At 39.1% G+C, this 129,168-nt stretch overlaps 1 protein-coding gene across 4 annotated transcripts; it reads left to right on the top strand.

Annotated features, from left to right (window-relative positions):
* The first annotated feature begins 16,966 nt into the window (after positions 1-16,966).
* Positions 16,967-125,832, top strand: BCAT1 (branched chain amino acid transaminase 1). 4 transcript variants are annotated; one of them, XM_079139409.1, is made up of 12 exons: positions 16,967-17,149; positions 17,408-17,847; positions 56,986-57,057; positions 65,134-65,334; positions 74,725-74,835; positions 77,641-77,760; positions 92,788-92,951; positions 99,909-100,051; positions 106,323-106,408; positions 109,293-109,433; positions 110,906-110,980; positions 119,905-125,832. In XM_079139409.1, the coding sequence occupies exons 2-12, from the start codon at positions 17,842-17,844 to the stop codon at positions 119,944-119,946; spliced, it is 1,161 nt and encodes a 386-aa protein (XP_078995535.1). In that variant the 5' UTR covers positions 16,967-17,149; positions 17,408-17,841; the 3' UTR covers positions 119,947-125,832. The 4 variants fall into 4 exon arrangements, with proteins under 4 accessions (XP_078995535.1, XP_078995534.1, XP_078995533.1 ...); XM_079139408.1 differs by having other exon boundaries at positions 16,967-17,847; XM_079139407.1 differs by lacking the exons at positions 16,967-17,149; positions 17,408-17,847 and adding an exon at positions 55,486-55,933.
* Positions 125,833-129,168: the final 3,336 nt, after the last annotated feature.

Raw genomic sequence — 129,168 nt, 5'->3', positions numbered from 1 at the left:
CCACATTTAACCAGCTAGCATGGTGGCTAGGGAGTGGCTTTATTAAATGTGGTTTTGGGCTATATAAGTGCAGGCACAGAAAAGTTGGAGGACTGGAGTTAACCAGGGTTGTGATTTGTCCATGTAAATATGATGTGAAAACAGGAGTTGGTAGAGTTAAGCGTATATGCAAAGTAGGGAACCTACTGATAGCTGTTTAAGCCAGGAAGAAAATACAGACAGAAGCTTGGGGTGAGGGACAGTACAATGATAACAGGATCAGAGGCTCGAAGCTCTTACTCTAGGGATGTGAGAATTCCTCCCTCACCCTTCTGAAGGTTCTCATCTACTGAAATAAACTGGAATAGATAGATTAAGAGGAGAAAATGCTTACAAATTTACTTAGATGCATGGGGGCATCTCAGGAAGGTGAGAACCCAAGAAACCAAAGAGATTCAGAAAGGCACATGCTCTTCTTCAGAGGGGAGAGGGAAACAGGGGATGTAGGCATTTTAAAGGGTTGTGGATTGTTAGGGGAGCTGAGTGACTTGAAGGACACACAATGGCTGGGGCAAAGCTCTCTGGGCTCAGGGTGTGGTATGCCTGTACTTGCAGAGGAAGATGAGGCAAGATCCGGGGAACTTAATCTCGTCAGGAGTTAGAGGGTGGCAACCAAAGAGAGGAATACAGACTTTGAGATATGACAGGGCTGCAGCTATTTATAGTGAGAAGATCAAGGTTATGGCCATGGAGTGGCTGTGCAAGTATGTGTTAATAAGTATGTAAGTCCACAGTGTATATTCTTCCCAAGAGGTGGCCTCATGGCATCTAGCAACTAAGCTATTTGAATTAGATACAATGTTTATGTATGTGTCTTGGTTGTACTTTTGAAAATAATCACTTGAGTGGACCTTATTGCAGTATCATACCTTAGAATACCAAACCAAATACATGCCAGAATTTTTTTAAATGAAAGAGATATTAATTTTAAATGTGCAATCACAGATATTTGAACTGGACTTCTATTTAGTTTGCAAGATGCACATATTATTATTTTTTCCTGCCTGGCAGGTAAGAATTAATGTTACACAAATATTGCATTCACTTTCTTGTTTTTACAATATACAAAATATGATCACTTCTTCACATGACTTTCCCCCATATCACAAAGTAGCTCTCACACAGAATTGAATAATAAGTCAACCACCCTGGGTAAAATCTAGACATTCTCCACTTATCAAAATCAACAGACTTGGTTTTGTTCTTGTGAGGGGAGAGGAAATTTCTCAGAGAAGTTCTAGTCCTGATGTCAGAACTTGGAAATCAGTTGCCAGGTTATAAGGTTATAAGCTGTTATAACGTAGAATGAATCTAATAAGTCACTAGTACTTAGAGCTTCATTAATATTCTTTCTTCAAATTTGTTTATCCACTGTCAACTATATTCTTATTGTCTAGTATATTTGGGACAATTACCCTGGGCTGAACTTCCTGACACTCAACAAGGCATTTTTATTACCAACAAGCAAACATTGCTGTTGACTCATGTTTTTCACCAATCAGGTCAGACAGTGCTCAGAGTAATGACATAGAGAAGTGTTTGATGTCACCTGCAGGGACAAAATGAAGGTGAAGTATTTCAGTCTCTGCTGAAATCCCTGGGCACCTGCTCCCTTTGAGAAATTCTAAATGCCGGAAGGGCATGGAAGTCATCGTGGACAGGAAAACAAAGGGAACAAAATAGCCTCTGACTTCCATTATTTGCTTGTGAAAAAATGCAATAACATTTTATTTTATCTTGGAGAAAGACTACATGTGTCAAATGGTTAATGAATTTATTTCTGAGTAAATCCATTGGGATGGAAGTATTAAAAAGACAGTCTCACACAAGAGAACTGGTAGTCACGTTTATTGTATTCACCACTGAGCTTTCTGCCTCCCTTGAAAATTGCCCCTCCCTGCCAAAATAGGCAGATTTTCTCATAACCATCTAGTGGGTAGCTTAATTCATATTGTTCATGCTTAATAAAATCAAAGTTAGTCTCTCTGTTTTTGGTACCAGTGATTGAACCCAGAGGGGCTTAAACACTGAGTCATATCCCCAACCCTTTTTTAAAAATATCTTATTTAGAGACAAGGTCTCACTGAGTTGTTTGGGGCCTTGCTAAGTTGCTGAGACTGAACTCTGAACTTGAGATCCTCCTGCCTCAGGTTCCTGAGCCACAGGGCAACGCCACCCCTGGCTCTCAAAGTTAGTCTTGGGTAAGCCTTTCAGCTTACTCTTCTGTGCGTGTGCCCTGCCATCTCTGCTGGCGTTGGCCATCTAACAGAACAGGATTTACTTCCAATGAAGGCAGGGGTTGACGCTGTGGACTCCATGTCTAGATTTACTCAGTCTTCCTCCAAATTCTCCCTTTTGGACAAGTGACTCCACCTCTCTAGAGCAGTTTCCTTGTCTGTGAAATGGGGATAGTGACAGTGTACATGAAGATTAAAGGAACTGTGTAATACACAGAACACTGCTTAACGCACCCTGGATACTCTGAAGAGTTAGCTACACCACTGTCAAAAATATGTCAGGCCCTGAGTCATTTCTCCAGCTTCTCCATGTCTTATCCAACTTGATTAGTTATTTAGGGCTCTAAAGCAAATCACTCCAAGGTTTAGTGGCCTAGATCAATAAACATTATCCCACAGTTTCTGTGGGTTAGGAATCTGGCACTGCTTAGTTAGATGGCTCTGCTTCCAAGATCATTCACATGATTCCTGGCAGGCCTCAATCCCGCTCCACATGGGCCTCTCTGTGGGACTGCCTCGCAATTTGGCAGTTGGATTCTTGCAGCATGAGCAAACCAAGAGAAAGAGACAGAGAGAGAAGAGAGAAAAGAGCAAGGAGAGCAAGTCTTTTTATAAACTTTTTGAAAGTGCCATCCTATCACTTCTTCCATATTGTCCTCATTATGATCATGTCCCTGAATCTAGCCCATACTTAGAAGAAGAGACTCCACAAAGGTAGGCATCAGTCAGGGAGCCCACCCCTCCAGAGGCTGCGACCTGATCTGGGGAGTCTCCCTACATTATTTTGCCTACACATATGTAGAGAATATTATTTCTACTAACGAGACCATTTTTCTAACATTTGCCCTCCTAATAGTTATATAGACACTAGCTTTGCCAGCAAGAACCCATTTTGGACATCCCATGTGCTAATTAGCCCAGGCTGGGTTGGCAGAGGAGCTGGGAGGGAGAACCTTGTAGGAGAGCCTGCGGCATGGTTTAGGACCACCCTGGAACATGTGCCTGAGGGCAGGTCATCTGCTGCCCTGAGAGTTACAACCTAAAGGAACTGGCATGTACATAAACTTATGCTGACCACACTAAAGTTTTAAAAAGTAAATTGCAGACTTTATAATGCTTTCCTCTAAGACTTTTTATAAACCCAACCAACTCGGCAAAAACCTGCCCTCATTTTGAAAACACGTGGCTATAAATAAAAGAATAAATAAATAAAATGAATAATTAAAAAAGAAAATGATGGAACTTACATCCCAGAATAGAAAATCCAGACAAATGGAATGTCTGTGTTGAATCCCACTGCACAGTAACTCCAAGCTGAAAAGGTATTTTGTTGACTTAATAAAGCTCTCTGGCCGCCCAAAAGACTGTGGTAGCATTTCTGCTTCACAGGGTTTGGGGCACTGGATCTTCTGTAGCATTCAAATAAAAGCAAAAGAAAGGGAGTCAGCCCAAAATAACAAAATGGAGATAATACAGAAATAATCTCTAAATTAAAAAATGGAGGTTTGACCTGAATAATAGCAAACTATGTACACTATGATCTCAAAAACAGAGAGAGAACAGAAAAAAAATTACAAAAGTAATATCCAAATTATTAATGATGGGAGTTCTGAGTAGTGAAATTGTGGATGGTATTTAACTTTTCTTCCTTTTTCAATATTTCCAAAATAAAGCATAGGTGGTGTGTGTATGTTTGTGTGCACATGTATGTGTATATGTACATACAAGCTTTACAAAGGATTTTTTCATATCAGATTGCCAGTGTCAATGGGTCCTTAAAATCCATTCTAGAAAGCTAAGAAGTTAGACTAGGTGCTGACCAGCATCAGTCTGCATTTGAGGTTGTTTCATTCATGCTAATTCCACATGTAGGTATAAACATTTGGCTCTAATGGTGCCTTTTTGAAGAGTTATGTCTATCCATTTACATAATGAAATAAAATTCTTTTACTACAAATTAGTTTTCTTTAGCCTTTTTTTTTCTTTTCTTTTTTCTTTTTTTTCTGTACTGGAGATTGAACCCAGAAGCACTTAACCACTGAGCCACATCCCCAGACCCTTTCTCTCTAAATTCGTTAGGGTTTTGCTAAGTTTTTGAGGCTGACTTTGAACTCAGAATCCTGCTGCCTCCGCCTTCCAGTCTGCTGGGATTACAGACGGGCACCACTGCGCTCAGCTTTCCTTCATAATGTGTGTGTTTGAATTTTGCATGTAGAAAGATCATCTTAGCTAGCAGTATAGCAAAGGGAGCACTGTCTAATTCTTGCAACAAAAAGTGTACATTAGGTTTGAAGTGCCTGCGGGCTTTGCTGGTTCTCAGATCAACCATTCCAGTGTGTTTATCTTTGGACATTGTCACATACTTCTAAGTGAATACTACCACTTTATGAGTGCCATCTCTACCAAGCTGTTGGTTAGTTTAGTTCATTGTCTCCACCCAGGGGGTATTTTCAAGAAAGACTATCCTTTCGTATACACAATTTTAGATTTTGAGTTTTTAATTTTAGAATGTGTGAGTGTGTGAGTGTGTGTGTGTTTGTGTGTATGTGTGTAGATGGATAGCTAGTTTGAATATGTCCTCTTCAAAATTCAACCATTGAAACATAGTGGTTAGTACAATAGCAATGAAAGTATGATAGCATTTGGGAGGTGATTAGGTCATAAGGATTCCTCCCTTTGTTTGGAATTGGGGCCCTTATAAAAGAGGCATGGATTCCATCTCCAGTACTGCAAAAACAAACAAAAAGTAGGATCAGATAAGTTAACATTACCTCCCCATACAATGTTGAAAAATATTGAAAATTCTTTAGTGGTATTGACCATATTATTTTATGAACTCTGTGGCTGTGCTGCAGGTCCTGCCCCAAGATTGGACTGGTCTATGCATATGTGCAAGGAGGCTCCCAAGGTTGGGGAAGAGCCACCTGAAAGGAGAAGGGGGAACAAACTTGGGAGTTTACACAGAACCTGGAGGAGTTGATGTTCTCACCAACCAAAGCTGGAAAACCTTACAATACGTGGAGTAGTGGGCATGATATTCAGATAGTTTTTCTTCTCAGATATGGGAGAAAATCATCTGTGACTAATGATTGCTTTGGCCCCATCTAACAAAGTTTAAAAGCAAGACCTAGAAAGAGAAAACTGGTTCCAACTGACAACTGTGCCCCAGAACAAGGCACAAAGATATTGAAACAAAAAGAGTAAAAGAATATCCATCATTCACAAGATAAAACCCACACTGTCTGGCATCCAATAAATATTACCAATGATGAAAATGAACCTGGATATGACCCATAATGAGGAAAATGTCAGTAATAGAAATGAAACCAGAAATGAAACAAAAGATAGAATTCATAGTCAAATATATTAGAACAGTTATTACAAATTATATGTATGCTTATGAAAATATACATACATATGAATTATAGATATTATATATATTACAAATTAGATTTAATAGCATATCAAAATGTAGAATGTATAAAAAGAGCAAAAGACATAAGAAACTAAAAAATATAATTTTTATTTTTTTAGTTGTAGATGGACACAATATCTTTATTCTTTTTTGGGTTGTTTTTTTTTTTTTTTTTTTTTTTTTTTTTGGTTTTTTGTTTTTTTTGGGGTACCAGGGATTGAACTCAGGAGCACTCAACCACTGAGCCACATTCCTAGCCCTTTTTTTTTTTCATATTTTATTTAGAGACAGAGTCTCATTGAGTTGCTTAGCACCTCACTATTGCTGAGGCTGGCTTTTAACTCACGTTTCTCCTGCCTCAGCTGCTAGGATTACAGGTGTGCACCACCATGTCCAGCTATTTGTTTATTTTTACATGGTGCCGAGGATGGAACCCAGTGCCTCACATGTGTGAGGCAAGCACTCTACCACTAAGCTACAGCCCCAGCCCCAAACATAATATCTTAAGTGAAATATAGATTAGATTAACATTGAGTTACTCACTATAATAAAGAAAAAGACTAGTAAACTTATATACAGAAAGTCTTGAAAATGAGACAAGGAGGAAAATAGGGTATTAATCACCCATGAAACACCTTTTGGTGATATATACATATAATCACAGTTTTTGAAGGATTCAAGAGAGAACTGAGGGAAGAAACAAGGAAATACATTTGAAGAAATAATTGCTCAACAACTCTCAGGAAATACAAAAAATAGAAATACTACCCTACATTCTATCAGATAGTAATGGAATAAAACTAGAAATTAATGAGGAAATAAAAAAAATAGGAGCTACTCCAACACCTGGACACTAAATAGAATACTACTGAATGATGAATGGATAAAAGAAGAAATCAGGGAGAAAATTAAAAAAAAAATTCTTAGAGGTAAATGAGAACACTGATACAACATATCAAAATCTCTGGAGCACTATGAAGGCAGTGCTAAGAGGAAAGTTCATTGCATTGAGCTCATACATTAAAAGAAGAAAAAGTCTACAAATAAATGACCTAACATTACATCTAAAAGCCCTAGAAAAATAAGAACAAATCAACACCAAAAGCAGCAGAAGATAGGAAATAATTAAAACCAGAGCTGAAATCAATGAAATAGAAATAAAGGAAATAATTGAAAAGATTGACAAAACAAGAAGCTGGTTCTTTGAAAAAATAAAATTGATAAACCCTTAGCTACTTTAATAAAAAGAAAAAGAGAGAAAACACAAATTGCTAAAAATTCATGATGAAAAAGGAAATATCATGATGATCACTACTGAAACAAAAAAGATAAGTACAAACTATTTTGAAAATTTATACTCAAATAAAACAGAAAATCGCAAAGACATTGACGAATTTCTAGAGACATATGATCTACACAAACTGAAGCAGGAAGACATACACAATTTAAACAGATCAATTTCAAGTGATGAAATAGAAGAAGCATCAAAAGCTTACCATGAAAGAAAAGCCCAGGACCAGATGGATTCTCAGCCAAATTCTACAAGATCTTCAAAGAAGAATTAACACCAATACTCATCAAATTATTCCATGAAATACAAAAGGAGGGAACCCTTCCAAACTCATTCTATGAAACTAGTGTCACCCTGATACCAAAAGCAGACAAAGACACATCAAGGAAAGAAAACTTCAGACCAATACCCCTGATGAACATAAATGCAAAAATTCTCAATAAAATTCTGGTAAATCACATATGAAAACATATTAAAAAGATAGTGCACCATGATCAAGTACAGTTCATTCCTAGGATGCAAGGTTGGTTCAACATACAGAAATCAATAAATGTAATACATCACATCAATAGATTTAATGACAAGAATCATGATTATCTCAATAGATGCTGAAAAAGCATTTGACAAAATACAGCACCTCTTCATGTTCAAAATACTAGAAAAACTAGGGATAGTAGGAACATACTTAAACATTGTAAAAGCTATCTATGCTAAGCCCAAGGCCAGCATCATTCTAAATGGAGAAAAATTGAAAGCTGTTCCTCTAAAAATTGGAACAAGACACAGATGCCCTCTTTCACCACTTCTATTCAATAGTGTCCTGGAAACTCTAGCCAGAGCAATCAGACAGATGAAAGAAATTAAAGGGATATGAATAGGAAAAGAAGAACTCAAAGTATCACTATTTGCCAATGACATGATTCTATATTAAGAAGATTCAAAAAATTCCACCAGAAAACTTCTAAAACTCATAAATGAATTCAGCAAAGTAGCAGAATATAAAATCAATACCCATAAATAAAAATAAATAAATAAATAAATAAATACTCATAAATCAAATGCATCTCTATACATAAGCCATGAATCCACTGCAAGAGAAATTGGGAAAACTACCCCATTCACAAATGCCTCAAAAAAAAAAAAAAAAAAAAAATACTGGGGAATCAATCTAACAAAAGAGGTGAAAGACCTCTATAATAAAAATTACAGAAAACTAAAGAAAGAAATTAAAAGAAGACCTTAGAAGATTGAAAGATCTCCCTTGTTCTTGGAAAGGCAGAATTAATATTGTCAAAATGGCCATACTACCTAAAGTGTCATACAGATTTAATGCAATTTCTATCAAAATCCCAATGACACTCTTCATGGAACTAGAAAAGGCAATCATGAAATTTATTTGGAAAAATAAGAGACCCAGAATAGCCAAGGCAATCCTTAGCAAGAAGAGTGAAGAAGGAAGCATCAAAATATCAGACCTTACTTCAGAGCTATAGTAAAAACAACAGCATGGTATTGGTACCAAAATCAACATGTAGAACAATGGTACAAAATATAAGACACAGAGACAAACCCACATAAATACAGTTATCTCCTACTATACAAAGGTGCCAAAAACACAACAATGGAGAAAATATAGCATCTTCAACAAATGGTTCTGGGAAAACTGGAAATCCATATGTAACAAAATGGAATTAAACCTCTATCTCTCACCCTGCACAAAACTCAACTCAAAGTAGATCAGAAACTTAAGCACTAAGAAAAGAGACCTTGCAACTACTAGAAGAAATAGTAGGCCCAAATCTTTTCTTTCTTTTAATTGTAAACAAACGGGGTACAACTTATTTCTCTGGTTGTACATGAAGTAGAGGCATACCATTTGTGTAATCATATATTTACATACGGTAATGATGTTTGATTCATTCTGTTATTTTTCCTTCCCCCCACTCCTCCACCCCTCTTTTTCCTTTCTATAGTCCCTCCTTCCTCCATTCTTGCCTCCCTTCCACACCCCATTATGTATCATCATCCTCTTATCAGTGAAATCATTCATCCTTTGGTTTTTGGGGATTGGCTTATCTCACTTAGCATGATATTCTCCAACTTCATCCATTTGTCTGCAAATGCCATAATTTTATTCTTCTTTATGCCTGAGTAATGTTTCATTGTGTGTGTGTGTGTGTGTGTGTGTGTGTGTGTGTGTGTGTATATATATATATATATATATATATATATATCACAGTTTCTTTATCCATTCATCTATTGAAGGGCATCGAGGTTGGTTCTACAAAATCTGGCTATTGTGAATTAAGCAGCTATGAACACTGATGTGGCTGCATCACTGTAGTATGCTGATTTTAAGTCCTTTGGGTATAGGCCAAGGAGTGGGTCAAATGGTGGTTCCATTCCAAGTTTTCTAAAGAAATCTCCACACTGCTTTCCAGAGTATGCAGCAGAATGAAACTAAACCTCTATCTCTCACCCTGAACAAAACTCAACTCAAAATGTATCAAGGACCTTGGAATCAGACCAGACACCCTGCACCTTATAGAAGAAAAAGTAGGTACAAATATTCATCATGTTGGCTTAGGATCAGACTTCCTTAACATGATTACCAAAGCCCAAATCTTCATCATGTTGGTTTAGGACCTGACTTCCTTATCAAGACTCCTAAAGCACAAGAAGTAAAATTAAGAATTGATAAGTGGGACAATTCAAACTAAAAAGCTTTTTCTCAGCAAAGGAAACAATCAATAATGTGAAGAGGCCTACAGATTGGGAGAAAATCTTTACACACCTCAGAGCACTAATTCCAAGATATATAAAGAACTCAAAAAACTTAACAACAAAAAAATCCCAAAATAACCCAATCAATAAGTGGGCTAAGGAACTGAAAAGATACTTCACAGAAGAAATACAATCAATTCATAAACATATGAAAAAATGTTCATCATCTCTTGCAATTAGAGAAATGTGAATCAAAACTACCCTAAGATTTCATCTCACTCTAGTCAGAATGACAATTATCAAAAATACAAGCAATAATAATTGTTGGTGAAGATGTGGAGAAAAAAGTACACTCATACATTGCTGGGTGGGACTGCAGATTGGTACAACCACTATGGAAAGCAGTATGGATATTCCTCAGAACACTTGTTATGGAACCACTATTTGGCCCAGTTATTCCACTCCTCAGTTTATACCTAATGAACTTAAAATCAGCTTACTACAGTGATGCATCCATATTAATGTTTATAGTAGCTCAATTTATGATAGCTAAACTATGCAACCAACCTAGATGCCCTTCAACAGATGAATGGATAAAGAAAATGTGGTACATAAGTACAGTGGAATATTAATCAGTGTTAAAGAAGCATGAAATTGTGGCATTTGCAGGTTAATGGATGGAACTAGAGAATATCATGCTAAGCAAAATAAGCCAATCCCCAAAAACCAAAGGCCAAATGTTTTCTCTGAGAAGTGAATGCTGATCCACAGTGGGGAGTGGGTAGGGAAGAATAAAGGAACTGGTGGATTATGCAGAGGGGAGTGAATGGAGGGGTAGAGTGGTAGGGATGGGAAGGATGGTAGAATGAGACAGACATTATTACCCTATTTACATGTATGATTACACTACTGGTGCAACTCAGCACCATGTACAGCCAGAGGAAAGAGAAGTTATGCTCCATTTGTGTACAATGTGTTAAAATGCACTTTACTGTCATGTATAACCAATTGGAACAAATTTTAAAAATTAAAAATTAATTGCTCAAAACTTTCCAAATCTGGCTTGGTTTGGTGGTGCATACCTGTAATCCCAGCAACTTGGAAGACTCAAGCAGGAGGATTGCAAGTTCAAATTCAGCCTCAGTAACTTAGTGAGACCTGAAGCAACTTAGTAAGACCCTATCTATAAATAAAATTAAAAAAAAAAAAAAATTTAAAAGGGCCAGGGATGTGACTGAGTAGTTAAGCACCCTGGGTTCAATCTGTGGTTCAAAAATAAACAAAACAAACAAACAAAAACCTTTCCAAAACTGATGGAAACTATAAACTTATTAACCTAAGAGGCTCAATGAATTCCAAACAAAACAAAAATTTTAAATGAGAAAACTATGACACGGCATCTCATAAGTATTCATAAGTTTTTAAAAATAAATGATAAGGAGAAAATGTTAAAAGCAGAAAGAGGAAAAAAGACATATTATGTACAGAGGGTCAAAATAAGATTGACAGCAGATTTTTACTGGAAACAATGCCAGCCAGAGACAATAGAACAATGTCTAGTATAAAGTATGAAAAGAAAACCCAAACCTGTCAATTTAGAATTCTATACCAGTGAAAATATCTTTCAAAAGCAAAAGCAAAAAGGTTGTGTCAGACATACAAAAAGAATCTATCACCAGCATATCTCCACAATAAAAATGTTAAAAAAAAATTCTTCAGGCAGAAAGAAAAGAATACACAGAGAAATGAATACCACCAGAACTGTGAATAGATTGGTTAGTACACATTTTGTTTTCTTATTTTTAAAATCACATAATTGACTGAAGTCAAAATAACAATATACTTAGAAGAAAAATGTATGTCACCAATAGCACAAAGGCCAAGAAATTAAAAATGGTAGCATACTTCTATAAGGTTCTTATACTACATATAGAATGTGGTTAAAGGTTTATACCATAAACACTAAACCAACCAATAAAAACAACAAATATGTACAAATAATAAGCTAGCATAAGGGGAGAGGGAGTAGGAACAGAAGGGAGAAAACTATGAGAGATCCATGGAGACGGAACAGGGAAGGCCTGGTGGTAACAGGATGTGGGAAGGCCAGCTCTTTCCCTCCTACTTTTAAAGTCACCTCTGAAGACTTGAGCTATATTAAAGTTAGAAACCTGGACGATCTGGAGGCAGTTGATGATATCAGCAGAGAGAAGGAAGTCAGAAGGACAAACAGGCTTAAGAGAAAGATTGTGTGCTTGGATTTTGAATAATTGAATTGACATGATGGTGATTGGCCAGATACCTAGTATAGTTTTAGGAAATTATCAGACTCAAGGTCATAGTTGAGACACTTTAGGGCAGAATGTACAACAGGAAATCCAAGATCAGACACTGGTGGAATGTTTATCTAGCCTGCATTTAGAGGGCATGGAAAGAAAGAGATGATCATAAGTAAGGAAAAAGAACCTGCCTCAGAGGCCAGAGAAGGTTCAGAATAGAGGTGAAAGGGAGGGGTTTCAAGAAGATGGTCAATTCTATGGATCAGAGTAGAAGTGCCCTGAGAGGTTACAGAGAACTAGTGGAAATATTTACATCTTTTCAAGACAGATGGGAATTAATTATATGTTGAGAGAGTGCAGAAGAAAGAGTCTGTAACCCACCCCAGAACTCCTAATTAATAAGTGGAGTGCCTGTAATATTCTAAAATTTCTTTTATTACAGCTTCAGTTCATACCCTTCACTTGTTTGGCGCTGAGAGGACACCAGGGTAATATGGGTGGGAAATGTAGAGTGGGCCTCCAGTGCTGGCCACTGTACTTCAACTGCCTTGTTTGTCTCCTAACACATACCCCCTAATTAGATAACCCTTTCCTTATCTCAGTGATAAAGAAAAAAATCAAACTGATTTTTTTTTTAACTTATGAAAGGTCATACATACTAAATAGTGAAACTGGGGATACGAATTCTGGTCTGACTCTAAAGCTCATGTTTTCCCTTACTCCATGCCTTGCCTTTGCTTGATGATCATTCATTAAACAGCCCCTTGGTCTTAGAGATTATAATAGGATTACACTCAATTCTATTCTTCAGAGGAGTCAAACTGAGAAGAGAGTGCTAAGGAGTGGCAAAAACCCTAATCTTTTTCCTCCTTGTCCAGAGATAATTTATCAAGTTATGTAGGGAGTGTTGAACATGAAGGTTGTAGCCTTTTTCTTGATCAATGGGAAAACCTTTGGTAGCTCCCCTTCCCCTCTTTGGATGTCACCAGCTCTGGGCTCGAGAGATTATTCCACTTGGTATTCCCTCAGTTTTGATGGGTGACCAGCCTCTCTGATATGAGCCCCATTTTTCATGGGGATTAGGTACTAGGGTATGAGAAGCAGGACTGAAAATAAATCCAGTAAATCTAATTTGTCTTGGAAAATTACTTGTTTTCTATATAGTATAAATGATATTTGAGAACTGAACTTGGTGTGTGTGCACATATATGTAATGGGTAATATGTGCAATTATAGGAAATTCAAAAAAGATTAAATTGGGATGTATTTTTATTGATGAGAAGTTGAGAAAGTTAAGAATGACTTTTTTTCCTGAGTTTTTACAGTAGAATTTTATAGTAGATCTTACTGTTTATGGCAGAGAATATCATTGCTTTCTGCTAATTCTCCTACCCAAGGCCAAGGGGATGATCATAGCTCAAGGAGGTTTGTGAATTTCCTTCTTATAGAGAAAATGACAGGAGAGAGATTCTGCATAGACTTTTTCATAATGATTATAATAAATGATTTTTGATAACAGTGAGGATTTAATGGAGTGAGACTCTGAAGTCCATCTCAAAGTTAGTAGAAATTCTGTCTTTTCTTCAAGTTCAGTAAAAGTCAGCGTTTCTGGGCACAGTGATACACCCCTGTAATCCCAGCGGTTCCGGTCTTACTCTGAAATGTGAGCCAGGAAGATCAAAAGTTCCAGACCAGCTTCAGCAACTTACCAAGACCCTATTTCAAAATAAAAAATAAAAAGAATTGGTGAATGTGACTTAGTGGTGAAATGCCCCTGGGTACAATCTCTGGTACAAAAAAAAAAAAAAAAAAAAAAAAAAAAAGGATGTTGCTAACAGATAACACAATGGCATAATCAAGTTTGGAGAAGTCTACTTCCTTAAATATCATTCAGCTGATAACGCTATGGCATAATCAAGTTTGGAGAAGTCTACTTCCTTAAATATCGTTCAGCTGTGACTTGCTTGAAATCACTTGCTTCACATACCATCCTTCAAGCAAGTCACATCTAACCACCGGTGATAGAGATACCACCTGGTGAATGAGAAGGACCCTTAAAACTTGGGGAGACTCACAGGTGATCATGGAGGAGACCAATGGGACCTCCTATCAGCATTAGAGGAAAGGAGGACCCCATAGAACCAGATTGTTTCATTCTTCTGTGGATGTGCACTCCCCATATTTCCTGTTACCCTTTACTTATCTTCTTGCTTGTCTTCAAGCTCTTTGTTTTGATACCACTTTTTCTCTTTGTTGCTAACATCAAAGAACACTTGCAGAAGAAGGCCATTGGATCTGGAAGTCACCACCAGGCATACTCATTGCTTCATTCAGGCTTACAACCCTGTCACTCTTTATCCCCTGGCCATGTTCATAAAATTTACTCTGTGCTGGGCTGGGGATGTGGCTTAATGGTGGCGCACTTGCCTATCATGCATGAGGCATGGTTTGATCTCCAGCACTGTAAAAAGAAAATAATAATGATAAATAAATAATTTCTAATGTGTTACAACATTTATATTGAGACATAATTCACATACTATACAATTTACCATAAACTAATTTTAGAACGTTTTATTAATGTGCCCCCCCCCTTTTTTGCAATGCTAGGGATCAAACCCAGAGCCTTGACAATACTAGGCCTGTGCTCTACCACTTGAATCATCAGTTTAGAACATTTTAAGCATCCCCCAAGGAAATCCCATGTCTACTAGCATGCATTCCTTATTCCACCTTTCCTCAGATAGGTCACACCACCTATTCTCTGTCTACATCATTTCCAATAAATGGAATAATTCAGTATGTGACTTCTTACACAATCTTATTCTTTCAATTTGTGTAAAGGGTTCAAGGTTTATCCATGTTATAAGGTTTATCCATGTTTTTGTTTCCACTTGCGGTACTGGAGATTGAACTTAGGGTTTTATGCATGCTAGGCAAGCGCTCTACCTCTGAGCTACATCACCAGTCCTTATTTTATTTTATTTTTGAGATGGCCTTACTAAATTGCTGAGGCTTGCCTTGAACTTTGAACCTGTGAACTTGTGATTCTCTCACTGGGATAACATGCATGTGGTTTTGTTGTTGTTTTGCTTCATTTTTATGTGACAGAGTCTCATCATGTCGTCAGGCTGGCCTCAAACTCCTGGGCTCAACTGATCCTCCCACCTCAGCCTCCTGAGTACATGATACTACAGGTGAGCACCACTCTGTCTTCCTTCATTTCTTTCTTTTTCTTTTTTTTTGGTAGCATAATATTCCATCATGTGAAGTACACTGTTTTGGTCAGCTTTTTTGTCACTGTGACCAAAAGACCAGACAAGAAAAACATAGAGGTTATTTGGGGCTCACAGTTTCAGAGGTCTCAGTCCATAGATGGCCCTAGGTGTGGTGAAACATTACAGTGGAAGAGTGTAGTGGAGGAAAGCAGTTCAGGACATGATCACTAGGAGGCAGAGAGAGAATTTAGATCACCAGGGACAAAAATATAAATCTCAGGCAGGCCTCCAGAGACCTATCCCCTTCAACCACACCCTACCTGCCTGCCTGCAGTTATCCATTCAAGTACATCAATACACTGATTTGGTTAAGGCTCTCACAGCCCAACCATTTCACCTCTAAACTAAACTTTCTTCTCTCTGTCTCTCTGTCTCTCTCTCTCCTTCTTTCTTTCCCAGGAATTAAACCCAGGTGTGCTTAGCAACTGAGCCACATCCCCCTTTTTATATTTTTAGACAGGGTCTTGCCAAGTTCCTTAGGGCTTCCCTAAGTTGCTCAGGCTGATTTTGATCTTGCAATCCTCCTGTCTCAGCTTCCCTAGCCACTGGGATTATAGGTGTGTGCCACTATGCCCGGCTCACCTCTGAACTTTATTGTCTCACACAGGAGCTTTTGGGGGATACCTCATATCCGAACCATAACATATACCACACTTTGTTTAACTAGTCATCAGTTGGTGTACATTTTGCTACCTGATTTAAAATTTATTTTCTATTTCCCAAGCTAGAATATAAGTTCCAAGAAGGTAAGGCTTTTTTTGTTGTTGTTGTATACTACTCTATCCCTAGCGGATTACACAGTGCCTGGCATATACAAATAACTTAATACAGCTGTTAGGTAAATAATGCAATCATTCGTTCATCTAACCAATAGTTGTTATGCACCCATACATTTGTATTCAACACTCACATGCTTCTAAGGTATGGGAAATGGCCATGACACAGTATCTGCCTGTAAGAATCTCATGATCAGTTGGGTACTGTGGCACTTGCCTGTAATTCCAGTGACTAAGAGGCTGAATCAAGAAGTTCATGAGTTCAAACTCAGCCTCAGCAACTTAAGGAGGCCCTAAGCAACTTGGTGAGACTCTGTCTCAAAATAAAATATAAAAAAGAACTGGGGATATGGCTCAGTAGTAAAGTTCATCTGGGTTCAATCCCCAGTAACAAAAAGAAAAAAGAAGAAGAAGAAGAAGAAGAAGAGGAGGAGGAGGAGGAGGAGGAGGAGGAGGAGGAGGAGGAGGAGGAGGAGGAGGAGGGGAGGAGGAGGAGGAGGAGGAGGAAGAGGAGGAGGAGGAGGAGGAGAGGAGGAAGAGGAGGAGGAGGAGGAGGAAATAAAAGGAATCTCATGATCCAGTGAAGTAAACATCTGTGCAAACAAATAATTAAACCAGTATTAAGAACATTGGTTTTGGGCTGCAGATGTAGGTCAGTGGTGGAACTCTTGCCTCACCAGCAAAAGTCCCTGGGTTTGATCTCCCAGCATTGCAAAACAAAGAATGAAAGAAAGAAAAGAATTTGGGACAAAATGCAGTGCATATACAAAGAGCCCAATTCTGTTTGAGGGAGTCAGCAACAACTTCAAAGCCTTCTTCAGTTCAGATTACAAAAGTGGGAACTTGCCAATTGACAAAGAGGAAGTTGGAGGCAACCCTTAAAATCACGGAGACTGGCCTGGGGCCGGGCACAGAAAAGCAGCATTTGGGGAGATTTTGTGTCCAGGTTGGGCAGAAATTTACAGGGATAACCTGAACTGGCAGGCAATTTCAAATCAGAAAGAACTCTATATGTATAAATTAAAGAATTTAAAAATTGTTTCCTAGGTACATAAGGAACGGGCCAAAAATGGTTTTATCTGAGGGTAGAGTGGGGAACTGGAAAAGGAGGTGAGGAGAAGACGGGTGAACTTAAAAAATAACACACATGTCCTTTACTGTGCAGAAATACATTTAAACTTTTCGCTTTACACAATGGTAATCCACTATGTAATTTTGAGCAAGGGTGTGCTGAGGCCATATCAGCATGCAAAACAGTTTGGAAAAGTCAGAAGTTGGGTGCGCAGAGGTTTAGAGGCTGTAAGGAAGTGATGGGGGAATGGCAATTAAATTCAATCTCAGATCGATTTCTTTCCTCTTCTTCCTGAGGTGCTCACGTAAGTGGTACACGGCATCTCCACACTCGGATACACACTCAGACGCCTCAGTTCGGAGGCAGCATTTGATGACTTGATGGGACACTGGTGAGAGAGTGAGTCCCGAGCAGGCTCGCGGCAGGGCGCTGACTCGGACCTCGGTGCTGGGAGAGACTCCACCATCTGGGGGCGGTCCGGGGGAAACAGCCTCCAAGTCTTCCTGCTGATGCAATCTGCGAGCGGCTGGAGGGCTCCAACTCCGCTGCATCAAGGCCAGTCTGCCATCCCGCCCGCCACGTGTGATCGCCGCCACCCCAGACACTTCCCCAGTCGCGCGGCAGCCGGACCGCTCTGTGCAGTCGCCCACCTGAGCCACGCGGCCAGCGGCTAGGACACGTGGGATTCGCCCTCCGCCCTGCTCGAACTACCCTCCAAGCCAACAGAACAATGAAGGTAACTACTCGTGATTTTGTCTGTATTTGACGAAAATGTGTGTCCCAAAAATCGAACCGTCCATCGGTTTTTCAAAGAAGGACACAGTTGGCTGAAAGGGGGTGGGGGGAAACATGACCACTTGGTTCCTTTCCCTGTAAATGTTTGCGATGTCTTCTTTGTCAGACAGTTTGTTGCGACCTTCCATTCTGCTTAGACTTTTTAACCTCCGCTTGCAAGACGTGCCTTCTCGGGGCATTTTCAAAAAAGCTGCATTTGTGAGCCCACTCACCAGGCGGCTCAGAGCTTCCTTTACTCGCAGCTCCCTCTTCTGCTTATTTCGAAGTTTGGAAAGAAAGAGGAAGCTGTTTTTAATTTTTAAGATGCACTGGGGATGGGGGATTTGGAGAGAGTGTTTAGGGGGTGTCCCTGGGCTGCAAACGGGCTTTCCTGTTGGGTGTGTAATGAAAGAGAAAATTGAGGGAGGGAAAACTCTCTCTTAGGTACTAAACACAGAAGGTTCTTTTAAAAAATGTTTCCTGTGGAAGCTTCTGTGAGTTACAAATCATATAAGCCTAAGGCATTCGTTTATTAAAGTATTGAGCACCCAAATGGCTTGTATTCTAATGCTGATCAAAGATAATTAGCCTAGCTTCAATTGCTTCTTAAGTTTTAAATGTAGAGATGTACACAGCTAAGTGTTCGGTTTCCTGGTCTCACACTGGAAAATCTGCAATAACCTGAAAACCAAAAAAGCAGCTGATTTTTCAAAGTAAAAGAAGCCTGGACAAGTAGTGCTGCCATCTAGCATCTTGGAATTAAGAAATTCCTTCAATGCAACCTGAACTTTGGGAAGAAATAAGCCACGTTTCATTTTCGAAACGGGGAGATGAAGTGTCGTTCTCAACTGCCCTTAACCATGTCCCTCCTCAGACAGTTTCACTGAGAAGCAGTAATAAGTAAGTGGTGCTTTTTTCATCAAACAACAGTTCCCACTGCAACAGAGCAGTAAACAAGTGGCAACTATAATTTTGTATTAAAAAGATTATGGAAAAGAACCACAGTGAGAAGTCTAGCATTCTTTTTTCCTATACATATACTCTTTGTGATTTGCTCGTGCCTGCTTAATTTTAGTAGAAAAAAATAACTCTTCAGTATAGTTTTAGTGATAAAAAGAGAGATTTATGAGACTCAGTCCTGCTTTTCCAGCATGTCCCTGTTCCAGGTGAAGTTGTGACTGGTGATGTATTTTTGTAGGTTTATGGGTCCTTTAACATGAATCCCAAAGCCCTTATCCCTTTTACCAGGCACTTTTATAACATGGGAAACTAGAAGGTATCTTCAAATAATCTTATCTGTTTCCTGATGCTTCCTAAGATTAGGAAAGAACCAGTTTTACTCCAGCATGATCTCAGGAGTACAGGAGGTTCCTTTGTTTTATGACTTCAAGGTCTTTATACTTACTATCAATTACTCCAGGTTGGGAAGGGGGAAAGAGAAGTTGGATTCAATCAGTGCATGCTGCAGGCTTCATGGAACCCATTAATGAGCACATTAATATATGTTAATAGAAACATTTAAAACAACAATTTTCTAGTTATCTTTTACTTATACATTGCTATCATAGTCTGTGTTTTTAAAAAAGGTTTGCACACAGCACCATGATTGTGTTTGTCCTCAGCAAATTCTCCAGCCATGGAATTTGGGAGCTTGTATTTTAAGATGAGCACATGTAGAATAAGCAACTGAATAAGAAATGTAGCATATAAATTGAATAGCATGTGTATGAAAATTTTAAGTGCACATTATGATTTAAGGAATTAAACTGAAGATGTAAGAGCTTCCATATCTGAAATGGATGGAGGCAAGGGAAGTGGGGGCAGGAGGGTGATGTGTGGTTAACAGAGAGAAGCTTGATCTTGATGGCCAGTACTGTCCCTGTGTGTAGGGGGAAGGCTTAGGCCTACTGAGCAAAGGTCTTTACATTTCCATGTGGCCCCTCAGGCGAGGCTCAGAGAAGCAAAGCTAATTAAGCAGGCCTAACAAAAGGATGGAATCTGGGATGGAGAGGAAAATTGTGACAGACTGTGTGGGGGGGAGCAGACAAAAATGTAATCTCAGGGCTGGGGCCTAAGCTCAGTGCTAAAGCGCTTGCCTAGCATGTGTGAGGCACTGGGTTGGATTGTTAGCACCACATATAAATAAATAAAATACAAAGGTCCATCAACAACTAAGAAAAATATATTTTTTAAAATGTAATATCAGTCATCATTTCATCTGGGGAGTTTTAATAATGAGTAACTTCATTTGATTTTAGAACTGTAGAGAGAAAGGAAAATTTTAAAGATTTTTCATTGTATGCAAGAAGTTATCTTGCTCATCAGCTCATTAGAACCCGAGAAGTTCTAATTATTTGAAATGGATTGAAAATCTTTTTAAAGGAAGTTGAAAACATCATTTGATCCTAACAGATATGTGTGCTAAGAGTTAATACCGAGTAATGTTTTTCTGCACTCACTATGACTCTCCCAATTTTCCATAATTACAGATTTTGTTTCTTATTTGTCATATCTATAAATAAAACAGGGGAAGTGAGTAGCTGGAAAACTGATAATAGTGTCATTAACCCCAAAGAGTTGAACTTCTACGTAAATTGTCTGTGCATAAATGAAGAGTTAACTCTGAACTGTGACCATCTCAAGTTGTTTAAGTTGGTTATCTATTTTGGGGTTTCAGGTTGTGGGCTTCTCTTTAAATGAACTTTTCATATTTGGTATAGAAAGATGCAGATCATTCTCTTTCTCTTTAGACTTGATAGCCACAATTCCTTTCAATAACAGATACCACCCCAGGGAAACCAGTGGAATGTTCAGCACATGCTCAAGGGAGTGAAAATCTGGGACCTTTCATGGTAGACATTATTCAGCTATCTTTTACTTTCTATATAATTCTCTTATTCTTTTTGAGCACAGGAGGAAATTGTAGCTGATCTGTTCATTTGACAGTTGTAAATATGTGCTTCCCTTTGTGTGTAGTTTATCCCTTGAACAGCTGTCCAAATGCTCTAAACATTTCACATAACATATGGTAAATGTTCCTACTGCTGAGCTTTACTGAGTTTCTGTAGCCCATTTGGTAATGCATGCCATTGTCCATTCAACCACAGCCACTAAAATTGATTCTATATAAATCAACTGAGACATAAATGGGAGTTGCAGCTCATATTTTAACATATTTCAAAATTAAGCACTTGGGATGCTTTGGATCCTAAACATAACTTAGCAGATAGTTTCATTGTAACACCTGGTCTGTGATTTCACAATGTCAATGGTGATTGCAAAATCAAAGCAGAAGCAGTCTTTTCTATAACACCAGGCAGTGTTCAAGTACTAATTGTACCCTACTCATATAATTAGTTCTCTTAAATCCACAAAGCTAAATTATCTCTTCAAATTACATACTTTATCCTTAAAGTTACTTAGAAACTAGATCACCTTATTAATAATAGCAAAGCATATCACACAGTTTTGTATTATCATATAGATCACGACATTTTTTCCAAAACATTTTTATTATATTCACCAATGAATGGGAAATAAAAAATCTTAAAGAAAAAGATAATTAAGTTTCGATAATATAGAATGGTCAAGAAGAATGAAAGAAAAAGAAGATAAATTGAAAAAAAAAGAGAGGAAGTGACATATGACAGCAATAATTTGAACTAAAAAGCCAATGTTTCTTTGGAATTGAAGAATTGTGAAATTCTTGTAAAACTCAGCTTAATGTCATTAAAAATTGTCCTACAAGTTATCTGAAACGAGCCAAATTCATTTGTTAGTTCTTCATTTTGAAGTGTAGATCTAAATAGTTTATCAATTGCATTTATATCCTGGAAATATTCCATAAAGATATGCTTTTGCTATTTTGACTGCAGATGGTTATCTGCTCAGAAAGTTTTAAGAAGCCTCAGGAATAGGGTAAGAGTTCAGATTCTAACTCCTTATAAGTCTAGACGGGAGGAGCACTTGTTGGGCTATTCTAGCTCAAACATGCTGCAGCTGTCTTATGCTTGACTGACAAAGAGATGGGGCTGAGATGCACTTGGAATGAGGCCAAGGGTGGATTTGCACAGGAGGAACACAGGGTGAGTTTTAACATTCCACCACTCCATACAAGGGTGACTTTGCTAAGTGCATTTCTTTTTAACTGATTGAGATACAATGTTATATTGTTTTGATTTTAATACTGTATGCTAGTTCAGGAATTTGAAATCATGGAATCAAAATAAAGGTTTCTGTGAACTTTAAAAACAGAAGGCAAAGTTAAAATGGAGCTGCAAAGTCTACATAAGGAAGCATAATGTTTTACTCAAGGATCCCCTGGTTTTCAGCCTTGGTGAGCGTTCTCTCCTTACAAGGTCAGTGCTGGTGCTTATAGAGGAAAGCCAGGCTTGAGGAAGGACTTCTTTGCTTAACCAAGAAAATGATGCTTTATATTTCTAATTGCCACATAAACTACTTAACATTGAATTCTAACCTCCAAACTTTCATATGAGGAAATCATTAGGAGATTATTAACCTTGTTTTACAGATGAGGAAATTAAAGATCAGGAAGGTTACTACAATTGCTTAAGAACACAAATGGCAGAGCATAATGAGAAACTAGATACTCGGAGCCATGTCTGAATATCCAGTGTGCTCTCCAGGGCTCTGCAGGGTGCTGTCTGCCCCTCCTGTGGTTGTAGCCTTTCTTGGGTCTGATACCACTTTTCAAATTTTATGAGAGTGTGGTTGATCTTTCCAGCAAAATGAGGCACAAAATTTTACACCTAAATCATCTGTTATTAAAAACAGGAAACTAGGGTCCACATAGTGTGGAAGACATGGAAAATAATGAACTGATCTAATTATTCACAATGTGGAGAGCTACCAACTCTGGCCTCTATAATCAGGTGAGATACGAAAATGTATAAATGAGAACTCTACAATGCCGTCGAAAGTTGAAAAAGCTCAAAGCACTGGACTAGATCCTTTATTCCAAAGAGAAAGCAATTGTAGATTGGTTTTTACAGCACACGAGTCATCAGCTTTATGTTTTTTTCTCATAAAGGTCTAAGGTCCATAATCATAGTGTTAGAACTGGATTCTCAGAACTGCACCCACATTTCTTTGACCTTAAGCCAGTTTTGAAGTGTGTTTCTGTGATTTTAGTCAGGGTTAATAAATAATTTCTTAGTGGAGTATAGTAGTTTGGGGTTCCTAAACTTCCTGCTCAGGTAACTCCCCTTACCTGTAGTACAAGTCAAAGGGGAGGGCCTAGATGGCCACATTGCTACCAGGTGATCACCCCTCAGCCACACCTGAGTGTAACAATGGTAGGTATTTGACCTAAGTTCAGCCATCTTTACTTCTTATTCTCTCATAGTCATTAGGCACATTGCCCTGTGGTGTCTACCATCTCTGGATCTATATGTTCTCTTCTTATTGACAGTGTACTGGTTTATGCTACCATGACTTTTTACTTGAATTATTCAAATAAATCTCCAAACTGGTCTCAAGTTTAATTTTCCCAAAGTACTATTTCACTAATGTGACTGACCAGCCCAGTCGTCTATGACTTCCCTTTTGTCTACTGAATTTAGTTTTGTGCATGAGACTTTTTCCTGTTCTTTTCTCCTACACCACACCTCGGTGTATTTATTCCCGTTAGCATCACAGAGGAGTTGGTCTTGGAAGTGAGCACTCTCATTGCCATTTACTGGTATCTAACTCCCTCCATCTGTCTGTTACCTCCACCCCGTGGCTCACAGTGCAGCTCACTCCTCACACACTTGGAAAACAGTGACTAGGCTGTTATGGCCGGAAGGAATGTGGTTGGGTAGAGGAAAGGTAAGAACAGGGTTGCATTTTGAAGTCAGGAAATAAGATGCTGATCGTAGCTGAAATCTGTGCATAGCCTTTTCCTCCACTCGTGTGAATCTAGCTCCATACCTGGTGCTTTGCAGGTATTAGATACATTAAATCAAGTGCTTATTTCTAGATTCCCAAGATCCAATTGATTCCGTTTTATAATTCTTTGTTTTGAACAGCACATACATTTTTTTCCACATCTGTATTTCTCTGGAGTCAAGCATTGACAAAGTTATAAAGACAAAGAGCAGTATTTACACGTCTTAGCGCCTATTGACAAACTCATACAGCTGCTGTTTTCTGGTCGATTTTTTTATAGCCTGTCAGTGGTGATGCTGCATATAGGTGGCCGATAGATTTTAAGTGTACATAGATTGTGAATGATTCTGACAAAAGTCATTCAAACAAGGTGCTGCATAGCAGTATGAACTGAACACATGAACGTTAGTGATGCCCCAGTCTATTCGATCACTGCTGTTTTTGGATTTAGGCAATATGTAAAGGGGAACACCCTAGAATGGATTTAGAATATAGAACAAAGTCATATATTAATCAATTCCAATACTGTTTAACATGTTTTTCTTTGTTGCAAACAATGTGGTTTTTAAGCAGACTAATGAATGCATACACTGACAAACAAATCCAACAAAAGAGGCACTTAGAAGCAGTGTTCATTGAATCCTAGAATTTCCAAAGCAAAATCTATTAGGTCATTTGGGGCCTTTACTTTTGCCAAAGAAGGATTTGTTCTCTTGAGTTTATTTTTCTAGCTTTTAGTTCTATTCCATGTAAATACCTCAAGAAACAGGGCTCCTCAGATCTCCTATGAAATATTCTATCACCTGCTGTATTCACTTTCCAAGGCATCCCGATAATTATTTCCTTTTTCTTTTTGTTATATAGAACAACCATTTATATTTGGCAATCCTTATAGTTTTCCATGAGTCTTTAGGTTTATTTTTAAAATGTGTAATACCATGTATGCTTTCATTCGTTGGTTCTAAATCTTGATGTTATTAACTAAACTGGCACTTTAAAATTCAGTAATACTAGAGCAAATATTTTACTAGTGATGTCGTATTTCAGTAAATATGTGGATACAGGATGTCGGCAAGGTTTATGTTTCTTAATAATTCAGTGCAGACCTTGCACATTAATACATCTGCTGGCTAACTGGTACCTTCCTTCATCTTAACTTTAGAACATTATGTGCAGTAGCACATCAGTCTATCTTGATATTGAAGGACAACACTTCATAGTTAGGACAGAGGGATCACTTGCAATCACATGAGGAGAACTGAATAGTTTGAGGTAGATTTAATGATTCAGCATCATTTTTAAAGCTTAGTTTAATTGGAAACACATTGTGTTTGCTTGCATATGTGTGAAGTGATGTATGAATTAGAGTATTTATTGTAGCTTTGTTTGTAATAACAAAAGATTGAAAGTCACCAACACATTCATCAGGTCTTGAAAAGAGTGTGTGTGAGGGGGTAGGGGGATGAACAAGTGAACATGCAATGTATGGGAAAGTGGAGAATCACTATGAGCTTTTGCATTGTGTATGTTTCTATTTAATTTTTGATGCCTGTGAGTTAATTATATTCAACATTAAATTTTTTTAAAAGTGAAAAGACTTTATAGTGAAAGTAAGAGCCATTACAAGATTATCTGAAGCTGAGTGGGGATGGGACACACCTGTAATCCCAGTGGTTCAGGAGGCTGAGACAGAAGGATCACAAGTTCAAAGTCAACCTCATCAACTTAGTGAGGCCCTAAGCAACTTAGTAAGATCCCCGTCTCAAATTAAGATATAGAAAGTAGCTCAGTGGTAGAGTGCTCCTGGATTTAATATCTCATATCTAAATCCTGGGTAAATAGCACATACCAAGAATATATTACTTGATAGTGCTTACCGTGTATTTAATTACAACTAACTGAAAATTTTTAAGAAAGTAAATTAAATGTCATGTGTATACCAAATTTTATCGTAAATTATCTTATTGAGAATATAAACTCCTTTAATTCATTGTTTATATGGTGCAATAATTACCTGCAAACCATTCTTTGTATAATTAAACCCTTATGTAGCTCTGTCTAAGGCTACCAGACTTTGTACTAGGTGATAGGAAAACAGAAATAATTTAGGATCATTCTTACTCTTGAGAAACACTCTATTCAGGGAGAGAAATGAATAAAAAACAAACACAATAAAATATAATAAGTGCTGGAATGGAAGTCTCTGGAAGGTGCAGTCATGGGTGAAAAAGATTAGTCAGAGAAGTTAGGAAAGCCTTTATAGGAGCAGGACGTTCGGGCAGAACTGTGAAAGAAGATAAGATGAGCAAGGAAGTAGGAGCACGGTGCTTTTGCATCCAACTCCAGACTCCTGGACCCAGACTCAACTCGTTCACTTACCACAGAAGACCAGGAGGAAAAGCGGGAGCCCACTGGTCAACACAGAGAGGCCAGAGTTCCAGCATCCTCCACAAAATGCACCATCAATGGTCAACACCGGCAGCCCAGCCACCGATTAAATTCATCCCATGCTATGGTTACACTCCCCACATCACCTTCAGTTTCTGTTGATGCTCTGGTTTTCTCTCTTGACTCAATTCTCTAGAAGCTTCCACCCAAATGTTTCCATGATGCTCTCTGCAAACCAATATCAGTAGACTCCCCTCCACCTTCCCTGAGTCTCCCTGCTTCTCCCTCCACAGTGGAGGTGCTTATTCTCTCTGCCCCTCCCCTTCACCCTGCCAGGGCGATGTCCACCTTACACTCCTGTGCAATGTCCTCACTGCTACTCCTGCTGCAGTCGGTGCTCTCTTTGCCTTATGCCCACCATTGACATCTTGGTCACTCAACCTTCATCCACTGAAGACCTTAGCACTTGTCTCCTGACTCTCTCCTGCATTCCAAGTTCCCTTTCCTGTGTTTCAGGATGACGCATCCACCTTCCTGGCATCTCAGACCCTTTAATTTATTGTTTCCATCAACTCCCTACATTCCACATGTGCATTCTACACCTGTGGCCATACCCCAGACCTAAGTCACCCTAAGTCACCATAAATCCTGTGGATTACTTTTGATCCAAGATATGTCATATCTCCTCAGTTCTTTTATTTTTTCTTTTTCTTTTCATGTCTTTTAAAACTATTTGTTCTAATTAGTTATACATGACAGTAGAATGCATTTTGACACATCATACATAAATGGAGTATAACTTCTCATTTTTCTGGTTGTACACGATGTAGTACACACTGGTCATGTAGTCATATATGCATACAGGGTAATAATGTCAGATTCCATCCTTCCTACCCCATGCCCCTTCCTCTCCCTTTATTCACCTCCACCTAATCCAAAGGAACTCTATTCTTCCCTAGCCATCCCCCTGCCCCCTTATTGTGAATTAGCATTCACATATCAGAGAGAACATTCATCCTTTGGTTTTTTGGGACTGGCTTATTTTGCTTAGCATAATATTCTCCAGATCCATCCATCATCCACAAATTTTAACTGCCCTGTGCCCAGTTCAGGCAACCGTCATCTTTTCACCGGGTGTTTGTGTATTCACTTTTGCTCACCCTCATCCCCAGACCCTATCTGTTTTCCACAGAGCAGCATGATTGCATTAGTTTAAAAAGTACTCAACCCCTTTCTGTTATTTTTCTGAATAAAACTCTGAGGAATCCGGTCCTTGTCGCCTTTGGTGCCTCATCTTATTGACATTGTTTCTGCATCCCTCATGCCCCAGATCTTTTTCTTCAGGGTCTTTGCACTGCTGATGCTTCTGCTTGGAAGGCCTTCTTCCAATTCTCATTCAGTGGCTCCACCCTGCCAACCTCAGATTGGCTGTTGCTTCCTAAGAGATCCTTTGACCCCTGTGATTTCTAGTCCTTCATAGTACTTAGCTTTCAATTATTTACTGGTTGTCATTAGTTGTGTGAATTTGGGGTTGATGTCTGACTCTCCTGCTAGATCATATATATATATATATTTTTTTTTTTTTTTTTTTTTTTTTTGGTAACTCAGGGGCACTTAACTACTGAGCCACATCCCCAGTCCCTTTTTGTATTTTATTTAGAGATAGAGTCTTGCCGAGTTGCTTAGACCCTCACTACGTTGCTGAGGCTAGCTTTAAACTAGTGATCCTCCTGCCTCAGTCTCCCAAACCACTGGGATTACAGGCATATGCTAGGACGCATATCCAATTTTTAACCACTGTGCAACCATAAGTAATCCAATGCATGGCCCATAATAGGTTGTTGTTGAGTGTGGTTGGCTAAATGATTCCCCCAAAAGATGTGTATTTCCCCAGGAACTTCCATGCATGAGAGATTTTACAGATGTGACTGAATTATGGATCTTGAGATGGAGAGATCATCCTCAATCATCTGGGCATGCTCAATGAAATCCCAAGGGTTTTTATAAGAGAGAAGCAGAAAGGTCAGAATCAGAGAAGATGATGTGACAGTGAAAGCAGAGGGATGTGTGTGTGTATGGGTGGGGACAAGATTGAGATTTAAAGTGCTCCATTGCTGCTTAGAAGGAAGGGGCAATGAACCAAGGAGAGCAGTTGGCATCTAGAAGCTGGAAAAGGCAGGAAAAGAGATTCTCAGTCTAGAATCTGTGGGAGGAATGCAGCCCAGCTGACACATTGACTTAAACCCTGACATCCAGAAATAACTGGATGATAACAAATTTGTGTTTAAGTTAGAAAGTGTGTGGTAATTTTTTTTTACAATGGTAGTAGGAAAGGAATATAGTTTGGAAATAGGGGCCCGCTGTAACAAAAAAAAGTACAGAAGTGACTGAATTTGGGCATTCAGCAAGGGATGGAAAAATTTTGAGAAGCTCAATAGGTAATGCTTGACTGGTCTTAAAGAGACTGCTGGTAGAAATAAGGACATTTGGTCAGGCGCAGTAGCTCACACCTGTAATTTTAGCGACTGGGGAGGTTGAGGCACGAGGATTGCAAGTTCAAAGCCAGCCTCAGCAACTTGGCGAGGCCCTAAGCAACTTAACAAAACCCTCTCCATAAATAAAAAAATAAAAAGGGCTGGGGATGTGACTTGGTGGTAAAGCATCCTGGGTTCAATCCCTGGTACCAAAAAAGAAAAAAGAAAAAAGAAATAGGCATTTGAGGTGCATCTGGTAAGGACTCAGAAGGCAGTGGGGAGCCTGGCAAAAAAGGAAAAGGCAGGTCATCTTAGAGGATACCTGTGTCATCAGAGAGCATTGATGGAAGCATAGCCATTAAAACTGCTTCCATGCGGGCTGAGGAAGAAATGAAGAGAAGGTTCAGGGAAACTGGGGGAAAAGGAGCCTCAGTGGAATTGTGCATTGCGGTTGTATGGAAAGCAGAACTTGTGAGTGATTAAGTTAGCTATTCAACTAAGATTTTGCGTGTGGGGTGTGTGCTGAGGATTGAACCCAGGGCCTTGCACTTGCTAGGCAAGCACTCTGTCACTGAGGTACATCCCCAGCCGGTCTTGTTTCTTCTTGCTGTTCATGTCAAACATGAGAGGAAAGAGATACATTGAGGGAAGAAAGACTTTAAGACAAAAGGAACTGGGACTTGTTGATGGAGGTAGTTCTCTGACTACTGAGATTATAAGCAATGCTAAATTAAGATTTACTGTCAAGAAAGTATGTATACTCTGGAGAGGAAGGCATAGGAGTTCCTCGTGGTGTGAGTTAGGAGGGAGATGTGACGCTGATATGGAAAAATATAGAGGAATGAGTTGATTTTGCTGGGCCTTCGTTTGGGTCCTTAGAACTCTACTCTTGCAGAACTCTCTTTTCAGGCCATTTGAGCTAGCCGACCATCTAACACATTCCTCTCTGCAATGCTCTGTTTTATTGGGAACAAGTCGTCTTTTTCTGCATGTGTGAACTCCAGGTTCCTTCCTAGACTATAAGATCCAGTGAGGAATAGTTTCCAATCCCTCACTACTCTATTATGGAGTCTTCTGGCAGTTCCTGGAAGTTCGTAGGCAGCAGGCACACTGGATCCACTTGGTCCATATAACAGTAGCCACCTTACCCATGTGACCTTAGGTACAGACCAGAAAGTGGGACCCTCATATCCTCCAATCAGTGGGTAGCACACAAGAGCCCATACAGGTGTAACATAAGGGGGGGTGGAGCAGAGAGACAATATAGATAGAGGGAATGTGTCCTGAAGCCTAGAGAGAAGACAGAAATATCTTGACAAAGAGATCCTAAAACTAACTGGGTGCTATAGCTCACACCTGCAATCCCAGCAGCTAGGGAGGCTGGAGACGGCAGGATTGCAAGTTCAAAGCCAGCCTCAGCAATTTGGCCAGGTCCTGAGAATATAGCAAGACCATGTCTCAAAATTAAAAAGAAAAATACATAAAAGGGCTGGGGATGCTGCTCAGTGGTTAAGCACCTGGGTTCAATCCCTGATACAAGAAAAAAAAAAAAAAAAAAAAAAAAAGAATTCTGAAATGAAGAGAACCAGAACAGCTGGTGCCAAAAAATACACAAAACTGAGATGTGGTTTGTGGAGGAAAACAATATATGCCCCTTGCTTTTCTTTTGCCTTCAGATGATTATCTCAGATCATTGTAATCAATTTATTGAAGAAAGATGAAGAGTTCTCATTATATAAGCTTCAGGACCTGCTCAAGGTCTTGAGGCCAGGAGGGTGAAAAGTAGACAAATTGCTGTTCCCATGGAACTGGCAGAGAAAAAGACCAGGTGATATGGAAGTTGGTGGGCGTGTGACTCTGGCTGTGCCCAGGAGTGACCCAGCAAGGCCTTTGACTGTGCCTTAGTTTTCTGATTGAAGAAATAGTGGTAATAATAATACCTACCTCAGACAAATGGTGTGAGGATTAAATAAAATACATAAAGTACTTAGAAGAATGCATGGTCCAAGATAAGTACCACAGCAATATTAACTAAAATCATTACAATGTTCTTATATAATAACATTTAAAGTATTTTCCATCAGTGATACAATATGAAGAAAATAAAACAGAATGATGTTAGTGAGGCCCTAAGCAACTCAGTGAGACCCTGTCTTTAAATAAAAAATAAAAAGGGCTGGGAATGTGGCCCAGGTGTTAAGTACCCCTGGGTTCAATCCCTGGTACCAAAATAAAAAGCCGCTGGGTGAGCCAAGTAGTGTACCATGGTTACATATTTTTTCTTGCACAATATTTTGTTTTTCCTAAAGTTAATTATTGCACTATTTTCTTTCATTTGCTCCTTTACTTTGTATTTATTATGAAATCCTCCCAACTCTTTAATAACCTCCCAGTATCATTCAGTGTAAGTCAAATGTACTCATTAGTCAGTTCCTTTTTTTTCCTGGACTCTTTCTGCTACCCGCTCTGGCTCTTGCTCCAGTTCATGCTGGTTTCTCTAGGCCAGCTGCCCAGCTGCCTTTCCAGACTCTCCTGGGCATCCTTTGTTCTCTGTCTCTGTTAGTCGAACGGTCTTCTGAAGCTGGTGGCTTCCTCTTTCTTAGTTCACTTCCTCATTTGTGTGGTACGTCTCCTCAGTAGTTTCCAGGTAAAGAGTGCATGGGAAGCAGATGATTTCTTGCATGCTTGAAAATGCTTGGTTCTACTATCAGACTAGGGTGATATTTGATTATGAATGACATTCTAGGTTAGAAATAGTTTTCATCAGAATTTTAAAGGAATTGCTTTACTGCGTTGCCTGTGCCACTGATGAGAAGTCCAAGGGCATGTTTATTTCGGATCCTTTAAGTAACCTATTTTTGTTTGTTTGTTCTTGAAGCATTCTTTGTTGGTTTTATTTTTATTTATTTTTTTATTTTATTTTTTTGGTACTAGGGGTTGAACCCAGGGGTACTTAACCACTGAGCCACATCCCCAGACTTTTTTATTTACAGACAGGGACTTGCTAAGTGACATGGGGCCTCAATAACTTGCTGAAGCTGGTCTTGATTTGTGATCCTCCTGCCTCAGCCTTCCGAGTCGATGGGATTACAGGTGTGTGCCACCACATCTGGGTAGCATTCTGGATTTCTTTATATTGCTAGGGTTTAGAAACTTTATGATGACATTCATGGGATCCTAGGAGATTTTTTGGTCATATACTTTGATGTTTTTTTTCTCTGCTTTTCCTTCTTTGTTCTTAAATTCCTTACTTTGGTATTGTCCTCCTTAACTGATTCTCTTATTTTTTCTCTCCTAGTGTCTGATTTTTCTTGGGTAGGAGGAAGATTTCCTCAGTCTTATCTTCCAACCTTCCCCTTTAATTTTACATAAATGAGATGTCTTCCCTATGTTTCTACTATTAAAGATTTTTCTTCTGTTTTCTGCACTGTCCCCCTCATGCTTTTTTTTTTGGTGTGGAGTTTTTGTTTGTTTGTTTGTTTGTTAATTGTTTTCTCTTTTTCTTGTGGACAGGAGGTCTTTGCCTTTACGTAGGAGACTTTCTTCAAATATTTGAGGACATTTGATATCCTCAAATGTCTGGTGACCAATGGTTCTCCTTGTAAGAGTGAGGCATGAACACACTTAGAGAGGCACCTGCCCCTTTGGTGCCTTTACTGTTTTTTTTTTTTTTTTTCCAGTTACAGGACCACATGGAAACAACTTGGCCATTCTGTTGGAGAAGTGCCGAGTAATATTGATTTTAGGTCTTTTCTTAGGGTGTTATGCAGTTTGTAAAGCAAGACAGTTCAAACAGGGTTAAACTTCCTACCAATATTCTGTGAATCTGACAGGGATAGAGACTAGAGGTCTCACCATTTGGAGTGTGGATGTTCACTTATCTCTCTGACAACAGTGTTTAGATTTCCCCAGCTTGGATCTTTTGTAGCTTATTTTTTCCAGTAAACAAACTTCCCCTTTCTTACTGGAATCCAGAAGGGGTAGTCACCAGGTTGTGCTGGGTGGGCGGCGTGGAGACGTAGAGGTGTACATGAACCTAATACGAGATATGATACTAAATGGGACTCTGGCCTCCACTGAGGTTCCAGTCGTGAGCACAGAGGGACCAGCACCTCTGCCTTCCATGTTATATGTGTCTAAAGAACTTTTTCTTTTGGGTGGGAGGGTGTACTGGGGATTGAACCCAGTGATATTTTACCACTCAGCTACATCCCCCATCCTTTTTATTTTTTACTGTAAAGCAGGGTCTGCCTAAGTTGCTGAGTCAGGCTTTGAACTTGCAATCCTCTTGCCTCAGTTGCTAGGATTACACGTATGCACCACTGAGCTTGGCCTAGATATCCAAAGATCTTTCTAAAGGATAGCAAAACTAGTTCTGCAAATATTAAAACTTAACTCCAGGGGGCTGGGGAGATAGCTCAGTCGGTAGAGTGCTTTCGTTGCAAGCACAAGTCCCTGGGTTCAATCCCCAGCACCACAAAAAATAAAAAAAACCCAAAAACTTAACTCCAGTTTATATTTAAGAGAAGCCTGGAGATTGAGCAGAATGAAAAGAAGAGGATTATTTGGAATCCAACAAAAGACATTTTTGGTCAGGTAAGGAGGGCTTGGCATTTCTGGACCATTCCTTATTGTGGTTGAAGGGAGGGAGCGTCTCTCTCATTTTCCCAGCACCATGGTTACCTATGTGAGGAAAGGTCTGGAATGCAGCCTGAAGATCTTGAGAGCACTGGACTTGTGCTCCCACTAGACGGGGGAGCACACACTGGTGTTGGGCTCACCCTTGGACAGTCAGTGGCTGCAGTTGCCTGTGGTGGGAATCAGGAGAGGGCCCTTCAGTGAGTGCAGTTTGCTATTCCAGGGTTCTGTGGGGCAAAAGTGTCCTGACCATGTGAACAGTGAAGAGAGGAGTCATAGAAGAAATTCCTCATAAGAACCCTGTCCCAGAGGGCTGACTGCTGGGACAAGGAGACCCCAGCTGTCAGGTGTTGTGTAAGGTACAACATCAGAACCCAAGTGGAAGGGGAGCCTAAAAGGTGTCACAGAGTGTGCGTCACTTTTGTGGGGAGCTGTAGGTCAGAGGTCTCCGTGGCAGTGGGGGATGGGAAGGGCTGGTTGTGAAAACTCTATGTATGCCCCAGGATGCAACCAAAAGCCAGCATTTGGCCATTTGCCATGGAAGAGGAGCATTGGGCAGCCCCCCCCCCCTTTTTTTTTTTTTGGTTTTAATACATCACAGTTTTAAAAAATTATTTATTTTTTAATTTTTTACAGACTGCATTTTGATTCATTGTACACAAATGGGGTACATTATTTTGTTGGTATGGTTGTGCACGATGTAGATTCATACCATCTGTATAATCATACATGTACACAGGGTAATGACGTCTGTCTCATTCCATCATTGTTCATGCCCCCCTGCCTCTCATTTCCTTCTACATGATCTAAAATTCCTCCATTCTTCTCTCACTCCCCACACCCCCACCCCCATTATATATCATTCTCCACTTATCAGGGAAAACATTGGCCTTTGGTTTTTTGGTACTGGCTTATTTCACTTAGCATGATATTTTCCAATTCCATCCATTTATTTGCAAATGCCATAATATTATTATTCTTTATGGCTGAATAATATTCCATTGTGTTTATGTACCACAGTTTTTTTGATCCATTCATCTTTTGAAGGGCTTCTAGGTTGGTTCCACAATCTAGCTATTGTGAACTGAGCTGCTATAAACACTGATGTGACTGTGTTACTGTAGCATGCTAATTTTAAGTCCTTTGGGTATAAACCAAGGAGTGGGATAAGTGGGTCAAAAGGTGGGTCCATTCCAAGTTTTCTGAGGATTTTCCACACTGCTTTCCAGAGTGACTGCACCAATTTGCAGCTCCACCAGCAATGTAAAAGTGTGCCTTTTTCCCCACATCCACGCTAACATCTATTATTGTTTGTGTTCTTGATAATAGCCATTCTAATTGGAGTAATATGAAATCTTAGAGTTGTTTTAATTTGCATTTCTCTAATTTGCATCACAGTTTTTAACTTTATTGTTTCATGATCTAAGTAAAGTAGATTGCAAATATTTTGTTTTGTCACAGACTATGTTTCAGTATTTCATACAAGTAAGTGTAAATGATGGAATAATAAAGATACTTATGCTTAGTTCTATTTGTGTTGGACCCAGATTTTAATAGTCCTGGACAAAGAAGACCTTTCCTGTTCCCTCTTATTCATGGTGCATACATGATCCCGGTGGATCCAAGAAGCAGCAGCTGAGGAATGAAGAACAGATAGAATAAGGAACTTGCAACAACAAAAAACATCTTTCCATTTCTGTCTGTCATCATTTCAGCTTAGCATCATGGGGGACAAGAAGGGGTCTGCTCAGACAGTAAATCTTTAAGTGCAATGACAGGGGAAAGTTTTTATTTCAAGACATACCTGCTATGAGCTGGGTGTGGTGGCACGTGCCTGTAATCCCAGCAGCTCGGGAGGCTGAGACAGGAGATCATGAGTTCAAAGCCAGCCTCAGCAAAAGCAAGCCACTAAGCAACTCATTGAGACCCTACATCAAAATGAAATACAAAATTGGGCTGGGGATGTGGCTGGTTCAGTGGTCAAGTGTCCCTGAGTTCAATCCCCAGCACAAAAAAAACAGGACATACCTGCTATGGTTTGAATGTTTATTCCCTCCAAAACCTGTGTTGAAATTTGTTTTCTAATGTGACATTGTTGAGAAGTGGTGAACCTTTGAGAGGTGTTTGGATAATACCACTCTGGGCATTGGCTTAATGGTCTTGGAAGTGAGGGAGTTCTTGCTCTCATAGACCGCAATAGTCATGGTGAGAGCAGGCTGTTATAAAATGAGAACATCTCTCATGTTTTGTCTGTTCTAAAAGTGATTGACTCTGCTTTTCGATCATGTTATGAGGCAGCACGGGGCCCTCATTCCATGTAACTGCCCAGTCTTGGACTTTCAGCCTTCAGAACAGTGAGCTAATCTTTGCTTTATAAATCAACAACGCTCATGTTGTTACAGCAACAGGAATCAGTCTTTCAAAACTACTTGAATACAATGGCCAGGTACAGTGGCACATGCCTGTAATCCCAGAGACTCAGGAGGCTGAGGCAGGAGTATCACAAATTCAAAGCCATCCTCAGCTACTCGATATGACTCTTTCTCAAAAAACAAAAACAAAAACAAAAAACCACCACCACCACCAACAACAACAAAAACAACAGAATGGAGTTGTAGCTCAGTGGTTCAGCATCCTGGGTTCATTCCTCAGCACCAAAAGCCAAAACTGAAACAAAAGAAAAGCTGAAAACCGGATTTTCCTAATGCCGCAATGGAATCAGTCTGATCATGTCCAGATGAAGAAGGGAGATTTTAAAAAGTGGCTTTGAAAGGCAAAAGGGAGAAAAATAAAATGATTCTTGATTGTACTTTCGGAGATAATGCTAGTCAATTAATGGTTATGCAGTTTCTTCAAAAGTCCCCATTTTCAGCCTCCCCTTTGAAAGTCCTTTGTGCCTCCATTCTGAGCCTTCTGGAATTCTGTGAAAGAAATTGGCTTCTCATTAGTATCCGCTTCCTTGGGCTGTATGCTTTCAGCTCCTGCAGTCTGTGCAGGTAGTTATTTCCCCAGTACCAGCCTCCTACCTTTCAAACCAGTTAACATCAGTAATTTGGTAAAGTCTTGTTTCCCATTCTATTTTTCCTATTGATCAGACTTCTTAAAAAATATTGTTTCAGCCAGTTTTTAAAACCATGTGAAGAAAGGTTATGTATTAATTCTACCATATTTAATTGGAATAACTGGTAGATTTTTAAGGATAAAAAAACAACATTCTCAGTTTTTTCAGAATTGCTTCTTAACTTATCTGTGTAGCTTACCTTGAGTTGTCCTCTTACTCTCATAACTGGATTTTTGGCCACTTCATCATCATCAAAGAGATGAAATTTAGTTCAAAGCAAATGACTATTGTTTCTAAAAAAATTTTTAATACAGGGGAAAATGTTATTACTTAGAGTCGAAATGGGACTTGGAAGTTTTTTTTTTTAAATTTTCTGTCTCACATTTTACAGACAAGTGAGAAGTTTTTATTTCTCACAACTCTTTTGAAAAATCAGTGCTGGGGATCAAACCCAAGGGCTTGTGCATGTTAGATGAGTACTGTAGTTTTGAACTGCATCTTTGGGTTCTTTATGACTTTTTATTGAAAAATTTCCAAACCTGTGTTAGGCAGAGTTCTCCAGAGAAACAGAACCAATAGGACATACATGCATGTATGGGGGGGTGGGAGAAGAGGGCGGGAGGGGGCCAGGGGACTACCACATCTGCCATGTCTGCCACAGAGCAAGCTGTCAGGGGAGATTCTGGCGAGAGGTTCTGTTGCAGTCCTGGTTTGGAATTTGCATGGCGGGCCAGACAGAATTACTATGTTGCAGTCTTTTTTTCCTTCTCTTTTCTTTCTCTTTTGTTTGCTTCTCTGACATATATGGGTCTATGTTGCAGCCTCCAAGACAAAGTCCTTTTTCTCTTGAAAACCTCCATCTTTTCCTCTCTTGAGGACTTCAGCCCATTGGATGGGGCCTACCTACATTGTGGAATGGGATCTGCTTTATTCTAATGATTGGAATGTTAATCACATCTTTAAACAACTGGGCGCCAAAGCCTCACCAAATTCACACATAAAATTAGCCATTGCACCTACTATAGATGTGGAAGAATATTTTTTTAGAACACCCGAATACTATTTATCTAGATGGCATTCATAGTTAACTTATTATATCCTTTATTTTTCTCTCCAGTAATGAGTCATATGAAAATTAATTGCAGTTGTGTTTATTTCTCATTTAATACTTCATATCCCAAGAATAGGGACATTCCTTTACATTGCACACCTAAGAAAATATTAATTCAGTAGGTTTACACCATACCCCGTCTGTATATAAATTTCCTTTGTTGACTTCAAAATGTCTTTTATGGCCTTGTTTGCTTGGTTCATACATTGTACTTGCTGGTTATGTCTCTTTTAATTTAGAACAATGCTGTTGTTTTTCATGACATTGTCAGCTTTGTTCAGTCCTGTTATCTTCTAGGATGTCTCAGTCTAGATTTGTCTGACTATTTTTCTCTATGACTAGACAGGATAAACCTCAGGGCAAGAATACCACTGAATATAGGTGTGGCATAATGAGTCCCACTATTATGTATAATTATGATGCACCAATAAAAATAAAAGAATCTGGGGCTGGGGTTGTGGCTCAGTGATAGAGCACTTGCCTAGCACATGTGAGGCACTGGGTTTGATTCTCAGCACCACATAAAAAATAAAATAAAGTTTTAAAAAGTGCTTTAAAAAAATAAAATAAAATAAAAGGATCCCACTGAGATGAGGTGTATTACTCCTTGCCTTGCACCAGGAGCCACATAACATTCCTTGCCATCAAGTCATGCTAAGTTTGGTCACATGGAAAAGGTGATGGCCACCATCTCTCTACTTTGTAAAGGGACATTTGCTCCTTTTTAATTAACATGTAATTTCTGGCATGTGACTTTGAGATTGTGTGAACATCTTATTCCATAACAAACTTTCATCTGAGGGCTTCAGCTTCCCAAAATACTCCCAAGTCTATCATTCTTTGCATTGATTAGCTGACATTCTTGGGTATCCAAGAAATTTCCCTTTCTCTCTTCATTCATTGTAAATTTTTTTTTTTTTTTATGAGTGACTAAGAATTACTCTAAGGCAATTTTTTCAATAAATTAATGGCAAGTAATGGTCTTCAGTCTGGAAAAGTAAAGAATTTAGAAGTTACCAACATGTATTACCAATATAGCAACTGGAAATGCCTGTTGCTTTAAGTATTTCACCATGCAGATCAAAAAAGTTAGCTGTACAAAATCAACTTGTATTTTCTTGTGTGTTTTGTTTTGTCTGGCTGTAATAAAATCTTGTAGTATATATATAAATAAAGTTAAATGAATTGATCAGGATCTTCTCCAATGGCAGAGATGGGCAACAACAGAGAATAGTCTGTTTTCTTAATATCTGATAAGTGCCCTTTGTGGTCTGAAGACTTGGATTCTGGCATCAGCTCTTCCACTTTGTAGGTTTGGCACTTTGGTCATGGTAGTCAACCTTTCATATACCCAGTTTGCTTATCTCTGAAGTGAACATGGTGTTTCCTGTCCCTGACCCTCCATGAGAATCCTGGTCTCTGCTAGCCTTTAGTTGACCAGGCTTTAGTCTGCAGGAAAGAGTTAACGGAGCAGGCCTGAGACTTTAATCTTAGAAAGCCAGGCCACTGAGGTTGGCCTTGACTGGTGTCTGGGGACTTGGAAGCTTGTGCTGGTTTCCTCTGGGCTTCGTTCTGTACACCGCTCCCCCTTACCGATTTTCTCTTGTATCATCCTGTAGTAAATCGTGGCTATGAGTTCCAGGCCCTCTGAGTCATCCCAACCAATCACTAAACCTTGTTCAATATTTTCGTCAGCAAAATGGGGCTTATAGTAAAAATGTCCTTCATCTGGTGCTGTTTCGAGGGTGAATTGAAAGTGAAACCCATGATGTAGAATGTGTCCAACAGAGGGGTAGTTATGATTATGAATTATGGAAGCTGCTCATATGAAGGAACATCTTGTGCTTGTGTGCTCATGTCTTTGTCAGAGTAATTCTGATCCACTCAGATTAACTGTCGAATCTTTGATGACTCCTCTGATGGGAACAACAGGTTCATGTGCCAGTTTCATAAGGACCCTTGATTCTTTCATTAAAACGTGTGCGTCTGCACACTAGTTTCTTCACCTCACAAGTCATGAAATAATTTGGGTGGCTGTTTTTAGATTTTGTTTTTGTTTTTTCTTCCATAGTTTTTAAAAATTATTATTATTTTATTTTTCTCCCTTCATGCTTTCCTGCTTTCCTTTGAGGTATGCCTCAAAATCTGTAGAGTAAGCACAGACTATTCTACTTCAGAAAATAATAGAAGGAAAGAAGGGGCGGGAATAGATTTAGAAAGGAATTTTACAGTTTATCAAGATGTGACTAATGAAAACTATTAAAACAAAATGTACCAAGGATACATCATAAATCTTCACTCCCTTCTACGTCTATTTTTATTGCAAATTTTGTCCTTCGTCTGCTCTGAGGTAGAAGGAATGCTGCTGAATGTCTCATCAAACAACATGAAGGTCTCCCAAGGTATAAGGTATTTTTTACGATCAAGACAACATACCTCTGAGAAGGCAAACCTACCTTTAGGTGACATGCTGCAACACAAGTACAATGCGACGTGAAAGCTGACTTTCAAGGAAAGTGCAAATCACACTGATCGAAGGCAGAATTCTAAGGCAATGTTGATTCTTGGCTGTGTGGCCCCAGCTTTAGGAGAGTATCGTATTGACAGTCATCCATTCTTGGGAACTCTGTCAATGGTCCATTAATGCTGATATATTAAAATATAGTGGGGGAGTGGGGACTTTAGAATGAAATCTGATTTTCTCTTGTGGCCTGCTATCCACTCAGTGTACAATTCTGGAGATTGCAAAATTTTGGACATTTATTTTCTGCTCCCTTTTTTTCTGGGTTAGGCTCAGAGCACTGGAATACTCCCAAGGGGTAACTTTTCCAGTTTTCCTACTCAAACTCATATCATGATTGTTGGGAGAATAATACCTGATAGAATTTTTCATATCATGTGTCATAAAGAAGTTCTCCCATTTCCTAGAGAAAAAATTATTGGCACACAAGTTCTTTAAGGATGCTCAAACTATCGTAGCGTTGGATTCCTTTATCTTATATTCCACCCAACTCCAATGTCAAAACTTTAATTTTTACTGCCAACTCCTTTCAAGAATTGCATCATGATCTCGAATTGAAACTTAGAACTGGCATAAGATATTTTATTTGATCAGCATTAATGATGAAGTAGAGTATTTTTATTTTATGATGAAGTAGCTGGAATCACTATGTCATAAAACATATAAGCACACACGTATATACATGTACACACAGAAACATGCAAGTATGCATATGTACACACATATGTGCTCATTCTTCTGAAACTATCTTTCTGTGGCAGAATATAGACTGGTAGAGAAAAATGCAGTTCTTTACTCTTGGCATGTTTTTATAAAAGATGATTATATTATTGTAAAGTTATAATATTTTATAATTAACCACACTCAAATACACAAGTGAACTGCTATTTAAAAGCTCTGTGGTTCAGGTGCAGTGGCACATGGCTGTGACCCCTGTGACTTGGGAGGCTTGCAAGTTCAAGAAGTTCAGTTTTAGAAACCTGGGGAGACCTCGTCTCAAAAAAATTAAGAGGGCTGGGGATGTAACTCAGTGTCAAATCACCCCTGATCCAATTCCAAGTACTACAAAAAAGAAAAAAAAAGTTATCTGTGGCAATAACTTTACATTTTAAAGACCCTTTGATACGTGTTTTATAAATCAAGACTGTCATATATTTGTCTTATTTACTGTGGGAAGAATGTGTGTCATCTTTAGTAAGAAGGAACTTCCACATAAACTTTTAAAAGTAGAGAAAGAATTAACCAGACTTTTTGAGGAAGGAAGTGTTAACTCACTGGAGGTCCGTACTCAGTCGGAACATTTAAAGAAACTCTGTAGGAAATTGCTTTTCCATTAATCTGAGAAAATGCTAAAAAACCAGTGGCCTGTTTGGGATAGTGGTAGTGCTGACCACAGGGGGCATCTGATTGCCAGAGGAGTTATGGAGCACGCCAGGTTAAGCACCTTTTCTCAGCCCTGCAGCTGCCCTAATTAAGCCATGTCACAAGGTTCAGTTGGTAAAGACACGGAGTTCCTGTGGGTCCTTTCTTCTCTCTAAAATTATAAATAATTCAGGTTTCACAAATGCTGAATTATATTAAAAGAGCTTCAAACTCTATTCGAGTCTTCACTGTAATAATTATAACCAATGAGATCTGACTGGGTACTACACAGGTTTTGTCTGAATTTTCCATTAGTCCTCATAAAAACTCTATTATTATTATTATCATTTAACAGTTGGAGAAACTGAGGCACAGAGAGGGCAAGTAATTAGAAATAATTTGCAAAGCTAAAAAGAAGCATTGCTGGAATAGAATCTCACAGTATCATTCCAGAGTCTATGTGCAGTTTTAGGATCTACCTATAAGCTTGGAAACCTTCTGTTAGAACAAATAAGTAACTCCACCACATTCTGTTCAGTAATTTGCACAATGCTCCTCGTTGCATATTCTCTTTTTACCTTTATGGGGAAGATAGCCGAAGTTCAGATACATTAAAGTGAGGTTTAAAGACATTATGGGATTTGCCCTAGGTTTGTCTACTATATAATTATCTACTAGATAATGGATCTGTGGTGTGAAACAAACAGATAACAGAGCCAGAGATTACAACAGACTTTTCTAATGAACTTGGAGTTCTTAGCATAAAAAAAAAAAAAAAAAAAATCCCAGGGACATTTTACTGTTTTTCCAGAAATGTATTAGTAAGAGGAGAAAAACAAAAATATTTTATAAATAGATAAAGGTGGTTTATCTAAGGGTCAATAGATCTACAAACAGACAAAACAAATAGTCACATTTAAAATCTATTTTTGATTCTTCTGTACCTAAAACAACTGACTTTGTGTAGGTATCTATTTTCTGGTTGAGCGCTCTCTCGCTCTCGCTCTCTCTCTCTCTCTCCCCCTCCTCCCTCTCTCTTTCTCTCTCCCTCCCTCTCTCTCTCTCTCTTTCTCTCTCTCTCTCCCTGACAGTGTGCGTGTTCTATGTGTAAAATATATCAGCTCATCTGACTATTTTTAATTTAGACAAAAACATGGTAAAAGGGGATCAGTAGAGAAGAGGGACCATGGGAGGCAGGAAGGGGAGGGAAAGGGAAAAACTGGGGATGATATTGGCCAAGTTTCACGGTTATACTGTACAGCTATGTAACAACAAATCCCACCATTATGCATAACTATAGTGAACCAATAAAAAATATGGAAACAATTTTTTTTAAATGACAGATTTATATATTCGATTAGTTTATGCAGCAAATATTTATTGAAGGTCACACATTTGCCTGTGTACTAACCACTAGAAATCTAAAAGAGAATAAAGGCACTGGCCAGACTGGAGATTGATACAGAAATAAGCAGGGCAATAATCCAATGTTCCATTACTTTCTTAAAAGTGAAGTCAGACTAGTGATGCTAATCTACAGAGCTCATGCTCCTGCATTACTTTCCAAAAAGGTGCATGGGACAGATAGATGTTAGGAAACCAATAATTTCCGGGTCTTTAACATGTTAAATAAAGATTAGAGGAGGCCACTCTTTCAGACTAAGCTTCTGCATAGACCAGGCAGAAAATAAAAATGGAGTTGCTCACAATGAAGTCCCTCATCACCAAAGCAATCAGAAAGATGACAACTAAATTTCCCCAACAGGCCATTATCAATTGACATAATGATGAAGTTCTCTCTGTGTAAATTCTTACAGAAAAACAGCAAACCAGTCAGGTGTAGTGGTGCATGCCTGTAATCTCAGCTACTCCGGATGCTGAGGCAGGAGGATCACAAGTTCAAAGTAACTTTAGCAAGGCCCTAAGCAACTTAGTGAGACCCTGTCTCAAAATTAAAAAAAAAAAAAAAAAAATTAAAAGGGCTGGGGATGTGGCTCAGTGTAAGTACCTCTTGGTTCAGTTGCTGATATAAAACAAAAAACAAACAAAAAAACCAGTAAACCAAAGTAACATGATGTTAACTAATCAGTTATTTTTTCTATGCTCTGTCTCACTGCCCCCACCTTGCAAAGAAAGTAACTTTGAAGGGACCAATCTGCTTTCATTCTTTTGTTTTTGCTTCATTGCTTTTGTTTTTTGTTTTCTTGATTCTTTCTGTCCATAACATCAATCTCTTTTGCTTGACCCATTTGAACGCTTAATCTAGTTTATGGAATGATGAAGTGTTATCCAATTCTAAAATTGAAAATAAAACCAATTAACAACTTTAAGCTCAATTGTTATAATGTTGTCCTTTGACAAACCTTTATTTCAGTCTTACCCAAGCTTTGCCTACCCAAAAGCCCCTGGGTTGGGTGGGGCACACATCTTACCAATTCTCTTTTCCCATCTCCCTTTTCATAACTGCCTTTCTCCAACTGTACAAAAAAAAGCATTTGCTCCAAATGGTCCAGTAAGCTGCAAAAACTACTAGGTATAAAGAAATGGACAGTTTCAATTATTGTGTCCATACAACCTCCTCTGATGAAGCCACCATAAATCTACTACCAGACTTCACTGTTTTGTCTAGTTGCAGTTCTCCTCCCAGTTAGGGTGAAGAAAGGCAATGAAAAGAGAAAGTTTTGTTGTGCATTATGATGGTCCAACTTTGACCTATTAGAGGCAGCAGGAGTTATGACAATTTTTGTCCAAAGACCTTGCTTCTTCCTCTGATTGTAGCCTGTGTGTCATTAAATAGGCATTGAAGAGACATGGAAGGATGCAGACCCTTATATTATCCAGGTGACAGCCACATGGCATCATTTCCTCTTCTCTTCATATGAAAATGAGAATATTTAAGATTTTCAAAAAGAATGCTGGGACTGAGTGTGCCCTGGGCATATACCATATACTATGCAAATACACTATTTCATCCCACAAAACTTGATGGACCCTGTTACCCCTTTAGTGTCTGTCACAGACTTTGGTTTCCTGGAGGAGGTGCTGAGTGGAATATGTGCTTCACTTCTGATGGAGAGCAGCACATGTTGGAACAAAGGGATGTATCAGAGAAAAGTTATTGTTTTACATTTTCTTGGATATTTATCATATACACACGAAAACCATTCCCATTAGTTGTATTCTAGGATGCCTATCTTCCCTTTTGGTGCCTCTTTTACTCATTGTCAATCATCAACCCATCTTCTCACTTTTTAGTGTTTAGCATGTACTCACTAGAATTGGTTTTGTTCCTGGTCATATATTGTGGATTCTTCTGTATATATAATGGGTCTTCCGTATCTGTGGGTTTTGCCTCTGTGCATTCTCCCCACTGCAGGTGGACAATGTAGTTAGTCCTGCAATGGCTCCATTTCTACTGAACATGTACATGTTTGTTCCTTGTCTTTATTCCCTGAACAATACAGTATAAGGACTACTGCATGGTATTTACATGGTAGTAGGTCTTAACTGTAATCGAGAGATTTTTCAAACTACATAAGGGAGAAAAGACAAAGAAAAACAAGTATAAAGGAAGATGTGCATAGGTTAAGATGCAAACATGACTCTATTTTATATAAGGAACTTGAATATCCCTGGGATTTGGTCTGCAGGAGGTCCTGTAATCCATTCCCCTGGCAGATACAGTGGGGCAATTTTAATGCTCTTACCAGTTATTAAAAACTTAAGTCATCTCTGCCTTGCTCATGGTCCCAGTGTCTTTTCTATTTGCTATTAATTTTCTCAAAGTAGATTAACCTGAACTCTTAAAAGCGGAGCCCCCACTTACATACAAAATGTTCTCCAAAGCAAACCAAGACATAATATGTGGATTTTTTTTTAAATCAGCCTCATTTAATTAGGGTTAATTCTTCCCTCTCCGAAGTTGGTATGTGATTCTATTTCTGTAAAATTCATAACTATATAAGTCTAAATGTTTCCAAACACGCAATATAATTCCTAGTCTTTCTGTCTGGAATCTTCACGTGTTTTTGTCTGTCCATCTGTCATTTAATTTTAAGGAATTTGTTTATGACTTAGAGACTTACCAGGCTAAGGATATCTCTGTGTAGAGGGGTGTGGCCAGGAAGTGCAAAGGAGGGTTAGGCAGAGAAATGGCAGAACCCAGAGGACTAAGCTCAGGGCTCTGAATTTTGTCTTTAGCACAGTGGGTTTCAGAGCAGAGCATATGTGCAGAAGAGCCCACTGGGGTGTCAGAAGAACTTATTATATTTTATTTTCTCTGACACATGAAAAAATTAAGTTATATTTAGCTCATATGGCTTGGCATGTGCTCAGTATGTCACGAGGCCACACTGTCACAGACTGAACAGTGTCCTGAAGGGAGAGGAAGTGCATAGTCACCACTGGGGGTGGGGTGGCCCCCTGTGCAGCCTGGCTCTCAGCAGGTTGTGATGCCTGGAGGTCTAGCCAGCCTACTTAAGAAGATTTACAGATTGTCATGCAGTGTTAATTGATTGTCCTCCTAAGAGGGAAGACCGGCTTTCAGAGATTTCTGCAAGAAAACAAACACAAATAAAATATTAAAGGGATAAAACCAGAATGAAGAAAATATTAGTAATACAGAAGTAAGGAAACTTGCCACATTTGTTCAAGACAGAGCAAATGGTTTTCCAATTCTTATTACAAATTCTCCGTTAACTGTATTAATCAGAACTGACAGTGGACCACAAATTTTAATATAATCAAGAAGACTCCGCAAATGAGGGATTTCCATCCACTGTCATTGAGGATTACTTGGCTTTTATGTATATTGTACCTGCAGCCAAGGATGGTATAAAAAAATCATAATTAGGGAGATGTTTTAAATGCTAATTATTCATGTTCATCTTAACTTTTTTATTCCTATATTAATGTATTTTTTGTATAATAGGTTATTTTTCATAACTGAATATATATATGACAGGTACACATTCAGTTTTGGTTAACGAAGGTATAAAACCAAACATCCCAAAACTTCGTGGCTTAATAAAGTAACAATTTATTATTATCTCTCCTGGTCTGTGGGTTGTCTGAGCTTAGCAGGGTGTTTTGCTCTTGGGGTCCCTCATACTTTCAATCAGTACCCTGGAGCTAGAGCCATTGGAAGGCCTGACTGTGCTGACATGTAAGATGGCCCACTCACATGGCTGGGGTGATGCTGTGTGTTGGCTGGGAGCCCATCACTGGAACTGTTGACGGGGGAGCCCACCTGTGGTCTCTTCACATGGTTTAGCCACCTACAGTTTGGTGATTGGGTTCTCAGTGGGGGAATCCCAAAAGGTTTCCAAGAGCAGCAAGGCAGAAGCTGCCAGGTGAGTTGACGTATATATCCAGAAATGGAACCAGGTCACTCATATACTTATGCCATGTACTGTGTGTCAAAATAGTCACAGTGCCCACCAGATTAAAAACAAAACAAAACAAAACAAAACAAAAAAAAACCAACTCTACTTCTTGAGGGTTCGAATAGAAGAACATATGTAGTGGGAGATAATTTTGAGACCATCTTGGGAAAACACAATCTGTCACATATGCTAAGAATTTTTGTAACCATAGAATTTGGAGGTCACCTCTCTAGATACTTGAGAGACATTAGAGTGAGTCAGAATTTTAGGTAAGATCACAAACCTAGTTGTCAAACTGATTTGACCTACATCTGCTTGATCTTGGGAAGTGTAGCAACCTCTCTGAAGGCCTATAATAGACCTATGGGGTGTGGGTGGGGTGAGGGGAATAAGACGCTCGAGTAATTAGAAAGTGCCCAGAACATCTGGCTGCACCAGTGGCAGCTCTTATTGGGTTTTAAGTTGGGGTTTTAGAAAAACTTTTCAGAGAGAATACTGGTGACAGCATGAAGGATGACTGTATTAGGGGAAAAGAGAAAGTTCTAGAAAGAACCATTGGAGAATCTTGCTATTGACTGGGAGAATGAACCAGAAAGGAAGGCCAGAAGTGTGTTGAGAAGGAACACAAACAGGTAGTGGTCTCAGTGTGACCTGATGTATTGAATGGAGTGAGAAAGGGAAGGGACAGTCTAGAGCCATACATTTGAGATCAGTGTTTTGTAGCCTGTAAGTTTTGCTAAGAAACCCCTTTGTCCATTGGCACATACTGATGAAAAGTTGCACAAAAGGGACGTGATTGGTAAATTAGTTCATTTTATTATTCAAAGCAGAAATCTTGAAAGATGGCATAATCGTCAAATTTAAACTTATTTAACTGTGATGGTTGAATGGTGTATCCACCCAAAAAAAGGGTGAAGTCTTAAACCCCAATGCCTGTGAATACCATATTTCAAAATCAGGTCTTTGCAGATGTCAAGTTAAAATGAAGTCACACAAGATTAGGGTGGAACTTTAATCCAATATGATTGGCATCCTTATAAAAAGAAAAAAACAGATATGTGAAGGGGAACATCACTTACAGATTGAGGTGCTGCAGCTCTGTGCCAAGAACACCTGGGTTACCAGAAGCTGGGAGAGACAAGCATGGCCCTGTCTACATTCAACCTCCAGAACTATGAGACAATCAATTGCTTTTTTCCTTTTTTGTCTTTCTCTTTTTTCCAGGGTCTGTAGTGACTAACAAAAATTCCTCATGCTGACTATATTGCAAGACATCACAATGGAGTACTGGGGGAAGTTTTCAATTAGCAATTCTCTTGCCTCAGATAAGCCTCATTAGCTGTAAGAGGGCCACTGGGCAAAACTTGAGACAATCCATTTATGTCTGTGGTTGTCAGCCATCCAGTTTGTGGCACTTTGTTACTGCAGCCTAGGAAACTGATCCATTAACTACAGACATAGGAGGTAAAATTGCTGGTTTTATCTGGTTAAAGGAGATATGGCATTAAATAAGCCCAACATCAAGATTTCTGCATGGTTTGCCTTTCCAGAGACAGTGAGATAGGGAGCAGGGGTAGTTAGGGCAAGTAGGACCTATGCCACATCCATCTTTGTCTTCCCAAGTACAAGGAGGACACATGTAAATAATAGTTGTGCAGTTTGATTTTTGAACCAAGCAGACTTATATTTTATAAGCTTCATTAAAAAAAACCTTGAGAAGTACTTGATATAAATTTTTAAGTTTTCTCTCATATTGTGTACTAATCAGCAATATACCCCTAATCCAAGGGCTATATATATAAATGAAGAATGATTAAATCTGGAGAAGAGAGAGAGAGAGAGAGAGAGAGAGAGAGAGAGAGAGAGAGAGAGAGAGAAAGAAGAAGGAGGAGGAAGAGGAGGAGGAGGAAGAAGATGATCAGCTGGAGAGTCAGGGATAGGAGCCAGAATTCAGGATGGGTTGAGGAACTTGCTAAAGTATTTTGTCAAAAACCTTGAAGTTTTTTTTTTAGTCAAGAAGAGGTGTGTTCCGATTTGCATTCTGAGATGATTTTTGTGGTTGCCAAGCTAGGAATGGCCCAAAAGCAACTTCAGCACATGTGAAACTAGAATGCATAGACATGGGTGATTTCTTGGATGTGTTTGATGGACAACCTTTCTAGGTCTAGCTAGGAAAAGTGAAAGGAGTAGGGGATCAGTATTTTAGTCATCTTTTTCACCGCTATGACCAAAGGCCTGAAAAGAATAATTTTAGAGGAGGAAAAGTTTATTTGTAGGCATGGTTTTAGAGGTCTCAGTACAGAGATGGCTACTCCATTCCTCGGGGTGCGAGATGAAGCAGGTGGAAAAGTGTTTGGGAGGAAAACATCTGGGAGCATGGGACCAGAAAGCAGAGAGAGCTCGGCTCAACTGGGACAAAATATAAACCCCAAAGACCCTCACCCAAGGACCTACCTCCTCCAGCCACACCCTACCTGCCTACAGGTATTACCCAATTAATCTCTACCAGGGGATTAATGCACTGATTAGATTAAAGCTCTCATAACCCAGTCCTCTCATCTCTACATTTTTTTGCATGGTCTCACACATTGGAAAACACTTCATATCTGGACCATACAGTCAGTAACCCACCTCCAAAGGCCACATCTGCTCTATCCTGTGTTCATAAGTACATTTATATGGGAACCTGCCATATGAAACAGTGGCAGATCTGGGTAGTTGGAGCAGGGATCATATGTTCCTCAAAGCCTAAAATATCTACTACCGGGTCCTTGTAAGGAAATAAAGAAAACAGAGAGAAGCGGCTCTACAGTAACACAGGTTTATTTGGGACAAACCTGCAAAAGGGGGCCCAGTGGAGACTGAGAACCATCTTCCACTTACAGCCTGAGGTAGATATAGGGGAATGAGGGGGGGAGGGGAAATCAGGCTGTTGCTAAGGGGTTGTCAGGGAAGAGTCCTGTGGTGTCATCTTCATAAGTAAGGAGGGGTTTCAGGATTTCAGCCCCTGGTAACAATTTCCTTTCTTGTGATGATGGAGTGTTTGGGGTTTCTTTGCATGATGATGGAGCATTGTTTGGGGTTTAGGTCATGCTGAGTCAGAGTGACCCTGAGGTAACTTTTGTTCTAAGATGGAGGATAGGTTTCAAAATGGCATTGCCTATGTCAAGTTCTACCTAATGTTCTTTACATAAAATGTTTGCCTACAATGCAAAATAATCATCGCCTACATTATTTGAACGTTTAAGATATATGAGGTGTGGTCTAAGACATATACATATGTTGTAATGTTTTATGATCATGTATTCCAATTATCAAATATGAAGTGTTGCTCTATCCCATTTTACAGATCAGAAAACTGAGGTACAGAGATTCTCATTCATACTCACTGCTTCAGATAGCACCTGTATGGCAGTGACTCATCAAATAATTACCTCCAATCTAGACCTCTCCTCTGAGCTTTAGTCAGTCAGGTCTCTCAGAGTCTCAGAAACCTCAAAACTCAGTGTGACCTAACCAGATCTATTCATCCTCAAACCACGTCACATTCTAGTGTCTCATTGTTCTTGGTGAAGGTAGCCAACTAGATGATCCAGCTGGAATCCAAGGAGCCCTCCTAGGCTCTCTTCCTCCTCCTCCCCATGCCCATTCTGTCTAAAGGTGACTGAAATCTGGCTATTTCCATATCCATTCTCTACCATAACTCAAAGTCCAATTTATTAATAAGATCATCATGTTGTAGAAGTGACATGATGGTACTCAAAAAGTAGGAGAAACCAAGCTTTATGTTACCCCCTCCTGGGGGAGGGGTCGCAAGCAGAAGAGATTAGCACTGCAAAATTCTGAGCCCTGATCCACAGTTTCTCACAACTTATAGGTTATCTGACATCGTCTTAGGCCCATCCTATAATTGGGGCTTTTTTTAAAATTCATAATCTATGTGGCTGAAGTCCTTGTGCAGGGTCTCTAACATAGAGCGTGCCTGCAGAACAGAGAAGAAGAAACAACTTTTTTCACAGACATCTATTACATTTTAGAGTCAGGCTCTTAGGGCAGTTATTGACAATGCAAAAGACAGGGACCATGGTTAATTAGGCTTCCTGGAGAAAGGCTGAGAGAGGGGAGCAGAACTGACCCCTTCCCCAGGCATTGGTCTCTTACCGTAACGTTTTTGTAATTTCATTTCACAACCAGGTCTGGTTTTGCCCTCACAATCAGAAATGTATTTTTTTAAATAGCTTCCTCGAAAACCCTCTCCTCTCCACCCATCCCTCCTTCAATCTCCAAACTGCAACCCATGCACATGAATTTTGTCACAACCCCTCATCCCCTGTTCCCAGACAATTTATCTTTAACTTCTCAATAGGTTTTCTTGCCTCTGGGTTAAAGTAAATTAAAAATTGTGAAAGTCAGAGCATCTTAATATGACAGGTGAGTAGGGGGACAATACTTCTGGCTTAATCTAGTTATGGCTTATTAATAACACTTCTTGAATGGAGAAAATAATTACCTACTTGTAGGGAAAATTTTGTTCTTCAGTGAAAAATAATGACTTGTATAGAGCAAACTTCTAAGGTTATCTGATTCTGATTCCATGAGCCTTTTCAAATATGTTTTGCATTATTTCATTTTTTGAGGTTTTTTTTTTTTACAAACAATTGAGAAATAAAAAAATTCTCATTTATTTTTAATTGATACATAAAAAAATAAAACTTGCACATATTAATGGGATACTGTGTGGTGTTTCCATACATGTATAAATTGCATAATGTTTTAGTCTGGTTAACCTTATTTACATCCTTATTTACTGTTTCTATATGGTGAAACTTTCTAGCTTTTTGACACATATAGTACGTGATTATTGTTCTTTGTTGTCACCCTATTGTGCAATAGCACACCAGAACTTCTTGCTGCGATCTAGCTGTAATAAGTTACCTACTGATCATTATTTCCCTCTGTAACAGTGGTCCACTTTATGCTTTGAATGTAGCCCCTGCTGCTCTGCCACTGCAATTTATTTTTAAAATGGACTTGTTTCTTTCTCTTCCTCTATCCCTGCTGCTCCCTAATCTCTCCCCCTCCGTAATCTCTGGGGAAACACATTATCTTTCTTCCCCAGCCTGGGCAGAGTTGTCTGTCCTTGAGTGCACACCCACCATTAGAACTAGCAATCCAGACTTTAGGGAATCCAGACTTTAGGGATGGCATCAGAAGATCTCAGAAATGACTATCTCTCAGGTTAACAAGTGAATTACAACTCCAACAGAGCACACGTGGAATGTAACCTTTAAGTCACCTCTTTAAAAGCACCCTGTTCCTGCTGATGTGCAGAATCACAACCTTTGGGACAGGAGTCCCATGTTTCTCCTTTGCTAGCAAAGCAATAAACCTTCTTTTTCCTTTTTCTCAAAACCATGTCCTCTTATTGGATTGGCACCAGGGACTAGAAGTCTTTGGCAACACCCATCCCTGGTGGGGGAATGAATATAGGTCAGTGATAGAGTATTGGGCCAGTATATGCCAGGCCGGGAGTTAGAACCCCAACACCTCAAAAAAACCTTTTCCCATCCTTCCCCTACCCCTCCTCCCCCAAGCCTGTGATTACTACCATTCTACTCTCAACCTTTATGACATCCACATTTTGATATTCTACATGTGAATGAGATCATGCTACTTGTCTTTCGGTGCCTGGTGTGTTTCACTTATAATGACGTCCAGCCCAATTCATGTTGTTGCAAATGACAGGAATTCCTTTTTTATGGCTGAGCAGTATTCCACTGTGCATATGTGCCATATTTTCTTTATCCATTCCAATCATCAGTGATGGATACTTTGGTTGTTTCTTTTTCTTGAGATAGCTAGATGGTGGTTCTATTTTTAATTTTCTGAGGAGCTTCCATACTGTTTTCCATAATAGCTGTATGAATCTATATTCCCTTCAGCAGTGTTTAAGAATTTCTTTTTCTTCACACCCATGTAGGGGCTAAGAAAAATACTAAAGATCTTCCCTGTGCATGTGCCTGCCATGAGCGTCATACGTTCTTGATGTAACATCTAAAGAATGCTGCCTTCTGGGTGGGTTTGGCTCACTCCAGAGAATTCAGTCATTGACTTCTCTCAAGGCTGTCACTCCCACTCTTGGGAATGTGGCCAGTCCTTGTGGGGATGAAGTGTCCTTGAGAGGATCGCCAGGTAATAAGTTGTTAGAAAGCGCTTTCTTGTATTTAAGGAGCCTTACTGGGAATAAGCATCCCCTGGATAGGAAGCTCTGCCCTGGGACTCCCAGTTCCATGACTTCAGGGGTTGGTGTTTTCTGTGATCTAGATGGTGATGTATTTTCTTCTCTTTCTCTTTGGACTATCACTTTTGCTTTTGCTCTTGCTTGCATATTATTATTACTAAAATACACATTATCTTGTATAAGGAGTGTTTTCATTGGCTGTTGGATCCAACCTGCCAAATTCAGCAGCTGCACACATATGTAACGCTTCAACATTACACCATGCCAGCACTTACTTTCTTTAGTCTTTAATAATAGCCTTTCTTGTTTTCTCAGATATGTGGATGCTAACCCACAACAACGGTGGGGGAGAACAGAAGTTCAGTGGATTAGACAAAGAGGAAAGAAGGGAAGGGAGGAGGATAGGAATAGGAAAGACAGTGGAATGAATCTGACATATATGAATACACCACTGTGAATCGCACCATTATGTACATCCAGAAGACTGGGATCCTAATTAGAATAAGATATATTCCATAGAGTCTACAGTCATGTATAACTAAAAAGAACGAGTTAAAAAATCAAAAAATTTTTAAAAATAATAGCCATTCTTATTTCACCCCTGTAAAAATGGCTATTATTTTAAAAATTTTTTAAATTTTTATTGTGGTCTTGATTTGCACTTCCTGGGTGATTAGTGATGTTGAACTTTTAAAAAGTATTTATTTATTTAATTTGTTTTTGGTAGGTAGACACTACCTTTACTTTATTTTTATGTAGTGCTGAGGATCAAACCCAGGGCCTCACTATGCTAGGTGAGCACACTACCACTGAGCCACAACCCCAGCACAATGTTGAACATTTGTTTTCCATTTACCCTTTAGCTATTTTTATGTCTTCTGTTGAGAAATGCCTATTTAGAGCTGTTGCCCATTTTTAATCCAAACTGTTTATTATTTATTTATTTATTTAGCTAGTGAGTTTTTGGAGTTCCTTGTATATTCTGGATATTGATCCCTTGTCAGATGTATAGTTTGCAAATATTTTCTTCCATTCTGAGGCTTGTCTTTGCACTTTGATGAGTGTTTCCTTTGCTGTGCAGAGGCTTTTTAGTTTTATTTAAGGCCTACTTGTCTAGTTTTGCTTTTGGGGTCTTTTCCAGAAAATTCTTACCTGTTCCAATGTCCTGAAATGTTTCCCCTAGGGGTTATATTTTTTGAAAAGCATTTTATGGATACATAATCATATATCTTTTTGTGGTAGATTGTGGACCTAGGGATTCATTCTTAAGCCCCAGTCAGGAGTGGCTAACTGGTTTCTTAAGGTTAACTTGGCCTGTAAACAAAAAAAAGAGTTAAAAAAAAAAAACCGGTTTAAATGTAAAACTCTGGGTTTGCAGGGACAGTTGCCACAGTTGTGATGACAAATGATCTACCTGGACTCAGGAATCTTTGGTGCTTTGGACCTCACCCAGCAGAAGAGGCATTTCAATGCCTTGTCTAAAGGGGTGGGAGAAAGGGAGAAGTGAAGGATTCCTTGGTTGACAGGATTGGAACTTTATTTCTGTAGGGTTGAGTGAAATCACTTCTAAAACCTGACCATATTTAACTGCTTTCACCCAGAATGAACTGTCATCCTCCCTTTCAAAGATCACCAGTAAGGCTCATAATTTAGGCTGATAATTGCCCTGGGAAAACAGAGCAGAAGATGTTAGCACAAAAAAGACTGGGCCTGAAGCAATTCACGAATCAACTCAGCTCTTTTATTCAGGAACGGGATTACACCCACAGGAATGGACCCACTTTCGTGGTGGAAAATGAACCACTGGCCAAAGGATAAGTTTGGGTTTCTATAGGTTATTCAGAAAGGTGATTTAGTGAGTGTGTCAGTTTGGGCACTCAGAAATTTGGGTTTTTGAGTTGGAGGTCAATGGCCAGCAACTGGAGAGGATTTATCTTGGAAGAGATTAGTGTTTCCTAGAGACTATCATTTTAGGTTTGATGAAACACTTTTTCCCCACCAGTGGCCAGCATCGGAAAAGAATTTATCTTGAAAGAGATGAAAGCTATCAATATATGCTCAGGCCACAGTATTTTGGGGCTTTTTATTTTCCATATCCAATAGAGGAGACAATAGTTCCCAATCTTCCCTTACTAAACCGAGGAAAGGAATATTTCTAACGTCACTTTCCCAGCCTGTAATATTGTTATCATGGGCCTACATCAGAAAACTGTGAAAACAATATGACTGGGAGCTCTTGATTGTTTTGCCTGAAAACGATGAATGGAATGGCGATCTTTGGGCAGAAACAGCACAGAGCTTAGGGGCTTTGAGCCCGGTAGCCCCGTGACACCTAGAGGTACACATAACGATTTGGGTAGGTGGCACAGAGAAATCTAAAAACCAGATTCATCTTCTCCCCCTTCAATTTGCGTCTGGGGGTCGGTGGCAGTCAAGAGCCCACGTACTAATGCCATTCCCTAGCTGCAAACTCTCCAGGGCAGAACCCTGCCTTTGTCAGTTTGATTTGGAGTCAACAGAAAGCTGCCTTGATGTAAATGAATGCCTCCTTTGCTTTGGCGAGCTTCGTTTCCGGGCCTCTCACCCAGAGATCCTTTAGTGAATAGGAATGCTCGCGGAGTGCCTGCACTTGAGAGGGAAGATGCTGACTCCAGGATCTTATTCTTGGGCCTCTGTTGGAGACCCAGTGGCAAGGAAAACCACTGATTTTCGCTAGTGCAGAAGAAAGGGAACAGACAGTCGGAGGCTCCTCCCTCAGGGATGCTAGAGGGGCTGCGTCGTTCCCTGAGTCTGGCGCTGGCTCCCGGCCCTGGGCCGTGGCACCTCGCGCTGCGCGGGCGGTGTACCTGGGCTTGGCCACTTCGTCCGCATTCGGGTCCAGCCACTCACCGAGTGCCGCCGCCGTTCTCCGCAGCTTCGCGCTCCCGCAGACTCCTGATGGCCAGCCATCCCTGCGCAGCCGCGGACCTAACCCCGCAGGTACTCGGCCCGGGCCTTTGCGGATGGGGGAAGGTTGGAACCCGCGTCTCGGAAGCTTGCGGGCCTGGGCAGGCGTAGGGCTGCAGTTTCTCGCACCGCCCTCCTTTGCCTTGCTTCTCGTTCCGCCTCCGCAGAGGCGGCTGCTCTTCCCGCGTCCTTTCCCTAAATCCAGACTCCCAGCCTGGCCATTCTGCTTTGGCGAGGTCCCTGCCGGCCAAGTCTAATACCCTGCTGGGTGATCCGCCCCGGAGCGCAGCGGGGATGTGAGGTCGCCACGGAAGCTTCTTTGCGGGGAGGAGACGGGAGCGAATTTCTGGGCTGCAAGAATCCCCAGCCATGGCCTGAGAGCCTTCACCACCCTAAAATATTTAGACCGCCTGTCTTATACTTCCTTGGATCCCTATCTTCCCTCGCTCTTATAGCTGATTAGCAAATTTGAGTTTTTTTTTTTTTTTTTTTCCTTCAGTAGGTACCTTTCTCCAATTAGTCCCGCTTCCCCACATCGTTATCTTTTACACAGCTCCTAATATTAGGAGGTTTTGTCCTTAAGGTGTGGGGTTTGGTGTGATGCCGATGGCCCTACTGGTGAAGAAAATGGTTCATGCCGGTCCCCATCCCTTTAGCATTCTGGCTATTGTGCGCCAATGATTGACAAGACCACGAGGTTGAGCGCGCCCTGGAGATTTTTCTATAAATGGCTTTAAAACCTTAGTCTAGACGATTTACTCGGATATAAGAGAGACAATTACCTTCTTGTTCTTTCTTGGTGAACCCTGGCACCAGGGCTGACCTGAATTTAACAAGTTTTCCCTAAGCTAGCAGAGAAGGACAAAAACAACCCAGAAAGCGGGCAGGGTAGGAAGTGAAGGGCAGCACTCTCGGGAGGCTCTTGTTTGGGCTGGTACCTGGGTGTGGGATTGACAGATCTTCGCTTTTCTGTTCACCTGGGTACCGGAACAGAGAACACTGTGATGGTGAGTATTATTGATCATCTCAAACTCCCGTTAATCCACTTGGTTAATCCACTTATGGAGGTTTAATTCTTCTTTAAGGACTGCAGTAACGGATGCTCCGCAGAATACACTGGAGAAGGAGGATCAAAAGAGATGGTGGAGACTTTCAGGGTAAGTTGCTAGCCAGAAGTTATATGTGTAACAACATTCAACTGAGCAAATCCATTTTTTGAGATTTGGGGGGAATGTGCACTGTGTGGGTTATATAGTAACATTTTAAATTCCACTCGGGAAAAAAATCATCTGGGGAGCGATAATGCCGTTCATCATACCAAAAATTACCTAGCAGTTAATCACTTATTTTATTTCATGAATCATAAATTTTTATTGAAAAAGTCAATTTCTAAATATTAACCTGAATGTTTTTCTGATTGTATAAGTAGAGCCCTTTATGGAAGAAGTTCACTGTGATTTTTCTCTTTGTCATACTTTATAGTAAAAGTGTTCCATTTCCTTCTTTTCTGTCTGAATTACATGGTTTATATGTTAAATAATCCCATGCCTCACAAGGGAATAGTGAGGAGGAAATGAGACAAGAGTCTGGAAAAAGCACTTTGAAAATCATACAGATCCAATTGTAACATGTGTTATCTTTTCTCTGTGAAACATTATCCACCTCCCCCAACCATGGAGGGTTTTGCTTCTCTGTATGCCTCATTCTGCTCTCCTGCCTGTTTCTGTCACTGTCAATTGTCATTCACAGTACAGAGTGTCCTAATGATCTCACATCCTGGCAGAGTTCAGAGAGGGAATGAAACGTGACTCATCAATTTCACACATACTCAGCTCTTAACAGTGTGCCAGGGACTGTGTTAGGTATTGGAAATCAAAAGAGAAATTCAAGATAAGGTCTATGCGCATGAGGAGTTTTTAAGAACCAAAATATACCAATTTCCTTACTCAAGTAAGTTTCTGAGTCTTATTTGTGCACATTATTTCTGGTGCTTTAAAGATAATATTCATTATAACTCTATAGCAACAGATTTACTTTACCAAACTATAGAGACTAAGCTCTGATATATTTGAGAACTTACATATATGAGTTCTTACAAGAATGAGATAAAAAGACCCTCACTTGATAATCTCTGAGGTTCATATATGTGGATTCAGTAAGTAAACTCCTCAAATCAAAGTGGTAAATAAATATTTTACCTGGAAGGCCTTTATACTTTCATACAAAGAAGCATTCTTTACAAAGTAAAGAATTAATTCATAATATAAATGAACTGTTTATTTAGATTTATACATATTAGGTTTTAGTTAAAGAAGAGATATCTGTTGACACATGTATTTATATATGAAAACATGACTTGTAATGGATGAATTCATAGCACATATGTGATGGGACAAATGTAAAATGTTTCTGATAACTTGAGGAAGAAACATGATGGATTTTACAGGATCATCTTTGCCTTTTTGTGTGTGCCGGGGCCTTATACATGCTCTGTACGGTTCTCTAACTCTGGGCTATACTTTCAGCCCCAATCTTTGCTATTGACAATTTTCTATCTCTTTACTAATCTTACCCAAGTTACAATATCTTCTTGCCTCTCTATCCTCTCGAGTAGTTTTCATATTGCTTTTTCCTTTCCTATTAAAATGAGTCCTTTTCAAGTGAGAGTGCAGTCTCCTAAGGGGATCCAGCAATGAGATGCTTTATTATATATCCTAGGGAATCTTCCTGTGGAGTCCAGGGTCCTCTTTTTTTGAAAGAGGTCAGCTGTCAATTTCTTCCAGTTCCTCCTGCCTCACATATCTCCACAGAATGTAGTACTCCAAATCTGTAATTCTCTTCTTCAGACCTTGTCATTAGATTTTAGAAGAGTATCTCTACAGACAATGAGCATAGATAGCATCAAGACTTTCTAAATAGAGTACGAAAAATACACAGGAACCTATTGTAGAATAAATTTCCAGTCCAGCTGTCATGCAGGCTTGGTCTTTGACAGTTCAAATGTTGTGGACAGTGCAGGAAAGTACAAATATGTCAGACAGTGGTGAGCAAAGGCTGTTGGCTAACTTCTGGCTTAAAGTCCCCAGGTGCTTTCCACCAAGTTGTTCTTCCCTGCCATGGGCTTCCCCACTTAGGAGCAAATTGCTGTCCACCACAAATGTTGAATCAGGAAAATTTTAATATGCCATACTTTTGTCAGTATTTCTTGTCTTTTCACAATCAGTCATTGTGGCATTCCAGATTCTTCTGTAAACATATGACATGAAAAATCCTGACTTTGAACTCCTCAGAGACTGTGGGCTATCACTTTACAAATGCTGTTATTTTTAAATCCATCAGTTAGGGAAGTGTAGAAAAAGAAAAGTGATTTTTAAAGAACACTGATAAAAATGTTTATAAAAAATGTTTTGTTTTCTTTAGAGTTTAATTTAGTATCTTCTCAAAACCAGTCATACCCTCAGTTTACTTTTTCTTTAATGGTACTGGGGATTGAACCCAAGAGTATTCTACTATTGTACTACATCCCCCCACCCCTTTATTTATTTATTTTTTAAAATTTTGAGACAGGGTCTCCTTATGTTGCCCAGGTTTGGCCTCCCAAGTAGCTGGGATTATAGGTGTGAACCACTGTACCCTGCTATTAATTTACTTTTGAACTCATTCAGCAATATCACCTAGTTGTTTTAGTATATTTAGGTAATTTCTTTGAGGTCAGGTTCAAAATTATTATTTTTAGTTTCCAGACTTATAGACATTTTCTCAAACAAAGGAAATTAGAGTTCTTTATGAAATTCTAAAGCTCCCCAATTATGTATTACTTTAAAAAACTGTATACAGGACAATCCTATGTGCAAATCAGAGTTAGAGCACTGCTATTCATATCATTGAGAAATCACATCTTACAAAAGGGTGTTGTGCTCTGCTGAAATAGAATGAATGCCCTGGAAGTATTTCAAGGAAAGGGTTCAGAAATCAAAATTATATACAGAAGACCATGATCATCTCAATATTGGCTGCACATTGGATTCAGCTGTGGAAGCTTTTAAAGAGTCTCCTCTAGAGCCCATTTCATAACTGGATCAGAACCTCAGAGGGGTGGGGAATGGGACATATTTTATCTTGTTTTTTAAGTTACACAAGTGACTCTAACTTTGCAGCCAGGGTTGAGACTCACACCACGCTATTGTTCTTGAAGATCTCATCAATTTGAAAGACGGGTTGGGAAAAAAAGATCAGGAAAGAAATGGGCCTCAAAGTTCAAACAGACAATTTAGCTGAACTATATCCCTTTAAATAAATGTATTGTACTTAGTAAAATGTTGTAAGTTGATTTATTTATTCTGATTAAATAGTGATAGGAAAAAGTTAATATCCTATCTAAATGTTGCCACATTTACTGAGATGTGACAAGGTGGCATTACTAGGCTGGCCTGAACACTGCAGTAGTCTGTCGTCTTTAATGCCCTGTGCTTCATTATAACGCGAGCTTTCTAGTCTTCGTAGAAGAGTTTTCCAAGTCCGGTGGCAGGCGAGCTCGGACCGTTGGCCCCACCTGGTGCCGTGGCGGTTGGGCTGGGCTGATGGCGTTGGCTGTGGAACCGGGGAGGCAAGCCCACCACCCAGACCCCTGAACTCCGCGATCAAGACTTGCTGAGCCATTTCCTTCTCGGCCCCTCAGAGCTGGCGGGGAAGACGGACTGGCACTGGCCACAGCCACACCGCGGTTGGGTTGGTACCTCCGCAGGTGGCAGCACAGGAAGGCTCCGCCATCCTCGGGCCAGAGGAACCTGGGGAGAATCTCTTTGAATTTCATGGACGACTTGCTGGACAAATTTGCCAGCCTAAGAATTGCAGTAAACAAGAAGCGGAGACCTCTTCTTCCCAACCTGAAGACTGCATTTGCAAGCAATGATTGCTATTCGGCATCTCGGACATGGTGGAAAACATTCGGACGCTCCTGACAGAATGAAGTCCCACAACTTTTTATAAAGATAATGGAAAATACAATTTCAAACGAAGATAAAAAGGCACCGTGGTGAGAAACGTATTTCATTATCAAAAGGAAATGGCGATGCCGTACATTAATACTGCTTCTAAGACAGGAAATCTTAAACATAGTCTAGATTTCACCTCGAGAATTCATCCATGAACTGAAAATGGGATCTGCAGATGAGAGACTTGTTCCGTACCTGGAGTCCCTCCCTGTGTCTTTGACCAGCAATCCTGTGAAGGTTTCTAAGGAGAAATCCGCTGAAGACCTTGTGAGAAAATGGTGATAAACGCCACCTCCCTCTCAACCCCATAGGTGTTAATATCGTGCTCTAAAGGGAACAGAGCATTTCCTTCTATGTGAGTGAGCTGCCTCCATCCCTTTGACACCAGTTATTCTGATTTGAAAGAAAAAGGAATCAAATACCTTGAGTGTAGATACGATGAGATCTTTAAAAGACTAAAGTTATTACAGATTTTCAGACTTGAAAAGATTTCAATTTCTAAACAAGTAAATATCAGTCTCTGTAACAAAAGTAAAGAGCTTCTGAAGTCCTTTACTTATTCTTATTCTTTGATCCTGGAGGCCAAAAAGTGAGTTATGACCTTGCATGACTTGAGTCATTTCTTGCTCTGACCTCACAAGAAGCCATGTGAGGGAATTTCAGACGCCAGCTATGTAAGTCCCTGGCTGTGGCTGGATTTTTGTTCAGTAGTACAGGGAACTCTTCGTGGTGACCTGTGAGACTCAAGGATAGTTAGCTTGTTTGGTGGTTTGGTGGTTCTAGTTTTGGTTTTTTGATATTGCTTTTTTGATTTGGGGTTTTTGTTTTGAAATTTTGTTTTTTGTTTGTTGTTTTTAGCTAACATCTGTAGTTGTTAAGATGTGTAGTGAGAGTAGTCAGAGTAGTGAAGTGTGTCAAGGGGACCAGTTTATGCTACGAGACCATCTTCATGGACCATCACAGGATCCTGAGCAACATCAGTCAGAGTGGTTTTGCTTAGGTGAAATTAGCCCGCCATCTCCTCATCAGGTGGCTGTGAAAAGTTCTATTAAACGTATAGCAGAACTTCCCAAGCATATATAAGCAGGATATGATGGAGCTTGGAACACTCAAATGTGATCCAGCTATTTCAAGTTATAGAAATATTGAAAATATCTACCCAGTGATGGAGCATGCAGGTGATTGACAGCTATACAACCTGGAGGTTGGTGGCATGAAGAAAGAGGAAGCCCAGAGAATGCTCACATGTACTATGTGCTACTACCAGGAAAAGGGCATGGTTCACAGAGATCTGAAGCTGGGAACCATCCTAATGAGAGCCAGAGGAAACATCAAACTCATTGACTTCATCCTGAGCAGCAGGTTCATGACTGGGCAGAAGCTGGACAGGTTCTGGGACACTGTTTCATACTCTGCCCCAGAAATCTTCCAGTGGGAAAAATATGAAGGCCCTGGTAATGGATACCTGGAACCTGGGTATCATTCTGTGTTTTATGGTCACAGGATGCCACCCATTTAGGGGGACCACTGCTTGGCAGCAAAAGGAGCTGATCCTGCATGCAAGGTACAACATTCCCTTAGGCTTCCACTGAAGCATGAAACCTCAGCTATCAAATACTGACTATGGACTCCACACAGAGGCCCATGGTAGACCAAAGCATGGGACACCCATGACTGAGTCAGGGTGAGGAATATTCGATGATCATTCTAGTATGCACTCCTCAAAACACCCAGGCTCTATAATAATGACAACCATGTTTAACATGGGTAATGACCAAAACAATACCTGGGAGCCTCTGATAAATAGAAAATTTGATGAGGTAATGGCTGCGTATTTGATACTTCAGCATCTGATAACCCAGGCAGCAGGCTGCATGTTCCAGTTAAAGCCTGTGCATCCAGAGGCTGGGCCTTGCCCATGTCCCTTTCAATCTCCCTCTCCACCCAAAGAGGAGTGCCAGTGAACCTGCCCTTTGGCCCTTCCCCTTCTTGCCCTGGAAGCATCAGTTGCCTGAGGAGGCCAAGCAGTCAGGGCTGAAGGGAGGTGAAAGAGCCAGCCTGCATGCCAGGCCTCCCACCCAGTTCCTGGACGATCATCAGTAGGTGGAATATAGTAGCAAGTCCTCCCAGAGTATGTGTCCAGAAGAAAACTCCCTCTCTACAGGGCACCCCCGTGGTTGGCCCACAGCCCATATCCATGGCAACAGCAAGGGCTGGAAGGGGGGACTGGGAGGATTGCTACCTGTATTCAACAACTATGTTGCTGCATGCTGTGTTTCTACTGGCTGGCCTGAAAGATGGGCCCTGCATTTCAAAAGAAAGTGGCTCCAATGAAAGGAGGAGAGAAATGTGCTGGATTCAGAAGGTGGCGCCAATGGAAATGGAGAGCTGAGACAGGGATAAAATAAATGGACAGCCTGAGGCCCCTGAGCTCTGTGGATCCTGACGTCATGGCGTGGTCATCGGTCAGGTGTGGACTTGGTCAGCTGCTGGAGAAACTGTGCAAACTGGCTTGGGCTTCTCTACACAGATTCTGGTGGGGCGAGCATGTGGAGCCACCTGGGGACCAGGCGCCTCCTCTACCCCTACCTGGGAGAGACATCAGAGACTGTTTCCCCTGGGACATTTCCCCCTGCCCTGCTCTTCTCTGTCTTTTCTTCCATGCTTCTGGGATGGAAAGATGGTTCTTAATAAATTTGTTTCTAACAACAGTAAAAAATAAATAAATAATTTTCAGCCTGCATATTTTTCTAAAAATAAAACTGATTGTCATTCATAATCTGAAACTAAAGTAGCTATAAAGCAGTGAATTGATCAGGAATAATATCATTTAAAAATAAGAGCTGATGATGTAGAACGACAGTCTGTATTTTTTGTTTTGGTTTGATATTTTTCATACTGGGGATTGAGCCTAGGGCCTTGTGCATGCTGAGCACACCTTGTACCACTAAGCTACAACCCTTCCTCCCTCCCACTGCACCTCTAAGTTCTGTATTTGATTTGGGGAAGAAATGAATATTTTGTGAGTGTGTTACTCAGTGGCAGAATCCTTGCCTAGCATGCATGAGCCCCTCAGTTTTGTCAAAAACAGAAACTGCCCACCAGGCATAGTGGTGTGCACCTGTGACCCAGCTACTTGGGAGGCTGAGGCAGGAGGGTTCCTAGAGCCCAGCAGGTTGGGGCCAGCCTGGACGACAACAGAGATCTCCTAAAAGAAAAAGAAAAAAAGGAAGGGCTGTGATTGTGGCTCAGTGGTAAAGCTCTTGCCTAGCATGCGTGAGGCACTGGGTTCGATCCTGAGCACCACATAAAAATAAATAAAATGAAGGTATTGTGGCCATTTACAACTAAAAAAAATTTTCTTTCTAAAGGAAAAAAAAATTAAGTGGTATTTAACATTGCTCACAAACTATGAACAGGTTGAACCTGTTTCTGGTGTTTTGGCTGGTCAAAAAGTCGTTTCCCCTGTTTTTCACAACTATTATAAAGTTACTGGTCATATTGTGGCCATTTGTACACTTGCGTATTTGGTCATCTGTAATGAGCAAACTGGCTTTGTCAAAAGTTGGTGAAACACTGTGCAAAGTTGTTTCCTACTACTTTTATTTATGTGCTTTGAATAAGGTCTTTTGTTCACTGTTTCCTTAACACATAACAAAGGATTTATATCCTCGTGTTCATTCTCTTGTCTGTTTTCAAAGTGAAAAACATTTGCTTCACTTTGCTGATTTTTTTCTTTTGTGCATCCAGAGGATTTTGAGGGTTTATGCCAAAAATTCTTTGGGGGAGTTGGAGCACAGCCATTGCCAAGAGGAGGGTCAGTTCTTAATGATATTTTCATTTAACAAGTCATTGTGAGCATTGCCGTTTGTATCATGGAAGACACCCGTTTTCTTCTTTCCCAAATGCTAAACTTGAATCCTGTGGTGGGAGTAAAGAAGGGATGTCTTCTCCGCTTTGCATTATTTTATATCATCTGCTTTTTTTGTCCCATTAATAAAATATTACTGAAATATTGTTGTGCTCTTTTGTTAGACAGTGTACATTGCGGAGTTTCTGTGCAGTCAGGTGAATTCTGAACACAGTTGTGGTCTGTTTGGCTCACATAGTGTTAAATTTCTATGTTTAGTTGTCCATATTTAAAAGTCAAGTGATTTCACTCTATACCCTCGGTATCACCTAGCTGGCTGGTAGATATTCAGATACTTATCTTTAATGGTGCTGATTTTTATCCCCCAGGCTAAAGATCTAATAATCACACCAGCCACCGTCTTGAAGGAAAAACCAGATCCCAATAATCTGGTTTTTGGAACCGTATTTACGGATCACATGTTGACAGTGGAGTGGTCCTCTGAGTTTGGATGGGAGAAACCACACATCAAGCCTTTTCAAAACCTGTCACTGCATCCTGGGTCATCAACTTTGCACTATGCAGTAGAAGTAAGTATATAGGAACTGATGACGGTGATGTGCTTATATTTCACTATGGAAACCAAATAGCTCCCCTGCTAAAATAGCTTTTGGTTATTTTAGGCTTTTTCATATATACTTCAGGGAGTCATAAGTGTCATTAAAATTTTTCCCATAGACAATTGAATTGAGGATAAATCCTAACCAAAAAAAAATTCTCAGATAATCTTGAACTTTCTCTGATGTCAATTAAACAATCACTTAGAGCAAACATAAAGGACAGTTGGTAGGAAAATTAGTGAACAAAACCCATACTCTTGATCTTTTATTAAATCACTTGTCTTTTCATATCTTGTAATGATTGAGAAGGGGTTATTGAGTATATTATTATGATTAGATTTTAATGCTAATTGCATGCTTTTATGATCAGCAGTAACATGTAGTTATGTACATTAGGGGACATGTAATTAAATGTCCTCCTTTAAGCATGAGTTGGAGTAATTATAAGCATGAAGAGTAGTGAATTTGTTCACTAGTCCTTCTGAAGATACACAGTTAAGCAGATACTCTCAATTCTGTTGACTTTACCTCTACATTTCCTTTTAATGTGTTTTGGACATCTTTCCCAGAATATTAAAGGTGCTACAAATAAATTATGGTCTACCTACTAAGGGAGTAAAAGATAATAATTGTAAAATATTAATAGCTATAATGACAACTATTTTTGTTCACTGAGTTCCTTCATTGTGTCCTGTATTATGTACCTTATATCAATCATTTTATCTCCTCTAAATATCTTAAGTGAGCAAGTATGCAGTTAAATATTTAGGTTCTTAAGTCAGACTTTCTGGGCCCAAAATCTGTTTTAGTTGCTTCCTTGGGAGTTCTGTGACTTGGGAAATTTAATCATTTTTGCTTTCATATTTTTATCTAAAAACCTAAGGTAGTGATAATATCTACCTCATAGTATTCTTCTTAGTATAAGATAAGATAACTTATTCACACATATAACACCATGCCTGGTGCACAGTGGGCCCCTGGCTGTCCACTATGGTAACCCCTGATGCAGGAGCATCGTTGACTATAGAAGAAGACTGAGAAAAAGTTTTTTCTTTCAACAATTATGCAATAGTGAAGAGGGAGCCAGTGTTCCAATGTGGAGCTCCAGTTCCCTGGAGCTCAATCCTATTAGTCCTGGAGCTTACACATGATCCTAAGTGTAAGCACTAAAAACACTAGGAGGTTTATTTTCATTAACTTGATCAGAATTAGACAATCAAATCATTCTGGAAACATATTCACTGTTCATATATAGCCACAAAAAGTCAAATTTAGGATTCTTAAGTTCTATTCCCAGCTCTGTCTTTTAGCTATGTCAACTTGGTGAGTTCTTTCATTATTTATACCAAGCCCTTGCTATGTAAGAGTGTGTAATGAAGAACAATTGAAATTGCTTTTAAATTGAAAAGAAGGTATACCTTATGGTCAAGCTAGATACTGCTTCTCAAACTTGGCATGGTTCTACCCCCAAGTTTCTGATTGCTAACAAGTATTGAGGTCATCTTAATTCTGCTCCTTTAAGAACCCCATTTTTGAGACTGGCATGTAGCAAGTAAATTAGGAAGGATTAATGCCATTTTGAAAAGATTTTAGTGGTCATTGGTTTTTGAAAACTCTTTGGAAATCTACTTAGATAAGTTGAAATCCTAGTCGGATTACTTTTTCCAAATTAGAGTTTTGTGATCTGATTGTTAAAAAAAAAAAAAAAAAATCTCAAGGCTTAGGGCTGTAGGTCAGTGAAAAAAGTGCTTACCTTGACTATGTCTGGATTTCATCTCCAGCACTGCAAACAAAACAACAACTCAAAATACTGTGATTCTTTCTTGTAAAAACCAAAGTCTTTGTATTATTAGGGTCCTACTTATAATAAAAATATTTAAAAGATTTTCTTTAAGACCTGGATTGTGTAATGCATAGTTACCTATTTTGCATAAGGAAGTGAATGACTCATTAATTATCTCCCACATTTCTGGGGGTTGTCTAGGATGGCTAAGTAGGTTATTGTTTGGGATCTCTTATGCGGTTGCTGTCAGTGGCTGGGATTGGTGTCAGCTCAAAGGCTTCTTAACTCACATGACTGGTACCCAGGTGGGGACTGAAAAGCTGGAGGGCTTCCAGTGTCACTCTTTCTCTATGTCATTTCTTGCATGGTGGCTTCAGGTAGTCAGATGTCTTAGGTGGTGACCTAGGGGTCCAAAGATGTGTGTGTGTGTCAAGACTGAGTCCAATTGGGAGCTCCATGTTTTCTGCATTCTAGCCTCAAAATCACATAGCATCATTTCTGCCATATTCTATTAGTCAGGATAGGCACAGAGGACTGACTGCTCAAGTTCAAAAGAAAGGAACAAATACCCCACCTCTTGATGAGGAATGTCAAGGATCTGAAAGACCATGTGGAAATACCGTGTGGCCATTTTTGGACTGCGATATGTAGAGTGATGATGGGGGAGACCTAGGTATGCACTTGACTTTCCCTTTGAGTGACAAATTGGGCTGTTAAGATGTCACAGGTCAGGGATTGGGGTTGTGACTCAGTGGTAGAGTGCTTGCTTAGCATGTGTGAGGCACTGGGTTTGATCCCCAGCACCACATAAAAACTAAAGAAGCAAAATAAAGGTATTATGCGCATCTACAACTAAAAATATTTTTTACAAAAAGATGTCACAAGGTCAGATACTGTATCAGTGTCATAGGAATTCAGGAAGCATAAAAACTACAGAATCTCTGGATTTTTTCACCAGGCACATTCATTTCGTTCCCTGTTCACTTGTTCAGTGAATGTTGAGTGTCTACCAAGTGCCCGGGACTGCACAAGGTTTGGAGGTAGAATGGCAGGCAAGCAAACCAGCTACAACCTTGCTCTCAAAGGACTGTTTCCTTCCTCCCTTCCTTCCTTACCCTCCACAAAGACAGTCAGGCTGATAATACCTCATTGTTAGGTGCCAACCTGAGAGGTTTTTTGAGGGGAAGTGGGGTACTGGGGTTTGAACCTGGGGTGCTTCACCACTGAGCTATATACCTTTAGCCCTTTTTATTTTTTATCTTGAGACAGTCTCACTAAGTTACCTAGGGTGACCTGCAACTTGGCAATCCTCCTACCTCAACCTCCTCAGTAGCTGGGATTTCAGTAGATTGCACCACCTTGCCTCACCCTGACCTGATTTTTAAGTGCAATAACAGTATTTTTTAAAATCAAAATTAAATATGAATACTTTCCTTGAACATATGTCTCCTCCATTCATCAGGCCCATTGATCTTAGAATTCATTTTATTTTGAGAACTACAACTCTGTGTAATTTCTGTTAATATTTGAAAATATTTTTAAATAGATAAATAAATGGCAATTTCAAATAGTGGAAAGAGATATGAACTGTGAGTATGGAACACAAAAGAAATGAAAAGTTGATATTAGATAGTCCATTTTTAGGTTCAAATAAATATTTAGTGAAACAAAGCATAATCATAAAAAAATAAGACATTTATGTTCTGTGTTTATAATGAATACTGAAAGAATGAACACTCATGATAGTTAACATCCAGGGAACGAAACAGAACACTTGAAATTACAGAAGCCCTCATGGTCCCTTCTTGATTAGTGACCTTACATCTTCCTTTTGGTACATTACTCTTACTTCTGTGATGACCCTTTGCTTTTTTGCATGAAGAGCGTGAATCTCTAACACTATAAATTTGCTTCTTTTTGTATGTGGAATTATATTTTGGGTGTATCTACATGCACCATATTGTTTGAGCTCAGTGTTATATAAGATATATCCAGTCCAGGTGTGGTGATACACGCCTGTAATCCCAATGACTTGGGAGGCTGAGGCAGGAGGATCACGAGTTCAAAGCTAACCTCAGCAAAATTGAGGCACTAAGCAACTCAGTGAGACCCTGTCTCTAAATAAAATGCAAAATAAGGCTGGGGATGTGGCTCAGTGGCTGAATGCCCCTGACTTCAATCCCTGGTACCCCCAAAATTAAAAATAAATAAAAATAAAAGAACTATCCAGGCAGAATCAATCCTAACATTTGTGGGGCATGGGACATAAGTATGCACAGGAAGCCTGTGATCTGCCCTGTCCATGTCGTCCCATCCTGACTCCATCCTATACTGCAAATGCCACAGTATGCAAACATACATACCCTTACCACCTGCCTGCATTGACCCATGGCCATTCTTAGGACTTAGTGCAGGCACACCAGTGGTACCATCTGCTTTGGGAAGGATAAACCTGAGGAGCCTATTCAATTCCTAAAAATAGGATCAGCTCTATTTGGGCAGAGTTTTCGGGAACGCTTGGAGCCTGGTCCAGAAAGGAGGCTTGGGGTCCAGGTGAGCATGTCTTTTTGGCCCCTTTGGCTACTTGCTCCAAGGAGAAGGTCATAAGTGGACCAAGGTAGGGGTGAGAGCCCTCTAAAGTGTGAGGCTCAGGGCAGAGGTCCTGGCTACCTGAATCTGAGGGTGGTGGATACCACATTCCCATGTCCCTGCAGTCGGAGTTTTCTGTTATGTGAAAACATGCAGTCTTGGTGATGGACATTTGTTGTTTCCTTCTGTGACATTGATGTGTGTGAAATGCTGGTATACTTGTGAGAATTTCTCTAAGTTTCAGGTCTCAGAGTATGGTCAACAGACTCTCCAGGTTCCCCTGAAACCCTTTCAAGAGATAACTAAGGATAAAACTCTTCTTGTAATAATAGGCACTATTTTTTTCTCGTTCATTGTGCTGGTATTTGCACTAGGGAAAGCTTCATTGACCAACCTCTGCTCGTTGGTCCGCCCATCATAGTTATAAAAAGAATGCCAGATTTACCGTAGAATGTTCTTGGGAAAGCAGTAGCAACTGTGAATTTTGTTAGATCTTGTCTCTTGAGTGTCATTTTACTATAACGTGGGATAAATAGCAACTTCACGTAAAGTACTTCTGTATCCTGAAGCACTATGCATCTGAAGGAAAAGAGATTGTGTAATTCTCTTGAACTTGAGGCTGCTTTTTTTCATCTAGCACCATTTTTTTCTTGAAAGAGCAAAGTATGATTACTCAGATTTGGGCATTTGTCAAATGTTTTCTTGAAAATGAATGAACTTGTCACTTTAAGCAAAGCAATGGAAAAAAATGTCTTAGTATTGATAAAATTCTTGCTCAAAAGAAAAGTAGAAATTTGGAATTTTCTTTGAACTTGACCATTTTCATGGCTTAAAGAACTTTCTGATGTTAGTGGTGAAGCAGAGGTATGAGGAGGTGTTAGCCTTTGGAAGATCTGCATAGCTCAGAGAGCCAGTTTTTCCAGTTGACCATCACATGATATTACAAATTTGTACATGGATAAAGATCTATTCACAGGGCCAGACTGCCTGCTTGGGACGGCATGTAGATATGTCAGTTTGATTAGTCTTGAACTGGTCCCCAGACTTCTGTTTTCAGTCTCCTGGTGAGAGTGGACTCCAAGGTGGTTGTCTTGTGAGAGCCTTGGAGGGCGGAAGAAAGGCGGTGGTCAGGTTGCTGCAGGAGCACGCCTTCTCCCAGTTATTTATGCAAATGCTAGTCTAGGAGGAGTTGGAAAGGGGTCTTACACGTGTGAGTAAAGTCTCTAATCAATTGATTTAAAGGTAAGCAAAAGAGAGGTTGTGACAGGTGAGCCTGACCTGGGGACTTCCCTCCGGAGAGGCTCTGCAGCAGCTGCCCCTCCATCACCCTCACTTTTTGTGCCTTACTGGGATTGCCAAATGCAGATAAGCTGAGCTCGGGGCTGGTTAGATCCACTCTGCTGTAGACCTTTGCTGCCTGCCCGCCTGATCTAAACTCCAGGCTTGCTTAGCCACTCCCCACAGTTGCATCAGTCAGTTCCTCATAATAAGTCTGTTAATATTGACCATGCCTCCTACTGGTCCCCCTTCTCTAATGGAACCTGACTGACATGAACTCAATAAATTAAGAGTATGAAAACTTCATTGATATGACTTCATATCCCACAGAACAACTAACCTGTTGGAAACCTCCACTTGTCAAGTTTTGAAGTGGTACCAAAGAAGAATATTGCAATTATGTGGAGATGGTATTAAGAAATACTTCTTCCATTCTGAACCCCATGCATGTGTGTGAGATGAACTTTTCTTTCCATAATGCAACGGAACAATATATTCAAAGCTTGAATGCAGAAGCAGGTATTTGTCTTCTATAGGCAAAACTTAAAGTTGTGAAATAATTTAAAGCATTGCCACACTTTATACTAATCCCTTCAGAAAATGTAGTTATTTTTCATTAAAATATGTTAATATATCATGATTTATTATTGTAAAGTTAAAATGTCACACTTCTAATTTCTAACATGATAAATATTGATAGAATGATTACATAAATGAAAGCTCTTTGAGAGCATCATAATTTTTAAAGACATGAGATAAAAAATTTTGAGAGCTATACATTTAAGAATGGTGCTACTGACTATAGGCTATAACTAGAATTTTAAAAGAAAAGTAAAATCTATTTTCCCAAAATCACATATATCTATGTGACTTTCATTCAGATTGTTATGAATATATAGATCAACTGGGGAAGAGTAACACCTTTGTGCTATTAAGGCCTTCAACCCGTGAGCATGAGATTGCTTTCCACATGCAATTAAGTTGTGATTAACTTGATATTTCCCTAAGGGTTTGTTTTACTTCTTTTGTTAGATTTTTTTTTCCTGTCCTAATATTCCTACCTTTTAATTTTATTGTAAATAGTGTTTTACTTTTTTTTTTTTTTAACTATTGTCATTATTTAGGAATATAATTTGGCGTGTGGCTACCTTGCTTAAACAAATATTTGTTATCTGTCAACTTTTCTGGATTTTCTACATATTTAGCCATATTTTCTATGTTTCATACTCCATGGCAGTTTTATTTCATCCTTCTCAAAACTTAACTTTAAAATCTCATTATTCTTGCCTTATTTTACTGGTTGTACAATATTCTGTAAGTGGTTGCTGTATGCAGTTTGTGATTTTCTTAAATTTGAAAGCTTTAGCATTTTACCATTCCTAATGTTTGTTACAAGTTCATTATAGGTATCTTTTGTCACATATGAAGCTCTCTTTTATTTTCTTATCTGGAAAATTTAAAAATCATAAATGGATATTCAATTTTATCAGATGCATTTACTACACTTAATGGTAGTCATATAGGTTTTTAAAAATATAAGCTAATAATGTAATGAATCACATTAAGTAATTTTCATATGTTAAACCAGCGTTCCTTCCTGGGATAAACCCAATGTAGTCATGTTGTGCTATCCTTTTGTACATTTTGTATCTATATTTTTCAATGAGATTATCATAATATTTACATATATTTGAAACTATGTTATTAAGTGCATACTTTTAGAATATTTAAAAAATTTTAATGTGATATTTTGATATATGTACATTATAGAATGATTAAATCAAGCTAGTTAACATATCCCCATCACTTCACATGTTTATCTTTTTTATGGTGCCAACATTTGAAAATTACTATCAACAAATTTGAAATATACATTATTTTTATTAACTGTAGCTACATATGCCTCCTAACTGAAATTTGCATCCTTTGCCCAGTATCAGCCAATAACCCCCCCCATGGTGATCACAGTTTCACAGTTCTACTCTCTACGTATATGAGTTTGCCTTTTCTAGATTTCATATAAATAAGACAATACAGCATTTGTCTTTCTGTACTTGGTTTGTTTCGATTAGCATAATGTTCTCCAGATTCATCCAGGTTGACAAAATGGCAGAATTTCCTTCCTCTTAAAGTGTGGTAGTCTTCTGTTATGCCTACATACCACGTTTTCTTTGTTCATTCATCTGTTGGTGGATGCTTGGGTTGGTTCTGTGTTATGATATCTAAACAGTGCTGCACTAAGCACAGCAGTACAGATACGTCTTCAACATGTTGATTTCAATTCCTCCAGATACATACCCACTAGTGGAAAGGCTGGATCATATGGTGGTTCCATATTTAGTTTTTTGAGGAATCTCCCTGGTGTTTTCCCCAATGGCTACATAATTTACATTCCCATCAACAATATACAAGAATTTCCTTTTCTCTTGGTCAGTGTTTGTTATCTTTTGTGTTTTTATTATAGCCTTTTTAAGTGTGTACAGTTTAAAAATAGTGAAATACAGGAAAACTCAGGAAGTTATCTCTGTCTTTAGTAAAGCTTCTTGCCTTAAACTCTAGTTTCTTTTATATTTAGTAACATAACCCCACCAGGCTTTATGTGAGAAAAGATTTGCATGATAAACTTTTTTGTTTCAGATTTTATCTGCTGAGTCCAGTCTGACAACTTACCTTTTCACTGAAGCCTTAGTCCTATTATATTTTAAAAATTAATATGTTGGTACTTAAATACAGTGTCAAAATTCATGATTTTAAATGGTGCTACCTTTTATATGTAGGAATTTAGGCTATACATCCCTAATGGCCCTACTTTCCATTATTACTCAGTTTATTATATTTTCCACTGATTTTTCTTCTAGTAATGCTGGCCTTGTTTTTAGAAGTGTGGATAATTTTTGGTTATAGTTTTGGTATTGATTTCTGGCCTGTCTTGCGTTTGGAAAACATGTGAAACAAATATGTACCCTGCAGGTAGTACGTGTAGGGTCCTGATGTACTTGAGGTAAGTTTGCTTTCCTCATTCAGATCTTCCATATCTTTATTGAGCATTTATCTGTTTGTTCTAAAGATTACACAGAGAGGTTGTGTTAAATTTCCCACTGAAATTATTGATTTGTCTTTTTCCTTCATATTTATCTGTGTACATAGTATTTTGAAATCTCCTCATATCTCTGCTTAGTTGCAGTTGTTCTGGGCCAGTTGGTGAAACCTTAATATAGCACATTCTAGAGCTTCCTAGTTTCCATGATTTGGCCAACTGAACCAGCTCTAGTCAGAGAGATGATCTACTATCTGGACTTCGAATGAACCAGTTTAGATGAAAGGGTACATGGGTACGTTTTAGAGGGCCGAGTGGCATAGAGCCTGTGGTTTCAGTCTCCATGGTGCAGAGAGTTAACCATGTTCTGATTGGCAACACTGTCTGCCCACTTCCACTGAGTGCCATTTGGTAATATGGCCCCTGCTAAGGAAAGGGCAGTCCTGAATTCCCAGCAGATTCTGTTAATAAAAGGACTTCCTATTTCCCCCAGTCTCTGTACCCAATGCTATTGACTCCTGTCTTCCCTAGATTTAATCCTCTCAAGTAGAGACCAATGTCAACAACTTTACGTGGTGAACGATAAAAGAACCTTCGGAAAAGTCAGTCTTTTGAACACAGGAATGGTTTTCATTCAGACACTTTCTAAGATACAGTTCTCTTTTATCCTCAGTTATTTGAAGGTTTAAAGGCATTTCGAGGAGTAGATAATAAAATTCGACTGTTTCGGCCAGACCTCAACATGGAAAGAATGTGTAAATCTGCTGTGAGAGCAACTTTGCCGGTACGTAAATTTAGAAGTGTCTTTTAATTCCTTGGATCACTCTGAGTTTATCACTATGCAAATCATTTCTGCATAATTATGTCAATATTCATTACAAACCATATGAACATCAAAGTTATTTATGATTTTTTTATCAGTGAGGTAAAAATATAAGGACATAAGCAATATCATTTGACAAGTTCACTATATTTCTGCTTCTTTATGAAGGGCTGTGAGGGATTAATGTATATATGAGAGTTGAAAGGATAAGGAAAAAAAAAACATGTTTTAAGCTAAAATAAAATTTAAAGACCACATGAAATTATAGTATTGAAAATGGGAAATCAGTATGTAGCAGTTATTTGCTTTACACACCAGCAAGCATACAGTGATGAAACTCATTATTTCAAGTTTTGTTTTGGAGACAAGAAAAAAGGAATATCAAATCAAAATGGTTTCTCATAACCCTTGCATCCTGGCCAGGACACTGTCATGAAGCAGAATTTATTTTAAAACGGGTTAGATTTAGATCCTAGGGTTCACATCAAGTAGGAGGTGACAGATGGCTCCCATGACCAGGTTGTTCTTCTGAAGCGAAAGAAGCCCCTCTCCTGTACACACCTGCAGGTCTAACCTGGAGGAGCTGGGCCTAGGCTGTGCGTGGAGAAGTCCCAGGAAAGTGGGAGCCGAGTAGCCCCTTGTTTTGCACCAGGATTTTGCTTCCTCTGCCTAGATTTTTGTTTGTTTGTTTGTTTTTAATACTTTTTAGTTGTCAATGGATTTTTATTTTATTTGTTTATTTATATGGGGTGCTGAGAATCAAACCTAGTTCCTTACATATGCGAGGCAAGCACTCTACCACTGAGCTACAACCCCAGCCCCTTTGCCTAGTTTTGCAACCAGGCTTTACCCACCTCCTTTAGAAGCCATGGTATAGTAGCACCAGGAAATTTAAAGTACAGTTTTGGACTAGATCCTAGTTTTGCTCTCCTTCCCATTACAGCTAGGTCACTGGGAAGGAAAGGGAAGTAGCTTTATTGAACATCAGCTCTGCTGCAGATGGAGTAACGTGACTTCACTTTTCTGTCTCTGTTCAATCATAGCAATAGGCCATTGTCAAGAAGAAATTTATAGTTAACTTTAGTGTAGTACCTTTGTACAGAGAGGAAAACTCAAGGCCAGAGCGTCTGAGTGACTTGCCCAGTGTCACACAGAACAGGGCCAAAAATTAGATCCAGGTTTTTTGACTCAAGATTTTCATTTCACTAAATTCATTACATTTTATCTCTAGAGAGCAGTATCAGAGATCTAAGCAGGTGATACATCTCCATGATTAGCACCTCAGTTTCTGTAACATCATTACACTGTGATTGCTGTAGAAATTAGTGTTTAAATTGGCAAATCCTGGTGTCACGATCTTGCTTCTGATGCATTTCCACCTTGGGTAACCCATCATCTCTCTGAAAGCATGTTTATCTGCCCCACAATGGAGTAACTCCTTAATTGTTTTACAAACTGTCACCCATCTGGGATATAAAAACCTTTTCCTACTTGGAAATAGACTGCTCTTTGCCTTTGCCCTTTGCCTGCTGGATTGTCTATCTCTTACTGAAGTTCAGGATGTCTGAACCTATACTGATTATAATCCTTTGTTGACAATGTTACCAATAGTTTTATCTAGTTTGTTGCTTTTTACAACGTCTGAGAAGCAGAAGTCCTTAGATTTTATTTATTTATTTATTTTTGTGGGATGGGCACTTAGCCACTGAGCCACATCCCCAGCCCTATTTTGTATGTTATTTAGAGACAGGATCTCACTGAGTTGCTTAACGTCTCCATCTTGCTGAGGCTGGCTTAGAACTCTCAATCCTCCTGTCTCAGCCTTCTGAGCCGCCTGGACTACAGGTGTGTGCCACCATGCCTGGCTAATCCTTAGATTTTAAATAGGCAAATTTCATTAAATTTTTTTGATTTATATTTACCTCTCTCTCTCTATCTCTCTCTCTACTGTACCAAAGATTGAACCCTAGGCTCTTAGCCACTAAGCCAATCCTTGGCTCTTTTTATCTTTATTTGAGAAAAGATAAGTTGCTTAGGGTCTCACTACCAGCCTCAAACTTGTGATCCTCCTACCTTGGCCTCCTGAGTTGCTGGCATTACAGGCATTGCCACCACACCCAGTTATTTTACATCTCTTGATTAAAAATATTTACTTATCTTAAGGTCATAGATTTTCTTTTTTAAATAAAAGTCCTAACATTTTGCCACATTTAAACATAAAATTCAGTTACAATTTAGGGATAAGGTAAGAGGTAGAGATCTAATTTTATTATTATTATTATTTTTTTTTGGTACCACAGATTGAACCCAGGGGTGCTTAATCACTGAGCGACATTCCCAGCCCTTTTTATTTTTTTATTTTGAGTCAGGGTCTCACTAAGTTGCTAAGACTGGCTTCGAACTTGCAATCCTCCTGCCTCAACTTCCCAAGCCACTAGAATTACAGGCATGTGCCACTGTGCCCAGCAGGATCTAATTTCTTATCTTTTCTGTATGGATAGTTCATTTGACCACATCTTTTTGGGAAAATAATCACAGAAATATATTCTTTGTTTGGGTTTATTATGATTACTTTTTATTTTATTTTGTTTTTGAAAGCAAAGAAAATTACATTTCTTTAGAGTTAATTAGGACAGTCATCTGGGAAAACAGAGTTCAAGCAGTCTTGAAAATGTGTTCCTATACTACCTTTTGGAGCACCCAAGAGGACGGTTTCTTCTTGGCACGTTGGGAGAAGGACGTTCATTGGGCTTTGCATTCTTTCAGGTGTTTGACAAGAAAGAACTTCTGGAGTGCATTCAGCAGCTTGTGCAGTTGGATCAAGAATGGGTTCCCTACTCCACCTCTGCCAGTCTCTACATTCGTCCCACATTTATTGGAACTGAGGTACAGACTGGCTTCCTGTTTGTGGGTATTTTTTGGGCAAATGAGCACTGATCATTCTTGCTTGAAGCCTTCAGTACTTGGTTCGAAGCAGCTCCCCAGGACTACCATTAATGGCTCCTTTCTCCTGATTGTCAAGACTAGGTAGCAGATGTTTTCTGTAGAAGGTCAGTAAATATTTCAGGCACTAGGAGCCATGTGGCTTCTGTCACAATTACTCCACTCTCACTGTAGTGCTAATGCAGCCATAGACAAGACCTAAATTAGCCAGTGAATGAGAAAAGAGCAATGCTCTTTGCCTTCCCCCATCAAGACTCATCATTATTTCCCAGGTGTACAAGTGTAATGCCTCCCAACATGGCGGCATTGCTCTAAGGTAGGAGCAGTACTGGTTTAGAAACTTGGAGAGGGATTGCTGCTAATGTTTATTTTTATTTTCCTGAAGTCTTGGCAAGGAGTGGGAATAGAAAGTCCTCTTCCAAATAGAAAATGCTGAAAATAGAGTCCATGAAGAGATTAGGGAAGGAACTTGAGGAGCTGGAGTGGCTGGTTTAAACGACATGGCCTCAAGTTTGCTCAACAGGTCACAGTCTTGCAAAAAAGAGCACAGATTCAGCAATGCCTGGAGTGGCCAAGGGCATTTGAGTGGCAGGTATGATATATATAGTCTGTCACCTGTCTCTGGTGTCTGCTGGGCCTGAGAGTGAATGATATTAAGGCAAAATTGATGGCAGGAGATTGAATGTGGATGGCAGATGAGGAGGTGGTCACTTGGAGAGCTTTAGGATGGGTGAAATAGGGCTCCTGTGTGACAGTCTAGCCATTCTGTTCTCTACTGGGTTGTTTTATGACTACTACTGGGTTATTTCTACTGGGTTTTATGAAGGCCCAACACTGGGAATTATATAGGGTCATAAAATAAATACCTAAGTGGTCCTTTAGCATCCTTTGATGACTTTTGAAAGACTACTAAGGATCTAGATAATAAATGTAATGAGTTGGAGCCTCCCAAATAAATTTTAAAACTTGGGATAATTTTTAAATTGATTTATTAACATTAATTAGTACCAGTTAATATTATTGACTCTTTAATTTTAACTTTATGATAGGAGGAAGCAACTTTTTAATTATAACTTTATGATAGGAGGAAGCAATGTCTAAAGTTGGTTGAAACACATTGTTTCTAATCTCACAGTAATATTGTCCCTTTATGCTGAGACACTTTCCCAGTCTAATATCTGATTCTTCTGGTTTGTTAAGAGTTTTGTCATGAATGGAAGCTGGGTTTTGTCAGTTGCTTTTTCTAAATTTCTTGACATTATTATGCAGTTTTATACTTTATTCCATTATTAATAAGTCATATCAGTTCATTTTAAATGAATGTTAAATCAGGGTTACATTCCTGGGCTAACTCATGCTTGATCATTGAGAATAACCCATTTTGTATCTGTGGTCTTCAGTTTGCTAATATTTTGTTAAGAATTTTTGTATTGATGTTCATTAAAGATTGCCATCCATAGTTTTCCAATATGTCAAATTCTGTGATTTAGTAAATACTTTAGACTCCTAGAAGCCTATAATCTAGAGTTAGATAAAATTCTTAAATCTGGTTTTGCAGTCAATTCTGTAAGTCACAATAATCCTCTCTATTGTGGGGTCCTCAGTTTTGTGTTATATGGAAGGCTTCATGCATCTGTGGAGCCCATCCTTGCACAAGGGTCTTGCTAATCTGTGTGTCATTCCAGTTTTAGTGTATGGACTGTGTTGTGTTATGGTCCTCAACCTTTTGCATTTGAATCACCCAGTTGTTATTTAAAACACCTACATTGAGCTCAATGCTCAGAGAATCTAATTGAGTAGATTTAGGTGATGATTATGATGCCCACCCACATTCAAGAGCACATCACAAAAGCCGTACTGATTGGTTCTCTATCTTTACGTTCTATCAACTTGTATGCTTGATCATACTTTGGACCTCAAGCTGAATCATTTTCAAAAAATCTGCCCAAGTACTGAGGTAAGAATTGAAGGAAATAAGTAATGCCATTTAATTAATAAATGTTATTTATAAATGGTTGGTCTATCATCAATGATCATTTTCTAACTTATAGCAGAAAAATATTCCCTTATAATTCAAAAATGAACATGATACAAATAATATCCAGTAAAGTGCATGAATTTAAATATTTGTGCACTCTACAGATGTTACACTGTTCATTGGCACCATGTTCCTGCATCGATGGCTACATTTGGTATGTACAGTGCTGGCTGGGTGATTGGAGCCCGTGGCCTCTGCTCACTGGAATTCTTTTCTTTGAGGATGATTGGCTGGGCTGTCCTTTTGTTACATGGCCATATGGTGGCTTCTGTCCTCTCACTGTCTTCACAGTGATTGCAGGCACACCTCTGTTAGTTACGTGATTTTTGTCCTTTTAGTCTTGTCTCCTACTGGTCTTCATGTTTATCTTTCATGTTCTTTTTAGTTCTTTTAACTGAATTAAGGCATTTTGATTTCTTTGAAAGAGCATATATATATTGGAGTAATTTGTTAAAACGCATAGGGACTGGGAGTGTAGCTCAGTGATAGAGCACTTGCCTGGCACGTAGAAGGCCTGGGTTCCATCTCCAGCACCATCAGAAAACAGAGACCCGGGGAGAGTGGGTAGGAGGACACACCTAGCTAATCAGATATGTCCAATTCTATTCTCTGGTGTGGTAGTCACTTGTTTGTATAGAGCACTTAGTATTCTATAACAGACACCTTTGTATTGGGTCCCAACCAAGACACAAATAATCAAAATCTGTGGAGGCAGATCAGAGATTCTTCTTAACCACTTTCAAGAGTATCACTATCCCAGATCTTGTTAAGGCATCACATACATATGTATCTGGTGGTCTTAAAGCTTTATTTACTCTATAAAGATTGCAAACTGGCAGCAAGGTGGAAATGTTTATAAACTAAGAGCTGACTTTCATTGAGAGCAGGGTGTTGAGTTCACTGTCTCTCATGGGCCATGATGTGACAGTCCTGTATTACTTATCACTTCTCATGCTCCGTATGATTCAGTAGCTGCCCTGTACCAGGGGAATGGCTCTGTTGGCAACTCATGAATTTCATAGTATTTGCAAAGAGCACTTCGTGTCTTCACATTCTTTATAACTAACTTTCATTTGTCTTCACAGTTATGTACCTGTTATACCAATGTTTTTGTGAAATTTTTGACATGAATAATAATTAAATCCATTATTAAATCCTTTTATATTTAAGAGTATATTAAGCAGAAGAGTATAGTATTAGAAAACATGTTTAATTTACTATTTTTTTAAATTTTTTATTATTTTTATTTTTACCGACTGCATTTTGAGTCATTATACACAAATGGGGTATTCAACAAGTGAGTAGGGATTAGTTAAAAAATATAGGAATTTGGGGAAAAATTTGGGAAAATTTTTTGTATGATTCTCATTAAAACACAATGCTAAACCTTAATGCATAAATTAAAACATAAAAATTAGCAACATGAATTGTATAGTATCTGTGTAGCACACAAATATATAAGTACATATAGTTTATTGCACATTATTTTACATGAAAGTCTTATGAAAAGTTTAGAGAATAAAATCATTTGCATTGCCAAATATTTCTCATATTAAAAAGAACTTCAGGGGCTGGGGATATAGCTCGGTAGTGGAGCACTTGCCTAGCACAACAAGGCTCTGGGTTCAATTCCCAGTAACACAAAAAGAAAAAAAAGGGGTGGGTGATCTTTAGCATATTTTTGACCAAAATCTTCTGAAGTGTTTATTTGTAGGTTGTTAAAAACTTAGGTTAGAAAATTAAAAGTTAGAGTGCTTTAAACTCTTGCCGATTATGTACCAATTTTAAGTTAAGGCAAAATCTGAAATCATAACATTCATTTATTTATATTTATATATTTGTATTGCTGGGGACTGAGTGCAGGACCTCAGGCATGACAGGCACACTCTCTGCCACTGAATTATGTCCATAGCCTGTAAAATCAAAATATTTAAATGAAGAAAGTTTAAATGAATGATTTCAGAAACAGACAAGAAGCTAAAGTCATATGACTTTCAGAAACCTAACAACCCTACATCCAAAGAAGCTAGGTTTTGCTGATTTCCAAGCCACCCCACCTGTTTTCTCCAAAGCCTCAAGTTGGTGACCAGGAAGGTTTGGCAGTGTGAATCACACACGTGGGTACACTTATAAGTTCATGGGATTCTGGTGTCAATAGTGAAAATACTCCCAATCACAGACTCTAAAATTCTTTTTCTTCTTCCACTTCTTTCATTACATCTCAGTCCCATTTCATCATACTTCACATTTGAAAGGTGGTGGAATAAGAGAACTGAGTGAGAAAATAATGCCATGACGAGTGCAGCCAAACTTGGAGGTTCCAGCAAGGGGCAATGGGGGATTAAAAAATAAAGACTCAAAACCACAGATTTTGAAGATAAAGCTGAGATCAGGTGGAGTGCTGCTCTATGATGGACATACAGATCTAAAGAGTTAGGCCAGCGATCTTTATTTATATGACTCATTATCAAGTTAAAGACTATGCAAGCCTTATTCTTTGTATTCAGGGAAGTTACAGAAACTAGGACATCTAAGTAGCTTTTCTGGGTTGCAATCCACAGTTGCAAAGTGCAATGCTAACAGCTTTGTGTAGCTCTCAAGAAAGTCCATAGTTTAAAGTTTCTATAAAGTGGGGAGGCTCAGGAGAAGCAGAGCTGGTGAAACATGGTGGTTGTCTAGCTTACTTATTTGAGGCCCTTAAGTGAGAAAAATAAAATTTCTTTAAATATGATATTTTTATAATGGGCAGTTGAAATATATACAAAGGCAGAACGAGAGGTGTAATAAATCCCCAGGTAACCATCCCTCAGGCTCATTAATTATCTGTTCATGACTAACATGGTTCCGTTCCTCCTTTACTCAATTTAAAAAAAATCAGATCGTTCTTCATTATGTTGAGACATTCATAAAAATTTCATGCATATGCTAAAATATTAGTAATTTATAAAAATTGTGATGCCAAATTAAAAATTAACATTAATTTCTGAATAAAAATAAGGAAGTATATATGTATACTACACACACACACACATACCATACACACACACACACACACACACACTTGCACACACACATATATAAGAGATCTTAAATGGTCATCCTTGTTGTGTCTGTCTCAAAAGCCTGTTTGTTTGAGTATAATTTAATGGTAGAATATAAACCTTAATTGGCATAGCTCTAGAAGTTCTCTCAAATAATAACAATCTTAGCAATGTACCTGGTGATATTAAGAATTTCTCCAAATGAATGGGATTAAAACTTGAATGCTGCCTTTTATACTAAATTAACTGAGCAGCTAAAGTTAAGAATTGTTTTTTTACATTAAAATGAGTTTTATAACAACAACAAAAACAAAAAGCCTTTGTTTGCAGGAGCCATGTGCCTGAGATCAAGGTCAGAGCTGATAGGACTCTTGCACAGAGCCTCTTCATGCAGGGCATTGCCACAGCAGCTGAGCATCCTGTGCCCTTCCCTGCACAGGAACATTTCCAGGCACCAGACATGCCACGGCCATGAGGTCATTAGAGACCCCTAATTTCGGTCACTGCTCTCCCATCCTCTGTCACCACTCTCCGCACCCTAATTTATAGTTTATACCTAAATTATATCAGGGCTGAGAATAAGTCATTCAAAAGGGTAGAGTCAGGTCTAGAGACAGCTTTGCAGTTGTTAGCACCCAGCACCTTTTGATCAGGCTGTAGGCTGGTTGCCACAGATCTGTCTACAAGCTACCAGCAAATTTGATGTTATCAAAACAGGTGTTCTCAAAGACAGGCTGATCTTGTCTGATGTGAAAGTTGCTTGAGTCTTTCTATTCATTTAACTTCATACTCCTGAATTTGGATCGTCTCTAAATAAATTTCTGGTGTTGAGCTCAGCTACAGATCAGTTTGCATTTGTATGCACAGAATACGGAATACAATTTGATAATGCAGAACAACATTTTAATCATCTCACGTGAGCTTTTTCTCTGTTCAGCATTTCATGGGAAATCTTTCAGTATGAAATTGTCATTTACATTTTAAAAAAATCCTGCTGCCATTTTTCAAGGGGGAGCAGAAAGGCTAGAGATCAGATTCATCAGTCCCAAACAGGTCATTTCATTTCTGATTCACTCCACGGGGAGCATAATGCATGTGCATTTCACAGATGCATCTTTTTTATCACCTTGTAAAATCTTTGTATTGTACACACAGTTTCACCTATGGTGGTATCAATTCCAATGAAAAGAATTCCCTTTGTACACTGACTTTTTTAAAAATGTTTTTACATCATGCCTTTTCACAATTTGTTTCTATAAACAAAAGAACCTGAACAGATGTGAGACTAGTTAGCACAGCTGTTATTTTTCATCATCGACTTGGGTATTTTCTGCACTTTTATGCATCCAGCTCCTGTTGTGGTTGTTTATTAGTGAAAAATAATGTACACTTAGAATTAGTCTGCTACCTTAGTTTGAATGAACCCAATTTTGTTGGCAACACCCAAAGCATCATAGTCAGGAGCCAGTCAGAGGCCACCTTCTCTCCATCAGGCCAATCAACATATTGACCATGGCCACATCAGTGTCACAGAGCTTCCTCACAGCCTGTCTGATCTGGTGCTCATTGGCCTTGTCATCCATAATGAGCAAGGTGTGTTGTCTTCTGTCTTCTTCATAGTCGATTCAGTGGTCAGAGGGAACTGGATGATGGAATAGTGGTCAAGCTTGTATCTCCAGAGGGTGCTTCCACCAGAGGTGCAGTGTCTTGAGCTGATGGAGAGAGGTGACAGAAGGGTTGGATCTTCTTTTTGTGGCTGTGGACTTCTTTCAGCTCTGCCTCCTTGGCCTTTGAAGGCTTTGCTTTGACTTCAGCTTGGGGAGGCCAGGAGCTTCCTCTTCTGCTTTCAGTGCCTGTTCCTGTTTTTGTGACTTTCTGTGCAATTACTTTTCAGTACCAAATCATCCTGTAACTTTTTGAAAGATCCACTGGAAGGATCATCAGCATGAACTGCTATGACCAAGGTTGGCTGTGACAGCTTTGCCATACTGCTTAGCCAATAGCAATAACAAAATGCTGAGTCCCCATCTCAGTTATGTTAAGAGTCAAAATAAAAGGACACCTTAGAATCTGAAGCCTCATAGCATAGTTTATTTAAAGCATATCCTGTGGATCTACTATTACGTTGGTGTAACAAATAGAATCCTTAGTGTTAAAATGAGTAAAGCAGGAAAATTAAATTTGGAAAGCTTATATTAAAGTCTGTATTTATATCATAGATATATTCCCTGGAGTGCATAAAGACATTTGATGATATTTGTTATAGCTTACATGATTTACTGATAGATGAGATGTAAATGTGAGAGGAGAGAGGTCAAGCTCTTCTTATGGGCCTTACCAACTTGGATTCTAACCATTTATTGGGACGGGGAAGAGGGATGATTTTTGTTCATTGGTTCCAATCTGTTGTACTGGAAGCCAAGCAAAGCATGAGATGCAATGGAGCAACTGTGGCAAATCCAGTAATTGGAACCAATGAGATGAGGCCAGGAATTGGATCTTGAATTTGGCCACAGGTAGGTCAATCCCTAGTGATCTTGATAAATGTATTTCACTTGGATTTTGGGGTTTGAGAGACTGGATGTTTTGGATTCAAGAGAGAATGGGAGACTTTATGCTGGTAAGTGCAGTCTGGTAAGGAATTCTGCTACCCAGTGGGGTAAGAGACAGATGACTACTTGGAGTCTCAGGACTTATGGCAAAGGGAGTGTGTTTAAATGGAACTCTGGCACCTTTCTAGGCTGACAGAAAGGCAAAGAAAATTCTACATCATGGTCTACTCCTGAGGGTGCAGCAGTATAGGCAGTCAGTAGCACGTGACCAGATGGGAGGACTTGCCCTCTCCTGCTTGCAGTTTCACACACACTCTTATTTATTGTCATCCACGTCTTTGTCTTTGTGTGGGCACTTCTTTTAAGTGCGATATTGTTGATTACCTGGATCAGTGTCTTCTCCCTCACCTGCTCAGCTGGGGTTGGGCTTGCCTCTTCAAGGTCTGCAGTGTGGCTGTTAGCAGCCACACTGTTCTTTCTTCTTTATTCTAGGCTCAGCACAGTACTCTGCCTAATCTATTGAAACAAACTGGATGGACTGACAAGGTCAGCATCAGAAGCCAGTGAGGAGATTCTGGCTCTGAGGTCATTCCCAGTTCAATAAGCATTTTTCTGTTGTCTAAAGAAGGCACCAACAGCCTTTTTCTGAAATGGGCCAGATGACAAATAGTTTTGGCTTTGCAGACCATACAGCTACCCAACTCTGCCTTTTCAGTGCGGAAGCAGCTACAGACAGCTTATAAATGAGTGAGCATGTTCCAGAGGCACTACAAAAGCAGCAGGCAGAAGCGTGTGACTCCTGACCCGGAACCCTTTCTGCCAGGGAAGTGAAGCGTGGTTTTTCTGAGGGTGACTCATTCTAGCTCCTCCTGTGCATTTCCCTGTCAAGTATTCTTGACCACCCAACCATGCTGAAATTTCTACTTAGGACTGGTTTTAAATTTACCAAACTATGTTTCCCAGGTCGTGCATTTCACCACCCGTGTCTTTCCCCAGGACTCACTCTCCACGGTCCCAACATGGAGTGTGGCCTGCGGTTCCAGGGCCACAGCTGCAATCATCTGAATGTTGTCTTCATCTCTCTGTCTTGGCACAGATCAAATTGATTTTCCGCTACTACTTTTACCAATTATTACTTACAAAAATAATAAGTATCACTGTTTGTCGAGTGCTTGAAAAAAGATCAGCCTTTGGGTGCTTTTCAAATATTTTCTGATCTCATTCTTGGACCAACCCTCTGAGAATGTAGTCATTACGACACTGTCTTTACTTGAAAGAAATTTGGGTAAGACAGTTATGTCCCTTTAGTCTTTTTTCTTTCATCTTTAATTTTCTCTATGCTATTGTTTTAACTTTGCAGATCATTCTTACTTAAAAACTAAGAGTTGTGCGCTCAGCCTTCTAAAAGTCAAATGTTTAATTTGTTCTCTATTTCCCTGTAAACAAGGAAACAAACCTGGATCTGTCCCCTATTTTTATAATAGCAATTCTCAGAAAATTCTGGACTTTTGCCTCTCCACCAGTAATTTTTCAATATCTACATAGTGACTCAAGAGGCCAGCACTGAAGGGGATCATAGGAGAGACAAAAGAACATTGTTGCTATGGTATCAGTGCCACATGTAAGCACAAGCATCCCGTGTATATATTTTTTAATCAAAATACTTCAAGTATGATAGAGGGCCTCCTATGTTGCTTTCTCATCTCTTTTCTATAAACAACATCTTATTAAAATGAACAGTTATACCACAAGTATTTGATCAAAACATGGAATAAAATGCAAGACAAAAACGGTCCTGTACTTTGCGGAGTTTATTGGTTAGCACGAGGTAGAGGATAAAATAGGTGCATATCAGAAAGTGTGACAGCACTTTTGTTAGTTTAAATATGAAGTGCAAGATTACATGATAGCATATATTAACCAGTACCTAGCCTTATCTAAGGGTGCTTGTTTCCTGAAGTGACTTTAAATTACACTGAAATTGAGATTGAAGTGTTCATGTTGGGAAAGGATAGAAGCGAGTCTTTGTTCACTCATCACTCCCTGGAGGCTGGAAGGCCAGGTTGAGATGCTGCTAACAGGGCTGGTTTCTGGGGAGGCTCTCTTCCTGGCATGTGGATCACCAGCTTCCAGCTGTGTCTCCATAGGGCCTTTCTCTGAAGATACAGGGAGAGAGCTCTAGGGGTTTTTCTTCTTTCTGTAAGGACCCCAGTCTATAGGATCAGCTCCTCATTCTTATTACCTCATGTAGCCTCTCTTACCTTCTTAAAGGCCTCATCTCCAAGTGCAGTCACACTGGGGGTTAGGGCTTCAACAGAGGAAATTGAGGAGTCGTAATTATCGTAAGTGAGCTATCACATTAACACAGACTGGCCATGGTTGTATCTTTCCACTATGTCAGAATTTATTGACTAACAATTAATTCACAAGCTACTTCATGTTCTTTGGTTGTAGTTCACTGAGTACTTGTGGATCTCTTGGTAGGTACAAGCCAGGCAATTACAGGTTCTTTTATTCCGATCTTAATCACTAATATCTGTAATACTCAAGTTACACATCATGCTTCACACAATGCTATATATATATCTATATATCTATATATAGATATATAGATATATATTATATATGTTATGGAAAAGCTAAGAGAGGGTTAAAGTGGCCACAGGGCTTCAAGGCTACACTGAGATAGCAAAGGCAAGGGCCAGATACAAATGCAAGAGTCATTGCAGGTAATATTAAAGACCAGCCTGAGAACCTGATCTGGGAACAGAGCTGTTGGGGTGTGGAGTCTATTGTAGGCTGGGTCCAGATGGCTGGTGGGCAGCATCCAAGTGGGCCACTTCCAGTAGAGAGATTGAGCTGAGCTGATCTAAAGGCCCAGGGACAGTTGGGAGATAGTTACCTGTAAACCTCATGATACATTCACCGAAGCATTCACTTGGTGGTCTGATCACAAGTTGGTGTGTGTTATGCAGTCAGTCTTTGGAGGCTACTCCTTTTATGGATCTTAGGTGACTGGGTTACGTCTGGAGAAATCGATGAGCTCATGGGCCTGCCTGTTTTTTCTGATATGAGTCTGATACACTCAAGCATCCTTGTGTTTCTGGTTTAACTTGATAAGTTCACAGGTGGTCATTTTTTATTAGCATGATTACTTTATCTGTTTGTGCCTTATGATTGTGCTGTGCAGCTTGGGGCTCTTCTTTTTGATAAATTCTATATGTCCAACACCTCGTGGTTATCTCTTTGCCCAGACAAGTTACCAAGTATTCTGCCTTAGCACTTATACTCGTGACAGAACAGCTCAGGGCTAGGCACAGTCTGAAAGCTGCTATTCTACACATTGCGGAAGGACTCAGCAGGGCCCAGCCTATTCCCCACATAATGCAGTAATTCAGTTCGTAATGGGGGTGATGGTGGGAAGGAGAGTTCTGGGTCAAGGCAGTACTGCAGGAGAGCATGTGAATTTAGGAGAGTGGGAAGGGATTGCAAGCGGGGAGCATGGTATAAGCTTGGGGTGTGAGTGCAGAGTGCGTGGGCAGCAAGCAAGGCCCCCTGGGAGCTCTCTTCAGGGTAGAAAATCCTAAGTCCTCCATTAATTTTTATTTCAAACGTTTGATATAGTGTAAAATAGCTCTGGATTAACTGTGATGTCTTGAGCAAATCATTTGTTTTGAGCCTCATTTTCCTCAATTTAAATAGAGGAAGTGTTACTCTTCCCTGTAGATTGTCCTATTATATAAGATAGTGATCATAAAAATATCTTGGAAGCCAAAAAGCTGTGTATGATACTAAAGTTTAAAAAAAAAAAATCTTTTCCAAAGCAACTGATTTTACTGTAGGAACTTGATCTTCCTGTTTGTGACCCTCACAACCTCCCTCCCTCTCCCCCGCCACCCCACACTCACACCACATTGCTGGGTCCTCTCCTGCACAGCAACCCTCACAGTGTGTGGTACTGAGGCTGGAACTCAGGGGTTCTCTTCCCCTCTACCTCTGAGTGACATATCCTGCCCTTTTCTATTTTACTTTAAGACAGGGCCTCACTAAATTGCTGAGGCTGGCCTAGAATTTGCAATTCTCCTGCCTCATCCTCCTGAGTTACTGAGATTATCGGTGTGGCCACCACCAACTGGTTTGTAACCCTTTTTAAGAGCTAGCTGGATTAAATGGATTAAAAAGAGAAATCAGGCTGCTCTTTGGGTTAAAGAAAATGCTTCTTTTTTAAAGGTGTTCATCTGTTATTCCCAACTGTTTCATTTTCTCCCTTTTACCCGCTCAAGCCATGTACTGCTGAGCATCTCTGCCCTTTAGGCCCAAACTGACTAATAGCGTTTTATCAGTGAGACCTGATGTCCTGTCCTCCTGTGGAGGAACTTCTGGCTGACCCAGAAAGAAGTGGCAGTTTCCCTGCAACTCGCCTCTATGTTACCACAACAAAGTTGTGAATGTAGCCTATGAAATTTAAAAAAAAAAAAAAAAAATCTTCTTATTGGTTTTTATACACGAGTATTTTAATCTCCAAGTCAATGTAGTCTTGAGAAGTAATGTACTTTGCATGTTAAATTTTTCATCCCTCATTTAATTCTATTTAAATATTTCAGAAAGACAATAGAAAAGAATATGAAGTCAAGTAAAGTGTTCACAAGGCACTCAGTTGAAATGACACCCCACCCTATTAGCCATTGGTGTCTTATTGTCTCTTTGTGTTTGTGGCTTTTGCTTTATTTAATTGGAAGTCAGATCTCATCAGTATATCATTTTATTCACAATCATTTGATTAAACTATACAATAAAATACTCTTAATGGGCAGCCCAGAATTTAAATTGTTTTTTAGGATTGAAGGGCAAATTCAACAAAGGAACAAACAATGGTTCCTGAGAGTAGAAGCAGACCCAATCACCACGCTTCTTTCCTGGTGCCTAGACTTACATTTTATTTCTTATCAGTCTCGAAGCAGTAGTGTGACCCTTTTTAGGGAAGATGTAGAGTTTTTGTTTGTTTGTGTATTGTTTTTGTAGGACTGTCTAGCAAACCCAGGCTCCCACACATGCCAGGCAAGCACTACGTCCCTAGCCCCTTTTACTTTATTTTGAGAGTGGGTCTGGCTAAGTTGCCCAGAATGGCCTTGAATTTACAATCCTCCTGCCTCAGCCTTCTGAGTCAGTGGGATTACAGATGTGTGCCGCTGAATCCAGCCAAAGAGATCTTTACGCAGAAAGATAATCTATGTAAGTGATAGTTGAAGAATGAAGATGACTAAGGTGTGATCCACTCCAGTACTTAAGAGTACTTCTAAGATATGAGAGGACCTGGCTCAGGTTTCAGAATATAAAATGTTAGTACACATGAACACATGTTTCTCTTAGCATTGAAACATTATAACCCATCATTTACCTGCTTGCTAACAGTAAAAATATTATTTTAAGGCTTATGGAGATGTTTTTTCCAGAGTGGGTGTAATGTGTGGAATTCTTCCGTTTTCCATCTGTGCTCTCTATACTACCACCTAGTGGATTAAGTGCAAGTTTACTTATCAATTAAAATTGGAAGGAAAAATCAGTGAAGAAAGTGAGCAAGGTGCTGGGATGGATCCCAGGGCCTTGTGCCTGCTGGGTACATGCTTAATCACTGACTTATATCCCAAAATCTATGATGATGGGTTATTTTTATTTCTTTTAACATAATACAGGTTATATGAAATACAGGAGTTCTCAGCAAAAAAAAGTCCAGGCATTCATATGATCATTGATAAAATGCTATTAGCTCACTCACAAATAAGTTATTTTGTTCAGAAACTAGAAGGTAGGTAAGTCCTATAGATTGTATGGCATATTGTATCTCTATATTGGGAAGTTTTTGTTAATTTGTCATCATAAAATAATCTAAAATATTAAGGTCCAAAGCAATCATCAAATGGAGATATTGGTATTTTCTTTAATAGGTAAATAAAAGTACAGAGATCAGATAATCAAATTTTATCTAAGCAGTAAGAAAAGCAGGTGTGTATATCATACTGAAATTTTCCCTTCCAAACAATGGAACCAAAAAAAGCAAATGAAGTGCCCGGGCTCCTCATCCTTTCCTGGTAGGATGCTCTTATTCTCATCTAAAGCCTCCATGGAAAAACAAACACAAACCAGCAGAAAAGCAGCACTTCTTGCTGCTCGCTGACTAATTTCTCTAACTCGGTCATCCATCATCCATCATTCATGTAGGTTTGCTCTGTGGCCACCTGACTCTGCTGAGTTCCCGTGTTCCTGTAAAGTGCTGGCAGGGTCAGCTTCCTGTTTCCTAAGGGGACAGACTTTTCAGGTGGCCTCACTGGGCACATGCACACATTTTGTAATGCTCACAAATATCTTACCTATGATTCCTAGTTGTCAAAGTTGTAGGCTGGGGCTGTGAGACAGTGACTAGCAGGGGGAAGTATAATGGAAAGTCAGGTAAAAATCACCCCAAACTCTACTCTCAGCCAGTTGCAGCCAACATTATAGAAACACAATAACTGCTGGGGGCTAAGTTTCCTCTTTCCTTCCTTACTCTGCATGACAGCCCCCACTCCCCCTGCCCAGTTCAGGCAGACTTGGCTTCAGTCCTGGCTGGGTTTCTGACCTCCAGTGGTCTTGGATTACACAGAAGAGCCCAGTGACCTTTGTGTGTGTGTCTTTATAATACATAGCCTTCAAAATGTCAGTCTCTCAATTTTCTTCCCTAATAATCCACTGACCCTAATGCCATGTAGTTGCTTTTGTGTTGGAGGAATTGGCGTGATTGTGCATTGCTGGCTTTTGACTCCCAGTGTTTGTGATAAAGGCTGTCTCGTCTCCTGTGTTATTCATGACACAGGCTCCTGAATCATTGCCCCCTGCCCTTTTGATGCTGTTTATCATGCCTTTGGAAAAACCACACTCTTGCTCTTTAAGTAATACACGGGCAGATGTGGGCATGGCACACTTCCAGAGAGCCACCTGCTGGACTCACTGATATGTCCTGGAGTGTTGACTAGGCTGGGAAACAGCAGGGCAAGTTAAGAAGAGCAGCTAGTATATTTCCCCTCTGAAAACTAGAACCTGAGGTATTCCCTCTGTCAATTCCCGGTCAATGCAACCTTGTCCATCAGCAACAACAATTGACTTATTTACATTTTCTCTAAAATTGTAACTCAGAAATCAAAGCCAAATGTTTCATGCTCAGTGTTTCCTTCTTAAAAGATCTTAAAAGGCTTTGTGTTACTCGACTTTAATTGTCTGGGAGATAGTTGCAGGTCTGGTCTAGAGTTTAAAACTAGTGTCTACATCGTAAATTACAGATGTGTGCACTTTTACTTTACTGCAGCCTTCTCTTGGAGTCAAGAAGTCTACCAAAGCCCTGCTCTTTGTAATCTTAAGCCCAGTGGGACCTTATTTTTCAAGCGGAACCTTTAATCCAGTGTCCCTGTGGGCCAACCCGAAGTATGTCAGAGCCTGGAAAGGTGGGACTGGAGACTGCAAGATGGGAGGGTAAGTCACTGTCTCTCTCTGAAGGAGACAGCCCTTCCCAATCCTGCAGTAATTGCTGTTTGGCTTCTATGTGAATGCATACAATAATATTCATATGTAAATGTTCATTTTTTGTTTCCTGTTTAGCTCTGAGTGTTTTAAAGGAGGTAGTTGTTTAAAGGATAACCTGTGGCCCTTCATGAAGGAGGGACATGGGACATGACATATAGGCAAGAGCTACAAGCAAAGAAACCAGGAATTGCGAGCTTTTTTTTTTTTTTGCTGAAGTGCTTTTTCCCAGTGCCACAGATTGTAGCCACACCTGCTGCGAACTGGCTGAGGGGAGACCGCTTTGGCTCTGTCAGGCAGGTCTTGGGCCATATGCAGCTGGCAGGAAATAAAAGAGCATTCAAAAGTGTTGGACAGTTTCAGGGGTGGACTTGGCCTTGACTTGGGAATGCCCATGTAGGTGAATAAGAATGCCTGGATGAAGCAACCTGGGCTCCTTCTTGTCTGTGTCTGTATCAGACAGTGATGTGCATCCTCTGGTCCCTGATAAAACACATAGATTCAGGAAGGCCACAGAGTTCATGATATACTGCTGTTGTTTTAGACAGTACATTCCTGCTTTTTTTCCCTTCTCCTTCCCTTCCCCTGAGTTAGTCAGCATTTCGTTGCTGTAACAAATACCTGAGGAAGACAACACAGAGGAAGAGATACGCTATTTTGATTCGTGTTTTCAGAGGTCTTAGTCCTGGTTGCCTGGCTCCATTGCTCTTTTGGGGGGTGGGGTACTGGGATTGAACTCAGGGGCACTAGACCACTGAGCCACATCTCCAGCCCTATGTTGTATTTTATTTAGAGACAGGGTCTCACTGAGTTGCTTAGTGCCTCACCGTTGTGAAGGCTGGCTTTGAACTCACATTCCTCCTGTCTCAGCCACCCAAGTCACTGGGATTAGGGCATGCACCATTGCCGCCCGTCTCCATTGCTTTGAGCCTAAGGTGAGGCAGAACATTATGGTGGAAGAGTCATGACTGAAGGAAGCTGCTCAGTTCATGGCAGCTGGGAAGCAGAGAGAGAGGAAGGAGCCAGATATAAGGTATGGTCCCCAAGGCCATGCACCCAAGAACCCACTTCTTTGATCATGTCCCACCTCCTACAGTCTCCAACATCTCCCAACAGTGCCCTCAAGTTATTCATCTAATGAAGTCAGAGCTCTCATGATCCAGTCACTTCCTCTGAACATTGCTGCACTGGGGACCAAGCCTACAACCCACGATCCTTTAGGGGACACTTCATACCCAAACCAAAACACCCTCCCAGGATAAGTTACAGCATACAGATTCAAAACTACACAGTCGGGAATGTCAAACTACAGTGATATGGAAAAAGGAAAATAGTTGACAATTATAAGAACAAATAATGAAACAGACATCATTACCCTATGTACATGTATGATTACACAAATGGTATGAATCTACATCGTGCACAACCATAGACACAAAAAGTTGTACCCCATTTGTATACAATGAATTGAAATGCAGTCCGTAAAATAAAAAATTTTTAAAAAAAGAACAAATAGATGTGGTAGGAAGGACAGAAACTCTAAAAATCAACTGTTAAGAATTGAGAACACTATAATAGATATAAATAGCAGCTTTGGTGGACTCATCTGTAGACCGAACACAGCTAATAAAATAATCAGAGAGCACAGAGCTGTGTCTGTCAGAACTTTTCCAACTGAAATAAGGGAAAACAAATAAATGGAAGAACGTAACAGTAGACCTAATACTGTATGATGTGTTGAACATAACTGGAACACCAGAAGGAGAGAGGAAGAATAAATATTTATTATAATAATGGCTGAGAATTTTCCAAAATGAATGACAAAAACCAAAGTCTGGGTACAGGAGGCTCAAAGAATACCAAGCAAGAGAAATACTAAAAACATCAAATATCATCTTTAGATTGCTGGAATTCTAAAGACAATGTAGGAAATCTTTAAATGAACCAGAGGGAGAAAAATGCCTTAAGCACATAGGAACAATAAAAAGAATTACAGAGGGTGGGAGGAGGGGAAAGAGGGGGACATGCTAGAAATGACGCGGGCCAAATTTTGCTGTTTTATTGTGTGCATGTGCGAGTATGAAACAACAAATCCCACCATGTGCACAGCTATCATGTACCAATAAAAAACAGGGGAAAATAAAAAATATAGATTGAACTTTAAAAAAAATGTTACATGAACTCCTGGTCAGAAACCATCAAACGAGTGGAAGGTGGAGTGAAATAGTTAAAGTGTTAAAGTGTTGAAAGTGTCAGAAAGGAATTGTGTAGGAAAAGGAATCTGCGAAGATGTTCTTATTTTTAACTGATCTAAAAAATAACTGCTTGTTTAAGGTGCACTCATACATTGCTGGTGGGGTTGCAAATTAGTGCAGCTACTCTGGAAAGCAGTGTGGAGATTCCTCAGAAAGCTTGGAATGGAACCACCATTTGACCCAGCTATCCCACTGCTTGGCCTATACCCAAAGGACTTAAAATCAGCACACTACAGAGATACAGCCACATCAATGTTCATAGCTGCTCAATTCACAATAGCAAGATTCATATTTCTGTACAGCATGGAGTGAACCCTCGTGTGATCTATGGACTTGTCTGCCACACTTAAAGCAAGGTGTTAATAACAGGAAAAACTGGAGCTGGGGAAGGGGTTGATGGAATCTCTTTGTACTTTTTGCTTATGCTTTCTCTAAGTTTTAAAGAACTCTAAGAATAACATCTATTATTTAAAAAAAAAAAAAAAATACTTTGACTCAGGCCCAGGTAGACTGATCATTGGAAGTTGATTTGAAGTGTCTCAGGAGAGGAGAGTCTTGGAGCTCCTGATCTAAGCAGTACTGGCAAGAGGGAGGCAGAAACCAGAGGGTGGACTTCTAACCTATATGCCTTGCCTCCAGGATATTGTCAGTCTCTCTACTCCTATGCTTCCTGCCTGGAGAAGTCCAGGGAAACGCGATTGTGCATTGTGTCAGCTAATTCAGTTAGCAGAGACATTGAAGTCAACTGCAGATTTGTGTGTTATTCCCTCAGTCTAATTGAGTCAGCAATTACCCTCCAAGCACTTTTTAGGACTCCTGTATTCTGTTGGTATTATTAAATAGCTATTGATTCTCACGAGCTTCAAGACTTTCTGCTTTCTAAGTGACTCTGAGGAAAGAAGCATTATATTTTCCTTAATTCTAGGATTATTCCACTATTTTTAGCCACTGGAGATAACACTGACCTTTTTTATTTGTTTTGGATTCTGGAGATTGAACCCAGGGCCTTGCACATGCTAGGCAAGCAGTCTTACCATTGAGCCCCCTTTTTCCCCCTGATTTTGAGACCTGGTCTCCCTAAGTGGCCTAACTGGCCTCAAAATTGTGATCCTCCTGCCTCAGCCTCCCAAGTACTGTACTCCAGAGGTACTCGTGCACCACTGGACCCAGCTAACATTTGCCTTTTGTTTCTAAGTGCACGTGATAACAGTAACACAACAGCACAGAGCTGAGGGGGAGTTGTAGCATCGTGGGCCTCATTTGGCTGCACAGTGCAACCTCCAGGAGTCTTGCCCAGTGCTGATATCTGGTCCTACCTCTAGAAAGTTTGGTTTCCCTGGTGTTGGGTATAGACTATAAAATATCAGGATTTTTAATGTGCAGCCAAACTTGAGAAGCACTGAACCAGAAGAAGGTCTTTCATCATAGGAACAGCTTTGGTCCCCAGCATTTTCTTAATTTAGAACAAGTCACTTATTTCTCCCTCTTTGTCTCCTTGTGACCCCACCAATATACACAATTATCCTTTTTCTTTTTCCTTTTCTTTTACCACTCTAAGGGAGGACATTGGTAATGCCTGTGGGAGCAAGTTGTATATGGGAAATCTCTGCACCTTCCTTTTAATTTTTTTCTAAAACTAAAACTGCTCTAAAAAAAAAAAAAAAAAGAAAGAAAGTCTTTAAAAACAAACTACCTGATTTCCTTGGGGCATTGTATTTATTTATAATCAGGATGAAAATACTAATGCAGATTAAGTGAGATGGTATAAAGTGCTTGTCACATAGAAAGCCCTCTGCATAAATGGCTAAATATGTTGGCTTGTAGTCAGAGACATTGTATCACACTATCTGTGAGTCTGAACAGTAAAATCCTTTCTTCCTCTTCATCCTCAAAAGTATAATAAAGTATAGGGCTGTCTTGAGGTGACTCCATGAAATAATGTAGGTAAATACCTAGTACCCCGCCTGACAGTAGTGACCTCTCAACAAACAGTAGCTGATAGTAAGAGGCTTTCTCACTTTCTTATTTCCTCTTGGGGACCCTCTTTTATCTTAGGAGAAATCAGCTGGATTACCCATAATAGAACTTATTCTCTTGGTGGGATGTATTTAATATCTCTAATCTCAGATGTTTATTCTATTGAAATGTATGTTGAATTTTTTTCCTCTGTAGGCAGTTTTCCCACTTTTTCAATTTCTTATTCCTCCCTCCTCCTGAAAGGACATGTGTTTCTCTTCTGAATATTAGAAGCACATGGGAGGGAACCCTAAAGTATTACCAAGGCATCAGTTCCCCCATGGATCTACATAAGACAGTGAACAACTAAGAGAAAATTTTGTATGAAGGATAAAACATCTATAGAATATAATTACAAATCAGTCAAACATTGAACATTAAAATCCTTCCAATGCATTGGAACCGTTGCCTTTAATTTTTCTCTCCCTGCCCAGGTGGCTTTATGATGCTGGGGAACCAGGGTCTAATTCAGACATTCTCTCAAAAGGGTGTGTGTTTGTTCTTAGAGGCTTGTTTAAAAGGCTATGCATGCTGGAAGAATTCCCATTGTGTTTTTAATAGATCAAAGGACATTTTACACATGAAATCATCATTTCTTTTTAGACATGGCAGAATCTCACCGTTGTATCACAGTGAGAGAAACTTGAACTAAAATTCAACTGAATATTTTAAAACATATTACATGGGGATGTGATAGGCTTATATAACTTATTTATTAGCTTTTGTTATTTGTTTTTTTCCAAACAATTCTATGACACACACACACACACACACACACACACACACACACAAGACATTAAAATAAGTAATTTTATCTGTCAGATGAAATGACGAAGCAAAAATATGACCTGATTTCCTTTTGTTACTGGACTTAACCGTGGGGTGATAACTCAGTAAACCCAACATAGGTTGAAAATATCCCAAGCTGAAAATGCTTTTAATACATCTAATGACCAAATACGGCACCTTAGCAACACGGCTCACTTACCAGTTGTTCAGGCTTTGCGTGTGGCTTCCTGTTGCTTCTCAATCTGTCAGTACTGCTAGCTTAGGAAAAGGTTAAAATTCAACATTTCGAATTATGGTTTCTTCTGAATGTGCATCACCTCGGCACCACTGTAAAGTTGAACCCCCAAGGGGACAGGGGTGGTCTGAGGTAGAAGAGCAAGAGCTTTCTACCTCAGGCCTGTGAACCCCAAACACAGAGTTTTTCTGCTGAACTCTTCCTGCAGTCTGGTTTATACTATTATTAAAAAGGATTTCATGTTTTAATTAAGTTATTAACTGTTTACCATCAATTCTAAGTCAGGGTGATGTAATCTTTTTATGGTATTTAGACAAAGGCTTCCTGTATGCCAGACTTATATCATCTCCAGATTGATCAAGAATTTATGTTGGTCATCTGTTTGAGGGTCTTTCAGTGAACATTACCTCGGAGTCAGTCAGCCTCATCATGCTCCACTGGCAATAGCCAGCCATGTAGTATAATACCAGTTTTCCCCAGTTTTCTAGACTATTTCTGTGATTAGTCAATTTTCTTTCAGTTGCAAGTCATAAAACCAACTCCAGCAATCTTAAGTGGAAAGGGATCCACTGACTCATTTAACTAAGATGGTGGCGATGTACCTTGTAGGGTTTGAGATCGCCGTTGCCAAGTTTCTTGTCCTTGCAGGTACAACCCCAAAAAGGAGAAAATACTTAATATTTTAGGTTTCATACATTAAAAATAAACAAATGAACCCAAAGAAGGGCTTCATGGTCACTCTTGAATTTAATTGCAGTAAGGCAAGATGCTCCATAGGAAAGCCTGTGTTTTTGTAAGAGGGAAGATAGTGGGAAAGGAAGTCATATTTATTTGAAGATTGTCATTAACCATTCATCCACATTTTGCAATATGCTCTGTGATTTTCTCGTTTAAGTTTAAATAAACCATAACTTTGAAATGTTCCAAAACTCCATTGTCATTCTGGGAAGATGTGCTATGCTTTTATGATTAAAAAAAAAAAAAAAAAATCTAGGGTAAATAAAGTGGGTTGAGAAAAACAAGCTTTCAGAGTACATTTTGGTCAAACAGGATTTTCTTTTGTCCCACCTTTGGGAATTCAGACACCAAGAATTTGGTGGTTTTGGAATATGTTAAAAGATTTCAGATCAGAAAGCATCAATTAATGCTCTGCTGCTTGAGCTTACTATTCTGAGCCTTAGTTTCTCATCTGAACACCAGAAATAATGCTAATGGCTAACACATAGTGTCGGTGTGAGGTTTAGATTAAATAAGTCATGTAAAATGCTTGAAGTGTGTGAAAAAATACTTAATAACTTCTAACTGTTGTCATTAACTTCTTGGGTATTTACCTGTGTTCTCCTGACATCACTTTTCATGTTAGGATTCTGAGATTTTGGCCTCCTCTCTCTCAGATGAATGCACTTAGATCACTTAGGTTCTCTGGTGAGTTTTCCTTTAATGTCATGGAGTTAACTAAAGAGAGTACACACATTAAGAACAGGTTGAACATATTAAGAACCTTAAGTATGTTGACTTCATCCACCTGTGAATTAAAGACATACATATTTGAGTGTTGAAGATGAGGTTTGGGGTGACATTTTAATCATCAGAATATTTTCTCTCCCTTAAAAGGAATTACGGCTCGTCTCTTTTTGCCCAATGTGAAGCTGCAGAGAATGGTTGTCAGCAGGTTCTTTGGCTCTATGGAGAGGACAATCAGATAACTGAAGTCGGAACTATGAACCTTTTTCTCTACTGGATAAATGAAGATGGAGGTAATACATTCAGATTTCAGCTCTGTGCTATTTTTTGACCATTTTCAATAGAACTGAAAAGACAAGAACTAGAAAATTAGAAAGAGGAATTAGGTAACCCAATTCCAAAGGTGAAGAATATTGTGCTTCTGCTCTCCAGTTGGATATCAGTTTTAGTTTCAAGAAGTTATAAAAATTTTGTTTTTGTTTTGATGGACTAATTACTGAGATGTCACATTAAGGGATTTAAGTCACTGTGATTTGAAGATATGCTGCTCGATGCCCTTTGCCAGGTAACTTTCTCCTATCTGAACACCTTGCATTTGGAGATAGGTCTCAGATCAGTTCAGTGAGCACTAACTATCAACAAAATTTGAAATACCGTAGTAATACAGTCTACTGATTCTGTTGCTAGAGAATTTGATGTACCCTCTTGATACACACATACGTGTGTGTGCATGTGTGGGTGTGTCTATGTTTTTCTCTTTCTGTGCTGGGGATCGAACCCAGAGCTTCCTGCCTGCTAGGCAAGTGCTCCACCACTGAGCTACCTCCCCCAAACAACTTGTTAAACTTTTTAAAATAATTGCTGCTCTGTATTCATACTTCGATAACATGTCAGAAAACCTCCAGATTTACTCTTGAGCTCCATTTGGTTAAAGCACACTATAAAGCATTGTATGTTAAGATTGTATCTAAACCCTGGTTCATTCAAGACTATTACTGTATGTCTAGAAATCTAGAAATCAGTGCTTCTTTACCACCTTTAATATCCTGAATGCTGATTACCTTTCTTTGCTGTTTTTTTTAATTAGTTGTCTGAGACCCTTGGGGTTTGGTGAAGTGTTGACAATGTATATACCACTAAGTTAAATGGCCAAAAGTGAGGAGGAGGGTAGATATGCATTTATTTCTGTTAGAATTTTGATAGTCCCAAAAAATTTAGAAACACATTTTTAAGCTTGTTTTTCCTCCTGGACTGCTCATTCCACAGTGAGTGTCCTGACTTGAAATGTAAAATGGTGTTTCCCAATTCTTGTGAGGTCTCAGTATTGGTTTCAGTTAACTTTTTCAAATGGCATTTTAATTCTGCACTAGCCTCTGTTGCTCTTATGTTATTTCGCTACCAAAAAGAGGAAAGTGGTGATTCAGATGTGGCTGAGTGCAGAGCCGTGTACCAATTTAAGCATTAGCTGCAGAGACTCAACAGGGTGGGCCTTATATTCCGCCAGAGGTAGGGAACACAAGAGGTGTGGGCAGCGCCACATGCCCTGGGCTGGCCCTTGGTCATCCTTGGCATATGAAAACCAGGTACAGCTCATGCTCATTCTTCTACTCCTGCTGCTCATACTTGGTACCGTTTAAAAACTACACTTAAACTGAAAACTTGTGAATTTTAATTTTTGATTTATTATATATACATTTATCAAAAACGATGCCAGGAAAAAGATGATGGCAAGTGTTGAACTCTGTACTTAGGAGAAAACAACTGACTTCCATTCTTCTTCCCACCTGCCTGCTCCTGCCCCCATCCCACCCACTCCCCAAACCCGCACAACCCCAAACCAGAAGAGTTGAATCACTCAGACTGGTGCCACCATTGTTTATGGCTAGATGTCAGGATTTAAACATCCTCTGAGTCAGAGCTACAGGATTTACTCAGAAACATCCAGAAACTACCTGGCTCAAGAAATGTTCCCTATCCAAACAAGAATCAGGGAGCATTTCTACCATGACTTTTAAAGGTCAGAATAAAAGTGAATTTGTCTTCTGCCTCTTGCAAAATAAGACCTTAAGAGTTATGCTTTAGTAACTCTTGCCCGAGACAACTTTAGGTTCAGTGTGAACCTTCAGTTGGGGGGTGGGGTGTTCCACCAAATAGGTTAAATAAATCCATAACAAGGAGAAAGGAGATGGACCATACTAGGAGAGAATGTCAGCAACAACCTTCAGACCAAAAAGTAGATGCTGAAGCAACTCTGCAGAGACTTTGATTCATGCCGTGTGGCTTTCTGAAAATACAGAGATCTGAGTTGAAAGTCAGCAATATACTGATTTTTTTTTTCACAAATTTCAACTACAGGACAGATGAGCAGAATTCTTTCAGTAATGACCCCCACCCTCCCACGACCCCACACCTGCCACCCCTCTTGAACAAGGTACAGAAAGGTAGATAAGGCAGACACTGTGTGTTGAAAGTTTAGTGCTGTGCCAGGTGGCTATGGCCCTTGGTCTGTAGCTCATGGGGATTTTGATTCCCGTAACCAATGGTGATAAAATCACATATCCTCCATTTTCTTTTTTTTTTTTTCACTCTGTTGATAAGTAATTTAACATGTATACCTCACTGTTTGAACAAATTTTATTTTGTCCTGGATGCTGGAGATACTTAGAAAAATAACAGCCCAGTCCTGTGGTTGTCCTCACGGTTGGCATGGGAACATGATGGCCACGGGTATTGCTGCTGCTATGTCCACCCAGCCCATGAACCTTCTTGGCCACGTAGATGTTCACACTCTCTCCTCAGAGCTCTGGTCCTGGGATGTCTGCATGCTTAAGTATTTTGCAGCCTCTCAAGTTTTTGTGGAGAACTCGTCAGTATGGATTTCCTTGAGTCTTTAATCAAAATTATAAGCTCTCCTGCCCTAGTTAGTCTTCCGTACTTTCCACTGCCCGTCCCTCTTTTTTTCCTCCCTGATCCATCACGATGTTTAACACAATAATTGTTTGCCTGTGCCTGTAAGAAAGTAAGTAGGGAGTCAAATCACTTTGGTTCATAGAGCTTAAAACAGTTTACATTTGTATACTTGCTGCATAAGTGAGTCATTGTGCTGCTGGTGTTCAGGACTCTTGTGTAAACCTGCATTCCCACTCTCCATTGGTGCTTGACTTTGGGAAGTCACACTCGCACCCTGCTGTTATTGCTTCTAAATTCCTCATCCCCTCAAAATGATCTCTTTGTCAAAGACAAGCTGCGCTTGTAGGTTCTGTTTTCCTCCTGTTGGGCAATCTGGAGTTGGTTCTGGCTCTTGTGAGCATGTTTGTGGTTACAGAGGAAAATGAATATTTCTCACCCAAATGTTGTCATGTCATCCTCTCTGTCTGGCAACCAGAGGAGCAGATGTTCTGTTCCTTGACCTCAGGCTAGTGGTTACAGTTCTGGGTGTTAAATGGATTTCACAAAACAGCATTTGCACATGCAAAGCCGCTGTTTTCATTTAACTTTGTGTAGTCTTAGAGCTGTGGAAGCTTTAGGAAAGGTCCAGTTTGGGCTTGCTGGGAGTGTGTGTGTGTGTGTGTGTGTGTAATAAGCACACGCACATATAGATCCATACATTTATGTATCTAGCTAACTAGCTATCGCAAAACACATGTTTATTTTGAGATCATCAACGCTTCTAAACACGACAAAAAGTAGCCCTAAGGATAGTGCCAAGAACAAATTTCTTCTTTGCAGAAAGCAATTTTCAGCACATGATTTTCAGAAATGAAATCCCAAAATGCATGTCTCCCATGTATCCTAGCAAGGAGGGTTTATTTATTTGTTTGTTCAAAAATATTCATTGTTTACCACACTGGGCCAGCCACAATGCCGAGTTTTGAGGATCTAGGAATGAATCTGGACTTTGGGGCCCCGTGTAGCTACCACACTGGGGCAGGGGAGGCTGGAAGCACCGAACTATGTGTACTGAAGGAAAGGACAGTGCCCAGTGTCGGGACACTTGAGCTGTGGTCCTGCTTTAACCCCAGCGTCACCAACCTTGGCAAGCTCATCGCTTGTGTTTATTTCTTCTTCTGTAAAACAGGATTGATTTAAGTGAGTTCTAAACTTCTTTTTTTTTTTTTTCAAATATAGTTTTTTTTTTTTAATTAAAAATCATAAATTTACATAGGGCAATGTTGTTTGATTCATTCTGTTATTTTTTTCCCCTTCCCCCCACCCCTCCCACCCCTCTTTTCCCTCTATACAGTCCTTTCTTCCTCCATTCTTACCACCCTCCTTATCCCTAACCCTAAACCTAACGCTAACCCCTCCTACTCCCCCCCCCCCCCGTCATATGTCCTCATCTGCTTATCAGCGAGATCATTCGTCCTTTAGTTTTTTGAGATTGGCTTATCTCACTTAGCATGATATCCTCCAATTTCATCCATTTACCTGCAAATGCCATAATTTTATCATTCTTCAAGGCGGAGTAATATTCCATTGTATATATATGCCACAGTTTCTTTATCCATTCATCAACTGAAGGGCATCTAGGTTGGTTCCACAATCTGGCTATGGTGAATTGAGCAACTATGAACATTGATGTGGCTGTATCTCTGTAGTATGCTGATTTTAAGTCCTTTGGGTATAGGCCAAGGAGTGGGATAGCTGGGTCAAATGGTGCTTCCATTCCAAGCTTTCTGAGGAATCTCCATACTGCTTTCCAGAGTGACTGCACTAATTTGCAACCCCACCAGCAATGTATGAGTGTACCTTTTTCCCCACATCCTCACCAACACCTATTGTTGCTTCTTTTCTTGATAATCGCCATTCTAATTGGGGTGAGATGAAATCTTAGTATAGTTTTGATTTGCATTTCTCTAATTGCTAGAGATGTTGAACCTTTTTTCATATATCTGTTGATTGCTTGTACATCTTCTTTTGTGAAGTGTCTGTTCATTTCCTTAGCCCATTTGTTGATTGGATTATTTGTATTCTTGGTGTTCTTTGAGTTCTTTATAGATTCTGGAAATTAGCACTCTATCTGAAGTATGAGTGGCAAAAATTCTCCCACTCTGTAGGCTCTCTCTTTACATTACTGATAGTTTCCTTTTCTGAGAGAAAGATTTTTAGTTTGAATCTATCCCAGTTGTTGATTCTTGCTTTTATTTCTTGGGCTATGGGAGTCTTGTTAAGGAAGTCTGATCCTAAGCCAACAAGTTGAAGGTTTGGACCTACTTTTTCTTCTATAAGATGCAGAAATAGAGCAAGCAATTATGAAATTCATCTGGAAGAATAAGAAACCCAGAATAGCTAAAGCAATCCTCAGTAGAAAGAGCGAAGCAGGGGGTATCGCAATCCCAGATCTTCAACTATACTACAAAGCAATAGTAACAAAAACGGCATGGTATTGGCACCAAAATAGACAGGTAGATCAATGGTACAGAATAGAGGACACGGACATAAACCCAAATGAATACAATTTTCTCATACTAGACAAAGGTGCCAAAAATATGCAATGGAGAAAAGATAGCCTCTTCAACAAATGGTGCTGGGAAAACTGGAAAGCCATATGCAACAGAATGAAATTAAACCCCTATCTCTCACCCTGCACAAAACTCAACTCAAACTTCATTTTTAACTGCATAAAAGCCTCGGGGAGCCCCAGGCCATCAGTGTGGTTCCTTCCAGCTTTCACTACCTAGTGCCCTTTCATGCACACTTTGTGAATTCCTTTGCAGACACATATGGGCAATGCTTTATTTTATAAAAAGTTTAACATCTTCATGGAATAACTGTAGGGTTTGAAGAGTCAGATCCCTGGGTGCCAGAGATGGGGAGGAAAGGCAGATGTTGAGTACCAAAGACTACCTGTTGTAAGAAGAGCTTGTGTGGCTGAGGGACCACATTTGATACTGAGAGATGAACCCTGGTACCAGCGTTCACTGTGTTAGGGGCCTGTGGTCCTCTCACAGTGAACAATGACCCAGCTTTGGAGTTTGTTTGGGGGGATTTCCTCTTCTTGGGTGAAGTCAGCATCTACTCTTTGGTGCTGACACTCCAGCAGGTTTGCAAACCACTAAAAAGATAGATTTCTCAAAGGGCAGTGCAGAAGTAGTGCCCAGCCCAAGTAGGCATGCATATTTCTTTTTCTCCCTCCCATGGTACTGAGGATTAAAACCCAAGACTTTGTATATGCTGGGCCGGCGCTCTACCACTGAGTGACATCCCCAGCCCTTTTTCTTTTGAGATAGGGTCTTTGCTAAGTTGCTGAGGCTGGCTTCAAACTTGTGATTCGCCTACCTCAGCCTCCCAAATAGCTGGATTAAAGGTGTGCACTAGCTGCATGCACATTTCTTAGGGAATCGCCTCCTCCACAGAATTCGTAGGTTTGGTAATGTGTCCGGTGTTCCTGAGCAGTATCCTGCCTACCTTACTGTAAGTACCAACCAGGTTTTATCTATTAAGATAAATTTTGACATCAGGGTGTTCCCCTTGAAGAGTGTTTTTTACTTTTTATGATATGATAGTGTAAGACCATCTCATTATTTCATTGATTAAGGATACGTTCCGATTTCTAATTGACAGAGGAAGAACTTGCAACTCCTCCGCTAGATGGCATCATCCTCCCAGGAGTGACGAGGCGGTGCATCCTGGACCTGGCGCACCAGTGGGTGAGTGCCTTTGACTTGAACACTTTCATAAGCCCGAAACAAAAAAGTAATCAAAATAAGCATAGCCTCTTGGTAAAACAATATCCTGTGGTTTCGACCAGTGTTATCTCATCTTTAAATCATACCTTGAGTCACTAGATAGAAAGAACTCCCTAGAAAGACCATCTTGGCAAGCTTATCAAGTAAGTATTGTTTCTAGGGAAGGCCAAAGAAACCAGTTTAGCAAGATGTCCTAATGAGGAGGCATTCTAGTCCTTGCCTCAGCCTTTATACTGGTTATCTCTCACTGACTTCTATGGCCAAGGTTCTGTGTGCGGCTGTCCCTCCAGGCCTGTAGTTCACCTTGCCACCATAGTGTGGTTCTTCTGTTCCTCTATTTAGTCCAGTGTAAACCATCTGGCCATACAAATGAAGAGTCTGCCTGACATTTTATATGTCTCCTAGCAGAAACCTGTTGGTTTGGCAGCCTTCTTTCTCTCTCTATTGCCCCCTAATGTCCATAGTCCATACATGTGCTTGGTTTAAAATCAGAACTTTGAGGCAAATGTAAAGTTGTTTTCAGTAGACTTTCAAATCCATGCGACGCAGGCAAGACTATTAAACTGTTTGGTATTGGAAATGACACAGCAGTCTCAAGATGGATATTGGATGAGTTGGTTGTCTGGCAGTTCCTGGAGGGAACTTTTGACACATGTGTTAAAATGGCCTTCAAAGGTCAACAAATGCTTTGTGCATTCGGTGGTCAGACAGTACTGAAACATTCAGAAACACACACATTATCTAGGAGAGTACTGGCAATTCTCTGGAAAAGACTCTGAAAGTAGAAGAAATGTGCTATAAATAATTCTACAAAACCCTGAAGTAGACAAGACCCAACTGCCACATGCTGGCTGGCACATTGGGCATGACATTTACAAACTGTTGTTATAATTTCAAACAGCTTGCCCTGTCCTAAATATGTTTGCAGTTGGAAAGATATATTTTTGAAGCTCAGTAATTTTTGTTATATTAAAGAAAAAAAACCAACCAAGTACAGAAGGTTTGATGACAAGTTGCAAGTGGAAATGCTTTCCCACACTAATGATTTGCTAGCATGAAAAATAGGTTATTATGGAGGAAGTTTTTCTTGACTCCTTGGCTGTAATTTATTTTAAAAGCTATTTTAAAACAGTGAGACATAAAATGCCAAGAGGCATGTGGGGGGTTACCACTACTTGCCAAACAGGGAAAATTGTCCAAAGATAAGTAAAGATGAACAGAGTAAAAACAATTCTGTTTATTTACCAGAGTTTTATTTATTTATTTTTTCTTTTCCAGAACATGGAACTGAGCTTGTTTTCAATAATGTTGGCTGATTTACTGGAACTTATTTATTTACCTTTGAACAACATAATTCCAAGTGCAGACTGAGAAAAACTTACATATTTCTATTGCAGACAAACTTTCCTATCCTTCTAAATCCTCTGACAGCATCATACATTCTTTTTCTAATATTTTGACTCTTGCCAAGGGCTTTGACTTCTATTTTTATGTATTGTAGGTTTATAGGTTTGTTTGTTCTTTTTTTTTTTTTCTTTTTAAAATTTTGTTCCTTTTAGATGTACATGACAGTAGAGTATATTTTGACATATTTTATATACATGGAGTATAACTTACTCTAATTAGGATCCCATTCTTGTGATTGTACATGATGTGGAGTTTTACTGGTTGTGTATTCATATATGAACATGGGAGAGTTCTGTCTGATTCATTCTACTATCTCTCCTATTCCTGTGGTTTAGAGGTTTTTTTTAAAAAAAAGACCTTAATCTTATTTTTCTTTCAATTTATCTAATTTTATTGCCCCTAATTAAAATATCCTTTTAACAAACTTTGGAATTTAATCTCTACAATAAAAGAATGAGAATGAAAAGATTAAGGAATAGTATTTAAAAAGTAGTTTAAGCAGGTAGCTTATAAGCCTTATAAGCCTCCCAAATTTTTCTTCTATTTTCTGTTCTTTAGCAATTAAGATATTTAAACAATTGAGCAGAGGTGATGAAGTTACATACTTATTCTATGATGAAACTCAATCTCATGTGATACTAAAAAAGAAAGAGGAAAATTATCAAGTCAACTTTTTGTGAATTTATAAAGAATATATATATATAAAATGCAATTTCTCAAGTAAAGTTCAAGCATACCTTTATTTATTTATTTATTTATTTATTTATTTATTTATTTATTTATTTATTTTTGCGGTACTGGGGATCGAACTCAGGGCCTTGTGCTTGCGAGGCAAGCACTCTACCAGCTGAGCTATCTCCCCAGCCCTATACCTTCATTTTTAAAAACCATTATTTCAGATATTTGAGCTCAGTCTATTTTTTACTCCAACAAAGACACAGTAGAAAGTGGACCAAATTTAGGGACAATCAAATCAGACGTGAGTTCAGATTCTGTTTCTGCAGTTTACTAGCTCTGTGGCCTTGGGAATACTCCTTAACCTCCCTGAATCTTATTCTTCTCCTAAGTGAAAAGGAGACAGTAATACTTACCTTTAAGTTCTTTAGAATTAAATAACTTGGTTTGTGATGGGTAGATGGGTAACCATAATTATTAGTAATGTATTGTTACACTGTAGTTAATAAAGTATTACATTGTTCTTTATGCTGAATTATGTGGGGTGTACATTAAGTAGCACTTGGAATGAGGTAGTTTTATATATTCTGATAATCTCATTTACTTGTTACTATGGGTATGCAAATAGGTGGCTTAGCATCTCAGTGCATTTACCAATACAGTGATATTATCCCCCAAAGGATGATTATGACATTACCCGATTTGAATTGGAAAGTAAAATACTAAGGTAAGCATTGCATCTTATTTTGTATTTTGCAAACAGGGTGAATTTAAGGTGGCAGAGAGGTACCTCACCATGGATGACTTGACAGCTGCCCTAGAGGGGAACAGAGTAAGGGAGATGTTTGGCTCTGGCACAGCCTGTGTTGTCTGCCCGGTTTCTGATATACTATACAAGGGCGAGGTGAGACAAGCTGTTCTTTCCTTCCTGTTATTTTCAAACATTTATTACTTATAATTTAATTAACTTTTAAACTTGTGAATGAAATTTTATTTGGACCCAAGATGCAGGGTTGTTTTATAACATGGCATTACATTAATCAAGAGTTTGCTCAGATGAACCTGTGTTGGCATATTACTACCATCTTTCTAATGATTTAATTTAAGCTCAAACATGGTAGGAACTCAATCTTGTCTTTGGCAAGTGTCATGTCTGGTTATCTCAACTTAGGACTGGAGCTCTGCCAATGGACTTCCATTTTTATCTCCTTCCACCTGCTCACTAGAAAAAGGCTAGGTAGGTAGTTAGAATCAGTAGATAATTTTCTGGTTTCCTAAAGTACTTCCAAACTACAGGATAAATAAATACCAAACTACTGGTAAATAGTTATGAAAAATGCATTTCAATGGTTCATTCCTTCACATATTACTATCAGTATTGTTATTATTAAGTAAACCACCATACAAAAAATTTTCATTTGGCAAACCTGGTACATTGACTAAAATCTTTCCAAAGAATGTGAGGATTTGGTTGGAAGTAATGTTCTCCTTTTAATCTGATTTTATATGTACACTATCTTGCCAGTGTTTTGGCTCTCCCCTTTATAACAAAGCTCTGATACTCATGATTAACATCAGCATCTACCTTTAGAACTTAGAGGCATGTGAGCATTGTTCTTACAAGACAAATCGGCTTGGCCCATATTAAATACAAATTCCTCTGTTCTTTAAATTTCATCACACAATTATTTTTCCTCAGCAAATCAGATTGATTTTTCTATAGACTTTAATGATGGTTGCTTCATTGATTAAGGTTTTAGAACTTGACTTTTAGGGGATGGCTCCTGACATTAATCCATGTACAGATTGATTGTTTCATGGGAGAAGAATTATACTGTTTTATATCAGTACTTACACTGATTATATAAAGCTAATGTTCAGTCTTTTATTATGATAGTATCTAGGTAATGATATCTGTCCCCTTTATTAATTGAAGCTGTCACTAGGTCAGATTTTTAGAAATCCAATTATTATTTCACCTCTAGAAATAAGTTTATAAAGTTTAACCTTTTTATTGCTTCTGTTTTAGAAGGCGTTTGGAGCCAAAAGTTGCATCTAATTATCCCATTATACTAAAAGGCATAATAAGAAAAGCATTTGAGAGTACAACTGTCTACTAAAATCAAACGACCCAAAGCCTGAAGCCAGGGAGGCATGGATGGGCATGACTCACATACAAATTAGGGGCATGCAATCTCTTTCAGCCATGAATTTAATTATGCTGTCCAGTATTGTGGAGGTCGTTGTCCTTGCACCCGAGATAGGTTTAGAAGCCCCTTTTGTCAAGGCATAGACAGACTTGTTTCAGTTTGGACCCCAAAATGTAATCACAATAAATAGTGCATATCCTCAAATTATCTCATTTCTCTTTTGTAGATGATACACATTCCAACTATGGAGAATGGTCCCAAGCTTGCAACCCGTATCTTGAACAAACTGACAGATATCCAGGTATTTTCTTTCTTTTAAAATACCACATAGGAGTTGAGGGTGTGCTTAGCATGTGTAGGGCCCTGGGTTTGATCCCCAGCACCAAAAAGAAAAAATAAAAATAAAATACCACCTTATTCTATCTGGGGGAAAGAGGGTAAATATTACAATTTGAGATCAGTAGTTTAAATTTAAGGAAACTCTTCTCATATGGGTAGGCATGAGCAAAGCAGTAATGGAAAAGAAGATACATGTTAAAACAGAGAGAGAGAAAAGATATTGTTGGGAACTCCAGATTAATATTTTAAAAGTAAATGTAAATTTTTTTTTTTTTTTTTTTGCGGTGCTGGGGATCAAACCCAGGGCTTTGTGCTTGCAAGGCAGGCACTCTACCGACTGAGCTATCTCCCCAGCCCTGTAAATTTTGATAACATTTAAGTCTCTTAATTTAAAAAGTGTGACAGATTTTTTGTTTAAAAAAACTCGAAAACTGAACAAAGCACATGTATAAAAAATGTGACCTGTGATTTCAGCCCTGAGGTAGAACCACTGCACTCTAGAAGGTCTACACCTTCTGTATCGAGTAAGCATTTATATACTTTTAGACCATGACTTTCCCCCCAAATGAAGTCATATTATACATAATTTTGTTCCCTTTGCTTTTTCATCTGAAATAGTTTTCTCAATACCACTTACACAGTTCAATTGAATTCTATTATTGATACATTATAATTTTTTAAAGAAATCATATTATTGAACTTTTGTGTTTTTTGTTTTAATATTTTTAGCTGTAGATGGACACAATATCTTTATTTATTTATTTTAATGTGGTGGTGAGAATTGAACCCAGCTCCTCATACATGCTATGTGAGTGTTCCACCACTGAGCCACAGCCACAGCCCAAACATTTGTGTTGTTGATTATTGTTTTCACTACTATGAATAGTAGTTATTTCCTTAGGGGGGGGGGAAATCCCTGGGATTGTATTGGGTTGAAGGACATGCACCCTATTTTTTCATACCACTAACTTGGTTTTGCCCATTTTTTATGAGCAACAACTTTCAGTAAATGTCTCATCAGGCAATCAAGGAAGCATATCAAATACCAGATAACATTGGGCTACTGAGAGAAGAGACTGTTCTATGATTTACATACAGTTTACAAGTTGGAGGATTTCACTGAGCCCAGATACTATCATTGCTCATTACTAAAAATATCCAAGGGGACTGAGACCAATACTGAAAAGCCCAATAAAGCGTGATCGTTTAGGTAATGTCAGATGATATTGAGCCATAAAACTAAGCAGATTTAAAGTTGGTTGGGAATGCAGCAGGTATCTAGAGAGTAGTTGAGGTTTTTGGGTAGTGATAAAAATGGTATTCTTTTAAGACTTACTCAGTAACTTTTATGTAAGCTTTATGGTATTGAAAAGAAAGGAAAGAATGGTTCTGGTTTTTTAATCAATGAACAGCCTTACTTCTCTTGAACGAAGTTTTCTCTAAGAATTTTCTGTAAGCTAAAAAAAGGAATAATCTTCATTTTGGAAGAAATAAAAATATCACTCAGAGTTTTTTCTGCCTTTATATTCAGAAACAAAAGTAACTTGATGGATAACTAATAAACAATTACTGCATTGATGACTCAAACATTTTAATCTTTTTCAGAGTGGTCTAAATAAGCTTGATGAAGATGATAAATTATTGCAGTTTTGCTCAGATAAAGAACATAAGTAGAACAAAAAATTCATAATTGGATAGATTATGAGAGACTTTATCCATAGAAATTTAGAGATTTTCTTCCCACAACAAAACGTTTTAATTTTCTTTCAAAGTCAGAAGAAAAACTTGATAATAATAACAACAATGAATGTGTAATAGTGAATCCATCAATCTTGTATTTACCTTTGCAGTAGTACAGTTATAAAATATAATTTTAAATATTATTTTATGAAGGAAGGGACCCAACAGAGGCTAAAGTATCTAAGGACCATGAAAGTCATAATATAGTTGTTTTTTTTTAATTTTTTATTTTTACAGACTGCATTTTGAGTCATTGTACACAAATGGGGTACAACTTTTAGTTTCTGTGGTTGTACACAATGTAGATTCATACCATTCGTGTCATGATACATGTACATAGGGTAATGATGTCTATATTAGTCACTACCTTTCCTTCCCCCATCCCTTCCCACCCCATTTCCCTCTACACAATTCAAAGTGCCTCTATTCTTCTCTTGTCCCCCTCCCACCACCCCCACCTCCGTTATGTATCATCATCCACTTATCAGAGAAAACATTCAGCCTTTGATTTTTTGGGATTGGCTTATTTCCCTTGGCATGATATTCTCCAACTCCATCCATGTACCAGCAAATGACATAATTTTATTCTTTTTTATGGCTGAGTCATATTCCATTGTGAGATTTTTAAGAGGGGAAGAAGTGAGTCCATAAGTGAGAAGAGAGAAAGGATTGCTTTCAAAAATTTTCATGCACAAATTATACATTTAAAATAGCTAATACCCAAAATGAGGTTTTAGGGATGTCTCTTGAAGAGTGTATAAAATAAGAAAACGTAAGTATTGGGAATGCAGCTCAGTGGTAGAGCACTTGCCTAGCATGCATGAGGCGAGGCCCTGGATTCAATCTCCATTACTGCAAAAAGGAAAATAAAATTTAAACTCATTTGATTTGGTTGTGAAGTCTTCATGGAAAAGTCCCTAAATTGAGAGAAAAGTCGAGCCCCACTGCATTGGCATTGGGAGAAAGACCTAAGTAGTAATGTTAGTAAACACAGTTGTGGGAAGGAATCACTGGGAGGCAAAGCTGGAAAAAGGATTCATTGGCATTGAGACAGTGACAAATATGCATTAAACCCAAAAATAGGAATGAAAAGGAAGCTAGGAATCCATTATTGAACGTTTTTTCAAAGCAAAATCATGGAAGCTGAATGTTAGTAACTAAAGAAAATGTTCCTGAACTATTCCCTCTGATTTTATGTGTTCTTTATGTGTCTTAATGCCACAGCTAAGACGAAATTCACGATTTCTCCTTTCACTGTAGGTAGTAAAGTATAATGGTTGAAACCCTGAAAACTAGTGATAGATTCAGAGCCCCACAGTAAACAAAGAAACAAAGGGGTACAGTCAGAGTGCATGTGAGATACTACATCAATTCTGAATTAACCACAAACCAGAAGCTCCACATCTGCTCCACACTGAGTCACAGAGGACCACCCTTCATAATCTAAGATCACACCTTCTTCATTTATTTTATGCCTGTGTGCATGGAACCTGAAGTCTCAAAATTGTTCTCTTACAAGATGGCAAATTGGTGCTGTTGGCCAAGCTACTAGGTTGTCTGTTTCCAAGAAAAATAATTTAAGTAATTACTGAGGAAAAAGCATGGCATTGCATCATGCTTCACATTTGATCTCTTTTGGCAATTACATGGAAACACAAATGGTTCCTACAAAGCACTCTGGTAAAATTGAAGATGAGTGGTACAACAACCACCAAAAAAAATTTTTTTTCAAGATTCTTGCCAGAATGACCCAGGGGGAAAATTCTTCATAACCACAGATTTGACTTTCTTTTTAGCTTCTGTTCTTCTGCATGAGTCAGAATCTCTGAAGTTAAGTATTCATCCCATTTAGCTAATTATCCATATTGCTCCTTGGGTCTTAGATTACTCCACAAGTACTGCCAAGAAGGGGAACATTTCCAGTGGAAGTTGCTTTCTTTTTTCCATTTTTTTTTTTTTTTTTAAGCAACAAAGAAAAACAAATCTTTGTTCATATTTAGCCAAGTTTAAACTTGGAGAACATTAGCTGTGTTGTCTGTTTCTTTTCTCTCCTATTACTCTTTGCTATTCCAGTTACTCATTGTCATATTCATCTTTGCCCCCACTTTGGGGTCCTCTCTTTTCTCCAAGGATGCTCTGCTCTCTGATACCACCTGTCTTTCCTGTGCCCTCTACAAGTTGCTCATCTGATAAGGTCTTGGTTATCTTCAATATTCATTTCTTTTTAAGTCTCTCAAGAACATTGTCTCTTTCCTGCATTCTAAATATAAGAACACTCAAGTTAAGTGCTCCATTGACCATAGGGCCAGTGATTACCATCTTATACATTATAACAGGCCACACCCTTATCTCCCCTGCCCCACCTCCCGCTTTGAAAACCTGTTCAGATGTTGACATTGTTTATTTTCTTTTCATACCCCAGTGTTCACTCAGGGCCTAGGGCAGAGTACACCGGCAGTGATGCTTCTTCAGTGAATTAATAAAGCAGTGACTAGCTAAATAAGACACCAGGAAAGTACCAAAGAGCAAAAGACCTGAAGCCCAGTCGCATAGAAAACAGTGTCACTATCTGAGACCTAAGGTGTCCCCACCGGGAAGATGTCACATCAGCTTTAAGACTGACATGTCTATCTTGAATATGTTTTCCTAAGTCTTTGTTGGGGCTCTGATTCCTCCCCCAACTAGACCCACTACATCAGTATACCACTAGCCTGTTCTTTGTAGCTTCTGTACTTCTGCATGAGTCAGAATCTCTGAAGTTAAGTAGTCTTGCTTTTGTATATTAACACATACTAAGAAGAGAGAGAGTGAATATCTTCAATGATATTGTGACAGTCAGCTTCTTGTTGCTAAAGTGACATACCTCAGGCAGCTAACTTTCCAAAGAGATCAGGCTTATTTAGTTCACAGTTTTGGAGGTTCAAAGTCTAAGGTCACTGAGCCTCATTGGTTTGGCCTTTGATGAAAGTGGGAGATAATGACAGGAGTACATGTCACAGCAGCTGATTACATGAGCCAGAAAGCAGCTGGGATGTGAGAGGTTCTTCAATTCCTTTCTAGGGCACAGTCCCAATGACCTAAGGACCTCGCTCTAGGTCCCACATTCCAAAGGTTCCACCACCTTCCAGTAACACTACCCTAGGGACCAAGCCTTCAATAATGAACCTTTGGGGGACAAGCCAGCCAATATCCAAACCATAGAGCGTGTCAAATTATTTTTCAGCAGAAGACTTTCAGATTTTCCAGTTGAGCTGCACATTGACACTGCTATCTGGATCACATGAAAGCTGGAACCTTGTTCTTAAGCACCAGGGGTGGCAGTGTGAGTGGCCAGCATGGCTGCCATTGAGGTGTCAGAAAGTGGGAGATAGTGACCAACGAGACCCAGGAGTAGTCTTAAGTACGTTAGGAGAGAAAGCCTAAAAGGGACAGGAGCAGGATCCCTATTGATTCTGGGTCACCTGAGGGAATCAAAGTCTGTTTTCTCACTCGTGGTTTAAGTTTCGTAAGCACAAATGACTGTTAGCGATTATTGTATTTTTCTTGTTCTCAGTGGAGGAGCTCAGTTACCTGTGTGGGGTGAGAAGCCTCTCCAACATCATGAGCTCTCCTCAGTGTGCAGTGGACTTCCTGTCCTGATTTCCCTGATGACTGACTTCCTTAACCAGTTTCCAGCCCCTGAGGTTCCCAGCACACCCTTCTCCACCTGTTAGGGGACTATAAATCTTTGTCCAGCCCTTCAATAGTGTTTAGAACAAGGATGACAAATTACTAGCTGAGGGCGGCCCTGATGATATTTTTACTGGCATTGTAGAGAGTGAGTACATGACACACAGGTTGTCCTTGGGTGTTGCCAAATGTTTTCTGCTGAACATAAAAGGCATTGAGGAAAAACCATATGAAACCATTTGTCATATGTATCTCAAATGTGAAGTAATGAATTTATCATTAATCATGTTTTGGTTTGGGGTTCTAACTGAAAATTTGAAAAGATTAAAATACTGCACATCACACTAATCATCTTCCTTGTGGGCTCAAGACACCCTTCTGCAGAGATACCCTGGTCTGCCACATTGTTTTGTCCCCCTGTGGGATTCCAGTGAATAAAGCTAAGTAAACTTGACTTGTGTGGACCTACAAATGTTGAAGGTTGCCTGTGGGTTTTGCAGTGACATTGACAAGAGTGCAGATTGAGCATCCCTAATCCAAAAATCCAAATTCAAAACTTTTTCAGTGGTGTCCTGACTCCATGAGTCTTGTGGTTCAGTGTACACAAACTTTGGATCACGTATGTCATTAAAATATTGAATAAAATTTCCTGCACACTGTGTGCATAAGACATATGTGAAAACAGGCGAATTTGTTTAGACTTTAGTCCCATTCTCCAAGGTACCTCAATGTGTGTATGCAAAAATTCCAAAATGAAAAACAAAACCAAAATAACTGAAATCCAAAGCACGGGTCCCCTATATTTCAGATTAGAGATACTAGACCTGTGAGTGACTTCTTGGCTCATATGGGCATACTTTCTCTTTCCCTTTCCCTTTCTTTAAAGCAGGAGTTTACAGAAGGAATAAAATTCTTAGCTTTACTAAAATCTGCCCTGTCTACTTAGAATTATTTTCCTTGAAAAATTGCATTATCTATCAGCTAAATTAACAACTTGATGGCTAAATACCTAGGTCTACACATTGTGAATTACCTGTAATAGCACATTTCCTAGATATAGCTCAGAATGCTGCCATTTTACATAAAAGCATAAATTACAGGATGAGAGGAGTCAAACTTAATCCATATTATGTGGGTTTATAGAGTGATATGGACTATGTCTGTAATTGTAAGCCAAATTGGTTTTTGACCATTTATAAAACTAAAACAACCAATAAAAGCAAATTTACTTTAACCAGTGAGATTCAGGATGAAGTGATAGTAATCATGAATCACAGTTCTGTAGATCTGCAAAAATGTCCATACATCAACACTTAATTATTATTGATGGTAAAAGTGTCAGAATCCAAATTTTTAAAAAAATAAAACAAGTACTTTGCTCATACCTTATATGATGCGGACATCAAACACAAAAATGCAGCATTTGGGCATGTGCATCCAGCATTCGTCCTGAAACAGCGGTACCCCAAGAGGGCAGCTGGATCTGATGTGGACTAAGCAAGTCTCATAGTTATTTGGCTTCCCTCATTCTCTCTCTGGTCTGAACCACAAGGTAGTGGGTAGATCCCTTCTCAGTTCCCACTATTCTCATGTATCTGATGGATTCTGCTCTCTTTGAGTTTTTAAAAACTCCTTACGAGGGACATAGCTCTGCACAGTGTGATATAGGAGAAATAACATTAGAGACAGGAGAGCTGAGCTTTTGATTAAGTGTGATCTGAACTTTAGTGTCCAGTATGTGAAATGACAGACATGGATTGAAATTCACTGCTCCTTACACTCATGATTTGTTCTGTTCAGTTTTGGTATGGGGATTGAACCCAGGGATACTACTGAGCCACATCTCCAACCCTCTTCATCTTCTACCCTGAGATAGGTTCTCACTAAGTTGCTTAGGCCCTCACAAAGTTGCTGAGACTGGCTTTGAACTTGGAACCCTCCTGCTTTGATCTCCCAAGTTGCTGGGATTACAGGCATGCACCATCACACTTGGTTTTTAAGCAGAATTTTCTTCAAAAGAAATCTTTCCTGGAATCCCAATACATACCAGCTAAAAGTGGAATTATCCTGAAGTAAAGAAATAACATCCAGAATCCCCTTACTTGGGTCTTCCCCTTTATTTTAGGAGGTCAGTAAAGTCCTTTGTAATTCAGAAATTCTGATTCATACTAATTTAATGTTATATTAGGGACAAATAAACCAGTTCATGTGCAAAGGGACATGGTCTGAGTGATCAGGAGAAACTCTCCATAACAAATTCAATGCCCTGATTCCCTGGGCTGGGAAGATGTATTCCAGGTCTGTCTCCACACACATGGCTTTGTGGATAGGTCAAGGGCAGTCGAGGTGATGGTGGAGAAGGAAATTTGATGTGAAAGAGACCTTGGCTAAGATCTGGGCTCTTTGTTCCCTAACTACAGTGTTGGGCAAGTTATTTAACCTCATAATTAATATTCAGCTTTCTCTTCCATAAAATGAGATTGATAATAGCACCTACTGTCTATAGTTTCTGTGTGGATTGAATGAGGTAATAATTCTGGGAAGCTCCTGGCACAATGGTGTTGGCATGCAGCTTTGCTCAAAGGGTGAGAGTTTATTTAAACACAGATGTTTGTTGAGTGAGTAAATGAATATTGAATATAGAACTGGCTTTCCATGTCTGGCATGGAATATCTTTGTTTCATTAATTCTAAGTATTAAAATTCACGTTGGTTTCAAAGCAGATTATTTGCTAGTGAAAATAAGCAAATTCAGATCATGACACTAGTTACATGGCTTTTGAAGGAATAGGGAAAATTGGGATGCTAACATATTGCAAACAACTACAAACAGCCCAAAGTCTCTGTTAAGATCCATGAGGATCATCAACTTCATTTTGTGCATGAACATAAATAAGTGCACATCAGAATCTACTGGAAATGCATCCCTGGAGTTTCTGATTCTGTAAGTCTGAGCTGGGGCCTGGAACTTTCCACTTCTAACGAGTTGCCTGTCAATGCTGATGCAGGTTGTGTAGGAATACTCTTGAAGCAGCACTTCTTTAGAGAAGAGGTAGCAATAGTTAATTTAACTCACTTTGCTTGGAGAGCAGAAGTGAAAAACAGAAATAGTGATGAGAGGCCTGGGCTTAAATATTACATAAAAGACATACACCAGCTATAAATTTGGACTCAGCAATCATTATCAAATTTGTGATTCTTTCTAGGTATTTGGTTTTTTACAGATCTCTTTATATATGACTTTCCTGTAGTTTTGTAAATGCGCTCTCTCTCTCTCTCTCTCTCTCTCTCTCTCTCCCCTGCCCACCTTCCTTTCATCTTTCTCTCTAATCTTATTTTTAATATGAACACATATGCTTTTAATGTTTGAAACAGAAGCAAACTCTCTGTATAGCTTTGGTTATATGAAGTTTGTTTATAAGCTAGTCCTACACTATGAGCTTTTATACTGAAACATGTTTTCTTGCTTTTGTTATAGTATGGAAGAGAAGAGAGCGACTGGACAATCGTATTATCCTGAATGAAAAATGCAGGAAATCAACTGTATGCTTTTGGAATAGACTGCTGCATTTGAATTGTGATAGATCTTTTTGCCTACCTGTTAGTAGTTGTGCATAATGTAGTTTGTATTATTAGTGTGTTACAAGAGTGACTTTTTCTCCTTTGTGCCAGAGAACATGGAATGTAATTGTCAAAAGGTGTTTTGTAGGCTTGGTAGTACTAGCTTACCTTTCTACCTTTCCCCAGAAAGATAATAATGTAAGCCACCTAACAGAATTTACCTTAATAATTTGAGTGCTTCCCTTAGAACTTCACTCAGATCCAAAAGTGTCTATTCTTTAGTATAAGGTATGGCTCCTCAACCAGATGAGATTTGTGTGTGTTTCTGAAAGCTAATTTGAGTACATTTCACAGGTAATGTTTCCAGTGACACATCATTATCCTCGGAAAGTGTTTTGTTTTCTTTTTAAAATCAAGATTCTAAAAAAACTGGATTTCCTTCCATCATCATGTTTTTCAGGCCCCTCAGTCCATCTTGAGGTAAATACCTCCTTTCCTCCAGGTGTCCCAGTCTGCTGTGAGCTCACCTGTGCATCTGTAAAACCTGGGACTTGCTGCCACTGCCTTTCCACATGGCATTGTAACCAGCTATCCCTTGGCTCCTACCAGACTGAGGGCCTTATGCCTTATAGATCTCTGTATCCCCAATGCCTGGCACACAATAGGTACTCAGTAAATGTTTTATGTGAATGAACAAACGAACGAGTGAACATGTGGCTTCTATAGAAGTATACCTTCTCTGTTTCTGTATTTGAAACCTCTTTATTAGAATTTGTGAACAATTCTGACAGTGTGTAATAGTTACCTCATATTGTCTTTATTTTCCGTGGACTCCAAAGTCTTTAGAGATACCGAGAGGCATAGTTGGAGGAATCACTTCATGCTTGCAGGCTATCTTGGAGTGGAAGATAGCTCTAGAGAATTCATGAGATCATACCAACCAAATGAAAATGACAAATGTTACATGTTAAGTGTTAAATGCAAAATAAATCATTTGGGGGGTGAAAGTGAGGGGAGGAAAGAAGAGGAATCCTCAGGTTTTTATACTCTTTGTGTAGGTACTCTTTCTGTTGACTGGGGATTGAGGGAACACATGGTTAGGATACAGGGAGAGCAATTACAGATGATATTTTCCTCCTTTAGGAGCTGTGAGTTAAAAATTGTATCCTTTCCTGCTTCATCTGTGGGAAAGTCAAATCTTGACAGAAAACATTTACCCTTGGTAGGTCAACTCTCAGACATTGTAGTTTGCTTTCCCTCAGTCCGAAAAACTTTCATCTTGCTGATCATATTTCATTCTCTTTTCAGAGCAAAGGAAAAAACATTTTACAAGTTTGATGCATTGGAAAAATTTCCTCAAGGCATTTAACAACACATAGCAAATGGGCTTTGATTCTTTTCCAAAACTTTTAGCTGTAGGGACTCTTTTAGAGAGGACTGGTAAAATGAAAATTAGAGAAGACTAAGATGAAAAGGAATGGTAAAAATATCTTTTAGGAGCTTTTAATTGGTGATCTGCAGTCCGGGGCCAGTCTTTTCTCTTCAGCCTGAGGTACCCTGGACTCTCTTGCACATGCTCGGTGAGGGTATGCATTTGCCTTTGCTGAGTCCCTTGACCTCCTTCTTAATATAGCAGTCCAGAAAAGAATTTCAGGTAATTTTAACTGTCAAGTAGCACATAATAACTAGACTCTGGCTCCCTTGAGAAAGGGAAATTACTTGTTTGCCATAAGTACATTTATAAGTACTTTGCATTTCTAAATTTAGTTAGCCCATTGTGAAAGCTAGAGAACACTATGTTTATATGATTTCTCTCATAAAAACATAAGAGCACGTTAAGCCCTTCCCACCAGACTCGGTGAAGGCTAAGGATATGTATTTCTAAAAACTAGAGGTCTTGTAACATAGAGAGCATAACTGCCATTCTCTTAAGTAAAAAGACAGGAAATTGACCTTGACACTTACTTGTTAAATGATTTAAAAGAAACATCTGCACTTCTTTTTTTCTTGTGCACTGTTTGTTTAATTGCAGTAGAGTAATACAGCAAGTGTCACATTATAACTAGGCAATTATCCATTCTTCAAGACTTAGTTATCGTAACACTAATTGATCATTTAAGGCATAAGATAGTCTAGCATTAGGAACATGTGAGGCTAATCTGCTCCAAAAGATCAACAAATTAATATTGTTGCTGATATTTGCATAATTGACTGCAATTATTTAATGCTTAATTGGGTTGATCAAATGAGATTCAGCAATTCACATGTGAATGAATATAAACAGAACTGGTGGCACTTAAAATGATAATGATTAACTTATTTTATATGTTCTCTTCCTCCCACTTTTTCCAGTTTTTACATATCAGACTGAGATTGTCAGCTTTGCCCAAAACACATCCGTAAAAACCAAGATCTTAAAATGCAGTGTTCCGACATAGACAAGACCTGAGCATTTCCTAAAGAGATTGCTATTAGAAAATTTTGGTTGTTATTGTTACAATCAAGAATGCAATTCATGACACACCTAAAGAAGAGTCTGGGATGTGTAGTGTAGTGCAGCTGGCAGGTGAATGCATTGATAATACCTGTTTTAGCCTTTGCTCTCAAAAGCACAAAAAAAAAAAAAAAAAAAAAAAAAAAAGGGAAAAGAAGGAAATGACTGATAACCCTTGATAAGGAATCATGTTTTTTCTACTGAAAATCACTCCCATTTTTTTTTTCTTTCTTTCTCAAAAGACTGCTATAAAAAACAAACACAAACTATGTGGTGGAACGTGACGTCAGCTCTCCTGAAGTTGTGGGGAGCCTCCATTATGCATCCTGGGTTAAAGTTCCTCACAGCATGAGTTTTGTTGCTTGACCAAACTATACCTAAACAGGTAGTCTTACTGGCCCCAAATCCGAGCACTCTTGGCCCTTTGGAGGCAATGAAAGTATAACTTTGTCAAAAACACTATAGGGACTTTTTATTAAATCTGCACCTTTAGGGAAATTGTGCTGTGGAAAGCATTCACCACAATAACCGCATTCCTTTGCCTGTCCCACCCGGTGTTTGATCATGGTATGCTGTTTCCCCTTTCCAAAACGGATAGTTTGCCTTAGGTTCATAACTGGGAAAATGTGTTCAAACAGAAGACAAGCAGAGAAGCAAAAGACTTACTCTTCACTTTGAATGGGTTATATTTTCTGAAATATTAGAGCAATATCAGATGCACTAAGGCAAAGACTTAAGGGTTAGAGAAACCATTATTTCATGTCCTGATTCTAAATACAACCAAAGAACCCTTCTTTTCAATGTGGCTTTCTTCCTACACAGATATGCGAAACCTTAGCAAGGAGTATGTCTTTGCAATAAGCATTACTTTACAAGAACATGGAGATTATAGATCAGGCGATAAGTGTTGATGGAGCACCCACAAATGTGCATCTCACACAGCAGCAGTAGAATAGGAAGTTAGTTTTTGAAAATAAATAGCATTACCTCGTGGAGTTTAGTCTATTACTTGAACTAATTTTAGATATAAAAGCAGAATTTAGTAGCTAGATAACCAAGAGAGGAAGGCCAGAGAATCTCTCTCTTATCAAGATATCGCAATAAGCATTTCATCTCACTTTTTGAGAAAAATGTTCTGTTTCCATTTCTTTCCTTTAGTGGAGAACTACTTAGAAAGGATATCATTTAGGGTTATTTGCCCCCTGGGTGTGTGAGGTAGTGACTTTCTGGCTTGCTAGCTACTATCAACCTGGTACATTGTGTCCCATTCCTTTGGAGCAGTGTTGAGTTGTCCTGCTACATCTAACAACAGAGCACGGCAGATTTCAGCCAGTATCCTTGCTGGTTGCCTTAAACGCAAAGCCAGATTAGTCAGTCCTTCTAGAAAATATCTATTATGAATCAAGCTGTTTAAACTGTTAGCTTACAGGTGATGGATCCAGCTACTTAGAAAATAACTTTCACATAACCATGATTTTTCACAGTTTGAGGTTTTGAATAAGAAAGGCCACTTAATGTATTGCAGAGATTAATTTTTATCATTGCTGGAAAGCCCCTTTAAAAATGCGAAGGCAGAAAAAAGTAATTATTTTTCATCTTCAGCATACATACCATAATAAAGGACTTTTCAAATATTTAATTTGGAGAGGTGGATGCTAAAATATCAACAGAGTAGTGTCTGTGGGTAAATAATTAGCCTGGGGTCAGATAAATGTAAACATATTCCCTTTAATAAATGATAAAAACATGAGGTTCAGCCTTAAAATTGAAGTGTTCTTTAAAATCTGTTAGACACAAGTCTTAAAGTTTTAAGTCATCTGTCTATGATGGACCCAATTAACATGACCTAAAACCCAAGTGGCATAATACTCAGTTTATGTAATCTCCTCTCAGAATGCTAAGAATTAATGTTAGCTATGCTATAGGAGTAGATTTAAATACAGTTTTGTTGGATTTATCTGCACAACCAGTATCAATTGCTGGGTTCCTTGTTGCCCATTATTGAATTATGGGAAAAATTAGTGAGAGACATGAGAGGAAGAACAAGTGAAGGTAGAAATTAAAACTTGCTTCTATGTTGACCTTCTGCCAGACATTGGGCTCTTTAGTCTTCAATGTAGGTGCCGAACACAAAGCCATGCCATTAAGAAGTGACTGATTATAGTGGCCAGTCCATCAGGCACTAGAACTATGCCATGGCCTGGAGTTTGTAATCCGAGGATCGTGTTACATAGAAACCACTTCAGGTTACTACCAATTTGGATGATACTTTTTAAATAATTGCAAAGTCTGTAAGATCTATTTCTTCAACCATTTTTTCTGACTCATGGAACTTCTTGAAGCCAGATAATATGTGACAAGGAGTAAATTGCGACCATTTTTTCCCCTTAGAAATACTATTTACCACCTTTCCTTGATGAAGGTTAACTAATTTGGAAATTGGTTATTATTTGTTTTTTTAATGAAAATGTGCAACATGCAGCAATTTCCTGAGACCAGTTTCACATGGACATTAACATCGTTCTCAGGCCTAAAGAAAGGAATACAAATAGCCTCAATTTCTATGTTACTGATAAGCTTTCAAAGAGTATAGGAATAATCTCAAGAATATGGCTACAAATAGATTTGAATTGGGTCTTAAAATAAGCTAGCTGACCCCTGCTGCATCTGTTAAGTTCTGCAGGGGTTTCCCTGATCACTTAGAGCAATGAATGGTCCCACGGTGTCCTCGGCCAGCTGATACATGATGCTGGAGTCAGACTGACACTTTCAAAGAACTTGTGCCTACTTGATATGGCAGCCAAAGGCAAATAAGTAGTTTTTAAATCAGAGCTTATAGATAGGTGCAGCATATCAAGTTAACTAGGGAATTTGTAAAACCTGTTCTCTTATATCAGAAACTGATTGCAATTACTTTTGAAATGATAAACCCTAGTCTCTGCAAGTCTCAAATTTCTGTAGTGATTTTTTGCAGTACTCTTTAAGAAGAAGAAGTAAGTAGGAGGAAATACACCTTGTAAATGAGGACTGGCTTTCTCGAAAAATTGTTCAAAGGTTATGGTGAAAGGATTTAGGCTGACTACAGTGTAATAATGGGAATGTGGAAAATACAGTGGATAAAGGAAACTACCTCATTCTTTGAAGGTTTTGTAGAAGCACAATTAAACATTCTAAAATGGCTTTTGTTGCACAAAAGCCCATCTGGTGTGAAGAACTCTATATTTGTATGTCTAAAGGACCTGGAATAATTGTATTTTGTTGGCAACAGACACATTCTTTATTGTTTGCCGGCTCCTCATCAAATCAGTAATTATGCACAGTTTCTGTCATCAATAAAACAACTTAAAGGAATCCTGGTTGTGTAGTCATGTGAAATTGGCTTTGTTGGATGCGTGAAATTATAATGCTTAAATACTATTTTTATGATGTTCCAAGGTTTTTGGTCAGGGGATGTGAATGTAGTGTGGTATTTTTAAACCAAGATGACATTGAGAGAGTGAGAAGGGTTGAGTATACCAGAAAGGCCTGAACTAACACAACTAACTGTCTCATCTTCAGGTATTTGGGTAAGAAATACTATGGGCATTTAAAATTGTCCTTTTCCTCTGGTTATGAATTTCGCTTCAAATTCAGCCTTCTCTTTTGAGGATAGATTACCTCCTCCCATTTGCTCATAATGTACATATCTCACCTGTGAAACCATTCACCAATATATGGTTAACTAGCTTTAGAATGAATGAAACTTCTAAAGTGAAAGCTATTTGATTGAAGTCTAAAGAACATCACTGATGGATCTTTTTAGCCAAAACAGGTCTTAAGAATTTTCCTCAAGAGCATCTATCTATTGAGAGAATAAACCAAAGAGCACCTATTAAATTTGATGATCATTTCTTTCATATTCATTTTCTTGTCATTTGTCCAAAGGATTGGAAGTGCAGTGAAGCTGAAGGCTTTCCAGAGTTACTTACTGTAAACTGAACTTAAAAGTGTCACAGTGCTCAGTGACCCTCTTAACCAGACCCTGTCGACCTGTGAAAATACTGTCCTTTATCAAGATCTCTATCAAGAAGTTGCATGCAGAGTTTGGAAGGTCCAGGCGAAGGTTATTAGTCAAGTCCTCTGTCAGTGTCAATGCTCAACTCCCACAAGAGTGATAGAGAGAGTCCTGACATTCCTGGGGGTGATGACATATATAAGCTGGAGCTTATATGATTTATCAGAGGAGACAGCAGTCTCCTTCAGGGTAGAAAGTGTCGCTTCTGCATCGATTTAATAAGCAAAGAGAAAAAGAGGGAGACTTTCTAACTTTTATGATCATGTTTTTGCTGTGCTGACTCAATGCAATCTTAAACATATTTTTCAAATCGATAGTCTTCCTGCACATACTTGACATGATCTATGCCTTAGATCAAGAAATGAACTATTGTAGCCTGACTTTATTTATAACGGTGAAAACTTGTAGTTTGGCACTCTTAAACCAAGATCCCCAGAGCCAGGTGTAGATGCTTCTTATATCTGCAAGAATAATCCTTGAGCCGGCTCTCTAGCTATGTCTACACAACAGAGCCAATGATGATTAAAACCCATGGTCACTCTCTCCAAAGGTGATCATTACTAAGTAAAGAGGAATTTTGAAAAATGTGATGGAAAAATGTTGGAGTTGAAAAAACTATGCTGATTGTGTCCCAAATGTGAAATACCAATGTTTAAAGCTGAACTGCTTGAGATTAAGTTGTATTTGTTTTAAAGATATCTACATAATCTAAAAAACATTTCTTCTTAAAGATTCATTTATGATTATGATAAACAGGTGGTGCAGACTTTAATACCTGACTTCTTCTAAGTCATGGTGAGATAAAACAAAACATCTTTTTTACCATGTAGATAGCATAAGAAGAGATTAGTTAAGAGCCATTGTCTGCCCCTATGATCATGAATAAATTGGAGAGAAAAGGGAGATTGCAATAATATGAATCTTAGGTGTTAAGTTCTCTGTTCCACATGAATGCAGCTGTAATGGCTGGTTTTATGTGTCAACTTGACTGGGCTATGGTGCCCAGTTGTTTGACCAAACACCATCCTAGATGTTGCTGTGAAGAAATCTTTAGAGTTGTGATTAATGTTTAAATCAATAGACTTTTCTTTGAGAAAAGTAGGTCACCCTCCAAAAAGTAGGTGGGCCTCATCCAAAGGCTTAACAGCAACAGGTAGATTTCCTAAAGAATGAATTTTGCCTTAAGAAATGTAGAAATTCTGTCTGCAACTCCCAGCCTGTTTGGCCTGCCCTGCAAATTTGAGACTCAAGACTACAACATCAACTCCTACCTGAATTTGCAACCTGTCCATTTGCCCTTCAGTTTTTGGACTTGCCAGTTCCCACATTCCCATAAGGCAATTGCATTCCTTAAATCTTGATAGACTGATGGATAATATAAACAGATATGATATAGTTCCTATGTGTTCGATTACTCTATCGAACCCTGACTAATACAACCACAGATTGCTTTCTTACTTAGGGGATGGAAATTTTCTTCTGAAGATGAAAATGTGAAGTATTATTCCCTCTTGACTCAAGTATTTAAAGCAAGGCATTCCTAGCAGTTCAGAAAAGTGTTCATCTCAGGGCACCTGTAACATTTTACTGTAATTGTAAGCATAGTACCTATCAGAGAATAATTCTAGGACTGATGAGTTGCACTACCCAAATCAACTTAATGAAGGTAGACACCGCAAGTGAAATTTCAGCCTTCAATGAGGGAAATATTTCTAAGCATTGTTGGTTCATTAAATGCCCCTTAAATTAATATTAGCTTAGTGTTTCTGGCCTAATCTATGCCCTGAGAATGCAATGTAGCCAAAAATAGATGGAAAGAATTTGGTGAAACTGAGGAATGGGATGATTTTATCAGGTAAGCAACCATCCTAGTGATAAAAGTTAATTTTACTAAATGCTTGGTTACAGAGATCACAGAGTCTTCTGGACCCTCTGACATAGTGAGACAACCAGGTTCAACCCCATACTTTACTGCAGCTCCCTCTACCATGCTCAATTTAGGACACTTGTTGGTAGTATTAGACTTTTATTTCCCTACAGTGCACATGTATTAAAGTTATATTTTGCGAGACAGTTTGGTGAACTGAATAAAAATCTGCTTCTGCAGTGGAATTCGACAGGGTAATTTAAAGGACAATAAAAAGCCAAATGAGGTTAAGTAATGAGGACAGGAAACTTGCACAAAAGTTCCTCACCAGTTTGGTTGTACTCATGGAAGAAGAAAGTGATCACGGATTTTCTATGAGGAAAAGGAATAAGATTTTTCTTGGGCTTCCTTTGGTCATAACCATGAGGTTAATGTTTGCATTTTCTGCAAATGCATTCTGCAAGAGTTTCCCCTACTCTAATGGAAACTTTTCAAATAGCAATGATCATCCTCCTGATAGTATTTCAATAATCACTCTTTTTGATAATTACTGGTTGGAATGTCTAATATTCACAGTCAAATGCACAGAGTTTTGATTTTATATTATCCTTCCATTCATATTCATTCCATTTCCTCATGGTTTTCTAGCTGACTATGACTATAACTAAGAGAATTTGTAATTAAGTATGTCAAGGTTTGCCTCTCACACTAGACTAGTAATTCTTCAAAGAATTACATTTAATTCATTTTCCTATGTTCTCAGAAC

The sequence above is a fragment of the Sciurus vulgaris genome, assembly GCF_902686455.1.
Source record: "Sciurus vulgaris genome assembly, chromosome: 5".
Taxonomy (NCBI): domain Eukaryota; kingdom Metazoa; phylum Chordata; class Mammalia; order Rodentia; family Sciuridae; genus Sciurus; species Sciurus vulgaris.
Note: the sequence above shows the minus strand (reverse complement) of the source record. Positions and strands in the feature narration are given on the sequence as shown.

What these genes read in the sequence shown, in the direction of transcription:
- BCAT1 (XM_079139407.1), top strand. Translation starts at nt 55,715, where the DNA reads ATGCTAGAGGGGCTGCGTCGTTCCCTGAGTCTGGCGCTGGCTCCCGGC. An exon ending in CCACATTTATTGGAACTGAG is followed by an intron (nt 77,761 to 92,787) that starts GTACAGACTGGC and finishes ACTTTACTGCAG; the next exon opens with CCTTCTCTTGGAGTCAAGAA. An exon ending in ATATACTATACAAGGGCGAG is followed by an intron (nt 109,434 to 110,905) that starts GTGAGACAAGCT and finishes TCTCTTTTGTAG; the next exon opens with ATGATACACATTCCAACTAT.